This window comes from Pelmatolapia mariae, linkage group LG15 (assembly GCF_036321145.2).
Source record: "Pelmatolapia mariae isolate MD_Pm_ZW linkage group LG15, Pm_UMD_F_2, whole genome shotgun sequence".
Taxonomy (NCBI): domain Eukaryota; kingdom Metazoa; phylum Chordata; class Actinopteri; order Cichliformes; family Cichlidae; genus Pelmatolapia; species Pelmatolapia mariae.
Window position 1 is genome coordinate 26557780 of NC_086240.1, and position 124769 is coordinate 26682548.

At 41.5% G+C, this 124769-nt stretch overlaps 2 protein-coding genes and 1 long non-coding RNA gene across 3 annotated transcripts; 1 reads left to right on the forward strand and 2 right to left on the reverse strand.

The window, feature by feature from the left end:
- Positions 1 to 4786: 4786 nt before the first annotated feature.
- Positions 4787 to 8058, reverse strand: LOC134643152 (5-hydroxytryptamine receptor 1B-like). The gene has a single exon (XM_063495405.1). It carries the CDS (start codon positions 7735 to 7737, stop codon positions 6586 to 6588), a length of 1152 nt encoding a protein of 383 aa, XP_063351475.1. The 5' UTR covers positions 7738 to 8058; the 3' UTR covers positions 4787 to 6585.
- Positions 8059 to 12279: 4221 nt separating this feature from the next.
- mei4 (meiosis-specific, MEI4 homolog (S. cerevisiae)) lies at positions 12280 to 72184 on the forward strand. Its single transcript, XM_063494685.1, has 5 exons — positions 12280 to 12325; positions 17153 to 17398; positions 19214 to 19731; positions 39983 to 40108; positions 71779 to 72184. Exons 1-5 carry the CDS (start codon positions 12280 to 12282, stop codon positions 72022 to 72024), a joined length of 1182 nt encoding a protein of 393 aa, XP_063350755.1. The 3' UTR covers positions 72025 to 72184.
- Positions 44968 to 68978, reverse strand: LOC134643623 (uncharacterized). The gene is made up of 4 exons (XR_010096384.1): positions 68622 to 68978; positions 60780 to 60893; positions 59499 to 59672; positions 44968 to 48375 (listed from the first exon to the last, which is right to left on the reverse strand). It is a non-coding gene; the product is annotated as an uncharacterized LOC134643623 (long non-coding RNA).
- Positions 72185 to 124769: the final 52585 nt, after the last annotated feature.

Below are 124769 nucleotides of genomic sequence, written 5' to 3' on the forward strand. Positions count from 1 at the left end.
GCAGTATCCTCTACGATCACTGGCAGTTGGCTCAATTGCCTGCTTCAAAGTTGAGAAAACATTGACTTATGGAAGTCACTAAATGTCTCTAGTCATGTCCAAATTCATGGGCTGCATCCTCCTGAGGACCCGGCCTTCGCGGTCTACGTGGGCCGGGTCCTCAGAAGGTCGGGTAGGCCGGAAGTAAACTACTGTGAAATTGGACGGTCTAGCCTTCTGATTTGCGTCACCGCTGTCTCGGTGGAGTTTAATAAACTCAGCTGTCCACTCCTTGCTATATAAAATATAACAGGACAATGGCGTAAATTCTCGACCATCTCACACTTCTGTTTAATCAGTTTTCTGTTTGATGTTTATTCAGCTGTGGGAAAATCACCCGGGGGATTAAAAAAGTTTTTTTTTTTATCTAATCTAATCTAATAACTTTAATCTCAGCCAAACCAATTTACTCACGAACAAATAAAACACTGAAAAAAGCCAAACAATAACATTTTTAGGTTGTCCAAGTGACTTATATATTACGTTGAGTAGTGAAAGACCGCAGTGATCTGAAAATGATGTGCCAGGAGTTTGCCGTTCACGGCAGCTTCAGTGACCCTCGAGCTCCCGGCTAGCTATCGAGCTGGTGGATAACAGACGTCTCTGAAAACGTCGGAGCACTTTTGAAAATATGTGGTGTCTTGATAAACTGAGCAGATATTTGAAGTTTACACAGCTACATTCTCGCCTGAAAATATGTTAAAAGTTTATTTTGTGACCCATAAAGAGTAATAAGAGTAATATTAAAAACTTAGTAGCGGCCGCCATTGTTGAAAACTGGAATTGGCGGGGCCGCACTATGAATTCTGGGATATGGTGGGCCACGAAGGACACACCCAACCCATCCTTCAAATTCGGGGAAAAGGAGGATGCATTTGTCGGCTGCATTCGGAGGAGTCTACGAATTTGGACAGCCTTCGTCGCGTCACTGTGACGTAATCGGCCTACAAATGCGGCCTCAGGAGGATGCAGCCCATGAATTTGGACACCCCCTCTGACTTCTATTGGTCTCTATTGGTTGTCATGGATACTCTGAAGTATCACAGAATCTTTTTCAGGAGTGATGGGAAGACAGAGTAGGAGATGGACCAGCAGATTGGTGCAAAAATTGCAGTTATGCGGATCTCCAGTTGGGTGAAGACACAGATGAGTTGCAAAGCGATGCTTTCCATTTACCAGTTAATCTTCATTCCAACCTTCATCCATGGTCATGAGATCTGGGCAGTGAGTGAAAGAGTGAGATACGAGCAATCAAAAGGAGTTTCCTTCATTGAGTTTCTGCACTTCGCCTTAGTGATCAAGGGGGGATCTTGGAGAGTTGGAGGAGGCTCTGAGTTGAGATAATGGGCCTTAGCATCTAAAGGAGCCAGCTGGGGTGGCTCGGGCCTCCTGGGTAGCTGTTGAAAACAGTCCTGGCGGAAGTGTATGTCTAGCTGAGATGTTACGATTTACGTTTACATCCAAACTTGCTTTTGCGCTGTGTTTTCCAGATGTGGCTTGAAAACGGTTCCTCTGTGAAACTGTTCACATTGACGTTTGAGGAAGATTTTTCTCCTGAGTTGTTGGATCACGTTTTCTGGAAACAAACACTGCTGCTGAAAGTTTTAATATATGTTTTTAACAGGTCTGTCAGAATCAGAAACTTTAAATGATTTAAATTTGGTCATTGTCCCTCTCAAAGCCATGTTCTCAGGTATGACTGGACGGCTTACACAGGGCTGCTATATTCAGACCTCTGTTTGGAAGTTGCTTTCTGACCACTTACAATCCTCACTCTGTGATTTCACCACCAACAAAACTCTGTCTTCTGTTTTAAACCAATCCAAATTTTATTTGAAGAATCTGCACAATCTTTAGCTCCAACTGAACATCGTGCAGCCGAAGAATAGTTTCTAAGCCTGAAGTTGGAACTGAAAGTGGGACGGACACCAGGAGTTTATGGTTGTTTAACACAGATCAGCTTGTGCACCATGAACTCATCCCCTGGACCGAGGCTGTCAGCATCTTAGGGCATAATTCCCCAAAATGCTAATCAAGTTGAAGGAACGCCATTTTTTCTACACTGAAGGAAATCCAGGGTCCATCACAGAGGCACAAAGTATAAAGTGACATAACAGGTCTTCCATCTAAAGATGACAACAGCACCGAAACAATCCAAAGGTACACAAAAAGATGACATTGAAGGAGAGTTCAGTCAAATTTAAATCAGGAAAGGCTTCTGGTTTTGTTCCTGGAAGTTTTTGACTGCACCTTGTATTCACGAAAAGCTTATATCATAACTAAAAATGGGCAACTCGCACCAGAATCATCTCCACACACTAACAGGATGACTTTGACCTTGAATTATTGGGTCATTTTTTTACTGCAATATGAACTTAAATATGTTTCTAGTCACTCTGTGGTTTTAAAGTGCACATTTGGTGTTTGTGAGAATAATTGCTGACTTTTAAAACACTGCACATCACTTAAAATGCAAAAACAGCAATAAACCTATACACTCGCAACACAACGGCCACCTAACTGCTGTTGCGTGACAAAGCCCTTATTATGCTGTATGTATGCTGAGCTGGGTGCATTAACATATAATCCCCACTCACGGTGGAGGATGGAGATTCAGATAAGAAGCATGGAAAAGCCAAAAAAGAAGCAGGGGCGTGCATTTCATTAGGCAGTCACAGCAGACATTTTCCTCACAGCTTCCACTTTTTTCCCCTGCTGATTAATTAAGTTACGAACTGTTAATGTCGTCACGCAGCACCTCTATCAGCTCACATCTGTCAAATGTTTTATCCTCTCAGAGCAAACTGAAACGCCAGCAGATTCTAGCAGATAGAAGAAATGCCAGCGCTCTCTTTGACGCCTCTTTTTAAGGCTCAGAATCATTTAAATCGGAATAAATGAACACAAGTGAGCAAACGGTCATATCCTCATGATGCCATAGACCTTTTTTATTCATTTTTTAAGTTTTCACAACAGCAGCAGTGCTTTTTGTGCTCCATCCGGGCTGGATTTCATCCTGCAGAGCAGAGAGCAGTTACAGTGCATCGCCAATGTGCGCAGAAGCGTTGTACAGCAAAAAGCTAACCTGGATGAAATGCAACTTCCATTGGATTGACAGAGCCACCAGATGAATTTCACACTGAGCTGATCGATACTGTACACAAAGAGGCGACTCGTCACAGAGCTGGATTTGAGCACAATGGCTATCCTACGTCCAAATCGAATCCCAGAGTGGCCGGCGTTCAGTTACAGGAAGAGGTGGGATCTCTTCGAGAGAAACTGCACCGGGATTTTCTATTTTTTAAAGTGGATAGACACTTTCACTGTTTCTATTGGGGAATCAAACTCATTAATTTCAGTGTTCATCAGGAACAGCTCAGTGAATTTTCCCTCGTTAAAGGAGACTGATCCTGCTCTTCCTTATCTTCGGAATGTAGTCGTTAAATGTGCCCAAGTTTCAAATAACGCAGTAAAAAGTGAGTAAAAATAATCTCTGTCGGCCAAAAGTAACAATTTTAATCCCTCAGCTGGCTTCTGCAAGCTAATCTGCCTTTTTTTGGTAGGTGGGTCTTAAAAAGACAGGAACGGGACTATTTAAGGGCCAGTATGAGCTTAATAAGGATTATTTTGAACCAGGATTTATCCAAAGCTACTCTCGTGGAGTCTCAAAATAAAAATATGGGGTTAGGCAGAAGCAGAATAGGTCTCCTTTATGCTGAGTAGAAAATTCAGCCTTTTAATTTTGATGGAAATGTTTAATATATATAATATATAGCTTTCTATCTGAGATATATCAATACCATTCTTTCTTTTGTATGTCAGCACCTGCTTAGCCTATCTTAGCTTAGCTTAGCGCAAAAGCATAAACCAAGGGGAGAAAGCTAGCCCACGACCTTTCACCTTTAAAGCTTGCATACTCTCTCTAGATTTGAGTAAAAGAGATGTGATGCTAGCTGTTTCTCCTTTGATTTCAATATTTATGCTAAGTTAAGCTAATATTATCACCTCCTGACTTCACATCAAAGTCTAAAGATCTGCTAGATCTCTGTAGCTACAGGGGCGCATACGGACCATTGAGGGTAACAAAAAAAAACTAAAAAAAGAGAAAATCTTCTTTTCAAAGACAGAAGTGGCAGAATTGTAGATTATAAAGCCGCACATTTGTGAGGAAATGTTTCATTATAAGTGAAAATTTAGATTTTTGTGAAATTTCTTTGCGAAATTTGTGAATTTATACAAGGCTAGTACGATATTAGAAACTCACCTTGCTCTCCAAACTGTTTATTTATTTCTACATGTTATTTCAGACTCTTTAGTGTTGCTGTAGCTGCTCCTGACCTGATAGGAGGGAAAAACTGTCTGACAGCATTGTGTGAGTGTGACGATAAATATTTGGATGACTCGTCTTGAGAGTGGCCTTAACCTTTTCCTTTAACCCTAGGGCAGAAATCCAATAACCATTTAACATTTTCCATAAATTACCTGGACGTGGTTCCAACCTGCTTTCTGGGATTATATATGTTCAGGGCATTGCTGGAAATTTTACAAACACTGAGGTCAAATTAAGAGTCAAATGCAACTCAGTAAATAATGATCCATTCATTTTTAAAAAAAAAAAAAAAAGTTTTACATTTTATATATTTAATTTTTACATTGTATTTGCTAATTTATAATAAATAATTTGTTAATTTCAAGTCTACAATATAGTAAAATACTGTAAATCACTTGAATGTCATATGTTGTTGGCCCAAACTGAGCAGAATAAGCTTTAAAAACTAACCAGTGTGTAAACTGGGTATAACTGTTCAACCAGAACTCCAAGAAATGACACCTAAGACTGTGCAGTTAAGTTGGATCTTAATTTCTTGGACAAGTTCAGCTTCCTGTTACGAAGCATATATAATGAAGATAAAATAAATCAGATTCACAATCAATTTTCCTTTACTTTTACCCTGCAAAAAAGCCAAAGTTGCCATCACCCTGAACTGTAGTTATTTCATTTATTCAGCTGAATTTAAAGTTAAAGGGTGAAAAATCCACTGTCATTCCAGAGGATTTGAACCATCCTTTCAGCTGTTCCCTTGTTTGCTAATGAGTCACTACATGCTTGATTTGGATGCCCTTCCTGATTGATCCAGGCTTGAGACCATCAGGCAGGGTTTTTATCTCTCCTGCCGGCCTTAAATTAGGGGTTCTCTCCCACGTTGGGTGAATAACTAGTACACCACACAGCCACAGTCGAGCAGCCCTAACAAAACCAAGCCAATGACCTCACTGCCTCTGCTATGGTCCTGCACATGTGTGGCTTTTTTTTCATCCATAAAATGAGTTTTTACATTTTTTTAGAAGCTGCAAGCAAACAGATTTTCTTTTTTTTAAGATTTTTTCCCTTGAAATGTTCTTTTAAGGGATCAGCAGCAGCAGCTACAGCCTGACATTTAACATGTGATTTTGATCAGAATATCGTGACATTTTCCAGCTTTTTAAAAATAAATAAATTTGCACAACTTTTGAGGTGTGGAAGACACAAATGCCAAGAGATGGGAGTCTGCATCAGCAGCCTTTAGAGTCAGATCTGAATTGTTTGATTCTGATATGAGATGGCACATTAAAAGCAAACATCAACACTTAGGAATGCATCTTTAGAGAGATCTGGTAGATAGGTTGGGTTTTACAGTACCGGCTCCTCCCTCTCTCTGAGATTAGCACTATTTTACAGTATGACCAAGCAAAATCCAGCCTCTTTTTTTTTTGACAAATTAATGTAAAAATCACACTGATGCATACAGATTCATACAATTACACTCAGTTCTGAGCCATGGTTAAAGGTGAACATCAGCCACAGCAAGAAAAAGAAACAGAAATACACACACTGGCCACAAGAATAAACCAAATTTGGATCTTTTCCCACAAACTAAAATCATGCCTTTGCCCCCGTTAGGGCCAGGCACATTTGAAGAACTGAACTAAACATGTTGTAGGCACCGGTATTTCCCCTTATTGACAGGAAAATGAAACACAAATCTTATTTTTTGCCCTTCGGGCTCATGGTAGCTTAGTCTTAAGCTGTTTGTGCTTACGAGCCAACTGACGCTGGCTGTCAAACTCTTATGGCAAAGTGAGTCTGTATGCTGCAGCCAAGTGCAGCACATACAGGCGGGGGGTGGCCCCCTGCATGGGGAAGGGGGAGCTTTCTCGGAGTCTATATAGCAACACAATCACCTGTAAACGAGTCACACGCCTTACACTCACTGACACCTCTCATCTGCACCAACATCCTCAATAGCAGCACAGGCCGGGAGGCGGTCCGTGTCCACCACCTGCACCACCTATCAGGCATACGCTCCTTCTGGAGCCACTGTACCATAAAGAAATCTGGCTTTGGGTGATGGCAACTTCAGGAGAAGGGGAGGGGGGATTGGGGGGGAGTCGATGTCGGGTTTGACTCAATCCTGGTATTTTACAGATGGGAGCTTGGGAGCTTGAAGGAGGTCGTGGGGTGTGTGTGTGTCGGGGGCGGGGTAAAATCATGGCTGGCATCGTCCTTCACGCCCTGAAGCATCTGAACCGTATCAGTTTGTGGAAAGCCTGCTTGAAGTCCTCGTTGGACATGGTGTAAATGATGGGGTTGATTAAGGAGTTGAGGTAACCGAGCCAGGTGAAAATGTCAAATAGCTCCGGGTGGAAGCAGGAATCGCACAGAGGCACTAAAAGAGTGTAAATGAAAAACGGCAGCCAGCAGATGATGTAGGCTCCGAGGATTATTCCCAAAGTTTTGGTCGCCTTCTTCTCCCTGGCGGCCGAGATGCGCTTCTTCTCCAGCAGCGCGTCGGACACAGTGACTTTGACTTGGCTCACGTTCGCGGACGAGGTAGTGTCACAGGAGGAGGAGTCGTTGGTCCCGTAGTTCAGGGACGTGGTGGACGCCACCGAGCCGGGGGAGTTGGTGATCAGGTGCGCAGAGGTGAGTCTCTTCCCCGGCTTGTTGTGCGCCTGCTTCAGGATGCGCTTCCGGGCTTCAACGTATATCCTCCCGTACAGGGCGATGAGCAGCAGCGTGGGGATATAGAACGCGCCGAAAGTGGAGTAGATGGTGTAAAAAATGTGGTCGGTGTTCACGTTGCAGCTCGTCACCTCCTCCGCCTTCACCTGGCGCCAGAAGAACGGCGGCAGGGAGATGGAGATGGCGATCACCCAGGCGGTGGCGATCATCCCGGCTGCGCGCGCCGGCGTGCGTTTCTTGGAGTACTCCACCGCATCCGTGATGGCCCAGTAGCGGTCCAGCGCAATTACGCACAGGTGCAGGATGGACGCGGTGCAGCACGTGATATCCGAGGACAGCCAGATGTCACAGACCACCTGCCCCAGCGTCCACGTCTGGCTCACCGTGTACAGCGCGCTGATGGGCATCACCAGGATAGACACCAGTAGGTCCGTGACCGCCAGCGACGCGATCAGAAAGTTTGCCGGCGTGTGCAGTTTGCGGGACTGGTAAATGGTGGCGATGACGAACGCGTTTGAAAGCGTCGTGGCCAAAGTTATGAGCGCTAAGGTGACGGCCAGACCCGCCTGGAGAGCCACGTTACTGTCCTTGGGCTCCGCTTTCGCCGTGAAATTGGCATGGGTGTCGTTGGTCGAGATGTTTAGCAGCTCTCCGTAGATGGCAGGAGTCGGTTTAAGCTGATTGGCATTCTCCATCCCTCCACCTTCCCCGGTCAGACCCCGCTGTCATCGAGCGCAAAGGAGACCGCTCCGAAGCCCCTCAGATATTCATCCACCGCGCGCGTTTCTCGTCTCCATCTCCAGCACTTATCCGACACATTTCTGCCTCCTCCTCTTCATCCTGTTCGCGTCACTCGCGGCATGTTTAACATAAAAACTCTCTGATCAACTTAAATATCCAGCAGCTGAGAATTAGAAGGCTCAGAGGGCGGCCTCTCCATCATTCTCCGGTCATTTTCTCTCATATTGGACTCTTTTTTTTCAGTATAAAACAAGAAAGCGGGGATTTCATCCGCGTTCAGCTCTCCTCACAAGTTCAGAGCTGCTCAAGTCTGACTCCAGGTTTTATACTGCCAACGCACCGCACGCCTATCTCTCTCTCTCTCTCTCTCTCTCTCTCTCTCTCTCCCTCCCCTTCTTTTTTTTAATCTCAGATGGTTAAAGGACTCTTGCAAATATTTCCCCCCGAAAATGTTCTATTCTTTTACATCTCAACCAAAGAGTCTGTGAGCAACGAAGACACAAGAATCCATTTAAAGCATCACATATTTATAGTTTTGGGAGGTTCTATTCAGTTCAACAACAGTTGCCTCAAGGTGCTATATACTTAACACCCTGCAATAATACAAAGTCTGTACTGAGGAGTCAGTTACTACCCAATCAGATACTTTCCTGATTTTTTTAAAGGGGGGATCAGTATCTGAGTTTATCTGTAGGTTACCTGTAAATGAGTGAAAAAGCAGCCAATGTCCAAAGAAAACTTTGAAAGACCACAAAGTTGAAGAACTGCTACTTATGACCACTTTTTAAAAAATGACAAGAAAATCTGGTTCCTTGGAAGCAAACTAAAGAAATGCAGATCCCAAAGAGTTGATTCTGTGTCCAAATGAACAGAATCAACTTTTTGGGCTTTACTTACCTGGATGATTGAGCATGCATCAAGACATAAAGAAATGCAGAGTAGTTGAACCCATTTTCTACAACTCAGACTCAGTTGTAGTCTGAGTTGTAGAAAATATATCTCTGTAGCTATCTGATTAGAGACTTATTTTCATGTTGTATTCATAGATGGGTTTTCATTAGTTTAGGATTTGGTGCATTTGATATCCTCTGCTGTTGTTGTTCCTGCATCATCGTTATCATAATAATTCTTTAGTTCAGAGCTTCACCTCCAGCAATCCAGGAGAAGAGATCCAGAGATCACATTTTGGATCCACAGCCAGGAAACTCAGGTGATCTTAATCTAAATGAGTGTAGGCTGCAATAATATAAAGCTTTAAAGTTATATTGTGTGTCAAATCTCATCGCTAAATGTCAGTAGATTGCAGTTAGTCTCAGTTAGCTGCTCTTAGCTTTTGTTAGCTGCTGTTAGGCTCTGCTAGCTGCTCTTAGCTGCTGTTAGCTTTGTTAGCTTCTGTTAGTTGCTGTTAGCTGGTGTTAGTTAAACTGTGCTTTGAGTGGCTGTTACATTGTTGGACTTGATGCTTAGTGAATAAACTGTCCTATGATGTGAGAATCTAATCAAACTGTTAAAAGGAAAGTGTGACTTAGGACATTTAAGCCTAACATTCGCTGGCGTAATGTTAGCTTATAATATGATGTTGTTGTTTAGCCATGTCATGTATCTGCTTACAATAACTAATTGCAACAGTATCGGGACTAAATGAGCATGTTTATGCATGTTTGTGTGTTAGAGCTAACTTCAGTTCAGGAGAGGCTTGAGTTGAGGAAGAAAAGGATGACATTTTATGAAGCTCTCCTTCGAGTACAGTATTTTTTTTTTCTGTGAAATAATAACCTCAAAAAACGACTGACTGCAACTTTAATGACATTTTGATGTGTTTCTTGCTGCTACAGTTTTATCTGAAGTCTTCTTGGATGTCTCCAGACAAATGTTTGTTTGTTTCATATCCCGGTGTGACCTTGTTAAGGAACATACTGTAAATGCTGCCAGCGCAGACGTCTGCTGTTACTCTCCTCGTCTGTTCTCCTTTCATGTCCGTTTGAACACAGGACGGCTGGAGGCGGCAGCAGCAGGTGCTCGGCATCGTTGCCGTGATGGATTGTGGTCACTGAGGTCACACGGTTTCGATGCTCTGCAGCCTTCAGGTCCTATCAAGCTGAAAATGGAGAGACTCACAGAAGCCTAAACTAGCGTGGCAAATGTTTTCTTGGCAGGCCTTCAGATAACAACTGTGTCTGAGTAACACACTGTTTCCAGGCCGCACTGATACTCACTAAGAATCAATGAAATAAACCCCATGCATGAGTGCAGCTAATTCAACATAACTCAGTTGTTTAAAAAAAAAAAACCAACCATTTTCACAAGTCATTTTCATCTTCATGGTCATCATATGTTAATTTGTGGTAATTCTGAGTGGTTTTATAACCAGTTTACATGTGTTTTGGGAATTTGGAGTATCTCTATGAATATTTGACATCAGTTTTTGGTAAGATTGAGTATTGTTATGATCTTTAAGGTTGTTTCTAATTATTTTATGTCAATATGTGGTCATTTTATCCATTGTATGAATAGTTTGAGTGTCTCTGTGGATGTTTTACAACAGTTTTTGCTCATTTTAATTATGTTTATGGTGGCTTTAAATCTGTGTGCAGCTATTCTGAATGCCTTTCTGACTATTTTATGTAAATATGTGGTCATTTTCTCTTAATTTGTGAACATTTTAAGTAAATTTATTGTTATTTTACATCTGTTGATTTTTGTACTGTGATTATTATGGGTGTCTTTCTGGCTATTTCAGGCCAATTTGTGGTGTTTTTGTTTGGTGTTTTACACTCACTTGGTGTTGGTTCACTCTGCGGTAGAGTATCATTTCCTGTTCCTCATTTAGCCAGCAGATCATCATTTAGCATGGAAAGTCAGTTTATTGCTCTATTTTTTAAAAAAAGCCCTCCGTAAAGCTAGAACATCTTATTATTCATCACTGATCGATGGAAATAAGAACAAGCCTAGGATTCTCTTCAGAACTGTAGCCAGACTGACAAAAAGCCAGTATGTAGACTCTTTTCCTTCAGTTGATCTTTCTGAGTTAACTTCAGGAATTACTTCCTTCAAATCATCAACATGTCTTTTAGACTCCATTCCCACAAGACTGCTCAAAGAAGTCCTACCATTAATTAATGCTTCAGTCTTAAATATAATTAACTTATTTTTAACTCCTGAGCTGCAGTGGTTGGAATCATATCTATCTAATAGACTCCAATTTGTTCATGTAAATGGAGGGTCCTCTTCAGGTTAATTATGGAGTTCCACAGGGTTCAGTTCTAGGACCATTTCTGTTTGCATTATATATGCTTCCCTTAGGCAGTACAGGGCTCTAGACTAACTTTTTGACATGGGCGCACCGGTACGCCTAACTTTAAAAATTTAGGCGTACCGGCACAAAAGTTAGGCGCACTCAAATTTTTCAACCGCATCGCTTAACACCGCAGTTTTACATGTGCACTTTCTTTGGGGGGAAGTCCATACAGACAATATTCATTTCTAAATTCTTAACTAACAAACTTGTGCTTAAAGTGCTTTGTAAATATTGTAGAAAATGTTAAACTTAATCATCATCTTGGCCTGACGACCTGTTTGCTGCTGCCTGCTGCTGAAAGGCAGTGGGGGGAGGGGACACTTGGGCAGTGCATTTATTGCAGCATATAATGTGTTTCCTGGATACACTGTGCTTTTTCAGCATTCAAAGATTGATGGCACCGTGTCAGAGCTGGCTATGAATTTCAGACGGATCAGGCCTTAACTTAACAAAAAAGTTATCAATAGTTCTTTTCATCTTTTCTTTTTACCCACAGCTACATCCACTTCTGTCAGGCCTAGGCTGATCAGTAGGGCTGGGTATCATCACTGATTTCTATAATCCATTCGATTCCGGTTCTCAAAGTCCTGATTCGATTCAATTTAGCCTTAGACAGTCAGAAATATTATAATTCTGATCATTTATCAGTACTGATACATGTGAGACTTCATCAGAATTGTGAACATCACAGCAGATGCCTTTGTGTCAAAGTAACAGAATAAAACACAGAAAAACATGAAGGAGATTTTTCTGGTCTGGCTTTTTAGAGCAGATAACCTTAAAAATATTCTGCAATTTTGCATAATTTTAAGAAGTTTAAATTTCTTCAGTATTGAACAGCAGAAATTAGGCTTTCTTGTCCGAGGTCATTTAAGTGAAAAAAGAAAAAGACCGCGCCGTAAACAACGGTAGACTGGTGGGTAATAAGCGAATGAATAATGCAGAAAACAGATTTGAGATGGGAAACTGTTCTTGAAGTACAGAGAGAGAGAGAGAGAGAGAGAGCTGTGCATGAAGTGTGATTTTTATCGTGGTGGAAGCAAAACAGCAAAAGTAAGAGGGAATTCATGACGACATTGATCAAATGTGAAGCGTAGTTTGTTGCTTCTTTTGCTGCTGGCTCTGTGAATTTTGGTTGGAGAGAGACAAAACCTGCAGCTCAGAATCAGCGCAAAAAGACGTAAACACAGCGCGGACAATGGGCTCGGTGAGCTCCGACAGCGTATCCGTGTATGGGCCGTCGGGTGAGAAAGCCGAGAAAGACAAAGCTGATTCTGATGCGTCGGGTCCGCGCTGTGTTTCCGTCTTTGTGTGGAATCCGTTAATGAGTTTATATCGCCTTATTCAAGCTACTCACCTCCCTCTTCCACCTGCACTTTCAACTGGACCACGGCCAATCACAGAGGTCCCGCCCCTGACTATCTCTGATTGGTTTAGTCCACGATAGGGGAATAATGTGTGTCTGGAAGGTTGCAGATTTTTTTTTTTTTTGTTACCCGAAAAGTTGGTCGCACCGGTGCGACCAAATATTTTTTTTAGTCGCACCACTGAAAAATTTGGTCTCATTTGCGACCAATTTGGTCGCACTCTAGAGCCCTGCAGTATCATCAGAAGGTATAGGATACATTTTCACTGCTATGCAGATGACACCCAACTTTATCTATCTATGAAGCCAGATTCACATACCAATTAGTTGCACTGCAGGAATGTCTTAAAGCCACAAAGACCTGGATTACCTGTAATTTTCTGCTTCTAAATTTCAATAAAACTGAGGTTATTGTACCCAGCCCTGAAAATGTTAGAAATACGGTATCTAACCAGATTCTAACTCTGGATGGCATTACCTTGGCCTCCAGTAACACTGTGAGGAACCTTGGAGTTATTTTTGACCAGGATATGTCCTTCAATGCGCATATTAAACAAATATGTAGGACTGCTTTCTTTCATTTTTTGCAATATCTCTAAAATTAGAAATATCCTGTCTCAGAGTGGCGTGAAGTGGTTCAGAGTATCTATGGCGACTTTATGTAGTTTTGTCATAATCTTGAGTGTAATTGTGATTTTATATGTTCTTGCTTATTTTATTTTTTTGTGTTTTATTTTCTTGTTGTTGTTTTTACATCTGTGTGTATTTATTCTAATTGTCTTTGTGGATAATTTATGTCAATATGTGGTCATTTTGAGTGTCTCTATCATTATTTTACATATCTTTTCGGTAGGTCATTATTAGCACTGTTGCCTGGGTTCGAATCGACCATCTGGCCCTGGTCTTTCTGTGTGGACGTTGCATGTTCTCCCTGTGTCTACCTGGGAGCCAAGTAACTGTCTTCTAGCTTAAATTACAGGCTATTTTACAGTTTAATAAATGTTCGTATTCAATCAAGGTTTTCAGGTTTAAATGTGGATTTAGGCTGCAGTGTACGTGACAAGTTTTTAAAAACTGATGTTAAAGACATGTTGCATGTGAATACTGTTAATAAAAAGCTGTAAAGGTCGAGAACGATGAGTTTTTTGGGGGCAAACAAGGAACAAAGGAGCTTCAGCAAACGCTCGGACAGGAAACAGGGTCGACATGTCAAGCAGCCGGTGTTATTAAATAACGTCAAACCACCTTAGAGAGACATCAGTAAAACTTTGCCTTAGTTTAGCTGAAGAATCCTGTGGACACTTCTTTCCCTTCAGCAAACGATGTTCAATTTTTAAGGTCTGAGCTTCCAGCAGTAACAATCAGAGCAAGATTTTCAGCATAAATCATTCAGCACACTTCATCTCTCTTTCTGTCCACGCTGCGTCCATACTGTGCAGCTCAGCCATCTGAGTCAATGCAATGCTCCCCTTCCTACACCCAAACTCCTGCCGACCTTCACCCGTACACCTGCACGTTGCAGACACTCAGAAATGAATTCTTCTGGAAAGGCCTCGGTCTCAGCGGGGGACTGAGGCGCTCAGTGAACCAAAAGGGCCTCTGTAACGAGCTGCTGCTTCTTCACAATGAAGAAGAGCTGGCTGGCTCATTTCAGCAGCAGCAAACATCCATCTCCATCCAGAGTGGAGGCGATTGTGGGATGCAGAGCTGGAGAAACAAACACAGCTAAAACTGCTAAGACAATAAAATGTTTCTAAGGACAAGAAACTAATTTCATTTTCTTCAGTTGGGTCCAGGAGAGAGGGCAGGTACAAGGCTTGTTGTTGTTGTGTGTCTCTTTGTGGGTGTTGTACCTTTTCTTCTTTGTGGTCATTTGTCAGTTATCATGACTGTGAATCTGCTGGGTTCACTTTGTGATTATTTTACATCTGTTTGTGGTCATTTTGCCTCCAGTCGAGGTGGTTTGGGCATCTGATTAGGATGCCTGCTGGGTGTGGCATTTGGGTGTGTCCCATTGGGAGCACACAATAAACATGTGGCTCAGCTGGCTCCTCGGGCTCCTTCTTGAAGAGCTGGAGGTGGTGGTTTGGGAGGACATGTCTGTTTAGACAGCTTGAACCAGGATAAGCGACAGAAAATGGAGAATGTAGGTGAATAAAAATGTTTGGTTTTTTTTTTCATTTAGCATTAAGGTTGAAATAATTCTGCCTGGAGTCTGAAATGATTTCCACACCGATAAAAATGCTGTGACTGCACCTGAGACCGGCGCAGCTGTGTTTCTGCAGATGTTAAGGCAGTGTTTTTGCCATGCTTGTTCAAACTGACTGATATGCCGTTGAGGACACTTCAGCATTTCATTCAGCAAACTTTCAAAAGGTTAGCCATCACTGCATGGAAATGTTGGTAATTTCCAGTGAATTAGACAATTCTTAGCTGAACCAGGAGAAAAAACTATAAGCTGCTTTTTTCCTGCTGAAAACACCGTTTGTAGATTTGATGTTGAACGCAGGAAGCCAGGTTGTAATTGATCCTTAATATCATGCAGATCCAACATGTGTATTTGAGTTTTTACCACTGTGGTAGCTTTGCAAGTGAAATACATATAAATATATTTGTGTATACATGACACTGTGACCTCAAAGGTCCAATAAAAATATTTTTAAATGGTAACATTTTAAACTGTGTATGTGTCTCCAGTTACCTTTTAGTCTTTTATATTTTTTATCTTTATTTTTTTATTTAAAAAATATATATCCAATACTCCTACATTTACAGTGTAAGCATTACTGTGTGTAACTGCCACTGCATGTGAAGGTATAAAAAAACAAGGTGAATAAAAGTCCTTAAAAATGGTCAAGACAGGTGAAGCCAGAGGAAGAAATGAGGAAAAAAGTAAAACAGAACACTTCAGTTCAACCCGTTTTATCTGTGTGCTACCTAAATAATAAATAATCAAAGCAAAATAATGTATGTGTCTAATGTATTTGAATGTTCCTTTACAATATTTTGATTTTTTACATCTTATATATGGGCGTGATCTTCAGCAGACCAAACAATAAATATTAATATATATTTAAAAAATTACATTAAATTAGTATAGTTATTTATTTGTTTTATTCTTTTAACTACTTTTAAAAAACTACCATGGCACATTTTAGCTCAAAGAGGAAAGTTTTATGGAGCAGTGTTGCATTAAAATATCTTGTTGATTAAGTTTTGCTTTAATGACCAGTACTTTATGAAACTAAGTAAGAAAAAGAATCATCACACCTTAAACATCTGGTCTTGAAAGGAAAGAATAACACCTGATATGCAACATTTAGCCAAACAAGCTAATTATCCTCTGCAGTAGGTTATGCTTTTATTTTACAATGTTTGCTTCTACTTTCCACTTTAAAACAGCTATAGATATTTTAAATGACCAGATTAAAAAAGCATAAAATAAAAATAACATTTTTAATGCAGTAATTTAAATCTTATAATCTTATATCCTTTTTTCTAATGGCTGCCTCTGAGAAGCAGAATCTTCCCGGTAACAGATTTTTAGTGTACCATCTTTCTAGCTGCCGAAGATAGGCTAGCTCTGAAAGTGAAGGACTTTCAGTTAAGTTTATTCAGAAGGTGAGGAGGACAGGCAGCGGCTAATGGAGAAAGAGGATGGCGGCTTAACAGGTAAATAGTTATTTGTGTAGTTTGTATATCAGTTTGTTGAAGAGTGCAGAGAAAAATGGTGAACATTAGCTGGGCTGTTAGCTGTGGAGCTAGCTAGGTTCCTTTAGATTTTGTAGTTTGTAGTTTTAACTTCAACTGAAGCAAAGTTTCACTCAGTTTTAGTTCTCCTCTTAGCTAAGGGTATATGAAAATATAGAAGATAAAAATGGATGGATTCAGACTATGTGAGCTGTAAAATAAAGTCACGGGTTTATTTCTCTCTAGCGGGCTATTAGCTTCGCTGAACGCTTTACTGCCTGTCCGAAAATGGATGCATGAGATATTTGGATAAAATTGGATAAAATGATCACCACCACCTCATGCAGCATGAAGGACATAATTTCATTGCATCAGTGAATAAATGCGTTATATATTATGTATTGTACTGTGTACTGTGGCTCATTGGATAAGCACTCAGTTAAAATGTGACAGAAGACACTCACTAAACTTAGTTTAGTTAACTTAAACTATAACAATTAAATAAATTAACACCTTCAAATGTAAAAGCTAGACTTTAAAGAACAGTAAAATTAGCGATCAACACTCAACAGAAAAAAGAAAACAGGGAAAAATGTGTAATTTTTTGTTTTTGTTAATTTCGCTTTAATATTTAAGTTAAGTCAGTAAAGAATTTTAATAAAATATAAGAAGTAAAAATAAAACCCCCCAAAATGCATTAAAGGTAAAAGGAAAAAAAATCCAATGAGCAAAAAATGTAAATAATATCCAATAAAATTAAACCTGAGAAGTAAAATTAATTAAAGGGAAGGAGAACAAAAGTAAAAGTTTCACTTTTTTATTTTAAGTAAAAACCGAAAGAAAATATAATTAAACCGATTTAGGATATAGATATTATTAAAAAAACACATTAAATATGCTTAACCTAATAAAATTATGTTTCTAATAAAATTTCTACATTCTACATTCATGCAGTTAGTCAGCCCATCAGCTTTTGGGATGTGGACTTCCTGAAATATTCGTCCCTGTCTTTTAGGACTGAGTCGATCCGAGTGGTTTTCCACGCAGGCTAAAGTGGCGGTGGCGGTGGCTTTAATAAGAAACCGCCCCCCGGGTATGAGCGGCAGGCAGTACGCTGAGGCTCTGGGCTGCAGACTGAGGAGTCAGGATGAAGGCTGGAAGAAGAAAGCAGAGGAGCTGCAGCGGGAGGTGCTGAGGCTGCGGCAGGAAGCACTGATCGCCACAGCGACGTGCGCCTCAAAGAGCAGCACGCAGGTGGCAGGTAGGCCTTCCTCCAGAGTCAGCTTATTAGTATAATTAATAAAGAGTTTTAAATTTGAATTAATTCCTGTAGAAATGCTGCTTATTTATAGAGTCTACTTCTAAAACTCTATATGGCACATTTATATGCGCTCTCCTTCTTTCCACACTTACTGCCCATCATTCCTCTTTTATGTGGGAGACCTGTAGCTGCCTGCTGGTTCTCGCCAGGCGCCATGACAGGTTTAAATGATGATATCATTCATTTCCCATACCTGAATGAATCCTGGTTCCCAGCAGAGGCTCCATCTTTTTTCATTTAACAGACTGTTGCATATAAAAACACACAGAGCTGTAAATAGAGCCACCTTTATGACACCTTTTGTTTCAAGGAAAACGTTTGTCCTCCTAAATCTAAACCTCAAGGGCCATAGGGAGACATTTAGGGCTACTGAGGTCCATCTGCTGTCAGGGTTACGAGGTAAGACGGCTGTAATTCTGAGATCAGAAGCCCACTGATCTGTTTTTAGAGACCTTTAAAACAACAAAGCATCAGGGTTCATCTCAAGGTCAAAAATGAAGTTTTACCTCTGAGGAACTCTTAAACGTACACTTTAAGTAAATACATATTTATACAAAATTAGACTATCAGTCTGGCCCCTAATGTTTCTTCATTAGATACTATAAATGCCACACCAGCAACGATAATGTTCTAAAAGTATTTAAAACAGTTTCCCTCTTTTAAAAAATGAGGTGTTTAGAGGTGTGAGCTCTCGATGTTTTTGAGTGTGAAGAAGAGCACAGGCTGAAACATAAACTCTAGTTTATGAGACGTCGGCACCTTGTAACTTCCAAGGTCGACAGTAAAATTCGGCTGAAGGCAACAGCTTGTCCTGACGACGGGGATCATATTGGAAATAAGTGACTGTGATTATCTTCTTTATGGCATAATTACATGATTATTATACTATTTATATTAAACCAAGCCATACATATGCTGCCAGTATTGCCCCGCCCACAGGCCGCGATGGCCTCTTGCCCCAAAACCGCTTTATTGACCTTCATTCGCCTTTTAACTTAAAGCCTCTGAACAGCTTTCTCATCATGTTTTCAGTAGAAGTCATCGAGACAGTTTTTGCAAGGGTTTGACTGTAGTGATATATCTTTTTACTTAATTATTAGTGACATCACAGATACTATATGGTATCCATGCATCAGCTGCGTCCTTTCCATAGATGTGAGATTGTGCTTTAATTTGTCTACACTCTTAATCTCTGTTTTAGTTCATGTTTTTAAACAATGTGTTCATCCATCCATCTTTTTAGCTGCTTTATCTGTGATGTCAGCTTGAATAGGGTTACCAGAGGGATCGAAGGGGCTGATGTTTGACTTTAGTGTTCAGTGTGTGACTGATTCAGTAAAAGGACTAGATGATACAATCCCTGATAATGGACTGGTTCGAATGGAGAAAGTCTTGAGGGATGGCTGTTATGAGGAAAGGCAGCCCAGAAACTTTACCAGCGAGACACATTGTTGTGTTCCTCAACTTCACAGGGTGTTTTGGTCTTTTACCCAAGCTAATCTGCCATTTTTCTACCTTCCTTGGTTAGGTTTAGGGATTAGAGTTCTGATCTATATTATCATATTAAACTTTGGGACACATCGTCAGTAGTGGACCTTGGATTCATTGGGTGTTTCGGTCATTATCACTAGACAACCTCAGAATTCAGATGTTAAAATACCAAATTAACGCAAACACACACACAAACCCATTGAGGCAGCAGGAAACGAACATGCTGTGCGCTCGATTCATTCTTCTGTGTAATTCTTTTTGCAGACAGCAGCAGGATGGATGACCCTTCCCAGGATTTGTTTGGTCCGGGAAGAGTGGAGTTCAGAGAAGAGCATCAGCCAGACTGTGACTCAGAGACTCCCGAGCTCTTCCTGCATAAAGCCGAGCCTGCCGCCGCTTCCCCTCCACCGCTGGTTCCCTGCAGTCACCGTGATGAAGCCGCGCTGCATCCTCATGTGCAGTTCATGCAGTCGCTGTGCGCCCTGCACCGAGTGGATGGGAACAGCAGAGGAGTGGAGGCTCTGTGGTTCGGGTGTGATGGAGACGTGGGGTCAGTACTCGCTGACACCGTGTGCCAGCTCCTTGACTCTGTGGCGGCGGCCTGCAGGGATTCTTCCACGCTGGGATCACACAACCTCCTCCTGAAGGCCTGCCAGATCGCTGCCCAAGCGATGGACCTCTACTGCTCCCAGCAGCTGCTGTCGGCTGAGCTCGTGAGACGTGTGGAAGAGCCACTGAGGGAGCTGAGCAGGATGCTGCTGCACAGTGATTGGCCCGACGGGGTGAGTACAGGAAAACCTTCCCCGAGGTTAGAGCTGTACAGTTACAGGTTTAAGCTTCTCAGTGCGGGCTGGAGAGGGTTTGCTCTGTTTGAGTCTCCATAATTTACACAGTCGCTTTGTTTACAGTCGCTTTGAGCTATTGTACAGTTTTAGTTTAATTACAAACAAAAACACAGGATTTCAGTGTAACTGTCCTCCTTCTGAAGCAGTCAAAGAATTTTTTTTATTTTTGTTTAGTCTGCAATGATCCGCAGATTCAAAGAGATTTGTTCTTTACATTTTTTTGCTGTCTCACCAAACCTTTCCCAACTTCCTGGATTTAGTTTTTGGGTGTGTTTGTTTTCATTAACTTGTTGCCTGACGTGTGGACGTGTCCTCATCGTTTTCTGTTTAGTTTCCGCCTCAGGACAGCCTGTGTGAATGCGTGTGTGAATGACTGATTGTAGTGTAAAGCGCTTTGGGGTCCTTAGGGACTAAGTAAAGCGCTATACAAATACAGGCCATTTACCATTTACAGGCCATTTACAACAAACGCTCCTAGTTTGGAGACCAGTTGGACTGTTGTGTGTTGAGCCATTGCTGGCTTTCAGTATGCCAGTCAGTTATGACTGGAGCCAGTCGTATCCTCTTTTCAGCAGCGGTAATCAAGGGTAGTTTGGCTTCAGCCCAGTGCTGTGAGTGTGTATCGTGGGGAGTTTCTTTGTTTCATGCAGCAGAGATCTGCAGAGTAACTGGCAGACAGAGAAGCACAGATGAATGAATGATGGTGAAAGTCACAGAAAAAACCACAGTGTCTTTGTTTGGAGACGTTCAGGGGCACCACTGATGTCCTAAACTAAAGTCAGCCTCACAGGTGTGAAATTTCACACTGTGAAGTTTCACACTTCTTTTATGACAACATGGATAAAGTATGTGAAGATTTTCAGAGTTTGGACACCAACATGGAGAAAAGACTACAGCCCCCAAAATGTGCTTACTGTAATCACGTCTCATCGATGTGTTTTTGCACTGCAGTTTTTCTCTTGTAATCTTTTCTGTTTGGGTATTTTGTGTGAAACGTGCTCAAAAACAAGCTCATGCTAACGGTTTCATTCACACAGGGATCATCTCCTTCGTCTTTGTGTCATTTTCTGTCTTTAAACTAAAAGCGGTGCAGGCTTTTTTTCTTCTGCACATTTACTTTTCAGGGCTGCACCTCTCTTCAGGTCATTTAGTTTTACACTAACATCACCCAAAAGCCAGCTTCCCAAGAGACTGGCTATTATTATATTTAATTTTTGGGGGGTTTGTGTGAAAATATGTGTTGATTCAGCTGAATGTAGTCTCCAGCAGCAGCGGAGAGCTCAGAGGCAAATGTAAAAACTGATCATTAGTCCAGTGAACCACCAACAACCACAGAGTGTGATTAGAGCTGAAAGAGACGCGTCGCTGGGGTGGATTTAAAAGCCGGCTCTGCAAACAGCACAACTGTTTTCAGTCTCTCCAGTTTTTCTTTTGATCAATTCCTCTGTAAAAAACAGAAAAAAGAAAGAAAAGACTCAGTTACAAAGATATAAAATAGAGGAGCAACTCTGAGGCTCTCAGAGAGGCTGTGAGTGGCTGTAGCAACGCAGATATTTGTTGTGCAGGGAGTTCACATGTTGCTTTCTTTGTTTGTATCCTCATGAAACTGGAGCTTTTTCTTTTTTCCACATGAACTCTGAACAGTGTTTGTTCGATGTTGCTCTCCCGTACGTGTACACAGTTCGACATAACCAGTGGCCCGATGTCCAGTTTACGAGACACTAAACCTGGATGCGCTACAGTCGACATCAAAACCTTAACATTTAAAAAGATAATATTTCCTCCAACCAAGGTGAAGTGAACCATCCAGCCACCACTGCTTTGTGTTATACAGCAAAATAAATGAAAAGCTAAAGCTCTCTGTATGCAGATGAAGTTTTATTTCTCCAGTCTCTTAATTCCTCATATTTCTTGTAAACTTTGCTGCAGGCCAACAGCAGCTGTCCTCCTTCTTTCTAATAGAAGTACCTGCAGCCAACAGGGGTGACTGAAAGCTTTAGTTGGTCAGTTATTTGCAGATGTTTATAGATTAATAATAGAAGACTGATAGGATGTGTAGTGGGGGTCACAGGTCAGGTGTATTTTCATTACTGAAAATCCTCGGCTTGGTTTGGATGAGGAACTATGAATTAAAGTGTGAGTAACACTGAAGTGCTGCCAGTCAAATGCACTTGATTGATTTATAATCAGTAACTGTGAACACATACTGTAAAACGGCTGCTGTATGTGCTTACAGCAGTTTGCTGATCTGCAGCATTCAGTTGTCACATTGGATTAGACATCCCAGCAGATTCACCCTGAGGTCAAACTGTGCAAAACAGCAAAAGACCCAAGAGCTCCATCTGAGGCTCTACCGGCCTCAGTCAGCCTGTGGGAGGTTAAAGTTCACGAAAAAGACTGAACAAGTACGGCCTGGTTGGAATGGCAGCCATATCTTTGCTCTAAGCTTCCTGGAGCCATTTAAAAGAAATGCAAATGAAGGGACAATAATATGAAAATAATAAAAACTGTTAATACATCAAACAGATGTAGAGAAAGAGAGAGCATTACAGCACATCTAGCCAGCATGTCTGAAGATCCAGAGAAGTCATGTGATTGTAAATGATTTACATTTACAATTTTATTCTGCGCTCTTAAAACTGTGCATTAAAACTGTTAATGCAGTGTCCAGGATTTTCCTGCACTGAGGTTCACGCCAGGGCATTGACAGGGGTTTGTTTTAGCTGAAACAACAAAAAATCTTATTTGTACAAGTGTTTCCTGTCAGTACAATCCAGGCTTCAGCACACAGTCATATATAAATATATGTAGTGTTACCTCAGATGATTTCTTTGTGCTGGAAACACGTTTTATTTTGAAAGCATCATGTGTGAGCTTGAGCTGGCACTGAGTGTGTTTCCATTACAGTAACCTTGTGCAGCAGTGTTGACATCATTACATTGAACCTTCTTTCAAAGCCGGCCGAGTCCATAATGGGGAACGCTGCTTTTAACACATGACACCGTCATGGCAGGTCCTGGCTGCCGGGAAATGGAGATGAAAGTGAGCTTGAGCGGCGAAAAATGAAGTTATCCCGTCTGAACACTCAGGGAAAAAATTGCTTGTCCAACCAAGATGGCTGCAGGCAATTTCTTCTCGCTGCTTGCCGGGACTTACGCTGAAGAAACTGGAGTTTCCTTGTGAGATATTTAGTGGTTGTCGGTTTAAAGGAAGAGGGTGTGAAATCATTTCGGTTTAACGAGAACTTAAATGTCCCAGCAGAGACGCGCTGCCGTGCAGCCTTACAGGACTGATAATCACAATAATGCAGAGTGAATTCAAACTGAGCGACATCAGCCGGAAGAACGGGGTTTAGCTACCACACCAGCGCTCGATCATTTTAGAAGTATGTAATGTATGTAATGGGCACATTTGATCTGTTTAAGCTACACTCGCATTAAAACAAATTTAGCCTGGAGAGCCTCAAAATTTTAATTCTAATTTATCATTGCTGTTAGTGATTCTTTACAGTCTATGAATGTAAACCTGTATAGCCACTACACAAAAAAACATAAACATCAAAAATCAGTGGTTGCACTGAAAGTAGTTGCAGCGACCAACAGACCATCCGGAGGTTGAGCATTTAACACCTTTGCCTGGCAAAGCATGTGCGGTTCTTCCACATGCTACTGATCCCCCTGTTTGCTAAATCAGTAAATTGCTAAATTGCCATTATGTGTCGCTTCTTGACCCTTCAGTCATCTAATCCAATAAGCCCAATCAAACAAAAGTCAACAGCAGACAAAGCTGTTTGGCACTGAAGGGGAAGATTGAACAAGTTTTTCAAAAAATAAGTCCAAATTTCCTTATTTTTTTATGCTGAGATTATATGTTTTGGGGTGTTTTCAGTCTTTAAAATAGAACAGTCTGGAGAAAACAGGAAAGCTGGAGTAAAATTGATGGATAACACAGTAAATGGCTACCTGCTAAACCCAGTGAGGTAGATCGCGACCCTATTTATGGAGAATTTTCTCTTTCAGATCTGTGAGGTTCTGGCTGTGAATTTTTGCTAATGCAGACAGCAACAGATTTGTGATTTTTCACTGATTTATCACATTTAATGACCGTACTAGCAGAACCAGATTGCATGCAGTTGCCAGCTTGACCCCATTCAGTCAAAAAACTGATAGCTGACTGATTCTGTTATTTTTATGTTTTATCACCATCTTCATGGAGCAAAAGTCGCTTTGAAAACGATGTGGTCCCCGTCTTCGAAGCGCCCATTTCACAGGGGGCGAGATTCAAAGTTTATTGCACACGGTTCCAGTAACTTCACCTCCAACCGTTTTCCCCAGTGTGACTTCAACTCAGAGCAAAAATCCTCTTTGATGGTTCGATTTGACCAATCAGTGATGCATGTGCAATCACTGTTTCTGATGTGCTCCCTCCTCTTTCAGTCTGGGTTTTGATATTTTCTTTTGCAGAATGAAGCAGCGCTCAGCACAAAGGTGTAAAGTTTCTCCTCTGAGTCAGACATGGTTGTACATAGGCAGAGAAATAGCTTTTAAAATGTGATTGTTCTTCTGTAGGTGATGCAGTTCACTGAGCTCAGCTGGGCCCGTTCTTAAAATGCAGCAGCTCCAGGCTGTGGTGCACTCTGGTGCACTGATGCTGCCGAGCCTGGAGAAACTGGTTTTTCTGCCTCTTCTGTTATCGATGCGCTCTGGTGTGGTGGATGAACTGTAGAACAAAACAGCAGCTTTGGGACGAAGCCTTTGCATGTTAATTCAGAGCTGTTGGCACTGAAACATCCCAGATACTGCGCACTGCTAACAGTAATACTGTAAAAACATTTTACAGTGTTTAACTCATTAAAGCATTAAAAAGCAGCAGCAGCAGATGATTTCTGGAATAACTAGTGCTGTGCAAAAGTTTCGAGCCATCCCTTTAAATTTATCTGGGAAAATGGGAAATGGGTTTAAAGATTTTGTAAAACTCTGAGCAGCTCTCTGTCAGCTCTATGAGGATCTTCAGGAATCGTTCTCCAGGTTACTTGAAGGACAATCAAAACTCTTCTTTGGATGTTTCTACGTTTTGTTCTGTTCTCTGTCAGGATGATCTCATGCTGCTTCAGAAATGCTGAGGTCCAGGCTCTGGGAGGCCCATCCATGACTGATATATAAGGTATATGTTATTATAACTGTTTGAATATTTAAAAATCACGCATATCCTTTGTTTTGACTGGGGGTGCCACAGGTTGAGGTTTTTGCTTTAATTTGACCCGTGGCCATGTTACTTTTTGTAGTTTTCTGCTCTCCTCTTGTTTCCAGTGTTTGCTTTGGTCTGATGAATGAAATGTTGCATTCTCCAAGTTAAGAGTTCGCAGTCTGTCGGTGTTAACAGAAAATAGGGTAATGAAACCTTTCAGCACGACGTTTTCATGAAGTCTGAGCTCTTCGACCTCGTGGTTGGCAGTTGGAGAGGCAGATGCTGTCTGTTTACATGTTTCCTGTCACTCCTGATTAACCTGTAACACGATCGGACTGGAATGCGGCTCATCATTAGCTCATCACTGATAAACACAGCTGCTCTGTCATATCAAATGCAAGCATACAAAAACCCCTTTAGCTTGATTTTCCTGGCAGGAGGAGTGTGGACCTGGCTACAGAAACCAGATGTAACGGCCTTCATTGTTGAGCATGTAAAGCGTTTTCACTTGTTAAAATGGAAAACACACTGAATCCTGCTGTGTCACATGTTTTATGCCATCCAAACGTTCACTTATTTTTAGATTTTTAAATACTCAGAGGTCCCACTTATTCTACGTATTTGTTATTAAGTAGTTTGCAGAGGAGCACCTTATGAACCGTCTTATTAAATAATTAAGAGCGCTTATATCTGAAGCAAAGTGTGGTCATTCACTGCTCTATCTTTAAACGCGGGACTCTGGGTTCTCCAGCACACTAAGCATTTTCATTGTGCAGCTGATAGCCTTCTCTCAGCTTCCATTAAAAATTTGCATTCTCTGTAACTTCTTGGGTCAGGACGTTGAAAAGGACTTTGAGGATAGCCGTTTAATGAACTCTTTCTGTTTCTGACATTGGGCGAACACGCCATCGCTCTGCCAGTCAAACTGATTGTCAAAGACAGTTTGTATATGGCAGAGGAGGTCAGAGATGAAGGGCAGGGGTAATTATAATACTGGAAACGGCTCCTGACATGATCGAGGAGGAAAAAACGGCAGCCGGGACACGACTGTAAAGCTTTCTGACACCAGACTAATCTATTAAACACGCCGTTCAAGAACAATTTCATATCTGTGAGCAGACGAGATTGTCTGGCAAAGTTCGTGGAGCTTTGAGTAGATTTCAGTGTCTCCCTTTAACTGACAGAGATGAGGGAGAACACTATCGTGCATTATTACGACCTCCCTGCCTATTAAAACTGTTGAAATCATTTAATAAATAACATCAGTCTTGATCCAGTTTATCGTGAGATGTTTTATACACAAGCAGGCGCTCTGTTTCTGTCAGGAACTTTCGTTTAATTGCAAACACAATTGAACACAAAATAATAAAACTTACTTTTAAATAAATGATTCATCTGCTTGCTATTACCTCATGCAATTGCTTTAAAAAAGAGAGAAGGACTTAAATGTTATATCTTTCAGGATTTTAAACTCAAAGTATTCCTTGTCTTGCCCAGAGTTCTTCTTCGTTTTGCAAATACATAAAGGTGCGGAAATTATAGGTTATATAAAGTGAACAACTAAAAGCCTGTTTAAGCTTAACAGTTTGAATAATATTAAACAACACAATCAAATATAGATATTTATGAAGTGCTCATTCAGTAAAGCATGGGAAATATTTGAACAGCGAATAATTTTGGATCCGCTTCCCCACCATAATTTATCTGAAATTAAAGAACCTAGGTGTGATTTGCAGTCTCAGCTTTAATTTTAGATTTAAAAACTCAAGTGCTTACAGACATTTTTATACCCAATTTCCTCTTATCGAGGACTAACATGTAGCTGGACAAATTGTCATAATCATTGTTAAAATGCTAATTTGTAATACGCTGTGGAGAGTCTTTTGCATGCAGTCTGACCCTTCAGTCATTTGTGATGGTTTGTCAGGATTTATTGTAGCCGTTTTTAGTCTTTGTTTGTGGGTTGAAATGATGATAAAATCAGATTAATGAGCAACATAGTCGTACCTCAACCTTCAAAGATTTCTGGATCGACTTTGCTGATTAGTTTGGGTCATTGTTGGTCTAATCCATTGTTCCTGAAAGGTTTGGTGTGAGTTAAGGCGGGCCTTGGTATTTTATTATTCTAATATACATCAGCATACAAAAGTAATGAATGAATTATTGGACCATTACTTTGTAGGGACTTATCTAAAATTATAAAGTGAAATTTTATACATGAAATTTAGTTTTTAAAGGGATCCAATCAAACAGTCCAGCACTTTAAGAACAGGAGCATTCAGAGAGTTAGTACAGCCCTTCCCCTAAAGGGTAAGGGCTGTACTAACACGTACACTAATTTGTACTAGCACTTTGTTTTTATGATGACATTAGCCTGTTATGGTGTCACTGTGATGCTGAATTGAAAAAATAAAAAGCGTGTTGGACAGCTGTCTTCGTGCCTGTTCATATGATGTATTACTCTATGTGGTTTCTCGACATTTTTTTTTCCAAGGTGAACTTTGGGCACTAATAATGAAGGTGAAGGTCAGCTTAGCAAACCTAGGTACTTATGTCCCCAAAGACCAGGTGTGTTGTTGGGAAGCTTGAAGATGTTTTTACTGATTTTGACATTTGTTGTGACCTGATTTTCACTAAAATTAAATCAGCTCAAATGGTTATTGGTATCTGCCATCACACAAAATTTTAAAATTATATGTCTCAAACTATGTTTGTCTGTACATCTGGCTGTTAGCAGTCTAGCGTCCAAACAGAACTGATTGACACGAAGCTAACATGACGACCTTCTGGGAGAAACCCGTCCAACTTAACTGAAACCTCCATATTTTCAGTCTTCTCTCTGTGGTAGACTTTGCTATCTTGATAGGTTGAGAGGATCCTGTGATCAGCCACCACTACTGTTCTCTCCTGAAGAGACATCAAGGATTTTTTTATATTTCAGATTAAGTTATTTGGCTCTCATGCCTGTTTCACTTGGACAGAGAGCCACAGTCTTGACTGTTTGCATGTTTATTTGATGAAGAAATGTAAAAGAATTGCCCAAACTTTTTTGAAATGTGCTGTTACAATACATTCAAGGCCCTGAGAAAGACGAGGTTCCATATCCTAAACCCTTTCTCCAACTTGTGTGTGAATGGCATCAAATAAAACAAATCTGCACTTGAATATGCTTCGGTCCAGAGTTCACTCCTTCCACACATCAGTGAGCATCGGGCTGACTGTGTTGCTGGCTCACTGATTATCTTTGGACCACTTTTGGTGGGTACTTCATCACTGGTCCTTGCTGTTGTCGAGATGCTCTGTCTCGGTCATTCAACCATCACAATCTGTGACTTTCTAAAGTCTCAGATCCATTTTCTTTCCATCAGTGAATCAACACCAAGAACTGACTGTTCCCCCGTTGCTTCATGTATCCCACCCTTTGGCAGTGGCACTGTAACAAGATAATCAGTGTTATTCTCCTCACCTGTCAGTGTGTTTGGTGCTGTGGCTGACAGGTGCATGTTGTAATATTTAACTTGTTTTTCTCATCTTGCTGTGTGGACATATTCACTCATGCCATCCAGCACAAGTCTTATCTAAATCGAAAAGCTTCTTGTGTTTGTCTTGTCAGTCAGAAGCATTAGGTCTCTGACATCCAGAGAAAGTCATTGTTTTAAAGCAGAGGGGAGTGTGTCCATTCACCGACGCTCTAACTCTTCTTTATGTGATGACTTTTTTTCCCCCACAAAACAAGAGGTGGTCTGTATACATGAATCAGAGGTCCTGGAAATTAGGTTTTGGAGATGGAAGGCGAGGTTCAGGTGCAATTTAACACGAGTCCTCTCGCAGTTTTTCTTTGTTGGGGGACAGCTATAAAACAACTGATCATCTAGCGTGGAGTGATTTATTCTTTAATCTTTTGTTTTTCTTATTATGACTTGAAATGTTGAATCGAGTGACTCACAAGAAATAGGTTTTAAAAAGTTAAAAACACCATAAAGTGACTTTAATCACTGCTTTTTTAAAACTTTGTATTCCTAGAAATATGGAGTAGTGCAGGGGTCGGCAACCCAGGGCACGCGTGCCACAGCTGGACTGGCCATCGGCCCACCGGGCATTGCGATGGTGATTTTTCGTTTTTATGGGCCGATTGTTTTTTGTTTGTTTGTTTGTTTTGTAACGGTATAAACAATGAAAGGTGGTGGATTGGCCAGATGCTGGCCGATGTGTAAAAATAACTCAGTTGTTTGGTGGTGGCTATGGTGGAGCTTCCACAGAAGCCAGCAGGTGGATGACGGAAAGGGGAGGCAGAAGGAGGAGAGACCCGAGGCGGCCGCAGGTCCGAATATCAGGTGAACTGAACTTCAGGTAAGAAGTTATGACCTGCAGTCTATCTGGGTCAGATATAAACCAAGTTTAGGTGTAGTTTATTTTCATTGTGCTGACTTTTTACAGTCAGTTACATTAACTCGTACTCGTTTCTATACAGCTGGGTGGGTGCTATGATGTTACTGATAGTGAACTTTATTTTATTCATAAGGTTAGTTAGTAGAGTTGCCAACCGTCCTGTAAAAACCGGAATCGTCCCGTATTCAGAGAAAATTTTACGCGTTTCGTATTGAGCTGAGAACACAGTTTGTCCCGTACTTCAGCTAGAATTAAAAAAGACACAAAGCTTGAGTTATTCTGTGTCTTTACGCTCTCAGCTGCCTCTTCTTCTCTCATTCTCTCCCCCTCTCTCTCCTGTTGCTACTTCAATCATGAAACTGATCAATGATCAGCTGATCGGCTTTTCTGACCCAAGTCCCGTCTCTCTTGCTTGTTTATCGCCCACTTTGCGCCAGAAAGAGGAAACTAGCGGATGTCGCGCTAAACAACAGCAGCACGTTTAAGCTTGATCAGCTGTTGTTAGAATTTATTTATTTTAATTTCTAGTATTAGTCGATGTTTGCTGGAGCAAAAGCCGTAAAGCTGCTGGTCATGATATCGGTTTGGATATGTGGTGAGAAAGAAACATGAGGATGAAACCAGGAGATGTCCTTACTGAATCATCAGAGCTGAACAGGTGATGGAGAAACAGGTTTACCTTTTAGGTGAAATGAATGAGTTGAAGGGAAGTTATGAACTGTTTCTGAGAGACAAATAACACCAGGATCATTTTCTACGTAGCTGAAAACTGGTAACTGTGCAGGGGCGGGTCTAGCAAAGTTTTGCCAGGGGGGCAGGTAGGGCATTAACAGGGAAAGGGGGGCACAAAGAAATACTTTTCTTTCTTATTCTCATTTAACCCTTTAAGACCTACCATAGAACCAAGTCCGCCAGAGTTATCTTTATATTTGTACATGCTGTAGTGCCATTTTTGGGAGCATTTCAAGTTGCTATACATCAATATAACTGTTATAGCCCAGATTTTGATAATATGTATGCATTAAGTCTACAATAACTACATAAATTGAAAAAAAGTGCAATAAACTACAAAAAATCGTTTTTTTGTTTTTTACATATATTTCTAGTTAGAGAAATTTAAGTTTTGTTCCTTAAAACTGTAAATACACTAAAGTTGCACAAAATAGTTTCTAACAACAGGAAATTTATTTTGAGTGTCTTCATAGTTTTATTTTTGAGATACACAAATTTTTATATACTGCTGGAAAAACGAAAATAAATATTATAATGCAAATCTGCAATAAAACAGCATGTGCATCAAAATAAACTATTTTCAGCAGTGCAATTTGAGTTCTAAGCATCCCAGAAACTATTCAGAAAAGTATGAAGTCAAACATGACTTTTAAAAACACCAGTACAGGCTTATAAGGCCCCGAAGGTAAAAAACAACATTTTCCACGAAAATGACGTCACTTCCGGTTTCGGCCAGGTAATGGTGGACACGCGATAGTTCGCGCTGATGTCTATTCCAACGTAGGAAGTGTTATAAACAGCTGATCGGATCGGCAAAGCGTGTTTCTGGAATATTATGTTTTTGTTGCTGCAAGTGGTTTTTATGCTGTTTTTGCAAAGCTATATGTGGAAGGAAACCGTGACTTAGGACAAGTTGATGGCATAAGATGTAAGTACAACTCCTCCGGTTTCATGTGCAAAAAAAATTATTGTGCTAGCTTACGTGGTTCTGGTTCTACAGAGATTTAAAAAATAGTTACGCAAAAGGGAGCGTGCCCACTCCGACCGGTTTTAAAGGGTTAAAATGTCTAGCTTTTAACCTCTTAAGCCCCAAGGGGGTTTCTGAGCTTCCTGCTCGAAAATGTAATGCCCAAATTAAATTGATTATTTCTCTGCAATTACAAACTCTGTCCTTACAATCTTGGTATCAAAATAAAGCTAACACTTGGGAAATTTAATCAGAGGTGTAAATATTAAAGCAGATATTACTGTGTCAAAGTTACTGAGACTGGAACACAGAAAAAGTAAGTAGATTTTATTCTCGCCTAATTTTTTTTTGTAATTTTTAGCATATAACCCTTTTAAAAATATGCCTCAGCTCACATTTGGTTCCAGAAATCCAGTAATCAACATATAAGCATCATCTCTGCAAAGATTTATGTTTCTAAAGTAAAACAGTGAAAAACTACAGCCCTGTCAATACATGAATATCCAGACGTTGTACAAAAATGTCCAATTTTGGCACACAATTGGACACCATGCCAGTTGATTTTTTTAGGTATTAAAGAGCAGAAAGTAATGAATTTTATTAACAGGCCTAAAAATGCTTTTTTTTAAAAATATATTTTGGAAGAATTAACCACACATTTACATGGTAATGGTCCTTTACTGCAGTGCGCATAGAGCGCTTCATTGGCCTCTGGCCCTTTAAACTCCGAGGGGCTGTAACTTTGGTTTCTTTTGGTCAATTTGCATGATTGACACCTCTTTTTAATCATTTTAGCCAATAGATTCAAAGTAACGATGCCACGTTCACGTCACTTCAACCAATCAGACGTTGTGATGCCAAAACCCACGTGGGTCCAAATTTATTGCATGTGGCGTCTGTCCAGTCACGTGTCTGTAGGTGGGTCTAAAATGGAGGTTGTTGACGGAAAACGGCTCTGATGCGGCTAGGTAGGCGTGGTAACTACCGGCAATCACGTGGTTACCGGCTACCGGCGAAAATAACGGAGGAAATCGGGACGGTAAGCCAATTTCTGTCTTAGCGCATTTGCGCCGCTGTGTGTTTTTGTGGTCTTCTTTTGCGGCTCATTCAGTGAATTTTGGTCAGAGTGTGGTGAAACTTGGTGTGTGCAGTCAGTGATAGCCCTGGAAGCTAACCAGCCTATCTTTAGCCGGTTACATGAAGTCTGAAGAATTTCTGGTTCGGTTTTGTTTGTTTAGCGGACTTTTGCGCATTTACGTAACTGCTCGTTTAATCGCGGCTTGTTTTCGGTGTGTTTGGTGGTTGTAGAAATGGTTTATATGACATTTTAGCTGAGATTCAGAGGTTTCTGTGGATACCACACATGTCTGGACTTATATTTCTCACCCCGTGTTATAACCGATTAAACGTGATCTCCTCCTTTTTGCCCCCGATACCGGGGGCGTGGGGCTTAATTAATAAATAATTATCTGAAGCTTACAACCAAAGTTTTTATCTGATGTAAAATGTATAGAAATCATACATATACCAACAAGACAGTGTACATCACTGTCACAACAGCGTTTGTTTTCATTCAAACGCTTTATGGCCTTTCCTATAATACCTGGAGGGCCGGTCTCTAGTCAAAATGCCCGGGCCAATTTTTTGTCCCAGTCCAGCCCTGGGCACGACACACAGTGAATTAATCTGAGAAGGTGCATTAAAAAATAAATGACCTGGCCAGTGGTGCACATCGCAAATTAGCTTGCATAGACACATTAGTTGTGCCACTTCTTAATGACAGTATCTTAGCTAACAACCCCAACTACCAGATTAAACTTGTAATTGGCTAAAAATAACTTGCTAGCTGGCAGTTTTTTCAAGCAATGTTGAAATGTCCACATTCCAAATGCTTCAGGAGCTTTCCGCTCAGCGCAGTATCAGCACCGCGGAAATACACGGATACATCCGTAGACTCGAGACAGAATTCACAATGCGTTTTCGGGACTTTCTTGTGTATGGACCAATGTTTTCATTTCTGATCAAACCAGAAAGCTTTAATGAGCAGCTGGATTTGTCTCGCATTAACTGGCTGGACACAGAGGACATCGAAATGCAGCTGATTGAACTGAAAAGCTCGACTCTGTGGGGGTCGAAGTTTGCAGAACTACGAACGCAGCTGGAATCCATAGCTGTGCGTGTTCATGGAGCTTGCATTTTCACCTGCTGGACATCACTACCTGACAAGTTTAACTGTCTTCAGAACATTGCAGAGGCCTTATTGACAGTATTTGGCTCTACATATCTGTGTGAGCAGGTTTTCTCTCACACGAAGAGTGTCCTCAGGTAGCCGTCTGAATGCTGGACACTCGTAGACCTGTGTCTCTGAGTGGGAGACCAGAGATCACATTAACATGTGTATCTCTGTATTAACAAACATGCCATATTGGCCCAGTTTACTTTTCTTATCATTGTTGTGAGGAGACCATAAATAGCATTTGCATTTTCTGTTGTACAGTTCATTTGCTGTTATGGAGTTCTTGTTATGGATAAAAAGTGTCTTTTTATTGTTTCAAAATAGCTGAAAACTATTCGCTGATAGCTGCCAACATCTGCGAACAAATATAATTCTATAAAGTTCTTCTATATAGTGTGTAACTGTTAATATAGAGCGTTATTAAATTTATTGCTAATGCAATCATATGGCACATTGACTTCTGAGGACATTTTAGATGGCACTCATCATCAGAAAGGTTGAGTAGTGAATTGTGCTGGAGGAAGCAGCTAAATGTCTGTTATGTAGTGACAGTCAGCGTTGTCAGAATCACAGCAAAGACAGTCGCTACAGCTCAATGCTGAATGTCAGTAATGTCAGTTTTAATAAAAACTATTAACTAAAGTTTAGTTACAGATAATAAGTGCTAAACTGGCAGTTATGAAGTGTTACCTTACAGATCTGCTCATATTCAGGTCATTTGCTTCATGTTTTTACACAGATTATTTTTGTTGTTGCTGCTGTTTATACAACTAGTTTTTAAATAGATCAAATACCCCAGTTCACCCTTCAATAACACTCAAAAGGTCCAGTTTTATTTATGTCTGTCTCCTATATCCCAACTGGGAGCTGGCTCCAAAGAAGAGAGGCCTGAAATGTTCTGCCTCCCATTCTACTTTTAAATACTCTAGGAACAAGTAAGCCTGCAGTCTGAGAGCAAACAGCTCTGCTGGGTTACTATGAGGTCTTCAAGGTATGATGGGGCCTGATTATTCAAGACTTTGACTTTGGAAAGGGTTTTCAGCATCACTGTGAGACAGGGTGTTTATAATTTTAACATTTTTCTAAAAGTTGCGATCTTCTGACAAACCTACTGAAACCTCGTATTCATTCACATGCTCCAGACTTCTTGGATAAGTTGCTACAGGTTGTGCATGCCTGTGTTTTAGCACTTAACCCCCTTTGTGCTCATTAACTTGATCACTTCTGTCAGTTACAGTCTTCATTAGATGCATTTCAGCATTTTGTTGAGCCGCTCAGTCATTTTGTAGTCGTGCAGAAAGGAATAACAAGAGGTTTCACTGTTTGGGTGTTACTAAATTTGAAAACGGAGACCCATGTGACAGCTTTAGACAGTTTTATACCATCATTGTTTGGCCTTTTTCTGAAACCCTGGCTGTGTATTCAAACAGTGAAAACAGCTGAGTAAGAGTCCTCTGCAAGCTTACAGCCTCAGTTTACAGCCTCAGTTTACAGCTGCAGTTTACTCGGTGGTAGGTCCTGCCTTCAGAGCTGCTCAGGTCCTCACGGAGAGCTCTTATTTCTGCCTGCATTTCTCAGACACACCTGGACGAGCTGTTGTGTGCCAAGACGAATGAGATTGGACAAGATGAAGAGCTCACAGGGTGAAATTGCCAGCTCCGGATCCCCGAGCGGCTTCGTTCAAATGTCACTCTCCCTCTGTGCTGAACTGCAGACATATTTCATGCAGTAACCTTTCAGAGGGTGAACAGTTTGGTGTCTGTCTGGCTTCTTATAACTCCACCGCCGCCTCATCTTACCCATGTCATCCTTTTGTCTGCTGGACGAACTTTTATTACCTTCTCACACCCTGGATCCAGCCAGTGTTTAAACTCGCCTTCATATCACACCATTAATTTTTCTGACGGTGCTGCCTTTCACTCTTACAGTGCCTTCACATATGCAGACAAATCATGAAGCTAGGCTTAAAAAAATTAGGCCTCTTGCACAGGTTTGTACTCTGTAACATCATCTTTCCAAAGGCATACAAAATAAATGCATTTTTAAAGGATGTGCAGGTAACGCATGAAAGACATGAAATAAGAAGATGTTGCAGTAAATTTAAAGGAAAAAAAAAAAACTTCCAACGATCAAACCAAAGACTGTGAGTAATCCTCAGTCTGTCTCACAGCTGAATAGATGGAGAATAACAAACCTTTACAAAGAGTGTTTCATACTGGTTGAAAGGCAAAAATTGTTTCCAGCAGCAGAAAGGAGATGCAGGCTGGCTTTTTGTCTCTTTCATATAAATAAATAAAGATTTACACCTCTCTGCTGGGCTTCAAACTGCCAGGTCAGTCGTAGGTTAACTGGATGTGGTCCCTGCTCTAAATTGAAGTTTTAATGAAGTCTGAGAGTTGGGTATTTCACCCCCTGGTTGCTGTTTTTGGCGCTGCCAGGCGGAACTACATCAGAGAACAGTTTGGATGTGTCGGCTGTAAAACGGCTGACAATGTGTTTTGGAATTAGTATAATTTTAATATTCTAGTCAAAAAGCCTCTTATGAGCTCCATTAAAACTATTAAAAACACGCCAGTGAGCTGCACTGTTACCCTGAAGAGTCCTGCTGCCACGAATACTCAAGAAAGCGCCAAACACGCCACTGAAAATAGTCCTAAACAAATGCACTGTTTTTGTATGTTTGATGGGTGCAACATCACCCAGCTGCCTGGTTAAAGTACAGACCCCTTTTTTAAAGATAAAGCTTTGTCTTTAAAGAGGTGTTGGATGTGTGTCACCGAGTGAGGACTTGGTGATCTGCTGGTTTTACCCAACCTGAGAATATTAATCTGAGTTTGTTTGATTGGTTTCTGTTGTGAACCTTTAATCGGGCAGCTTCTGTTTGGTTGGGAGGTCATTTAAATTCGTAGTGCCAGCCTCAATCAGTGTCGAGTGATGTGTTGCCGTCAGGATTCTCGTGTGTTTGAGAGTTGCGAATTCTCAGAAGGATTTAAGACTGTGACTGAAGTCTGTTCTAATATTCATGCTGCACAAAGCGAAGGATATGACAATCATCGAAGGTTCTGAAGAACTTTCAGACAGGAGCTAACCTCACAAAGCGGATTTCTCACGATGGATTCAGTCGCACATTCAGCCTGCTTTGGCGACCTTTCCAACCACCACAGTATTTAACCACAAAAATCACATAATCTTCACCAAATCAATATTTAATTATCACATATAAGGCACCCGTTTTCCACAGAATCGATCCACCAGCATAATTTTTTTTCTTTTTTTTTTCCCAGTCGACAGGTGAAAGATCATTAAGTAAAAGCTGAAATAATGAAACAAAAATAATCCTACTGGAAATGTGTCAAAGTATATTTAAATTCCCAGACTGGAAGTGCACATTATGCAGAACTGTATACATGGAATTATTGGAGTCGGTGTTAATTACTTTATACACTCCCGAGTAACTTAATCTGTAAAAACCTATTAACTTATGTTAATGAGATGAATCTACAAAATTAAATTAGTGCTACAGTAGTACAGTACAAAAGACATTTTCCTCTAATATGCACGTTAGTTGAAAACCACAACCGATCAAAATAACCGCACACATGCAAGTAAAGGTAGGTGAACCCCAGCTTCTTTAACAGAATAATGCATAATAATACATGTTTTGTGACTGTATTAGATACACAAGCAAAAAATTTTTCTTTTTGGTTTCACAGACAAGACTCACAGAGTTTAATTGATAATTAGAAAAGTTATTTTCAGCTGGTATTTATTTACGAGAGGTCGCCACAGCGAGGAGATCCACGTGTTTGATTTGGCAGAAAGGGAACTAACATGAAAAAGTAAAAGTGGAAATGTAACACATACAGCACATACACCACAGGGTTTTCATATAAAGATGTTTTTATGATTTCCACCAATGGAAAACTGACAAGACTGATTTAAAAAAGGAAAAGAAAAATGTTGGAGTTCAGTTTACCCGTCCATCTTTGCAAAACTGGAGCCTTGGCAGAGGATGCGATCTGAGCGTAATCTGGAATTTAAAAACAGCTTTTCTGAGTCTACTGCTTCTACACCTGGGGCATCCAGTTATAGGAAAACAAGGAAAGAAGCTCTGCTGCGGTTGGATCGAGATCTGAGTGTTTTATCATTGAAGTCGTGTCCTAAATTACTCTTGAAGTCAGTGTGTGTCAGACTCTGCCAAAGCTTATTCTTTTGTATTCATTTCTGGACTTTCCATTGACACAACTGCATTATTTTACAAAATGGAGCAATTTTTGCTCCACTTGAGTATTTCCATGTCAGATATTGAGCACGCTGCTATAAATCATGCTCTAAAATATTCTCAAGACTAAAAATATTTGGCTGCTCCTCTGTCATCGGGTGTCGGAGCACTTTCTCAGCTCAGCAGAGCTTTTCAGTGAAATTAGATTTTTTTTTCCCGACTGGAGTTAAATCAGCAGCTGAAATAATTTAAAAAGTTTGTTAATGAGCTTTGGGCAGTGTTTGTTTGTTCTAAATGTGAGGCGTCTGGAGGCTGTGGAGCAGCACAGAGGATGTGTTGGTGTGTGGAGGAGTTTCTTTGTGGCGCACATAAAAATAAAAGGAAAATCTGAAATAGGTAGGGTCCTGATCTCTTATAAATCCATTCATCATTACTGAGACAAAGTCAAATAATACAGAAAATAAAAGACGATAAGGGAAGATGTGCGTTAGATATGCCCTATAATCTGTGTCCAACCAACTAACTAATATTAATTAAGTAAATAAATGTGACATAAAATAAACCTAAAGTACAATTAGGGCTGGGCCATATCATACCGTTCGCGGTAATACCGGTATAATGTTGGGCAATGATAAGAAAATGAAATATTGCGATAGAATATGGGTAAAACGCGCATGCGCAGTGCCTTTGTTTTCATACGCACATGGCGGAAAAAGCATGGCGGCAATGGAGAATGAGAAGGGCGAAAGCTGATCGTTGAATGAAACGGATGAACCAGAATTGGTTTGTAAAAATGCTGCAACTTCAGTGGTGTGGCATTGGTTTAGCTTTCGTCCGTCAGATACACAACAAAGCACTATTTTTGGTAGAGCATGCTAGCGGGCCGTCGTTATTACCGTGTTTTTTGGAAAATACGGCACACTTAAAATCAATCCTTTGATTTTTCTGAAAATCGACAGTGCCCCCTTGATGGATACGAACCCGCACCACTTGATGGATTGTCGAAGCATTACGGCTATCGTAGGCAGGAGCCTCGCGGAGTGATACGTACTGTGCTTCAACATAATATTACCGTATTGTGTGTATAACCTCATTTTAAGTTTTGTGGATATTATACATGGTTATGCTGAGGATATGTCTTTTGGTTAAACTGTCAGCGAGGAATTTGCATTTGCACTGTTAAATTTTTATATAACTTTAATGCACATAAAAAACAGCTGCTGTTTAAGTGAAAATACATTGATGCTTTTTTTTTTTTGCACTAATAAAGTTGTGGAGTTGTAAAGTATTTTGCCTAGTGTCAATTATATTGTCAGTTATATCGTTATTGCAAATTTTCAAATGTATATCGTGATAAATATTTTTGGTCATATCGCCCTGCTCTAAGTACAATTACAGCCAATAATATTCAATACTTTAGTATGTTTGTCTGAAAGAGGTTTCTCTTTTAAATGAGACTCAATATCACTACTTGTATAAATAAAGGTTAAATAAAAATTATATTAAATTTAAAAAAAAAAATCACAGATCGTGAAAGTGGTTTCTTCTGGCTCAGGTTGAACCATTAACTGGAGCCATTCGACGTGAACTGTGCTGACCAGTTGTACTGTTATTTGTTTAACACTGATTCAATTCATTGCCAAAAATATTTTAATAGGTAGCTTAATCTGTAATAATATAGCAGGAACATTATTTGTATTTATAACTGAATTCTGTAGAATAATCAGTAATTTAAGCTCTAAAATAAATAAACAACCTACCATATTTTTTACATTAAACATAACAATGTTATTCTTCTCTTTTTTATGTCTTTATTTAAAAAACCAAACTTACCTGTAGAGGCAGTGCTGGGTTTATTCAGAAAAGGTCACACTTATTGCATTTTTCGTGACCTGCTGATCAGGATTTATCCTGATTCTAGTTTTCTTTGTTTTGTTACATCAGTGTTTTTTTTTTCATAAAAGTTTGGTGAATTCAAGTCGTTATCGAGTTGGCATTGGTCGTGCCGCTGCTGTGTGAGAAACTATCTGTTAAAAAAAAGCTTATTTCAGCCACAGGCTGATATGAGGTGCTGCACAAAGGCCCAGTATCAGATTAAGAAAGCTTATTTTGAACTGGGAAACATTGTTCTACCTTTTCCTCATGTGTCAATAGAAAAAGCTTTATTAATTTCATAAACTAACTATTTATTTTGTCTGTTGTAAAATGTGAGTGGAGAGAGATCCATGTTAAATGCATCACTAAATGATGTCCACGTTTTAGTTTATTTTACAAAGTTAATGATATCATGATGAACTGTTGATGCTGGAGGTGAATCCTGCAGAAACTCTGTTTATGATTAGTTTAGAATCTTGAGAAGTAGAATCAGTGTATTTACAGATTTTATGTTCTGTGTTATTAAGTTCTAAAGTTCTAAGGAAGCATCATCGTGGTGTTTTTCCAAACTCAGCTCGAGCCTGCGGAGAAGCTGATGGAGTACGTGATCACGCTGGGAAGCAGCCGCATGTCAGCATCTTTGCTCGTTCGTCACATCCTCTCGGAGATCGGCGCCTTGGCCGATCAGCTCTGGCAAGCCTTCCAGGTAAACGCCCCCGCTGCCTTCCCCACACCTGCTCCTCCTCCTCTTCTCCTGCGTCTTTGTTTTTGGCTCAGTGACAATGCTGATCCCTTTTGTTTCTTTCTCCCTCCGCTGCCCGCTGATAAACTGCAGGTTTATTTTCCCAGTCTCTGCAGCTTTGCAGCTCTTTTTTTAAAAACCATGTTCAGATCATAAATCTGTGACTCGTGCTCACTGGTTTTTTTTATTGTTTTTATTGTTCTTCCCCACAGATTCTCTTTCTCTGTCTCTCTCTCATACATCTATTTTTTATTTGACCTTTTTGCTCCTCAAAGTCGCCCTTTGTGCGAGGCTTAAGGCCCAAACAGTTTGCCCTTATCGACTCATTGCCACGGTCGCTTCTGAAAGACCGTAATCAATACCGCTTCCTACAGGTTTCCTGTCCGCCGTATTCAAGTGTTTCTCAGTGGGTTTCACTGACCAGGTGAGAGCTGCATGTGACCGGCGTTGCTTCCTGTGAAAGGCAGAGGCAGGTGTCATGCCTCCGGGGTCCTGCGAAATGGAAATGTGTAAAAATCAAAATTTAAAAAAAGGATACAGACAATTTTCCCCCTTCACTGCTCCTGCTGAGCTTCCCTCCCACTCAGCAGGGTCGGTCACGCTCACTTGTGCCTGTTTTTCTTCTCGAGAGAGCCGCGAGAGTCAGGCGATGCCAGAAAGAGAAATTTATCCATGCTGCATTTTTTTAGAGCCAAGTTAAAGAGGAAAAACAGCTGAACACACTGTTCACTGGAGATATTGACAATACAAAACAGCCTTGAGCTGCAGTGAAGCCTTTGTCTCCAGCAAACTAGCAGTAATGGGTATCTGTAAGCAAGACTCTGAAGAGGTAGTCCTTCATAAAAGTGCGGCCCTGTTATCATCCTGTGTGCATGCACCAGGCCTGTAATTGCGAACTTGAATTAAGCAGGATGTTAAACCTGTTGCTATGACGGTGTGACATTTCCAAGCACACGGGCAGCCATCAGTGTGTCCATGGAAATGTCTCAGAGACCACCCCTCACCACCCCCACAAGCCTTTATTTCCCCTTTTCTTTCAAGGCTAGAGAGATGGGATTGAGATTGGTATTTGCAGACGGGGTCCCATATTTGCCTGCAGCTCTCTGTGGTTCAGCCTCTCGGGGGAAGAGCTGTGTGGCTCCCATTATGTAAAAAACTGGAGAGCAGCATTTGAAACACACAATCATGCTCTGCTTCACAGTAAATGATGATGGCTGCCTCTGTTGAACCTTCAATTCTTCAATCACAGCCTTCAGAAGAAAACTATTTCAGCCTGCAGTCCTCAATATGTTTTAAATGCCTTCTCCTAACAAAGTATGCTATTAAAAACACATAGAATGTATTCGTTGTTTGGGGTAGAGCTGGCTGGACTCAAATTAGAGGATGTCTTTGACTCTGGAGTAGTTTTTCTGCCCCAAAATGGACCTTCAGTGAGATTGGTCCACATGAAGAAAAGAAAGTCTGAATCACCTTGCTTGCTTACATACTGTGCATTTTCCCTTTGTTTTAACAAACAAACATTTATTTTAAGCTGTAGCAGATTAAACATTACTTCAGAATAAACAATTTTGACCAAATTCCTGGTGATTTTTCCTACAGTGGAAGACCACAACCCCTATTATGGAGCCCAAAAATGTTTATATGGAAGCCTCAGCTTTCTTCATGTCTCACCTATGCTCCTCCATCTTATCAACATGACAGCCTTATAGCTTTAGAAGTTATATGGCCAGAAGTGTAATACCCAAATATACCATTGTGTTTAGTTACAGCAAATGTTCGAGTGATAACACTCAGCTTTGTGGTCCTACTTTTGCTTCATTGCACAAAAAGCAAATGCATACATTTGCCTAAGGAAAAAAGGGAAAAAAGAAAACACTGGGCCAGTTTTTTATATCAGGAAAATGTTTTAAACCCATTATTTGCACTCTGTACAGTTTTATATACAAGGGGAAACTGCTGAGTTGTCCACTTATTTAATGTAAAACCAAATGGAAAGCCTCAGGACAAAGTGAGAAGTGCTTTATGTAAGACTGCTATGTCCAATTAGGGGATTAGTGCCTATATGAGTTCAGACTGATTTTTAAAAGATTTTGCCCTTCACCCATGGGGTGAAGGGCACAAAAAAAACCTCAAAGTAAAAGTAAATGAGACTCATTGTCAGCATGAGGAATCATGAGGAATTAACTTCATTTTTAACTTAAGTACCAAGCAGACTCCTCAACAACAGCGATTTCAGGTCTATTGGGCTGAAATGTAAGTAGAGTAAAACATAACCCCTTAAACATTTCACCAGAGACTTGCGGGATGTTAAGTGGTGAAACAAAAACATCCAGTGAAAGTTCAGTGAAAACTGTACTATGTCATAGATAAGAAGATTGAAAAGCAGTCACAGGCTCTAGTCTGATTTGTGCATGTAGGTCATTCCCCAACTGTGAGGTTCTTAAAATGCTCCAGCACCTTTAGTTTCCTGAAAATACATACAGTGTATAAATAATCTGATACACAGAGGTAGAGATCTATGTAAACTCTTGTATAACAAAGCCTAAAGGTCAACATTCTTGGGTTTGTACTGATTTTACACTTAGATTTGGCTTTTTGGCTTGGGTTTGGAGTAGTTTTAGATCTAGTTTTGGTTTTAGGTAAGTTTTTCTCTTTACTTTAGGCTTGGTTTGAACTTGTGTTTAGACAAGTTTGAGACTTGGTTTTGTTCTAGAGTTTGGGCCTTTTTTTAGATAGGTTTGTTTTGGGTTTGGACTGGTGTAGATTTTGTTTTGGGTTTGGGCTGGTTTAGATCTATTATGGGTTTGGATTGGTTTTAGACTTTGTTTTAGGTTTGGGCTGGTTTTAGATCTAGTTTTGGGTTTGGACTGGTTTTAAATCTAGTTTTGAACTTAGTTTTGGGTAGTTTAGGGATTTGATTGGTTTAAGACTTGGTTTTGATCTTGGGTTTGGGCTGGTTTTAGACTTTGTTTTGGGTTTGGACTCATTTTAGATCTAGTTTGGGCTGGTTTTAGATCTAGTTTTGGGTTTGGACTAGTTTTAGATCTAGTTTTGGGTTTGGGCTGGTTTTAGATCTAGTTTTGGGTTTGCGCTGGTTTTAGATCTAGTTTTGGGTTTGCGCTGGTTTTAGATGTAGTTTTGGGTTTGGACTGGATTTAGACTTTGTTTTAGGTTTGGACTGGTTTTAGATCTAGTTTTGCACTTAGTTTTGGGTAGTTTAGGGATTTGATCGGTTTAAGACTTGGTTTTGATCTTGGGTTTGGGCTGGTTTTAGACTTTGTTTTAGCAGCAAAATTTAAGAAAAATGATGGAATAGGATAAGATAACAAGAATAACACACTATACACAATAGAATACAATACTATATGCAATAGAATAAAATACTATGTTGTCAGAAAAAAATCCAAAATTTTAGATTTGGGGTCTAGAATGAATGCTTTAACATTTACTTAATTTCTATTGCATTTTTTAGGTAAAAATAGTTTGACTACATTTTAAAGTGATATAATAGGCTTCTAAAGCCCAAAGAAAAAGTCCAAAGTGCTTCAAATCCTCAGATTGTGAGATTCTTCTTTTAATGACTAACTTTAGTCTTTCAACTAATGAACCAATTCAACACTATACAGCATTAAAATCACTAAAACTTTCTGGCACATTCCTTAACGGCACCACACATTGCAGCTAATTTCAGCCTGAATGTTTATGTCACGAATACTGACTGCGTGACTTGGAGTGACATTAAACTACATATTACTTTGCCGGCGACCCGCTGGGACTCTACAAAGACCCTCTAAGAGCTTCTTGTTCGTCATTCGAAACCCACTGAGCTCTGCAGTTACAAGCTCACCCCGTACAGAACCGAGATCTTTCACACTCTCGGCAGGCTGAGTCAACGCCACGAACAGACCCCTGCCTCAGCTCTTTGTCAGCAGCAGCAGACCCCATGAGCAGTGTTGAGTGAAAAGTAGTTCTCAGCGTGGAGGATTTCTTTTGACAGGAGAACCATCATGACAGTGGCAGAAGTGAGTGGGTGGATTTTATTTATTTATTGTCTCCTTTCATTTTCAAATGTTTTGATTTTTCTTGCCAACATTAACAGGACCATCAGAGAAAGTGAACACTCCTTCATAATAGCACATCATTGGGTGACAGAAATTTATCACCGACACATTCATTTCAAAACAAAATACCCAGTGGTGTGTCTTTATTTCACCTCACGGTGCCTTTAAACCTTTAGCTTAGGTTAATTATTAATCTAATTCTAAACATACTCTGCACTCTTAAACTAAATGCAGAGAAATATATATTTGCTTTGGTCTTCATTTTAGACTGGTTTAAGACTTCAGTCTTATCATTGGATTTGTTTTAGACTTATTTTAGTCTTCAGTTTGAGCTTTTCACTGGTTTTCGAACTTGGATTTGGACTGATTTTTAGACTTGGATTCAGGATTTTGTTTAGTTTAACTTATTTCTGGTGTTGTCAGTGTTCTGTGAACTTTACTAATGAGCATACAGTTATTAAATAGACCATTTGGAGTGAAAGATAAAAATAAATGTGTAAATTTTTATTACATATATGTAAGTGTGACCAAGTGGTCGGCGGGGCTATAAAAAAAAAGTAATAAAATGACAACGCCACCTAGGGGAATTTCACCCCCAGGAAATAAAATCGTTTGGGAATAAAATGTAATAAAAAACCCAACGTTTGCACAGGTTCAGGGATGCACACTGAGGCCGGCCCAAATATTAACAATTTTATTTATTAATATAAAATAAGATAAAACATCAACAATGACAGAGCACTGAATGTAGTGTCATCTAAAACTGTGTCCCAAATTACAATAAAAATAAAACAGACAACTGGGACTTACCAGCAGCGGTGGACCAAAAAGAAAACCACACAAAAAACCCCACTACAGTCTATTCACCCAGTGCTGTACAACAAAGGAAGTGTGGAAAATGACCCGCCACCTGAGGTCCCACGGCCGCTGGTAGATCCTTAGTTCGCTGAAATAAAAGCACAAGACATACACATTAAAAGGATAAAACATGGGACACCAAATAACAGGCTCTCTATATAATTAAAAAAAAGAATTAAAAGAAAAACTGAAATCTTTAATAAAACACACACACCACAGAGCACAGATTGGAAATACTTGCACTCTGCGAGCCAGCCCACAGCTGGTGCTGGTTACGATTGTCCGTAGCCCCACTCAGTCTTGTGCAGCTCTCCACAAACTGGGAGCAACCAGGGGAGGCAGTACCAGTTTTGTAGCACCAGCCCGTTATGCAGCTGAGGATCGCCCTAGCCAGCTGCGAAAGCTGGAGTGCAAACAATAGTCCAGAAGGGGCTTAAAGTGAGACCCAAAGCCCCCAGAGGCGAGGCGAGGCAAAGCAGCAGGAACAAAACTGGACCGCCAACAGAACGGAAGACAAGACAAGACAGCAGCTCCACTGACATGCGCAACCCATCCGGCCACATAAGTATAAATTTTAAGTACATCCAGTTCTCAGCTGGAGATACTGCAGTTTTTTGGCTAACCTTCATCTTTAAACTAATGATTCAGATCAGATTCAGCCCTACGCAGGCTTAAAGTGACTAAAACTTTGCAACACATTCTTACTCCCAAAGCATAATATTTTACACTAGGTGACAAATCGTCAACATATTACGCTTCTGGGCACCCAACACGTCCCTAAATGATGAAATCGGAAAAATGAGGAAACATGAGACCGTTTTGAATCAATCTACACATGTTTGTTCATTTTACTTAAATCGCTTTGGAAAACGCTATTTAACGTCATTATAGTGCTGGTTAAGGTTAGGGATCAGGTTAGGGTTAGGGCTGGAATACATGGCTGGAACGTGTATTACCGCGGGACCGTAATTCTATTGGATTTAACCCATAACCCGGCACGTAGCATAAGAACGCTGAAGGTCACCTTTCGCGTTCCTCAGGAACGCCTTGGGAGTAAGAACGGGCTGAACTTTATGGCAGATGAGTTTGGAGTACATTTAGTTTTTGACTGGCTTTAAACGTGGTTTGGTGGTTTGGACATATTTTGGTGTGTTTTAGTCTCTGTTTTGGAATTGGTCTGGGAGAACTTGGCACAGTTCTCCTCTAGATTTATTGTCTTCATGTAATACCTGAACGATGTAAATAACTTGTTCGCAAAAATAACATGTTTTTCATCCGATCAGCAGGTCAGTTTATTTATTGTGTCTGTGATTTGTCATGTCATTCAGTTGATTTTCTGTCTAACAGCATCTAATAATGTTCGTAGTCATTTATTCCTGTGGGAGATCTGTGACACCGGACAAGCTAAATATACATATAAACAACGTTAAACTCTGGATTGCATTGACAAACACGCTGCTGCCCTGTAGCACACGATCATAGAGCTGTGTGCGTCATGAGTTATCCATCAAGTAGTGAGTTGCTATGCATTTCTGTCTACTCTTGATAAAAAACACTGATTACATTAATCAGAGCTAAGCATTAGTCATACGAGCAGCACATTGAAATTTACAGGAAACCTTTGGGAGCTGGAGTGATGAGAAACCTTGGTTTGAAACCTTGTTTGGTTAGAGCGTGCCTCTCCCTGGGTTTGTGATTTTGCCTTGAAAAATGAAGAAAATAAATGCAGCTTTCTGTTGGCATTCATTCTGCTGTATTTCCCTAGAAATGAAATACATCATTGAGGGCTAAACTGAGGTACTCAGGCGGTGAGTAAGAGGATGTTGGATTTACACAGTTTTATTCAGTGGCTGCAGACCTACCAGATCGTTTTAGAATGACGCTGATAGGCTGGTTAATTGAACAGTTGATTGTTTAATCAGTAATTTCTTTCCATTGAATGGACAAACTTAATATTTGGAATGCCTCTTTCCTGTGCTTCAGTAAACTGAAACTTTTTAGATTATTTCAAGACCTTTCACCTTTCACCTTGTGTTTTGATTATTTTCTTTCCCCCTTTGGTTGTTTCTTTAAGTTTAGCAAATCATTTGTCGCAGTTTTCTTTCTCTTTAATAATGGTGGTTTTATTGTTGGCCTTTTTGTGCAGTGCTTCACTCACGTCCAGAACATTTATTGCAAAGGTTTGCTGATTGATTTTTGTGTAATAGACCAGTGTACCGCCTTCAGCTAAAGGCAAGAATGTAAATGTTGCTGTCGAAGACGTAAGCCATGATAAACAAGTCAAACTATAAACTCCCACAGCTTTACTTAGCTTTACTGAGGAAACATCAAGAATTTTTAAATCTCACTATAAAGTCATTAGATTTTTTATTGTTACTTTTGAAGAGGCAGGTTTTCCCTTTTTGAAGTCTTTTTAGAGTTCAGACCCCACTTTTGTCATTAAGTAGCTTCATTTTAAAACAGTATCTGTATTCTTGTTTTTATAAATATTAATAGAAATGAGCAAAATTGGACAAAACCCAGAAACTAAACAAAACCCATCAAAAATAAAAAAGATAATTTATGTTTGTTTTCCATCCATCCATTTGGAGCCTATCCCAGCTGTCTTATGGCGAGAGACAGGCTACACCCTGGACAAGTTGCCAGTCCACCGCAGGGCTAACACATAGACACTGACAACCATTTGCACTCATATCTATGGGCAATTTAGAGTTTCCAATTAACCTATCCCCACTAACTGCATGTCTTTGGACTGTGGGAGGAAGCTGGAAGTACACGGGGAAAAAAAGGCAAATACTGTGCTCATGTTTGTTGTTTTTAATCAGAATTTTGTCCTTCTGGAAAGAAACCAGAGAGCACTGGCGTTCAGGTTTACGAACGCGTAACAAGTGTTCGGAATAACATGTTGGTTCCATATCTTAAATTGAAACTGTTTTATGCTCAGTTGCCATTTAAAGTGCACTGTACCAGTAACTGTTGATACATGGAAACATTTTTTAAATAATAAATGAAGAGGACGCTTCATTTGGCTGGCTGTGTGTACGGATACTGTTAAAGCAGTAATTAATTGAAGCGGTCAGGTCATCGGCACACTGCCGGCCCTCTTTTTCTCCAGCTGGTGGTTCAGAGAGCAGATTGTTCCCATCTGTCCGGGGACTCTCCGCTGACTCAGGCCTTCTTTTTCCAGAGGTGGAGAGGACAGGCGATGATGGCTGAAGGGCGTGGTGTCAGGTTCACACATCATCAACCTTATTTCCTTGTTGTCATTCGTGCCATCTAGTCAGAGACCTGAACCTTGTGCTATGAGCCAGTCTGGAAGCACATTCAAGCGAGAATTAAAATGGATACAAGCACAGGGATGTTATTTGTTGGTTTTTCAGTGGCTGCAAGTGCTGATGACACTATTGTGAACTGTATTATTACAGTTTATATGTCAGTATGTCAGCAGTTAAACTGGTTTTAATAAGTCAGCATTCAATACTGGGTGCAAAAACACATACAAATGTATAATTTAATATATATGTATTATTTGTGATATATTAATTCAAAAATGTTCTTTAAAAACATTCTGAAAGGTAGAAATGTCTTCCCAGATTAGTTTGAGATATTTTCCTATTATAAATATATAAACTGAACGAGCCGCCTAACTGACAGACCCAACAAACTATTTAGTCCCACAGTTTGATTAGATTAATCATAAGGAACAGATTTGTCTTCTTCAGGCCGAAGCTTGTAATAATGTTTTTGTTGGAAAATGGAGCACTGAAACGTGCAGTTCCACAAATGTCCACTAGGGGCTCCAACAGAGAGTCGGTTCTCATTGCGTGCATTACTAAAATGTCCAGGAATAAACTGTTTTGCTGTCTGTTAGGAATAGTTTCCGTATTCCTAACAGCAGTCCAGGCAGCTGGTGAACATTAAACTCTATTAAGGCTTTAAAGTTTGAATCCTTAGGGGTGTGGTCTCTTGGACTGACAGGTGGATGGTGCCGTGCAGCTAATCGTCACGCTGTCCGTGACACCTGAGCTCCAGTTTTAGTGAGTAATATTCTAGGATTTAAAGTTGGACGTTACTCAGAAATGATTAATTGGGATCTGTGTCGCTGCCTTGCAGCTTACTCGCTAACCTAGCCAGAGTTAGCTCTGATAACTTAGCTGATAACTTAGGAGTCCTCCCTCTTGTCCAAAGATTGTATTAAAAAACCAACATGGCTGTGTCAGAAGTGCTAACACAGTAGAGTCCTAACCCAGTGGGGTTACATGACTTAACTAAAGATGGGTAGCTTTTATTTATTTAACCTTTATTTAACCAGGAATGTCCCATTGAGATTAAAAACCTCTTTTTCAAGGGAGTCCTGGCCAAGAGGCAGCACATTTCCAAACAAATACATACAAACAAACAAGATTAAAAATTACACAAAACAATTACACATTATTGAGGCAGTCTGTAGGCCTTTGAGTTTAGTTTTAAAAACATTTAAAGACAACAATTCAGTCAGTTTCCAGTCTTTCTGTAACAGGTTCCACGAAAAAGGCGCAGAGTGGACAAAGGCTTTCTTACCCAACTCTGTGCGGACAAGGGGAACAGACAGCAGCAACTGATCATTTGAACGCAAGGAGTAAGAACCACTATTTGTCCTTGTGACCAAAGTACAAATATAAGGAGGCAACAATCCAAGCATAGCTTTGTAAATAAAAGTGTACCAATGCCCCTGTCTTCTAATGGCCAAAGAAGGCCAATTTACTCTTAAGTACAAGTCACAATGATGGGTCAGATATCTACAATTGGTGATAAACCTCAAGGAAGCATGATACATCGTGTTCAACATTAGAAGACATGAGGAAGAAGCGTTCATATACAGAATGTCACCATAATCTAACACAGATAAAAAGGTTGCAGTGACAAGACGTTTTTTTACTGCAAAAGAAAACCACTGTTTATTACAGGAAAAAAAACGAAGTTTCAGCCTCAGTTTCTTTACAAGTCTTTCTATATGTGGTTTAAAGGTAAAGGAGTCATCTATCCAGACACCAAAGTATTTATATTCATGAACTATCTCTATGACATTTCCTTCAAGGGTGGACACCACTGGAATAGGCTCTGGGACCTTCTTTGACTTAGAAAACAACATTAGCTTAGTCTTGTCAGCATTGAGAACTAATTTTAGCTGGATAAGTGAATGCTGGAAAGCAACAAAGGCTTTCTGTAAGGTTTCAATGGCCTGAGTAAGAGATGATCCATAGCAGTAAATAACTGTATCGTCAGCATAAAAATGCAAAATTGGTAGCTGTGGCTGTCTTTGGATTTTCATATACGTCGCTTTTACCCTTCTGATCCTAGTTGAAGGAGAGATCCTATAACGCCTGTTTGAAGACTGTTGGCAGTGTCATCCTTTTTTTCTTCTGTTTTTGTTTAGTGGTTTGCAACCTGCTTATAGCTGCATTAGCACCACCCTCTGATGGTTGTAGCACATTACGCCCTACCAGGAGCTTTAAAATGCACACTGACCCGCTGGAGGTCAAGAATTCATCATAAACCTGAATTACAATGTTGATAATCAGATAATGTGAGTCTGTGATTAGGCTCTGTGTTAATGTGTAGGTAGACTTGATGATTGTACTAAACCAAAGCAGACACTAGCATGTAAACTTCCATATGATGACACTGAGGTGCAAGATGATAAACCGCGCATCACTGAAATTCAGAGCTGTCACGACTGAAGAATTTTTTTTATTTTTTCACATGCACGGCTTCAAGGACACGAGTTCTTAGTGAGTAGTGAGGAGGGCGTGAGGATGAGGGGCAGCGGCACTGTGTAGGCGGGCGTTCCTGTCTGACATACGCCCTCAGAGATGCTCCAGCCCAGTGCCGCTGTCCTTGGAGCGACGCAGCATACAGATAAGCTGCACCATCTGGACGCTGCGCTGTTCTGTCAGAGGTCCGTGACACTCGGTGGCAGCCCCTTAGGACAAAGCACGCAGAGATCCGCCAAACCTCTGGGCAGTGTAAATGCCACTCTGACACCATTACTATGCACCCTCAGTGGTTGCTGTCCCGGCGTCTGCCTTTTATGCAAAAGTGTCAGTGGATGCTTCATTGTTTTCTTTTTCTTTTTTTTAAACTGATAGTGCAGAAGATTTTTAGGAGGGTGAAAACAGACAAAAGCACCAAATCTCAGCTGCTGAACAAGCTGAAAACCAGATGACAAATAAATGTCTTTACGGTGTAAATGGGCCCAAATCAGGCAAAACACTATAAACTAGCACTGAAACTGCACGCACGACACAAGAAGATGTAAAACTCGGTCAACAGACCGACGTGAGCAAGTTAATTAATAAGATAAAAATGAGAAACAACGGGAAAAAAAAAAGAAACAACAGTCACCGGCAAACACAAACAGAAAGGCAACAAGAGGATGCTAAACACTTATTAAAACTACAGAAGACAGAAAATGATTACAATCAAGAGTAGAACTTTAAAAATGTAAGAATCAAAAGTTAAAACCAATGAACAATCAACATTAATCCAGTGAAAATTATTACAGGGTAAGAACAAAATAACTGAGGCAAGGTTAGAAACCGGACTGCTGAAGGCAGGCAGTGGCGTTACGCAGAAGCTAAAGGTGATAAATGTGCTTTTTTGAGATTCAGCAGTTTAACAGAGTAAATGCAGGATGAGGTTTTTGGTTTCCTGAAGCTTTTAGGAAAAGTCTTAGATGATTAAAAATCAGTTTTAAGTAAGCTGCTTTCTGATTAGATTATTTATGTTTGAGATGTAAGAACAGAGTTGTGAGAACAGACCCATAAAAATGGCCTCCCTTTGTTTGAAGGTACTTAATATTCCTTCAGGTCAATTTTAATCTCCAGGATGTGGAGGAAATGGCAGGAAATAAATCTTTGGTGTGGTAAAAGCGTTTTCAGCGTGATGTGACGTCACCGCTGCAGTTCTGTTGGTGCCTCTGAATCTTCTCCCTCAAGCCTCAGGACATCATGGTAGGTCTCAAGTTCTCAGTCTCACCCTGGGGACAAATTCACGGTGCATGATCCGGTGAATCCTCCTGGTTACCTGAGGCGCTGCCTCCGGGCTTGGAAAGTGCGGACTCTTCAGCTGCAGTGCCAGCTCTGAAAGGACGATCCTTAAATATAAATTCAGGTCAGTTTGAAACAAGTTTGGGGTCTGCAGTGAAGTCAGAAATAAAAAAAAGCTGTGGACATACCTGAGAAGATGATTGTTTGGACTCGGTAAATGGTGGAAAATAAACAGCATGACAGTTTGCCAGTGAGCACAAAGTGACGAGGAAGAGAGAAAAAACACAAACGGACACATCTTAGGAGTTGAAGGCAGAACTGGCTTTTTTTCTAAAGGCTCCAGAGACAAATATCTGGCTCTGGATGCTAAACGTCTGCCTTTCTTCACTTCCTGCCTGTGTCCGTCTGCTGCTTTGTGCTGGGCAGGTGGTGTTTGGTGACTTTACTGCAGCTAGTTTGATGAAAACAGCTACCCGCTGCTGCCACCAAACACAAACTGTGAGCTGGAAGAGATCAGCATGCAACGTTTGATGAGGTTCTCTGTGGTTTGTGACTAAGCAAATGACTGCTTTCGCTTTATATGAAGTTGTAGTAGTCTGCTCTGACACAGCGGTGCTTTCAACTAAATGTCATCATTTTAAAGCAGAGAGAAAATTTATTGATTTCAAGACGTTTGCACGCTCAGCAGCAGCTGGAAAACCTGCTTTCTGTACGCTTTTGAACACACAAACCATAACATCAAGTCTTCCAGTCTTTCTCCAATGTGAATATTTCTTACCAAGCTCTTTGTGACATAAATAACATCAAAGACAGGAAGCTAAATGATTCTAAGTTTGGATTTGGGGGTCAGGTACGTTTTTACACATCTGATGGCTGTGTGGCTGGCAGGTTAGGGACCCACACGCTCACGATTCAGGAAACCAAGAGTCTACTCAAAACACAGATTTAATGGTGGTAATTCAAAATACAGAGAAAACCAAATTCTCAGGGAATCCAGGGCAAGGAAACACAACAATGAGGGATGATGCGACAAAGGACAAAAGGAGACTCTGACAGTATGTATACACACACCAGGTAATGAAACAGGTGATATGATGAAACATAGCTGACACTGATAATTGGGATTATGAGACAAAGGCAGAGAAACCTAAGAAGGAGATGACTGTGGAGATTAGACTAACTCCACACAGGACACCCTGAAGGACAAAAAAACTAAGACCAGAACAGAAAGGAACACAAAAGGAATAAACTCAATACTATTTACCCAAGCATCACAGAGACCTCCACAAGATAAAGGTAAAACATAAACGTACAGCCTGTGATGCAAAAGGAGCAAAACTCAAACACAAATGATCCTCAAAACTAAAACAGAATCACAACTGTTCACAGAAACCCCAAACTGTGGGTCCAAAGCCTAGGCGGTGACACTGGCACTGTTGGGCCGCAGCTGTGTGTTGCATCTAATCTTCAAATATCAGGACTTTCAAATACTCAGTCCTCTATTTTTCTCCAGAGCCGCCTGATGCTTGTTGGTGATCTCTGACTCAGAAAAATGTGGCTTTAATGGGATTGTGCTTTCAGTTTGAGTGGCAGAGGTGTTCTGAAGGAGAAAGTCTCAAGGAGAGATGAGAGGTCAACTGATGAAATCTCCAAAAAGCGTTCAGCCTCTGTAGGTGTGACGGTGAGAACTGAAATCCTTGACTCAGTTAAGTCCTGATAAAAGTGATCATTGGTAAATCAGCTGTTAAAACCCATCATTTGAAGACAATATGATGGGTTGCTGTATTGAGGAATTGGGTAAGTTTTCCCACAAATGTCTCTTCATACAGAAGATTCACACTGAGGTTTAAGGACATCACACTGAGATGGTGATGAGAGAGTCAGTTTGATAAGAAACAGTCGAGCAAAAAGGACCTTTCTGTGCGTGATGCTGAATCTCATCTCCACACAAAAGGGAAAAATATGAATCTTATGCTCACAAGCGAAGTGTGCAGCGTGCATTTCTGTCAGTTATACTCTGAAAACGTGGATGAACATTAAAAAGTGAATTATAAAAAGCCCAAGTCTCAGCTGGAGTTCCTGCAGCAAGCTTTGTCAGGACTTCTCGGCTTCCTTATTTATCCTCACTCACCAGCTCCGCTCTGTTCCTCGCGGGGACAGAAAACCAATAAAACACCTTAACGGGAAAAACAAATGATGACATCAATGCTAGAGGCGGCGCCAAAGTTGGTGAATGCGGCCATGTTGAGTTGAGTCAGCAGTACGTTGAAAAGCGGTCGAGGACATGGGAGGCATTGTCAGGTAACAATCAGTGAACCGTCAGGTGCTGACAAGGCTGAAAAAGGCAGATCAGCAGGTCCACATTAAACGTTTTATTTCTGGTACCAAAAATAAGAAATTATCTTTTTTTTTAAAATTAAGTTTCCTGTCTGACACAGACAATAAACTTCACCCAAATCTATGGTTTTGTGAATGAAAGAACGCATGAATTTACCCACTTCATGATTTGAGGCATGTACTCTGTTGGAGCCCACCTCCAGTGGACATTAGAGGAGCTGCAGTTTTTTAGCATCTCCTTTCAATAAACTTAATGACTTAAAGGATTACCCACAGTCATCCATAGCTGTTACAGTAATACACTTGAAGATGCAACATCATTAATCTAGCAGCATACATGAGTTTGGCTGAATCTGTCCGATCAGGTTCTCGTCATGTCATGTGCTGCAGTGCTTTGCTTCTTGTTGTCTTCTCTGCCTCTCCAGCTTTTTATTTTCACGGTTTACGTGCAGCACACCTTTAAGATTTGGCCTAATGGCCACACAATGTCCCAGACACCAAGAAAAGAATCACTCAGATTTTAGTGGTGACATTTAGTTCAGGATCAGAACACTTATATCGAGTTGCCCAAACCACGCAGCTACATATTAATGACTAACCCGGTGCTCAGATGTTCTTCGACTGAAGTTTGTTCCATTTATGGTGCCTTCTTCCTGCTGTGTGATGGAGTTTGCCCAGCGAGGCCATCGAGGACCCCCGGCATGAACTTTTAGTCTCCTCACCAACATTTATTGATGAAGACCATCTTAAAGTTGCACTCTTGTGACTAAAACTCAGGTTTTACATTGGTCACTCCTCAGTTGGCCTTATACTGAATGACCACATGGCCAGCCCATCCCTGCTGGTGCTCCATTGGTAGATGTGTATGTTGGATATTTACAGTTGGTTGTTTTGTCCACTAGAAATATTTTCTACTCAAACATCTGTGCTATTTAAAGTATGTCTGGAAGATGTCTCGATGATCCTGATGAAGGCTACAGGCTGAAATGTGCTGGTCCAGAGGTAAAGTTGTTCTTCCAGATGTTACTCGAACTTCAGCCTAGTCAGAGGTTTGATCTTCTCCATGCACCTCAGAAGCACTGCCAATTGTGCCAGAAACCGCAAAGCTCTTAATCTGGGGCCCTGACCAAGTTGGTGAGCAAGACACTGAATGGAAACTACTCTTGCATCCTTCGTACCATCCTGTTTCCTGGAGGAGCTACATCACTAGCATGCAGCTCTGCAAAAGCCCACTGAAGATCTCGAGCATCATCTGAAATTGCTGTCTCATTCCTGCTGGCATGTCATTTTGTTAAGAGGAAATAGGGAGCCAGGCACCAAGAGGAGGCGTGAAACTGACTGAAGAAGATGTTGGATTACAGAATGAAGACCAGCGGGATCTGGAAAATGATGATGATGATTATGATGTGTGTAACACTAGTGTGGTAAGCAGCAGGTCTGTTATTTTCTTTAAAGTCAAAGATGGAAGCCACACAGTAGAATTAATGTCATTTTTATGCTTTTCTTCTTTTTCTGGGGAGTTTTCTTTCTCCTTTGCATCCTTTGTCTTGAAGCTCTGGTGGCATCTGTGGCGACGGCTTAATTAATTAGCATTCTTGGGCTCTCGGGCTGTCTGCTGTCTTTATCTCTATTTGTCGTCTTCCTCCCACAGTGCCCGCCTGTCTCAGCTGTCACTTAAATAATCAATTGGATCCACTTTTCTGCTTAGTCTTTAGTATCACATGCGTCAGGCGACTCGGGATGGATAACCACATCGAGGAGCTGCACTGACTCTAATGAATTGGCAAAGACAGGATGGGAAATATATGGTTTCATCGCCTTTATGGCCTTCATGTGACATGAGGAGTTAATATAAGCAGAAAAGACAGAGGAGATATTCCTCTTTCCCTTCGTTGACTCTTTTTTTTAGTCCTCAAAAGCTTTATTTTGTGTCTTACTGTCAGTTAATTGTGCCCCACGTAAATGCAAGCTGCAGCATTTTCATGTAAAGCTACCAGCTCCTCACAGTCGTAACGTCTTTGGCATTTTAAGTTGAGCTACCGTCTGACTGGCCTACAAATCTGCTGAGAAGCAACTTACATCATCCTGACACTGTGGTTTGTCTGCATAGCAGCTCAACTTTGGCTGTCACTGCTGGAGAAAATGTAAAATTAATTGAGCCAATATTTAGACCGATCTCCGGTGCTGCCAAGTACATTTAAAGAGCAGAAATTTGGCAGACAAAAGCCAGTTTTCGCCAAAACTTTCTGGACTATAATCCAAGTTATGACTGAGCTCACATAGACAGAGACTGTCTGCCAGTTTATTTCCAAAATCCACTGATGTGTCTAACTTTAGCGACCTTAGAAGCACATAATGTAGGCAAAGGAGAGACAAAACTAACCAAGGTTGTGTTAAGGGTGTTAGCAGTGGTGTAGCGGTAGTAAAATAGGTTTTTTTATTCTTGGAAAGTGGTGCTAAACTTTCATAAAGGAACCTTAGCAGATCTGTTCGAACGAAAAGAGCAATCAGGACAATTTTTTTATTGGAGAGGCAATAAATAACACACAAGTTCATATTCAGTGAGAGCAAACTCTTACTGAAGAGCCCCCCTTTTCTATCTAAAAACACAACCCAATGAAGGACGTATGCTCTCACATACAACCCCCCCCCCCCCAAAAAAAAAATAAATAAATTGGGATGTTGTGTAAAATGTGAATTAAAAACAGAACGCAGCAATTTACAAATCACCAAACCCTATATTTAACTCACGATAAAACAGGAAAAACATGTTGGGTTTTTAAACTGAGAGCTTCTTCTATATCATGAAAAAAATTAGCTCATTTTGAATTTGATGGCAGTAACATCAAATTCAAAATTTGGGCAAGAACAACAGGAAAAGTATGTTTGTGAATTCTGTTGGCTGATAGACGCCATTTTAAGTCTCCTGGCTGTTGATTTCTTGTCGTGTTTAGGTTTTCTTGGTAGTCCATAGCGTGCTACCAGTGCTACCAGTGCAGAACTACGCATATTTGCAGTTAAGCCCAGCTATTTTCACTCTACTCCTTTATAACTCTGGCCTAAATCAGAACCAGATTGAATCATTAATCTGATAACGGAGACAAATGAGGTTGAGAGGCCTCCTAAAACTGCAGATATTTCATCAGCTTTCAGCATAGGTTTAGAGATCTGTTTAGAGTTAGAGACCACTGGTGGCTGGTTTTCCGCCTAAACAGCCTGATGATGGACATCCTCTCTGTGCGGTGAGGTGGGCTCTGTCCGTCCACCGGTGCATCTGTGACATCTGAAGAACGGTCAGATTAAACAGGATGAGGCGAATAAACTGACGGACAGTTAGCTGCAGATCAAAGCTGTCCTCTGTCCTCACAGCACACCGGCCTCATTAGAGGAACGTTCAGAGCAGCTGATCAAAGTCACTTTAGAAAAGTAAACCTGGGAGCCTCTGAGGGGTTACGTTAAAACTCACAAGTCACAAACATGAGGAGGTCATACAAAACAGGCTTTTAACATTCTGACCATCCATTTACAAAAGGGGAAAGATTACTGCCTGAATCTTAATTTTAGAATTTCTAAGATGATTATTTCTCATAAAAAGCATTCACTATTTCAGTTTTTTGTCCTGAGCATACCAAAAACTGCATTTCCTCTAATGCTTCTATAAATTCATGCTAAAACTTCACAGCAGAGGTAAACATGTTTACAGCCTGATACTAAAACTGTTTGGCATTTATTGCTACATAACAGCTGTGTGGGGGATTCATTTATTAATAACTCATCCATTTGGTTACAGTGAAGGTTTAAAGGTAGGGGTGTGGTGGCCAAGTTCCAGTTTAATGAACAAGTCATTAAACTGGAACTTTTGACTGTGTGTTTGCTGCTGCTGACATTTGGAGCATTTTAATTAATTTTTTTCAAAAAAGGCCTCCTGTGTGGTGCAGACCACCCAAGAAGGTGGTAATAAAACTGTTTTATCAGTGTATCAGTATCCATGTAGTGTGTTGTACCTGTACAATTTAAAGGTGTAGTTTGCCAATTGAGCTAAATATTTAGCGCTCCATGCCCAGTTCGTAGTGAGTTAGTAGTGACTGAAATTTCCCTGGTGTGGTGTTGTTATGGTGGTTCTCTGTGTCATTCAGCTGTTTCTCTAATGGCGCTCCTGTTCTGCGAACACCAGCTTTTTAACCTGCAGCCAGCGATTGTGTTGGTCCTGTTCTTCAGTTTTGGTGTTGGTGGTGTCGTGGCACACGAAGCAGCTCGGTACCTGCTGCAGGTTCTGCGTGATGTCACCAGCTCTCCCCTGATCTCGTCAAAAACAAATCTAACCTGACCAGCCGCAGTCCGAGGCTGTGAAGTAAAGTTTACCTGCAGATGGAAAGACTGAAGTGCTGAAGCTTTGGCAGTGGTGCCGTTACAGAACTTTCTTGACCTTGTTGGCCTATGTTTGTTAAGTTTGAGCCGTTAACATTAAAACCAGTGGTTTATGAACCACTTCATTTGTATGTTAAACTGAAAGTGAGCTCCGATAAAATGTGTCACTGCACAGGAGAGCTGTGAACAAGTAACTGCAGCAAAATCAGTTTAGTTAAATGTGTAATAAACAGACTTTACAACAGTCCTTTAACCTGAGCTGATGCATCATGTGTCTGAACATTAATATTCTGGATTATTTCTGACCTTCAGAGGCTTCAGAGACAGGGAGGCAAACAGAAGGAGGAAAAAAGAGTAAAGCTTGTTTGTCAGTTCTGGCATTTCTACTCTATCAAGTCTTTCCAAGTGGGTAAACACTGTAAATACTGTGGTTTGGTCTTTGGGGGAACGCCGCTGTCAGATCTGCCACCTCCACTCGACAGATATGACAGAACTGTAACTCTGACCGCCCCACGAGACCATTTAACAAAAAGAAAATAATCACCCAACCCAGTGGAATTTTTTAGGTTTCGGATCATGAGAAACTCACAGAAAATGAGGATACAGTCCCTGTGTGTGTGTGTGTGTGTGTGTGTGTGTGTGTGTGTGTGTGTGTGTGTGTGTGTGTGTGTGTGTGTGTGTGTGTGTGTGTTAGAGAGAAACCTGTGTTCTTCCACCTCCCCGGGCAGCCGAGATGTCAAGATATGAGCCGAGAGAACGCCGAGTAGGATGAGATTGGATCGACTTTCTGTCAGTTGAATCAGTGGATTGTCAGTGGACCACCCTGAACCAGACGGTTAGGGGGGAAGGAAAATAAAACACGGGTAGGAGAGGCTCCTGAACGGACAAAGAGAGGAAAAAGGAAGCCGTCAGTTTCTGGGAGTTGTTTCCTCCTCCGTTTGTGCAGAAAGCAGAGAGTGGTCGTGTTCACGTCAGTGCAGAACCAACAGGAATAATCTGTGTGCTTCACCTTAGGTCCAGGTAAACAGAGTCAATAAAACATAAAATTTAAGATTATTATGGTTTTATTTATGTGGAAATAATATTTCTAAAAGCATAACAGATGCTTTTTGATACATGCAGACATTCAGAGATCAAAAAGTCTGCCACTGCTGAACTCGAATAGTTCTCAGTGAATAGTCACTGCTCGAAATGCTCATTACCAACTTTACAGTACTTCATGTTTAAATACTTTGATCATTTGGATTCACAGTATAAACAGCAGCTAATAAATGCAGTGAGTCAGCCTGAAAGAGCAGCGCAACAATGTAAAACTGATCATGCTTTAACAAAGGAAGCAATTCTTCACATCCAAACACGTCTGGAGTATTTTCTAATTATTGCAGTTTTAGTTTGTTTTGACTTTTTTGTTATTAATTCACTTTAGTCTCATTTAGTTTCCAGAGTGAGTTTTGATTGTTTTGCTTAAGTTTTTATTAGTTTTAGTGTTAGTTTAATGCCAGAGGGAAATCAGCATAAAAACACAGAATCTTCTGAAAGACTCTCCAAAGGCTCAATAAACAGGCCCATCTAAGCTTCATCTGCAAACTGTGATAACCAGTTCTCTCCAAGTTAATAATTACTGAAGCTAGGGCTTAGTTGTAGTTTTAATTTAGTTTTCAGAGTCAACAAAATCATTTCACATAGTTTTGTTTTCCAGTGTCAAGCTTTTATTTTTTATTTTAGTGATCTAGAATAACCTTGCAATCCCAAATTTCAAATCAGATTTCCCTTAAAAGGAAAAAGAAACCAGATTTTAAAATCTACTATTGTATCTTAAAATTTGACATAGATATAAACACTCCACCAACACTTTATGCAGTAACAAGAAGAGACTGACAGCGATGCGGTTATCATTAAACTCAACAGGAAGTTAAACTGATCTCAACTCTGAGCAATTAAAATCGACTGTCGTTGGAGCTAACGCGTGACATGCCAAGTTACCTGTAACTCCCAGTGGAGCAGGAGCCCAGAGAGAGAACTCATCCCACTGGAGGGTGTGAAGTGATTATCATCAGTTTCTCAGTGAAAGCTCATGTTCTTCCAGGCTTTACTGTTCTGGAATGAAAAAGTGATTAAAAGCTGACAGCACGTTCAGATCGAGACAAACTGAGTCACAACGACGTAAAATACCCAGTTTAGTTCCAAATCTAAAGCTCTTATGTCTTCTGTGATTTCTAACATATGAAATAAATGTAATGAGTGATGAAAATGACAGACGCGAGACACGTGGGTTAACCTTAATTAAAGTACTCAAAGTTTCTCATGTAAGGTAAATGGTGCCTTTCGTTTGTGCGTTTTAGAAGCAGAATATACTTGTTTACACCAAAAGAAATCATGAAAATTAGTTCTTATGTGATGGTTTTACTGGGCTCGGCCGGCCGTCGTTGTGGGTCTTGCTGATGGCGGGTGGGTTGAAGCTCTGTGTACGGTGCTGCTGTGCAGGCTGACTGACTGACAGAGTTGTTGTGAGTGTGGGCTGAGAGGCTGAAGCTTCTCACTCTCACTGTGGGCTTTCCCCTGCACTCGGGTGACAGATGAGTCCGTCCTTGATCTGTAAATTACTGCCCTTCATGCTGGCGGCCGAGCACAGCTTCATTATGTGCCTCTCCCTCTGCCGCTCTGCCTCTGATTCCCACTCCTCCTCCTTTTTAAAAAAAAAAAGAAAAAGACTTTTTCTCTGTGTTTGGCTTTCTGGACCAATTTCTGTGAACCACCTTCCCTCTGCTTTTCCATGTGGTTTCCTGTGTGTCTGCACCTGCATAGTTATAAAAAAGAGCATATAAAAAACTGAGTAAACTCTGGAGTCTACATCAGAATTGCAAACAGACGTACAGCGATGAGTCACTGAAGGCTGAAAGCTAATTAGCACCATTTATCTGCTTTAAAGGAGTTTCGTCAATTAGCACTTTGATGTGAGATTTTTTGAAAGCAATGGTAAGAAGCTCCTCTGAAGGACTGAAGTCCAGAAATCAGCCCGTTCACATTTAAAAGGGCCTGAACTTTGGTGTGTGTGATCCTCGATGCTTTATTGTCGGTCTCGGTTGGGTTCGGGTCTGATCATATAGAGAGGGTTGAGTTTTGTTGTCCTGATGTTTGGTGTAAACGCCAGGACCAAAGGTGCGAGTCTTCGTTAACTCTGTGGAATCCATTCAGTTTGCTGCTGGTGGGCTTCAGTCACGTTTTCCACATGTCTTAAGGAAAATTCAAGGAAACAGGATGAATCTGAGCAGCAAGGAAGCTGAATACATCACATGGTTTCACATATGCCTGCTTGAATTTGGCTTAAAATGCTTAAAAATGCTTTTAAAGAAGGTTTAAAAGCATTTTTCTTTCAGGTGGGAGGGTGATACTTCTTCCAAGCCAAATCTTGGTGTATTTTTTCTCTTGAAGATGCAGCTGTGAACATATTTGTGTTTGTATTGTCTAATTTTTGCTTTAAGATTTGAAAATCAGGCCTGTGGTAGCGTCTTGTCTCTGTGTTCAGAGATGTTCAGCTCAAAGTTTTTAGTTGATATTCAGACCAGGAAACACATTTGACATCATTGTCACGACTCCTGGACTCCTTTTGTGATTGTTTACTGTTAGTCTCGCTCTCTCTGCCTCCATTCTTGTTTTCTTCTACTGGAGAAACTCTTATTAACACCTCGGCATGACTGTCCCTCCATCACCATCAACGGTGTGCGTTGCTGCGGTCCAGTTGTGGTGTTACGAGCTCCGAGTCTAATCAAATGGACGATTAAATACCTTTCAGGATGCCGTGCTTTAATCTCAGGGCAGCTGATGTTATCTGGGTCGTGGTGCTTCAGACTGCCTCGTTGCATACAGATCTAAAAGGGTTGCCAAGTACAGGTCCTCCACCCATCCACCTCAGTGCAAATTGCCCCGCATATTTCCAAATCCCCGAAGTGGTAATTAACAGATTCACCCAGCCTGTTAGCCAATGTCCCCGCCGCGACCCCACTTGGATGAATGATGAAGGAAATGGGTGAATGAATGGAGATTTCGACCCACTGATGACGGGGTTAGAAATCACCAAAGCTGTTATAACTTTTCCTGAGGGACACAGTAATGTATGTCCCAGTCTAATGGACTCTGGCTCATAACGTAGATATTTTAGTCTGGATCGATGTGATGGACTGCTCCGATAAAGAGTAAAAGAGTAAAGCTTGTTTGTCAGTTCTGGCATTTTCTACTCTATCAAGTCTTATAATATATTATATATAATATAATAAAAAATATATTCTTTAACCTATGTCGGTTGGTTAAAGAATATATTTTTTATGGAACTGTAAAAACATAGACTTGCTTGTGTTTTGATAATTTAATCAGGTACTCTAAGTGTTTTCTTTAAAGGCCCACAAGTTTTTAATGCCTTTATAACTCAACTGCACTTCACCGTCATGAACACCTGAAATATATCAAGAGGTAACTGCAGAGTCAGAAGCGCAAACTCCTTTCTCCTCCTTTCTCCATGTAAGTCTCCTTACTGCTGCTTTTAAACATGTCAGGAGCTGTAGTACAGTTAAGTCCATATTCAAATCGAAACTCACAACAATGACACAACACCACACAACACCTCTGATCACATGCTATAAATGTATTATTTCCTGTGGAGTTACTAAATAACATTAAAATGAAACTAAAATCTGGGTGCTGAGCTCCTGCTGCACAGAGTAAACATGAACTGATTCTAATTGTGGTCTTTTATGAGGACAAGTCTCTGTAACATCTCAACTTCCTGCACTCCTCCAGAAAATTGCCTCAAACTCCATTTTGCCAGCCTTCAAAGCTGGCACTTGCCTGGACCTCAGCCTCAGGTCGCTGTGAAAATGTTTAGGTTCATTGTGACCTCATGGTTTGGCCTGGATTAAAAATCTGTACCTGGCGTGGAGGGATAGGGCAGTTTATCAGGATTATTCAAAGGCATCAGCTTGTCTCATCACTGTCAGCCTGCAGAGGAGGACTGCTAACGACCCGACACTCAGCCCATCATGTTGTCTCCAGCTTTGCGTTTACAGCAGGAAACATGCAGTTATCCTCTGCTGTCTCCTGGTTTCTCCTGTATGCCAGCTCTGTGGTTCTGTGGATAACCACGTTTACAATGAGTTTATAATGATTGCTGCTGCTGCCTTCCTGCCTATACCAGGATCTGGCAACTTCTAAAGCTACTTTTGAGCCTATAATAGACACAGCCTGTTAAGTATAAATGATCCTATCATATCCCTCCTGGGTGTAAATAATGCAAATCTGCTGCCATATGTGCTGTTTAGTTCAGCTGAATGCAGCATTCAGCCCTCAGACCTGTAAGCACCATTAAATGAAAATTAAAAAGTTAACCAATCAACACAATCAGTTCATCACTGTATAGAGAACTGCAGGAAGAGGAGGTCCGCTCTTCAGGGAGGGACCTGAAGCTTGTGTGGCCAGAAACACAAACTTTATTATTTTTCATGCAGCAGAAGCTTTTTTATTATTATTATTATTATTATTGTTATTGTAGTTCTGTCAAAGTTGCTGAATGAACACAAAAAGAGAAACTCTGCAAATAAGAGTTTGTTTCTGCTTGGTCCACTGAATTTCTGGTTCCCTTCAGCTGCTGTCTGTTCTTTTGCTGGTCGCACAGTTTTAACTGGAGGTTTATTTGGTTGTGTTTACTCATTAAAATCATCTGGTGGATTGTAAAAGATGAGAAGTATTACCCGAGGGAGATTTTAATCTTTCAGACCCACAGAAAGGATCAGAAGCACCCACTGATGGAGGGGTCTCAGCTCATTAGAAAGTCTCTTTAACATCTCCTTTCCTTTGTTTGGAGACGACCTGAGAAAGAGTGCAGTAGATGAGATGCTGCTCGTCTCTGCATGCGGACGCTCTTAACCACTTTTTCTTCAGAAAGCTTGTTTTCCCTCTGGTCGGACTGTAGTTCTGTAGTCACAGCAGAGTTCACGCTGACGTTTTTTTTGCAGCACATTAAAGGAGGAGTTAGATGTGCTGTTGAGCGGGGGAAATGGAAGAGTGATTATTTAAAGTCTGTGGTGATTTGTACCTCGTGTTTTTGGGGCAGATACTCCGAGATGAGGGAGAGAAAATGGTTTGATTGGTTTGGTGTGCATTGTACTCATACTTTGGATTGGAGGAGGAGGACTGGATCGCGCTCTTTCAGAGTTCAGGTATTTGCCTTTAAGCAGTCTGCTGAAAAGTCACAGATGTGTTTGAATGTTACAGAAGCTTACAGTACAGTGGCTGTCCGTCGCATGTTTTTAGGTCACAAATAACGCCCTGATATTTATAAATCCTGTTCCCACTTCTGTGAAGGCGAGCACCAGCCTGTTATCATTCCCAGGCAGCAGTCAGTGTGGTTTTCAAAGCAGGCGGCATCTTATAGATGCACTCGGTGTCCACTGGTGCTGTAATAAACCACTGTGTTATGGCAATAACATGATAATGCATGTCCTTCACCCCCAGCTGGTCACAGAGTGACTCCTGTAAAGAACTTTCTGGCATCCCGTTAATTTAATATGGCACAAAGACTTGTATCTGATCTGTAACAAGATATCATTTGGCTCTTTACCTGCCAGGTACCCTGGCACGCGTCTAATATCTGATCACTAAGAAGTGAAGCCAGCGTGGAAGCACCAAAAGCTGCAGTTCCTCTAATGTCCACTAGAGGCTGGCAGTCAGTCCTCATAAACGCCTAGGTTAAAATGAATTTATAGCAGAAATAAACACGTTTACAGCCTGAAAATATACTCCCATCAGCTCGGGTGAAAGACGGGACAAAATGAAGGTTTCTGAAGAGAATCGTGAGCTTTCCTTTGTGAGCTTTCTCCTGCAAGATTCACACAAATGCCATAAAACACAGGCTGAATTAACTGAAGACTTACAAGTTAATTATGACACAAAGCCAAACAAGCTCAGATTTCACTTAATGATCCTTATGGCACATTCATTTTGTTTTCATATTAAATAAGAAGCAAAGTTTTGTAGTCACACTGAAATCCCACAAATATTCACCCCACCAGCCAATGGGATGAGGAGGAGGCGATCAGCTGATGGCTACAATCACAAACATGTTTTCAGGACTTAACACGAAGTTTCATGATTTTACTCGCTTTCCTCCAAGCTTCCTCTCTCTGTTTTTCTGTATTGTAAAACAAAATTTAACAGCAACGACGAAACCTGCCCTCCATTTCTTACTGTTGGTGGCATCGTGAAAATCCAGTCTGTGGAAGTATCTCAGCACACACGGCGTGAAGCTGATTTTATTCCCAAAGTTTTTTATTTGTAGTCCCACAGAAGCAGATTCACATCTGTTCACCTTTCCTGCCACCAGTTTGTCTTTGCAGAGACTTTAATGTAAACATGGTGGACAGTTGTTCAATAACTCTGTGACCTCTAACTGAAACTAACGTGGCAGCAGCCGCAAAGCTAATGCTGAGGCTCCTTTAACCGGTGGGTGGATGCAGAAAGCTGGATGCAGCTTCAGATTCTGAAAAATGAAGCCTTTCAGTGCTTTAAACTGGTATTCTTTTTAATGGCCAACAGGGGGCGATTCTTGTAGTTGCAGAAACGGCCCTAGGTGCTTTTGCTCTGTGACCTCAGCAAACACTTTCCTGATGAGTTTCTTGGCTCACTGAATGAAGCCTGAAGTTGATTTTGTTGTTTTGTAAAATACAGCCTGTGACTAAAGAAACATTAAACTCCCTGAAAAATGAGTTTTATTGGAGTAAATGTAGAAACTTCGGGAGGTTGTTGATTTTCTTAATCAGATTTGATAAGAGGAGGCCCAGCAGGTCCTCTGAGAGTATTTCTGTCTCCTGCAGCGGGGCTCGAGCCCCCATTATGTTTCTATATGCTCCTTGCAGATGCTCCATCACCGCTCCCTCTGGATCCTCGTTCCAGTTATCGATTTCTGCCGTTCATTGAATCCCGCTTCACGGCTTCATAAATTTCGCGGGCATGTGAGTGTTTGACAGGTTGGAGATTAAAATGGAATATCTCGCCAACCTCACGGGCATAAAGCCGCTCGACCTCCTTGACGCTGCTCTGTTGTTGTCAAATGAAAGTCGCGGTATAGTCTCCTTTACAGAGGTTTAAATCTTGTGGACGCACAGGTCTGCAGACAATAAACCATTCAGGTTGCACATATTTCAAAGGTAAAAGTTGAGTTTCCTATTATTGTTTTCCTCTTATCAACAGTCCAAAACCCACAAATGAGATTGTGACTTTCCTGAAGGAGGACCCAGAGACCACGAATTCCCTGTCGGTTGGTTTGAATGATTGGTTTCGTGTCAACTGCAGTATTTCTCTTAGGCTGATGGGTTTCACTGATATTGATGAGTCATAATATAAGAGCCATTAAATTATTGACTTTGTTTTTTTGGTGACCTTATTAGAACTGAAATGTTTCCCCAGTTCCTCAATAAGTTGACTGATTGAACTGGCGAACAGTTTAACAGCCCCTCTGTGTGTCCTCTGGCCTGTTTGTCATGTTAGATTTCTATCAATTAAACCACAAGTCAGTTAGTTGAACCAGTGATGGGTAGTAATGAAAATAACTGGAATTCATCAACAGTGATCAGGTCTGGTTGTTTTTAGGCCTGTGCTAATTACAAGAGAGTGAACAAAGATAGGTCATGTCTTTGTTACATAAACTCAGTGAAGGTAATAACAGAACTACAGACAGCAGCTTTATGTGAAGCCTGAAGTGTGATTTACATTTTGCATATTAAAACATGATAAACATTCAAAGTCCTTTAGTTGAGCGTTAAAAAGAAAACAAAAAAATTCATAGCACAAAAACTATGTAGTGATCATTTTTGAATCGTATGTATTTATATTTCACATTAATACTCAAATAAAACAGAATACTTTTTGTACTATTAAATTCTTTGTCACAAAAATGAAGAAAATGCTATTTTCACTTTTATGCTTGACTTAGCAAATATCACAAGCTGTGCCACAAAAACAAAAGTATCAGTTGACGGTCTAACCCGAATAGAATAGAACAGATTTCTACTACTCTAATTTTAACTGATTAATTCACAGGCACCATTATATATGTGTCCAAACTTTTTATCATAACATTTTTATGCAAACTGGAGAAAATGACCCGAGTGTATGTCTGAGGGTAAATGCACCGATGTATGTAAGACTGAACTGAAAATCTGAAATCAGACGCTGAATGTGTCCGATATCAAACAGCAGTTAACCAAGCAGCATGTAAGCCTGAGCTCTGCTCTCATCCACAGCTGCTGTATTTCACTCAGGCGATGGATCAGCTGGCCGAGCTGATGCACTAATAGTCTTTAATGCTCTAACTCTCTTGGTGTTGTTAGTATGCTCCAAACACAGACGTTTGCATTCAGTGATTAGCTACCAGTGCTGGTCCACTCTCACTAATCAAACGCCGCATTTAGATTAAACAATAACAACGTTCTCACTCGAGGGGTGTAACACAACGAAGGGCCGGCTCATCTGCAGGTAATGAGCAGGACTTTTTATGTTTGAATAACAAATAACAGAGAGCTGCATGTATTTCTGTCAGGTTTTCCACTTTGCTGCTCAGGAGACAGACAGCAGTTGTGCGAGCTGCTTTTTTCCCCCTACGATCGAATATTAATTTCACAGATGAATGTCTAAATTTTTTTTTAACTGATTATATAATCAAATTATGAAACACTGGTTGACAGCCCTCCTGAGATCAGTGCAGAGCTTTGGTTGTTTTTCTGGTGTAAAGCGAGAGGTTCTTTTAAAAATTAATCATGATATTCTCTCTGCACTTACCCTCTGTGTGAACCGCTTTCATTCCCTCGTCTGAGCTTCACCACTTGGTCGGTTTGTTGGTTTTAAACGGATCGTAGACCAAAGCCGGTCGGCGGCACAACGACATGAAAGAGGAAGGACTCGGAGCGGATTGAATCGCCTCTCTAGCAAAGACCTGCGAAGCCTCGTCTCTGCCTTCACGCCACATCAGATGAAACCGTCTCCATCTTGCTGACAGCCGCTGACGGCCGATTGTGCGAATATGTGCGGCCTCTTCGTGTTCCAGCAAATATAACCACATGCTGTGAGTATGTGCACACCATAAATTCACGGTTCAGACGCAGAGCTAACGGGACTGTAACCTGCTGTCACGCTCACACTGACTGACATGCCTCTAAATAAACAGCACAGTTACATAAGCATGAGCTTTGCATGTGTGTGGTGCAGTCTGGAAAGAGCACAGCACATATTGAATAATCATTATGTGTGAGCGCTCCAACGAGCTATAAAAATTTAACATTTCCAGCTTTGTATTGTTACTCTTGGATTCTATTAGAGTAGCTTTGCATGATTTACAGATCATAATAAGCATCCTTTATCTCAACCTGGGCCTCGGTGGAACTCGCAGCCCTACTGGTGTCTCCTTCACACCCCCATGATTGTGCCGGGACACTTGGCAAACCTTCTTCAGGTGACACGTATGGATGAGCTGGACTTCCTGTGCTAACATGAAGCTGAACAGGCTGATGGTGACGTAGAGGACACTAAGAAAAATCAATGAAGAAAATGCAGCGGTCTGTGACCACCACCTGCAGAAGTGAGGGTTGGTTTGTTGTTCCCTCTCCTGTTCATCTGTTTTCACATCAGTTTGGATGAAAGCAGCTGAAATGGATTAACAGTGGTTTGATATCCCTGACTTTGTGTTGTACTGAGACGATCGAGTGTTCCCTGAATCTGTTTTGTAACAGTGTCTTATGGGTTGTAATTCAGCTTCAGCTGGCTTTTTGGGAGCTCTTTTCATTACCATGAAACATGTCATACATCTATAGTTACATTAAACGACCAGTGGGTGGCAGGGTGTGGAGTGACACATCAGTGTCCAATGTAGTGGTTTATGTGCAAGTATACCATTAACACTGACACAAATACAAGAGAACAGTCTTTGAATAGCTGTCCACTGTAGTGACCACTATGCGTGAAAGGGTTAATACATTTAAATTCTGAAAGTTTTTGGATTTTGACTGATTTTTTGTAGCTTTGCCTTTGTACAACACCACAGTAGATTTTAAATTAGTCAAGAATTTTTTGGCTTTAATTCAAGGAGTTCAACAAAAGTTTTTCATGAACTCTTCAGGAATTACTGATATTTTTATAACTATACAAGTTAAAGGTTAGTTAGTTAAAGTGCTGTAGCTGCTTGGGTTTAAATGTGTTGGTGGAACCTGCAGGTGTTTCTGGAGCTCTGACCTCAGAAATATGACGCAGTGATTGAGCAACTCATCACGACTAAATATCATCTTATTTGGTGATGGTGACATTGGCTTTTTCCTTTCTCCAGTCAGACTAAAAATGTTTTGGCAGGGATCTATCAGAGGCATTTTTAATTCAGTGAGTTCAGGTAATGAACAACAACAAAAACACAGTTCTGGTATTCTGCATGAGCGGAAGTTAAAATACACCCAGGATCCCAAAAACGTTGGGACACTTTGGAAAATATAAATATTTATTCACAGTACAACGCACAAAGCATCAGATGCTTACACTGAGAAACAGTTGGAGTCACTTTAAATTCGATGGCAGCTGTGTTCAGTGATTTCTGGAAGTGTTCCTGATCCGTAGTCTCCACAGAATCAGCGCTGCCGGAGGACCAGAGATTCCAATAATCTGATTTAGATTTTTACAGTTGTTACAGTGGAAGATGACATATTTGAAGTGTTAACAATTTCACATTTCCCTGAAATATTTCAATAATTTATTGACAGTTTATTTGTTTTTGGTGAATCTGTGTGTCTCTCAGTGTTTCGTCTCTTTGTGTCAGCAGAGGAGAAGCTGGAGAGCTTTCAGGCAGAAAAACATGAATCGTGATTTTAAAAAATGGCTGCTGACCTGATGCTGATGGGGCCGGGCCTGTGTGTGTGTATGTGTATGTGTGTGTGTGTACGCGTGTGTGTGCGCGTGTGTGTGTGCGTGTGTGTGTGTGTATGTGTGTGGGGTTAAGAGGGTGTTGTTGTCACATCCTGTCGGTTCTCTGAAGGTTTTTGCCAGGAGGAATACCTGACAGCCATCTGGCGCTTGTTTTTCTTTGTGACATCCCTCACACACCAACTTTTACATGCAAACAACACACACACACACACACACACACACACACTCTCTCTCTCGCTGGGATGTAGTCGGGATGAGATGCGGCAGCTTCTGCTGGTTTGAATAATTACATTTTGATTTGAGCTGTTGTGTGTTGTATTTCCTTTCACTCAGTTTGTGCTCTGTAAACAGTCGGATCTCGTGTTTCTCGTCTTTCATTTGCAGGTAAATAACTCGTGGTACGAGTATTTGTTGTTTCATCATCTAAAAGCCCATCGTCTCAGGGATTACCCCAGTGCTCCAGTTCTTTCAATAATCATTTGGGCTCCTGCAGATCCTTCAAGTCTTCAAAGTCAATGATCTCAGTTTGAAAATAAGCCCTTAATTGGCACTAAAATATTTCAAATGACTTTTTTGTTGTTGTTGTTTTTTTTTTTAAGTCTCCTTAAAAACGAGGATGAGTTGTGACAGCTCGTCGCACTGTTGTCATGTCTGAGACCTGCCAGCACCCTACGCAGACCTTCATCACATGAGACCAGTTTGGAAACCCCCCGCTTAAAAAGATCAACAATACAAAATTATCTCCTCCTGCTTGTTCTTCATGTCCTCATTCTCCTTCCTCTTCTCTTCTCATCCTTGTCTTTCATCTTGGTGTTCTTTGTCTTGTCTTTCCTCTTGCCCCTCTTCTTGTCCTTGTTCATCTTTTTGCCGCGTTTCTCCCCTCACGTTGATGAGATTTGTATTGCTGTAACAGTGAGTGAAGTGAGTGGAGCAAGTACTCCTTGTTTTGTGCTGAATTCTGACCTTAAACCTCACACAGGAAACAGGTTCTTTCATCGATTCGAGTTTTGGTTAAACTCATTTTCCTTTACAGGGGCATGACGGCTCGGTGCTTGACACGTTTCCCGTCGACCGGTACCAGAAGTCATGCTACCTGTTCACCGTCCTGGAGGAGCTCCTGCAGAAACCCGAGGTGGCGCACAGGGTCGAGGTGGGCCCGGAACAGTTGGAATTCCTGAGCCATGTGGAGCAGCGAGTCTTCCTCCTGTCCGATGAGTTTCCGTTATTTTCCATCCGAATGTGGGGGATACGAGGTCTCCTTACCCCTCTGAGCAGATAGGATATGTCTGGAAACATTCATTTCTCTTAATGCAAAGAATCTGACAAAAAAAAACCCCAAACATTAAATAAATGTATCCCTTTGAGTGCTTTATTTTCAGATATCTCATTTCTTTGTGCCACAGCGGGCACACACTGTAGTTTCTTAACCAAAACACATCATTTATTTGCCACAAATACCAAAGGCGTCAGATGGTGCAGCAGACAGAGCTCCAGCAACCCTTATTATTGTAATAAAAGAAAGGCTTTAATTGGCATTGGTAGAAGACCCCAACCCTCCCATACACAGAAGTCTCACAGACATATTAAAAAATTAAAAACAAATATCAAGTATTTTTCTCTATTTACAGCCTTAAATGGATCTATTTGTAATGAATTTATCTGCGTTAGCTCCTGTGTCAGGAGATAATATATTTTCCTTCTATCACTTTATATAAAATCACAAAAAATGTGTGAAATGTTTCTACTTGAGTCCGTTTTTTTAAGCGTCTTTATTCTGCTAAGTGGTACAAAAACATTAACTGTCTCAGTATTTCATTATGAGCTCTGTGGGGATTCGCTGGACTTTAAAGTGTTTGTCTTTGGATGAATGACACTGAAACATAATTGAAATGATTCACGGTGAGCGCTAATAGGATTGATTTCCCCGTGAAGCCGACACAGACCCGCTTTATTTCTGTGAATAATAACTGGAGCTCTTGACCTTTGATATCAGAGCTTTTGGTGTTTAACAGAGTCAGAGCAGGTCTGTGAAACTTATTAGCTGTTGGAAGGTAAGTGTTTAAACTTTGATCTGATAATTTGATCCATCCATTTTATTCATGCATTTCTTAACGCAGGTATAAAATGAATCCATTAAAAATCTGACATGGAATAGATGAAACGTTCTGGAGGTCTTTAAATTCCTGTACAGGTTTAGGCCACGCTGTTAACGTTTGGTTAAAGACTATGAATGACTCATGATGAATGGTACCATTTATTATTAAATGCCATGTACAGCAGGTCCCTGTGGGTTTGCTGTCTTCCAGGTCATGGCAGCCTTAGATTAGGCCCATGTGACCCTGATAGGATGGTCAACACCGCAAGATGACAACCCCACTAGAGGTTCATTATCTCAAACTCCTCATCAGCTTTGATAACTAAAGAAGCCTTTCAAATGAAAGGTTCAAGCATTCATGCATCCATCCATCTATTTGTTTTGATTCTTTCTGTCCGGGTCCTCATTAACGGTCCCTCCCATCCTTTAGGAGAAAAGAACTTCACTTGTTTGGGAGTCTATATGAGCTGATATCATTCCAAGATGGCAGCCCCTCACTCTCTCTCCTCCCAGAAAGCTGGTGCCTTTCTGGCGCCCCACTTAGGTCATCTTTCTGCTTTGGTTTGTAGTTATTTCTAATTTCAGTCACGTGTTGGTTATAGGTTAGCATGTAGTTTTCTTTTGTCCTTCTTTTCCTCAGTTTATACTTAACAAAGGAATCTGCTTTATGTCCTTAGCGAGCCGGGCATAACCATATCTCTGTGCAGGCTGAAAACATCTTCATGAACCTAAAAAGAAGTTTGCACCAACTTGAGTTTTTAAGACTTACAGAATATCTAATAAATACATTTTAACTAATGAGAAAAGTTTTTCTTTCTGAAACAAAGACATTACGTGGCTGATCACTTAAAACAAACCATTTGTAGGCAGTGAATAGGAGCTGTTTTGTTTTCTGGTTTTATTTTGGCCAGTTTACCTCAAACTGCAATCAAGCTTCAGTTTTTGTTTCCTGCAGGTTAATAGTCCATCTGGATAATAAAACAGAGGGATCTTATTTCCCAGAATGCATTGGATAATGATCAAATAATGGTTAGTCTTTTATGAGCTTCAAGTTTTCCTTTCCTCCGTCATCCACAAAGGGAATCGATGTGTTTGACGGCTTACAAACGTCAGCTTCGGCGTTAAATCCACCATGTTAGTTGTTTTGGTGCCAGAAATGATCAAAACTACCAAACTGTGTCCATACGCTGTAGCTGATAATTAGTGCTAACTAAGTTTTCTTATTCACTAAAATTGGAGCACAATCTTTGATGATTGTAACAGTCACGGCCCTAATAATGCAAAGTTTAAGGCTGTGTTATTTAAAAAAATCACTGCCTCTGATTAACAGGCAAACTTTACATAGAAACTAGTAACAGGTTTTTTTATCAGGCTGTAAACAAGTTTATTTCTATGGTAAGACTGGACATGTGTGCCTATGGGGACTCAGGCACTGTTAGAGACCCTAGTGGACATCAGAGGAACTGCAGTTTTTGGGACTTAAGTAATGGCTTTTTTTTTCGGATTTTAATTAGCAGTCAAAAATAAATGAAAATAGAACTCACTGCTGGTTATTACAGTGAAATTATTGTAAATGTTACAGCTGATGGAAATTATTCGACATTTTACATCCACTCATCTCTCTCTTTGAATTTTAGGAAGGGAAAAATGTAGAGGGACTAAAACAAGGTTTTAAAAAGTCAGAGGAGACGTGCTCTATTATGTGGAGTGGAAATGACTCCCTGACTGTCTCTGGTATTGGATTCTTCTAATGGAGGCTGTATCTGCGTCAGCATCCTAATGATGTGGGCTGCCATCGTTCGGTTTCCAACTCCCTCCTCGGGAAGCCGAGAGGCTCCATCAGCAGCACTGCTCTCTCCCCTGCTGTTCATTCGGCGTGTGAAATAATAATTTGGGCACGAGCGCGGCTAAATAAGCTTCCTGGTACGTCATCGATACCATCGCTCCTATTGTGTTTGCTGCAGGCTTCTGGCCCTCTCCGTCTGTGATCTCCTCATCTTTCATATCCTGTTGAGAACAGCAAACCAGGCATAGGGCTCGCATTGGAAAAAATAAAATTGGGTCGCTCATACGTGCGCTGCTGGTTAATGTGCCTCTGTGGAGAGGTGGATACGTCTCTTCCTGTTGGGGGTGTTTGACGGGCGCAGGCATGGCGGATTGGGTCATCAGCTTAGTACCCCAGTGAGAGGCACTGCCAATGATGGATGATGGGAAAATGACTTCATAACATGAGAAGTTCAGAGGCTGGTCCTGGTTTATTTGTGTTTAGCATAAAGAGTCTTGAATCATTTGTTCTTCTTTTTACATGTCTGCACTTTCTAAATCTTCAAACTTTATTAGCTTTTTAGCTTTACATGACAATTTGCCCCTGTTGTGATGTGGTTCCTCTTGCATGCTTCCAGCAAAGGTTCAAAGTTAGTAATTGAACAAACGTCAGTTTCATCTTCTTTCCTTTGATGTTATCTAAGCTCTATATTAGCAGGCCATTCGAATCATAGAGGAGTTGTTTGGTTCAGGCTCTGTTTGGTCTTTCGACTGGATAATGTCTGTAAACATTAGTGTCACTGCCTCTGCTGAAGTTCCTGAAATCTGCATTCTATTTAATGGCGACCAGGGGGCAATACCTGTGTTTGAAAAATGACATCTGCGTGTATTGAGATTTCTCACACGACATGAATTAAGGGTTGTGTGCCATATTGGATGCGATGCAAACGCTGGCTGAGGAGACATTTATTCTGGTTGGCAGTAGTTGTTGGAGGTTTCTGGCTCTTGCTGGGTGAAATCAGTTCCCAAGAAGGCATGCTGCCAAAAACCTCCTGGTGGTAACTTCAGTTGTTAGAAGATTGCCTGGTTTTTCATTTTTATCTGCAAATGGTTGCTAACAACTCAAGAAAGTGCAAGGCAAACTGTTTCAAAGGCAAAACTTTTAGTTTCCGTGTTTGTGGACGAGTCTATCGCTTCCATTCAATCTATGACTGCAGCGGTATGCTAGCAGCCAAAACAGTCGGAAATACACATTGGTCCCCCAATGACCACTGGTTGCCAGGTGGTTGCGGATCAGTCTTTAGGCCTGTGTGACTGGGGCTCTAGGCCTGTGTGACTGGAGCCCCAGTCACGCTAGCCTACCTTGCTTCTCACACACTGAAAATGGCAAGCAGGTCAAAGTTACGTAGTTGGTGGTCACATATCTGCAAAACCTCAGGAGAAGACTGTGGATGCAGAATAAAATGCCAAATAAACAGGTGCCTGGATAACAAAAGGCTTCTTCAGTTCTGACACCTGATGGGGATTCCCAATATTTTTTAACCACCTCAAATGTCGTCCTGAGAGACGATGCTCCCGCCTCCCATCGTGTGAGTCATGAAGATCACATGAGTCAGTGTGTGAGTGGGAAATATAGTCTGGTTACAGCAGTAAATATGTTTAGTTTTCATGCGTGGCAGAAGAAATGTTTTCTTATACTTCCTCTGAAGGAGCAGTGGTACTTTAGACAGCAGACCAAACCTCTCTGAGGAATATAAGTGATGTATTGTTTTTCACTTATCATTAATTCAACAACTTTGACTGCCTGTAATATTATTATTATTATTATTATTATTATTATTTACAGTGATGTACTGAGGGAAAATAAGGTACGTTAAACCCTGTGATTTCCACCGAGCGGTGGGGGAGGCAGTGCAACCCTATAACCATAATGAAGACTCTAAACTGAAGACTCAAAGAGATGCATTGCAGCCTCACAAGGCTGTTTGTGTGATTTGACCTGCTAGGTTTTTACATTTAATGGATGTAAGTACAAACTTGATTTAAGTTTGTACTGCTGAAGTTGTACGGGGTATCCTCTTCGGTGTGGAGAAGTGAAAACCATTAGAGGCAAGTTTTTGGTAATTTCATGGCGTTTGTTGGGTCGAAAAGCTGCACCCTCAAGTGTGTTTATACTTATTTATTTGCGAGTTGTTGTGATGGAGATGAATCTAGTTTGTGGCAGTTGCTGGACGGGCTGACCGTGAAATACTGAAGGGATGATGAAAAGCACAGAGAGCTTGAAGTTCGGCTGCAAGAGCATAAATCAGCGAGGCTGTGAGGCGGCTTAGTGTGGAAAGCCCCGCAGAAACTGTGAGCAGGTTGTGTAAATAATGCATCACTAAGCTTTATCCACACTCTCCCATCGGGATTGGATGATTTATGAGCTCTGACTTCTTCAATCTACACAACCCTGATTGATCTGAAGCTAATTTTCCATATGTTCTGTCACTGCTGTTATAGATAAGGAAAATACTTAAAACCATCTGGTGGTGTAAAGGTCAGAAATGTGAAGTTGGAGGTTTCTGAGCTTTCTACAGGTTTATTCAATTCAGCACATGCTTCATCAAATCTGTATTTGAAAGGATGACAAAAATGGAGTTAAGCAGCAGAACAAGTGAAGAGAGAAAAGACAGCATGGAGGCTAACATGAGAATCACCATAAATACAGAGAGAATTGAATTTGTGAGAGAACTGATTCAAAGAAACATGCATCCGAATCCTCTGAGCAAGAGAAGAGGATTAAGCCTTTACGTGTCGGCACATTTTGGATTCAAAGGAGGTTTAAAGGGAGTCAAATGGGAGGTATAAAGACTTTTTCTTTATATCCGTGAGGGCTGGGGGGTTGATCCATTTAGACTGATAAAGATGACTTCTTGAGTTGTGACCTTGACTGATCCGGGAGCTGATTGAACTTCCAGATGCTCAGTCTGTGGCTTTATATGACAGATGATTCAGAAATCAACTGTAACTGCAGCGAATCATTTTATTACCAGAGAGTAATTGGCACACCAAATTGGGCCCTTGAAAGGATATTAATAACTGGGCTGGAAGGTGCTCGTTGAACTGAGGGGATGCCAAATAAGCTTGTTAGGCTCTCTCTGCGTGAGAAGACAGATAAATGTGATTTATCTGATAAAAAACAAAGTTCTTGCTTTCTTACATTGATTTATGTTTTATAAACATTAAAAATTGGGCACACAGTGGCCTGGACACCAGATATTTGAAGACTTGGAAAAGTAGCGCTCTTTCCGTGTGGACATGAAGCTCAGGATCAGGACTTTTTCACAGCCAGTTATCCAAACCATGCAGCAGCATATTAATGAATGACCTCATGTTGTGGATGGATCATGTAAGGTGTTCTTCTGGCTGAGGTTTGGTCTGTTCTTCTTCTTCCCACCGTATGATGCCGTTTGTCTTTGCCCATCGATGACCCTCATCATGAACTTTAACTGAGAACATTTCACCCTCATCACCTGTCTGCCATGTTCTAATGTGTGTTATTTTTCTACCTGATAAAGAAATGGGTGTAAATTGTAAGAAAATTGTGTAAAATTATAAGAAAAGGTCTGTGACCTCATTGCGCAGACTGTCCTGGGCAATGACAGTCTGCGCAAAACTGAAAATTTGTGTTACCTGACACAATTTCAGAGACTTTAATTAAAATTTCCTACAGTGAATCCACTGCAAGAGTCATACATTTCTGTTGTAGATAGTGGAAAAACAGGAACTTTCTGTCATTTGTTTATCTATTACTCATTTACTTTCTTTGTAGTATGAATGACCATGGGAAGGGTCTTTATCAGTAAGGACAACCTATGAAGTCTCAGATCTATGCCCTCCTTCATATTTTCCAAAACTGTCCAGAGGGCCAGATTGTCGGAACAATAATGGCCCCTAGCCCTTATGTTTGACACCCCTGGTTTGGAAGCTCCAAAGACTAGAACTGTCACGATGAGTTGTGTGGCTGTCAGTGGCTGGACCCACGTGCAGGACTCGGAGACAAAACATTAACTTAACGGCAGCTTTATTGCTCGTGAGACACGCTTGGCAATACATAAACAACAACTGAAACTAACTAGACTGCAGATGCATATGACTTTAACCTGCAGGTAGACGACAATGAATACACACACAACAAACGTGGAGGACGCAACAACTGGCAGGGAAAAACACAGGGCTTAAATACATACTGAGGTAATTAGGGAATGTGAAACAGGAGGAGAGCACAGCTGGGACTCATCAGACAGGACAAGATAAGGGGAGGCAAAACTGCACACACTAACATGATTGTAGTGAAGTAGATTTTGGGTTAGGATGTTACATGATGTCCCTAAACGCACCACTGACATCCACACCTTTCAGCCGACAATTACCTGGCTATAAGAAACAGCTGCGCTTCACTACTGAGAGAAGGCATTTGGCAGTTGTGGCAATCCAGGGTGGCTGCGAGCATTAGGCAGTCGAACGCCACATATCTCTTAGGGAAAGCTACTCAGTTGCCCTTAGAGAGTGGTAAGTGCGACCTTTGTTTATCATACTGTGGCATCTGACTACTGTTTCCCTCTCTTGTTGCAGGTGTGCATTAGACTGCTGCTGTCTTGTCAGATGCAGTTTTGTTTGTTATGCACTACTTTTATAATGTATAGTGATTTGGGATGTGTTGGTTTTATGTTGATCTTTTATTGATTGTTTAACGTTTTATCTTTTCTTTTATTGTTTTAGTGGAGGTGCGGCCGCTTGTTCAGAGGCTAGGCACATGAGGTGGAATCCCCTCCCCGATGCATGCGAGTGTACACACCGGGCATAGGCAGATTGCACCCTTTAGAGTTTAGTGTGAGTGAGGTTTGCTGTGAAATCACACGGGTGAGTAATTGGTGGCACCCTTGGGCACTCCTCCCTGTAGGTTGCCTCCTCAAGTGGCCGGTCTCCACCATTTTGTTTAGTTGCTTCTTTTTAATATATTGTGCTTGTTTTAGGATAGCATCTTATTTTGTTGGTTTTTGTTTTTTGCCCTTTATCCCCGTCCCTCTTCTCTGCTGTTTGTTTGTTTGTTTTGTTTTGTTTTTTTCCCCCCTCTTTCTTTCTCCCTTTTCTTTTCCCCTGTCCCGTATCTAGCAAGTAAAAAAAAATAATAAAATAAAATAAACAATAAAAGGTAAATCAAATGGACCATTACGGCAAGGCTGGGATGGTCCATTTGGTAAAGTAAATCCGTTGGGCATCTTTCTTCGCCTTTAGACAATAATTCTGATGGCAAAAGAACCAAACGGGACAGGTTTTTAAAAAAAAAAAAAAAAAAAGGGGGGTAGCATTGTGGCAGGGAGTATGTTGTTTTAATTATTGTTTGGTAATAAAGGGTTTTAATTTATTTTACTCTTACCCCTGCTACCCTAGGTGCCTTTTTAATCTTTTAGTTATGTTTTAGTAGTTTCTCTTAATAAACTTTGCATTATAAACTTCCTTTGTCTCACCTCTGCCTTTAAATAACGAGTCTGTGGGCTTTGGTAGCCAATGCAATCTTCTCATTGGCTAGAGAAATCTTTCCTGGGGTTGGGGCGCTCTCCCCCAGGTGGCGTTGTCACTACTTTAGTAACCGTCCCCGGTTATCTCATTTTCGCGACACCACAATCAGACAAAGACTTTCACAATAAAACAGGAAACATGAATTACTAAACAAGCATGCAGACTTGACACTGAGAGACAGAAAATAACACATGGAACTCAAACAATACATGAAACCACAAATCCTTAAGCATGGATAAACAGAAACAAGAAACTAATAATAATCATCATCACTACGAGAATAAGAAAACAATCCATGAAGCAGAATTAAACCAAAATATAATAAACTCAAAATACTGGGTCCAACGGACCCAGAACCGTGACAAGAACTCATCACCTGCTTCTCACCTGCACTAACTTTCACTGTTGTTCTGTCAGGTTTGTCACTTGTTTTTTAACCTTTTACTTTCCTTCTTGCAACATAGCATTTTGTTTTCATTAAATCACCTGAATCTTATCTGCTCTGTTTGAGAATGCACACTGACATTGAGAAATGAAACTAATGTGTATGGAAGTAAGAGCAGTAAAGACTTTTTGATTAAATACTTTTTGTGTTATTTATCTTGGTCCCTGTGTATTGTTTCACTAACAGAGTACAGTTCAATACATTTTATATATACAGTGGCTTGCAAAAGTATTCGGCCCCCTTGAACTTTCCCACATTTTGTCACATTACAGCCACAAACATGAATCAATTTTATTGGAATTCCACGTGAAAGACCAATACAAAGTGGTGTACACGTGAGAAATGGAACGAAAATCATACATGATTCCAAACATTTTTTACAAATAACTGCAAAGTGGGGTGTGCGTAATTATTCAGCCCCCTGAGTCAATACTTTGTAGAACCACCTTTTGCTGCAATTACAGTTGCCAGTCTTTTAAGGTATGTCTCTACCAGCTTTGCACATCTAGAGACTGAAATCCTTGCCCATTCTTCTTTGCAAAACAGCTCCAGCTCAGTCAGATTAGATGGACAGCGTTTGTGAACAGCAGTTTTCAGATCTTGCCACAGATTTGTGATAAAAAGGCAATTAAATGTGAGAAGTTGGTGACAATCACAAATTTGTTGCTGTCTAGATGCACAGAAATTCCTATTAACCACTTTGATTCAAAATCCAGCCCGAGCTTCCTAAATGTGAAACAGATGTTCAGAAATTCGTCCACAAATTTTTGTGTTACAGCAAACTTGGCAACCTCGCTTTTATATAAGGAGACTCCAGCCCAATGGTGACCAGGCGAGTTGAATCCCTTATTGCAGAAAAACAGCAGTAATCTAAAAACATTGAGAGAGTGACTGCACTCAGTCCAAAGCAGGCCACAATAGGAAAAAAGGTTAGAGATTGGTTGGCTCCCACCTTGTGTCTTGTAGTCGAAAATAGTCGCTCAGAGCCTTCAACCACTGGGGAACCAGATACTCACTGCAACTTCTTACTATGTGTAAACCGCTGCACCCTGGTGGTGAACGTTTTAAATTTTGCAGGTTGTAATAACAGAAAGTGTCTTTAAGTCCAGCGGACGTGTTCAGCTGTATCCGTGTAGAGCCAGTGTCCCTGTAGCCTTCTGCTTCCCCCTAATAACCTGCTGTCAAGTCAGTGCAAACATAGTGACTGCCTCCTCTTATTCCCATGGTTGCTCTGTGGGAACACAGTCAGGCTGATGAATGTAATGTGCTTTAGCAAGCTGTAAATTCAGGATGACTCTGCTCATTCATCTTAATTTTACAGGTTTTTGCATCACTGGAATATTGCAGCACAATTTCCACCCTGGTCACGTTCGGTTTGTGTCTCAGCTTATCAGTGGAAATACACAGGGGGAAGAGATGATGTCAATCAATCTCAGTATATAAAGCTTTTCTTAGTAACGCACACACTGTCGAGCAAATACCAGCCAGGGAAAGTGCTCACATTTCTCATTTCTTTTGTTTATCATGATGTGACCGAGTCATGTTGGGAAAGGAAATCTCATTTTCACTGTCATAGTTTTGTCATCTCAGCGGCTCATTTTAGAAATGGCTCACCTTTTGCTACCTTTTTTCATGTATTAAACATTTTATTGCCAATGTGTGAGTTTATTGTAACTTAATTTAAAAAATGAGATCTTCTCTAGCTCTCTTGCTTGCTTCAAACCTTTCGGTGGAGCGAAAAAATCAATGCTCTCTCCCGAACACCTCACTGCCTCTCTTCTGCTCCTGGATTAAAAGGCAGCCATATTAACTACGTTAGCTTAGAACTTGTGATCAAATGACCAACAGCATAAACACAGAGTCAGACTCCAAACACCGATTCATCATAAGCTCCATCGTAGAACCTAACATAAGCACCAACACGACCTCCACAGCAGGACATCAGTCTTCCTTCTGCCAATTGTTAGCTAACAGCGTGTCTACTGACATAGCAAAACATGGTATTCATCTAATGATCTGGAATCTTATCTGTCAATTTTCCAATAAGCTAAAGTTGGCGCATTCTTTCAGAGTAGCCTAAATTAGAGCCAACTAGCTAACCTTAGCAGTGTTAAGTAAAAGTAAGTAAATAACCAGTACAAAGGATGTATGTAGCTTCCTCTATCTAAAAATAAAGCTAATACCAAAGTGCTTTAACTAACAACAAAGCACAGCAGGACAGGTTTATCACGGTTTTGGCCAATGCTAACTTTCACATGAACAGAATGATAACCTGCTGGAGGTGTCTATAGCATCAGCAGTTTACTAAGGTTACACAGAGGTCCTTTGATTAAATGTTAACAATTGCAGATCATATTTGTTCATGAACATACAAAAACAGAAGAGGTTTTCCGTGTTAAATCTGTGTTAGAATAAAAGAAAAGGAAAATGGCTGAAGCTTTGTGCCTCTGAATCTGATTTACACATCTGAATCCATCCTCTCTGGTAAATGGATGATTTTATCTTTAATTTAGGCTAATTTGACAGCCAGCATCTGTCCTCCAGGGCTTCCTGCTGGCTAGCTCTCAGTCTTTCCAGAGGCTGATTGTGACCATCAGTAACAGGTGCTGTCCGCTCCTCATTAATGACATTCATTTATCAGGAGCACAAGCAGTAATGGATGCATACTGTCAATAACACAGTCAGCAGGAAGTGTTGCTTGTGATGCCAGTCCCACCGCCACAGCGGCTGAGTGCATGTTTGTTAAAAAGCTTCCCCCACCCGGAGACCTCATCTCCAGTCCGGAAGTTTTCAAGTAAGACCTGCAAGCAGATGATTGATTTGAAAAGCCAGCTGAATGTTTTCATTCATCTTAATTCCACTCTGCACCTGAACCTAATTTAGACCTGATAAATGGATCTCAGCTTCATATTTCTGGGGACTTTCGTGGTCTATTTAGGACTGCTGGAACCCCATCTTTATTATTACCTGAATAAAGGGCCACCCTGATGAAAAAATACCTCAGATTTCCCAGAAAAGAGGGGAAAAACATTAATGAACATTGGGGAAACATTTGGGGAAATTTCTGAGGACCATTAATCCAAGACATTTCTCTTCATCAGGTGTCATCAGTCAGGAGATGATGGACTTCATCCACCTAAAAGTGTGTCAAAATGTTCTTACCTTGCCAAATCTGGTTTTAGGAAAACCTGCTGGTCTGGTGAAAAACACGCCACCTTTGCATTGGAAAACGAGAAGTTGTGAGTGACAGCCTCATATCAGTAATACCATAACCCTGTGTGCCATGCACCACCTCCAAAGTACATGGTGTGCGTAACTGAGACTCTCCAGCAGCTTTGACAAAACAACATTATTTCCCACGGAATGATAACGACCCGCTAATGCATAGATAAAAACCTCTTGCGTGGCACAGACTCTCCTCTTTCAGGCTGTCGAAGCTCTGAATCATTCTCTCTGAGTTTGTCATCTGCGGCATTTGTAATTCTTGGATGGTTGACGGACTTTCTTTCTGCTTCTTTTCTGCGGGACATTTATGTGGAGAGTTTAAGAAGCTGTTTACAGTTTTCACTAATTAATTTCCTCCATGGAAAAAAAAAAGCATATTACGAGAACCTACAGAAACTCCTGCAGGTGAAAATGAACCACCTGAATACCTCAGGACTATACTTATTTTGTAACTTGAATTTCACTCAGGAGACTAGGGGACATTGTTCTCACCACTACAAAAATACTTCTTGTTTTTCAGTGTGATTTACCTGCTAAAAATTCTCAAGATTAACACCTGTGCTGTTGTCTTCTTGGTTCAACATTGTAGCTAGTCCAATTGTACATGTTTTTGCAGATTAAAGTTCTGTTTGATTGTGAGTCCATTGGAGCCAGAAGACCAGGCATAACGTGCAGATGGGAACTTTATACTTCCTATATTGGGTTTTCTTTTGTTTTCTCTTCCTTTATACCTTCACTCACTGGTTGGATATTGGCACTAAAATCTAAGTCAGGAGTGACAGATGTCTCAATAATGCCATAATCAGGTGTGTCAAGCTCTGCCTCCAGAGGAAACCTTGTGTATGAATAAGCCACTCTAGCACCTCAGACTGGAAGTACACGTTTGCTGACGTGAAATTTGCACCTGGTAATGCAAACGGAGGCAAATCCACATTTCATGACTTGAAATATTTTAACATTGGTTAAAAAAATAAAATAGGATTGTTTTGTCTTGCATCATGAAAACCTATTACCTAGGATTTCCTGATACCACCAGTCAGAAAGAGAGGAGGACCTGTCCAACTTTTCTTTCAGATGAAAACCAGAGAGGAAATCATAAGACTTCATGGTAAGTTCTTAAAATCAGTTTCTGTAACATGATTCCAGGTGTCGATTGAACACGAGGTGAAACTTTGTGTTTTTAGTGCAACTGCGCAAACATTTGGTGTTCCTCAGGGCTCGATCCCGGGTCCTTCTACAAAATGCTGATACACTTAGATTCTTGAATATTAGCTGCTGGGGGTTTTTCACTTGAAATGAACACTTTATAAAAGAAATTAAATGCAACAACAATGAATATATTGTTTATACTTTTATTTATTAATCTACACTGAACTGAATCATTTGTCATTATCTCTTGCACTTCTGTACAGTTTCTCCTAAACAGTCTTTTTAATATTAACTGTATCATCAGCTCATTGTTTTTAAATTATGACACAATAAATGTGTCATTCGATATAGAGTCATTCAAAGCTCCCATCTGATCCCCTCAGAATCAGCAATTTTTTTGTATATTAATGACCCTTGATCTATAGTTTCATACTATAAAAATCTTTGACCTTTACGAGTGGGCTAGATTTTGCACACTGGTGCCATGGGCTATACCCCAGTGTCAGAAAACTGTACCAGTTTCTTGTCTGTAACATGTGGTACCCTCTGGCTGTATCACCACGAAGGATAGATGGCTACTTAGAACAAGTGAGAACATATGACAGGTGTCCTTTTTACCTAAATTTGATACCAGGATCATCTAGTTCTGTCTCAAAATAATTTACTGGTGTAGACGACTGTAGCTGTATGGCCGTGAAATGCAGAAACAACACTAGTGTTCACATTTTCTATAGTTTTTTTCTGTACTTGTTTTGACATGTCCTACAAAAGGCTCCAGGCTATTAAAATTAGAAATAAAGCACCAAACACAGTGTGTATTTGCAGTGCAGGGCGGCTGGATTGGTAGGATGATGAAATGAATTTGAAAATCCTGCCAGACTGAATCTGTTTTGCAGAATGAAATTACTTGTAGCTTTCCTGCAGCACAAGAAGAGTGTTTGCTTTTCCTTGTAAACAGTGTTGGCTCATATGTGAGTAAGCAGAAGCAGCAGCAGAGGATTATTATGCAGTGGAGTAAAATATCTATAAATGCCAGAATCTGATTTTAATTCATTCCTTCTTACACAGCAGCCAGATCGTTTTAGAGCTAATATATTTCCTTAATCAAACTGTATAAAATAAACAGTATAGCTGTCTTATTTTTATTTTGAACACAAAAAAAATCCACCTTAAGTAATTTTCTTCTTTTTTATTATGTCATTTACAGGTTAAAAGTGACCCTAAATGAACTGTCAAACCTCTTAGAGAGCCTTCCCTTTGAAGCAGAATGACTTTTTAGCAGCTGCTGATTAGTCACTAAGTTACTTCACCACAGAATGACCATGATTAGATTTTTTTTCTCCAAGCATGTCAGGTACTGCTAAAGTTCAGTTTCAATTTATCTAGGCTAATTTTGGCCTTTGCTGTGTGTTTCGACCCCTGTGGGAACAACTTAATAAGTTGTGAGAGCTAAGTCAACGGGAAGGACCCTCATTTTCTTGTGTTACTGGCCGGTTTGATCTGACTTCTGTCAGAGTCTACTTAATTCACTCTAGAGTGAGGTTTTCATTACTTCCCTCTTGCCATGCAGCCCTCTAAAATATTCAACAAATAGCAAGCTGAACTCCAGCAGCAGCGGGAGCTTGGGTGTCTTCGCATTGCCTCCGGTTGTCAGAGTGCAGCTGAGCGTGCATCCTTCCAAACAATCCCTTATTTTCTGTCTTGTGCCATCCTTTATTGATCACCTTCTTTATACCTTTTGTCACTCTTCATTGATCACTTTTCACCTGACAGGCATCCAAACAGAGCGTCAGAAGGCAGTGATTGGTGAAAGCTGGTGAGAGCCAGGGTCCACTGGTGTTAGAAGATTAGAAAAACTGGGGCCATGACAGGAAGCAGTCAACTTTGTCAAAGTGTGCTTTAAGAAGATAGTGAACTTTTGCTCCTTTATAGTTTATGATTCTTTAAGATAACTGGCTCGGCTTTATATATAAACCACAAATTTCAGTCATTTGTCAACACAGTTAGTTAACCTTTTCAGGGACTTTGCCTAGTTTAAATTTGGCAAATTTAAACTAGGCAATCAACCCGATCATTATCTGGAATACTTCATAATAAACAGGTAATATGACATCAAGTTACGTATGTAGAATAATGTTTTAATTGCAGTAAGTTTCTTGCTTTATTTCCATCCATGCATATAATATTGATATTCCTGCAGGGTTGCCTAGACTGATAGAGATGTGTTTCTAAGATGTGCTCACTGGTCATTCTGGAACTTCCAAAGATAGAAAAGGGTTGTCAGAAATATGATTGACACGATAAAAAGGTCTTGGTTTTTATGTAGAGATATATATTGAGAGATATTAAGTTTGTCTGAAGATCCTCCTCTGTATTTCTGTGTGTGTTTGTGTAAAGGCTGATAATCTTGGAAACTTCATCTATCGAGCCTCGGACCAGCTCCGTTTAGTTCTACCCTTTCGTACCTGTCCCTCTGCATTCCTCAGTGGATCTCCGCTACCTTGTCACAATGGTAAACTTTGAATTATAACGTCGGGGAAAGGCGGTGAACTTGCAGGTAGGCGTATCTGTCAAGTCGATGTGTGGTGAGCTAAAACTGTGGTGTTCTCGTTGACAGTGTCAATCTTGTAAAGGAGTTCATCACCAGTAAAGCTCCTTCCTATAGAAGTCGAGTTAGTTGGACACAGAAGAGATCTGCTCTCTTTGAAAGAAGTTTAAGTTGTCATAATGAGATTCCTGTGGAACTTCATAAAAATTAGCTGGCACACCGAAAGGAGGTACAAAAGAAAACTTTAGCTCTCTCATTGCATCTGATATCTCTTATGTGTTTGTCTTGAATATGTTTGGGCAGCCATAGAATGATGGGATATTATTAAGCCTTTCGATATATTTGGATATATACAAGCACAACAATTGTTTGTTAAGCCATCGTGCACCGTTTCAGAATTTCTGTCTCTTTTTTTTTTTTTTTCCCCCTGTCCCGTTTGGATCTTTAGCCATCAGAATTGTTGTCTTAAGGCCAAGAGAGATGCCAAGCGGATTTACTTTACCAAGTGGATCATCATGGCCTTGCCATATTGGTCCATTTGATTGACCTTTATTATAATTATGTATTTATTTTATTTTCGGTTGTTACAGTCGGGACAGACATGACTGGGGGATAGGACAGGGAGAAAGAATGAAAGAAAGAGAGGGAGAGAAAGAAAAACAGAGGGGAGAAGAGATGGTGAGAAAGGGGAGAAGAAAGAAAGAGAAAACAAACAAAACACCTGGATCACCTGTATGGAGAAAAAAAAACAGAAGAGAAAACAAACAAACAAAAAACAGCAACATAATAAATACAGCACCATCACAATAAACTAGCTAGCAGTAGATAACAGTAGATACTAAATATTAAATGTTATTGTACAGCACGCAAGATAGACAGCGCACAATGTGCTTTGAGGTAGCAGCCAAGAAAGGTGTAGTTTGTGTCTGTGAACACCCATGTGTACACCTGTGTGGATAAGCATGCTTGTATTCCAAAGGTTTCTCCATGTAACGATCTGCTAGGGAGTGTGGGGAGCCATAGCCCCGTCCCCCACGGCATGAAGCAGGTATGGAGGAGATCCAGGCCCCAGACATCCAGAGGCCCCAGAGTACGAGGACCCAAGGAGGACCACCAAAGGGGGGGAACCGTGCCACCCTCCTGGGAAGAGCTGAGTAGAGCCCCAAACGAGAGGTCACCCAGCAGCCACAGAGCAGAGGCCAGAGGGGGTTGCAGTGGCGTGCCCGCGGGCTCTGCCGGCAGCCAGCTGCGCCAGAGAGGACCGAGCTTTAGGCCCAGAGGCCAGAGGCCTAAGGACACCCCACCCCCCGGAAGGGGCCCAGCCGGGCCACAGGCGCCAGGCCCCGCCAATCGGCCACCAGGAGTGAGCCGGTACATACATGAGTGCCCAGCCCCAGTCGACAAGAACCACCAGCACACCAATGTCTGAGGGCATCAGCCACCGGCAGGGAGTGTGGTGAGGGGAGATAGGCCTCCGTACTTTGGAGGGCCTGAGATGTTCCCAGAGAGGTCGAGTCTAAGGCCCAACCTGACATATAGACACAGACGAACAGGCGCACGCAGACTCAAACGTGCATTCCCACCCCCATATACACAACCAAATACTCGGCACTTACCCAACGTGTAGACAGACACAAATAGACACTGCACAGACAATCACACTCCCCAAACATACTGTATATCCCAGGTCCAGGTACCCCCGCCCCCGGAGGGGCAAGCCGCACCTAGACCCAGGAGGTGTAACCCTTCTCTCTGGGGTGGAGGCAAGCGGACCGCCTCCTTATCTGCAGTAGCAGGGAGGCCCCGCATCACAGACCCCAATCTGACGGCCAGCACCTCCTCCCAGCCCCCCAGCCCTGACGGCTAACAGAACCGGGGTGAGTGAAAACCCCAAACCTCCCTCCGCCCGCTCATATGTAGTGTTGCTGTGTGCTGTTCTAAAGTGCATTTAAAACACAGGAGGGCATGGTGCTTCCTGCCAGAGAGCAGCACGGCTCCTCCCGAAAACCCTCAGTGTCTATATGCATTGAAATTGAGGGTAGGGCACCAGCGCCAGAGGTGGGTTGGAATACACCGACCATCCTCTGGATGCTGTAAAACGTGCCCACCCCCAAGGCCCTATATGTATGTGTTATGTGAGAGTGTGAGTAATGTGGATGTCTAGGTTGCAGAATAAAATTGAGGCACAGGCGGCCAGAAGGGGACAGAGGGGGAGTGCCTCCCCTGCACCCTGGTGACATATCTGCACCCCAAGCCCTGCATGTGTGTGGGTGTGGTGGAGTGGGAAGAGGGAGGCAGCTGAGGATGGGGAGGGAAGAAAGGGAGGGGCAAGCGGCCCCTCCCTGGGGCCAGCTCTCCCGCTGACCCCAGTAGGCACCCCCAACTCTGGAACCCACCAGGGCAAGGGGGCCCAGGCCCATCCGGACCGGGACCCACAGCAGCAGCACCGCCCAGCCCTACAGAGTCCGGGGCAGCCCACCCAACTCCACCGCAGAGAAAACTGCACCCACCCCATCATCCAATCATCTCCCAAACTACACAAGACAATAGACACCCAGGTTGAGTTCATTCTCTATCTCTCCCCCACCTGCAAAGTGAGCTCCTGTAGAGAGGAGACCACCTGCAAAGATATAACAGCCTCCCCACCAGTTAGAGAGCCCCCTAGTTGGGCTGATGCACCAGAGGTCCCCTGCACTGGGGCTGAGCCCCCCTGCGCCCACCCGCCCACAGCCCCGGCGACACAACAGCCAGGACCCAAGCCCCCAAGGCCCTGCCAGCACCCCAGACCGGGGGCGGAGCACCCCCAGACCCCCAAGCCTCCATGCCCGTCCCGGACCCACCTGGGGGCAACCAGGCCACCAGGCCAGTAACCAACGTCCGCCAGTACAGACCCTCCCCCATCTCCGCTGTACGCAGCCACAAGGAAAACACCATCTAGGAGCCATCAAAGCCCCTAACCAGGTCATGGCCCCAACCCCAGCGTTAGGCCCTCCAGGGAAAACGTCCCTAGGGACTCCCCAGACGCCCTAAGGCCGTCCCTACCCCATATCAACCACAATAGCGAAGGCAGGACCAAACCATGACCCCCCACCCCCACTAGGTGATGAAGCCGATCAAAGGAGCCCAAAGGGATTGATCAAATGTGGTGGCAGAGGCTGTATCAAGACTAATGTGATCTATTAGATGATTTTTATATTGATTAGAATTAAGATTATTTTTATTTTTCCAGTTAAGGAGGACCGTTTTCTTGGCAATGCATAGGGCTGTAAAAACAATGTGGGCTGTGTTTATTTCTGCAGTGACCTCATCCAAGTTGCTCAGCAAGCATACTAAAGGGGAGGCTGGAATGTTACATTTCAGACACTTTGATAAGTTTTCACATATCTCACGCCAAAACTTCTGAACTGGTGGACAGAACCAAAGAGCGTGGATGTAATTGTCTGGTGTATTTGCTAGACAGTGTGAGCAGTTGTTGGAAGACGTATAGCCCATCTTGAACATCCTATGACCAGTATAGTGCACTCTATGTAATATTTTGTATTGTATTAATTGCAAACTGGGATTTCTGATCCATTGAAAGGTTTTTAAGCATATCTGAGACCAAAGGTTTTGGTCTAAGCTGATTGATAAATCTGCTTCCCATTTTGCAATAGGAAGGGATATTGATTCATCTATTTTAGAAAGCATTCTGTATATTTTAGACAATAATTTGGGGGGTTTTAGATTAAAAAAATGTACCACACTTGGTGGTGTTTGTAATTCAGCTTCACTGGGATTAAATTTCTTTTTTACTATGGATTTAATTTGTTGATATTCCAAAAATCGTTTCTTGTTGATCCCATATTGTGTAACTAGTCTGTCAAACGAAATAAAGTCTGTTCCTTATATATATATATGTTCCAAGTATTTAATTCCTTTGCAACTCCAATCTGGAAAGTTTATCATATTATTGTTTTGTAATATGTCCGGATTGTTCCAGATAGGTGTACGTTTGCATGGGATTAATGAGGACTCTGTCATTTTTAGAAACTCCCACCATGCTGTCAGAGAAGAGCTGATGTTGATGCTTTTAAAGCATTCATGTCGTTTGATGTTTGAACTGATAAATGGTAGGTCTGAAATTTCTAGATTATTACATAGTGCCTGTTCTACATCTATCCAAGGTTCATCTAAGAAGGTGTGTTTAAACCATCTAGAGATGAACTGAAGCCTGTTGGCTAAAAAATAGTGATTAAAGTTAGGCAGATCTAATCCTCCTTTATCCTTGGTCCTTTGTAATGCTTTTAAGCTGATACGTGGGGGTTTATCTTTCCAAAGGAGTTTAGAAATATATGAGTCTAGAGATCTGAACCAATCTTGTGATGGCTTATTTGGGATCATTGAAAACAAATAGTTTATTTTTGGCAAGACCATCATTTTTATAGCGGCGACCCTTCCCATGAGTGGGAAAAGATTTGGGTATGGGTAAAGATTTCCATCTAGCCAGATCACTTTCTACCGTCTTTAAAAGCGGGATGTGGTTTAATTTAGTTAATTCTGAAAGCTTAGGAGAGACATTAATACCTAAATATTTTATATTTCCAGATTGCAGTGGTGTAGGAGAAGAATTATGGAAGGAGCAATTAATCGGAAGAACTGTAGATTTTGACCAGTTAATTGAATAATCTGAGACTCTTGAGAAAGAATTTATCAATGCAATCACCCCAGAGATATTGGTTTGTGAGTTTTGGAGAAAAAGTACCAGTGCCATTGCTTGGGTGTCTAATAATTTTGGAAGAGTTATGTTGTCCAAAAACTGATCAGTTTCGTTTTTAGATGGGTTTATTTGTGGTGTATATAAAGTTTCATAGAAATCCCTAAAAATTTAGTTTATTTTTTTAAGATCATATATTGTATTCCCAGATAAATCTTTAACAGCACATATAGTTGTTTTTTCTTTATTGATTTTTAACTGGTTAGCAAGAAATTGTCCGGATTTGTTACCATATTCATAATTTTGCAGGCGAAGTCTTTGTACTAAGAATTTAGTCTTTTTATTAATAATTTCATTTAATTCTAGTTTTGTTTTGCGTATTTTGTTTAATATTTCTTGATCTTGGTGTGATACATAGGCTTTTTCTAAGGATTTGATGTTTTTTTCTAGTTCCTGAATATTTTTGTTTTCTTCTTTCTTCTTATGTGATGAGAAAGAGATTATTTTACCTCTCATCACGGCTTTCCCTGCTTCCCAGAGGACAGATGCTGATGTTCCAGGAATGTCATTAAAGTCTAAATATGAAGTCCATTCTTTTTTAAAGTATTTGATAAACTCTTCATCTTTTTTTGGGGGGGGGGGGAGAGAAAGGGGAGAAAGAAAGAGGGAAAGAAAAACAGCTGGGAAGAAGGACGGGGAAAAAGGGCAAAAAACAAAAACCAACAAAATAAGCAGACAAAAAAAAATACATATTGACCACCTGGATCACCTGTTGAGAAAGAAAAAAGAAAACAAGCAGAAGAAAACAAGAGTAATAGAATAAACAACATCACAATGATATATGGGAATATGGCAGTAAATATTAAATGTTAAACATTGTTGTGCAGCACGTAAGATTGACAGCGCACAGTGTGCTTTGAGGTAGGAGCCAAAAAGGGTGTAGTTTGTGTGTGTGATCACCCGTGTGTACACCTGTGGACATGGACGCGCTTGATTTTTTTAAAAGGTTCCTTAATGTAATGATCTGCTAGAGGGTGTGGGGGGCCACTGCCCCGTCCTCCAGGGCATGAAGCAGGTGTGGAGGAGATCAAAACTCCAGACATCCAGAGGCCCCCAGAACACAAGAGACCAAGGAAGACCAACAGAGGGGCAGCCGCGCCACTGTCCCAGAAAGAGCTGAGGAGAGTCCCAGATGAGGGGTCACTCAGCAGCCGCGGAGCAGAGGCCAGGGGGGGTTGCAGTGACGTGCCCGTGAGCTCCGCCGGCAGCCGGCTGCGCCAGAGTGACCGAGCCCCGGGCCGAGAGGCCGAGGGCACCCCACCTCCGAAGTGGCCCGAGCGAGCCCCAGGCTCCAGGCCCCGATAAGCAGCCGCCAAGGAGTGAGCCGGTGTGTATCTGGACGCCCACCCCCGGACACAAAGAACCACCAACGCACCGATGTCTGGGGGCGTCCGCCACCGGCAGGGGAAGTGGTGGGGGGAGATAGGCCTCCAAACCTTGGAGGACCTGAGATGTCCCCAGAGAGGTGGCGTCTGATACCCAACCTGACATATAGACACAGACACACAGGCACACACAGATACAAACATCCACCCCAAACTCTTCATCTTTGAGCAGCGATGTATTAAATCTCCAGTTTTTACTTGGTGTGGTATTATTCTTCTGCATTAGTGTTAAAGATACAGGAGCATGATCGCTGACAGCTATAGGATGAATCTCAGTGTCTGAAATGTCCCTCAGCAGTGAGCTGCTGACCAGAAAATAATCCAGACGAGAATAGGAGTGATGAACATGTGAGAAGAAAGAATATTCCTTACTGTTGGGGTGGAGGGAGCGCCATGCGTCGCAAAGACCAAAGTCGCTCATATACTGTTTGATTATATTTGTGGACTGCCAATTACGCTGAGTTCCTACTGTATTGAGCCTATCCATTTCTTCATTTAGTCCCAGGTTGAGGTCTCCCCCAAGAACAATTGTGCAATCTAGGTGTTCGGAGAGTGTACTAAAAAAACCGTGGAAGAATGAGGGGTCATCAACATTTGGACCATATATACTTACAATGCATAGCTTTTGGTTAAGTATAGATAGTTTAACGATTAGGAATCTGACCTCTGGATCTATAACTGTGTCGAATATTGTGAAATTAATATTTTTATGTATTAAAATTGCTACTCCTCTTTGTCTAGAATTACAACAGGCTGAGAACACATTAGGAAACTCAGGTGTTTTAAGTTTATTCAAACCTGTGACAGGTATGTGGGTCTCCTGTAATAAAACAACGTCTGCCTGTAGTTTTTTAAGTTGGTTAAGTATTTTTAACCTTTTTTCCCTAGAGCCAGCTCCATGCACATTCCATGAGACAAACCTTAGCGTGCCCATAGTTGTGTGTTTGTGGCTAATGACATACGCTGTGTGTCTTGCTTAGACGGGTGAGGAAAATGGAAACACATCATATTTTTTTGTAAATAAAGAGAAGAAAATGCGCAGCGAGAAGCTCCATAGGTCTGACTATGTGTGTGCATAATAACTAATATGAGCAAATGTGTGCGTGTGTGTCCTATATCTGTGTGCGCTGTGTGGCTGTTGTACATGTGTTGCCTTTAAACGCATGTGTGTGCGTGATCGTGCAGAGTGAGCATGTAAAAATAGACGGTGTTGTTTGTGGATGGATAGGGAAACAGGTGATCGCCGCAGTGATAGAAAAGAGAAGCAAAGAAACCAAAGAGCAAGGTGAGCGACAAGAGAGAGAAAAAGGGAAATTTGGCCACAATAGGACATGGTCTCCCGCTTCCTGTCTTCGGAGCCCTGATGCGATGCACTCTTTCAAACCCTATGTTTTTCACCGTGTCCTCCGGCAGCTTCAGGTGGGTTTTAATAAAGCTTCTCACGGTCGTTTTCGGGTCCTCTCCGGCAGACTCTGGAATGCCAGAAAACATAAGATTATCTCTCATGCTACGGGCTTGTAAATCCATAACGGTCTCTTTTATTTTTTTATTTTCTATGTTTAATTGGGTCACATTTTCGGTTAGAGATTTGACCGAGTCCCGTAGCGTGGCATTTTCCGCAGCAAGTGTTTCCACCTGCTGCTGGCTGAATTCCTGGGATTCTCTCAGAGATTTAAATTCCCGGTGTAAGATCTCCACCAGGGACAGCCTAGCATCAAAACTGGACAATCGCTTATCGATTGACTCCAGGATGTCTACGATGTCTTTGCCGGCAGGCGATGTTGTGCCGGGGGAGTCTGCCGGGCGACATCTTTTAGATGACGGCGTCTCAACTTTGGCCGAAGACGCACTCTGAGCCTTCTTCATGACTAGGTCGTGGAAGCACCGGTCGATGTAATCTTGGAGAGCGTCTAAACTCTCCTCGTTGTCCTCCAGGGTGTTAGAGATGATAGGACAGATGTTGTTAGTTATTGGTATATTTGGTAATACTGAAGCTTAAAGAAACTTTGTTCAATTCTAAACTACCATTCGCTTTAATTTTCCGCCAAAATCTCCGGCGTCTGATGTCAGTTACAACATGAGTCGCTTACCTTGTTCGTCACTCTGTCTCTAACGACATTAAACATTTTGTTTAATAGCATCTAATTTTTTTTCACATGGCAGGAGAAAATATGCAAGCATCAATTATTTGGCCTAGAACATCAGATGAATTAGTTTGATATAAAACCTAAATGACCCAGGCCTACAGAGAATCATTTGAAAACCTTTTGGTAAGGACGGCAATTCTCTGCTCTGTAGTTAGCATACTGTTAAGTGATTCTTGCTGTCATTGTAAGGGAAATGTGCACATGAAGTAGTTGACAGGTTTGGATAAACCTTCATTCATAGCTACAACCATGTTGGCCAGTATTTGGTCTGTACCAGCTCTTTGATTGTTTAAGCCTGGTACAATTAATTCTCTCGTGATTGTGATTTTACAGATCTCGTCATCTATCTCCGGACTGACCAAACAGCAGTTTATAGGTCGAAGGAAACAGGGATGGTCTCAGTCTAGAGACATTTTGTTCATTATTTTGGATAGTTCAGACTAATAATGGGGAGAATGTCAGGCTAACTTTAGAACCAAAACAAAGAAAAAAAATAATGCAGGACGAAAGTCAAGCAGAAAAGAATTAATTGAATACAGAGGTGGTGAGAAAGATGAGGCAAGGTATTGGAGGTATTAAAGAAGACAATAAAGCTGCGGCGGCAGTGTGCAAACACAATACAGTGTGATTACAAAATTAATCTGTTAATTGATTTCTTCAAATAATACTCTAAGCACTGCATTGATGCTAACACACGCTGCTTTACAAATCAGTCATTTTGAAGTAGATATAGGTAAGTCATGTAGAATAATTTAGTCCTTGGGTGTACGTGATATGTGAACAGAAACTAACTGCACCAAATATTATGCATTTGTAATAAAATATAAGCCTCGGTTTGGGCTGTCAGGTGTGAAAAGGCTGTAAATCATGCAAAGTGTTGTCATCTGGCTTCAGCCATCAGCAGGAGAGCTGAATTGAAATGTAACTCAAGTAGTTCATGTGACATTTTGAAAGATCATATGTCAAACTGTCAGAGAGCTTTAAATGGAGTACTACAGGGGCTTTTATTTCTGTCAAATGTCATTTAAGCACTTTCATTTCAGTTATTGACTGACTCATTAGGCCCTTCTCTTGTTGTGGTATTGAGCTGCTGTTCAGTCTCTATAAAGTTTTTGTCACACTTTAAGTTTTCCTGGTTTGGTCATCTGCAGAAGCATAAAACTATTTGAATGGGGAAATTCCATCCTATCCAAGCACAGTTTCACAACATTACAACTTCAAACCAGTGGCGAACCTCTCCTGTCCTCACAAGCACCATCTAAAAAACCATCCATCCCTTTTCTTACGGAGAAAATCTCAGCTGTCACCAAGTATGTTAGTTCTGCCATCGTAGCTCATAGTCTCTTTTTTTCTCTGATCACCTGTGGACCCAGTGGACCAACAGATTCAAACACAGGACTTTTTGGGGTTGGACGACAGCGCTAACCACTGCACCACTATGCCATCCGCAGAACACTTGCTGACATGTTTGCTCATTTCAGCTGTCAATTGGTGATGGCAGCTAAGAGTTGAAGGAGACTGTTCGATAGTCCCTTTGGTGTCTTGTGGAGAAAACCCAGAAAGGTCTGCAGAAACCATCTCATGTACCATAGGAACACCTCAAGATCCCTCAGAAGCAAAGAGAGAGAAGCGTCTACATTGAAAAAAAGGGATTGACCATCTCTTGAATTTGTGTAAGCATCTTGCGTATATTCAAAACAATTGCCTCATGCTTTAAAGTTAAGTGTAACTATATAGTGTAGAAAGTACATGATATGCAGAGAGGGTATATTAAATTGTTCATATCATGTTTGAGCGAAGTAAGTCAATAATATGGCGATGTTAAATCTCGTGACACCGCACGTGATTTCATCTTGCACGCTTCGGATCGTGGTTTGAGGAAGGTATCCATCTCAGTCAAGTCGAGCAGTCACCTCTACTTTTTTCGGTGTACCGAAAAAAGGACATTGGGTGGTTGTTACATTTACAAAAGTCTAACTTGTAATTTGAACAAAATAATTTCATGTTTCTATGGTGAACGTAATTAAATCATGTAGGATCTGTAAGTTGAGATGACATGATACACTGTAGTAAGAGTGGTTAGTTGCTGGACTCATGAAATTTACAAGATCACATGAGATTTCAAACTGCAGGAAAATCACTAGAGTTATAAGAGGCAGACAACCTGTTAAAAGTCATGCATTTGCAGTTAGGTTAATTGGTGATTCTAAATTACCTGTGAGTGCAAATGGTTGTTTGTCTCTATGTGATAGACTGGTAAGTTGTCCAGGGTGTATCCTGCCTCTTAACCTATCACTTCGGGGTTATGCTCCTGCAACCCAGATAAAGACAGGAGGATGGTAGTCGTTCAATAGATCCAAGTAGTATTGGGGTAAAAGTTATTGTATAGTGTTGGAATAAAATGAAAAAATTGTGAGGATTAAAATATTCCAAGAGCTCAATTTACTTCATCTGAATATGTTTCAGTCACGTTTCATCAACACAAAATGCACAGGCTTATTGAATATGAATAAGTTGTGTTGATTTAACTAAGTTGTTTAAGTTTCTGCCAAAGCAAAACAATTGTGTGCAACCAATATCCACTATTGAATTAAGTAAATCCAACATGCTCTTTTTTTCAGTGTAGTCTGTCTTACACGGTCTCTCACCATAGATTGCATTTAAAAGATGCTAGCTTCTAAACATACAGGGTGACTCGTCTGGGTGCAAGAAAAATCCTGGTTTTAAAGCACCAACAAACAGGTGACGTCACGGCTGCCATCCCTGCATATACTCAACCACTTAACCTCTGGTTTATTAAAGGATTCGACTGGCGTGCTAAAAAAGATCATTGCAAACTTTGCTACTCTCACAAATTCACGTGTATGTGTATTCACATATACAAAGGTTGGTGGCAAAAATAATCTCTTTTCACAAAATCTACTTTTTAGAGAAGCATGAGTTTTCTCTGATAGCTGCTTCATGATGTTAATACCAAATATTCTTTTTTTTATTACACTCACGCTGATTAAATGAACAAGTCTCTACACGTAGAGCTGACTTTATTCATACTTCACATAGGTGTCTGTTTGGAGTAACTGCTAAATATGATCCTGTAGAAGTTAATTTTCTAGTCTTCTGCACATCGTGATCCTTCGACTCTGTTCTGCAAAGTGAAAGAGAATAAATATGAGGCTGAGGCCTTCTGTAAAGCTCAGTTAATCACTCTGTATGGATAACTAATGAATTAGGAATTCCCTGCCAGGCTGAATCCAACTTTCAGACTGAAATGACAAAAAATGACTCAGATGAAATGCATGAAGCTCGTTTCTGTCATGCTGTAAACAGTGCAGAGCTTAATATGATCAGACTTCTTGCTCATACCTGCCTCATGTCGCTATGATTCATCTGTCAGTAGCAACACGATCATCCACATTATTAGATTTAAATGTTTGTTTCAGGGGTTTTTTTTAACCTTCTTCAGTCACATTTTAAAAGATGAAGCTTTGGTAAAAATCCCAGGATCCTCCAAGTTTTCCTCATATAAGGAAAAGGAGGACACTAACAGCATGAGGTCAACTTCTTTTCTTATTTCACAGATTTTAGTGTCACATGTTGTAGCTGCAGCTCGATAAGTAATAAACTCTGAAAAGGTAAAGAACAATATCTGTCAGAAGTACCTCACACTGTCGATACAAGCTGCCGGTAGCTATTGATTTAGAGTACCAACAACTTAATCTTTTATTTTCAGGTGAGGCATATAGCAGTGACCAAGGTCAGCAGCAGCGCAGTCTGACTCAGCAGAGGATGAAACTTTGTCTCTGGCTGCTCGTTTGACCTTTATTTTTACAGAGGAGATGTTGCTGAGCTGGCACGATTTTCCTCGAAGCATCTCTCCGGCAGATACAGTCCCGGTCCTCCGTGGGACACTGAGGCAGGCCCAGCGATTCTGCTTTAGATTAAAGATGCTGTGATGTTTGTCTGGGCCATAGACTGTGTATACAAGACTGCACATTTTAAAGCCTCTGTGTCACCACTGGGAATTTCGAGCATGAAAAAGACCATGTTTGGATAAGATGGAGTGTGAAGTTTTCAGTTAACTCTAGCTAGTTTGCTTCAAAAGATGCATCATTTCCAGTAGCCGCTGCTAGGAACATTATGTACATCCAAACATCTTTTATTAATGACTTGAACAATTTGAATTATGAAGCCTAACTTAATATTGTTAGTGCTGACATTGCTGCTGCAGTGAACACGGTCAGAAACGGTTGTGTGTCCCTAATGACGTACCTGCTTTTTGGTAAGTCACTATGGAACTTACTGATACGCAGTATATTACAAGTAAGCGCCCCCTAGTGTTCAAACATGTAATAATGTAAAAACAGGGAGTAAGTGGCTCTTATAGCACCCATCGATTCTAACACACGGAAACTGATATCTGCTCATTTGTGCTTAATAACAGAAACATACTCATCGAAGCTGGAGTACAAATTTCCTGGACTTGTACTACCTTTTCAATTCAGGGACTTCCTGCGTTCATCAGCTGAGAAACTAGGCCACCACTGCTTTTGTGACCGGCGTTAGTTCATAGCTTAGCACTTAGCACTGCTTCTTCAGAGGTTATCAGCATTCACTACATCCAGTAACCTCGTCTGTAGTCTTTGCCTTTCCCCCTGCCTGGTAGCTCCATCTTCAGCATCCTTTGTCCAGTATATCCATTATCCCTCCTCTGCACATGTCCAAACCATCTCTTTTGCCTCTATAACCAGAGATCCTCGTTTCGTAGTGTTTTCAGCACATCCTTTGTGCTACCGACTGTCCAAAATAACCCAATACATGAAACATGCAGTAATGCAAGACCTAGAAAAGAATCACTACAGCTACTTTCACTTCCTCCCATATTTGCAAGGGGTCACCACAGCAGGTAGCTCTGCACATTTGATTTAGCAGATTTTTAAACTGGATGCTGTCAGCGGTGACATCATGCTGACGTAAGATTCAGGAAGTAGCTTTACACTTCAGAAATATGATGGACCTTTACATTTACTCTCATCACTAATCGATTTTAATGGAAAAAATGCTTCTGCTAACATTTACAACCATCACCTGTCCACATGAAGCTCAAAACCATAGAAATTCAGCATGAGTGGTCCTCTCTGACTTCCAGGCTTCACTGCTTCACTTCACTGCTTTCCTGTTGCTCCTCAGACTGAAGGAAGACATGGACTTTGCAGTCAAGCTATACCTTGAGGGAAAGAGGAGTAAACAATGTATAATTAAAGGGATTTGCATTGCGTTAGTATTCCCCAACATTGTCTGCAGTGACCCTGGAGGCTGATGGAGCAACAACAGTGTTCACAGATACATAAATTAGACTTGCAGAGCTAAAACAGCTGCTTGGGAGAGCGCCGCAAGAATGTGTTTGAGAGCCCTGTGACACAGAGCGGGATTGTTGCTGCTGGGGGGGGCGTCAGAGATCACGAAATCACTCAACGAGATTGGCAATTGCACCAAAGCTCATTTATTTGGTTTATGAATGTTTATTTAATTTTTTTTACATTTTGTTTTTCACATTTTAACAAAATATCTTCAGGGAATCCTTTTATAATTACACTCAGTCCAGATTGGTTTGTTTAAATACTTTCTTTTTAATCAAAGGAACCTTCCAATGTAGCCCTGCTTTGCATTTATATGGAAGCCAGAGGTATGTATTAATTACACGTAGGTGTTATTTTAATGTGAACTGTCAAAAATTAGGACTTAAACAGGACACATAAGCAGGATGTCTGTGGACCCACAAGGAAATTCTGACCTTCAGATATTTTAATTTCCCTCAGTTTGATAAATTTTTTATACTTTGACAACCAGTTTTGGCAAACTGCTGTCCAATCTAGCTCGTTATACTCTTAAAGATATTTGAAGTTGTGTGAGAGTTTGCATAACTTAACATGTGTTTTGTGCGCTTTGGGAAATGCATGGATGAGGTATGGGGTCTGTTGTTGTTGGCTATTTAATTCCCTGTACGTTTGCATTGTTGCAGATAAGATTCCTGGTGTGCGTTGGACTCTGCCATGGCTGTCCTGATTCTGTTTGTAACTTTTATTGACAGAATTTGTAGGCACAGCCAGGAGGAGGGTGGTTCAACAGCCTTAGGGTCAAATTCCAATCTATGCAGATGATGTGGTTCTGTTGGCTTCATCAAGCAAAGACCTCCAGCTTGCACTAGGATAGTTTGCAGCAGAGTTTGAAGTGGCTGGAATGAGAATTAGCACCTTCAGGTCTTAAGCTATGGCTCTTTGCTGGAAAAACGGTGGACCAGGAATGCCTTAATTGGAGATACAGTGTCCTGGGGTCTGGTTAATAAGTGGGAAAAGAGTGGAGCAGGAGATTGACCAATGGATTGGTTCTGCAGTGATGCAGATACTGTACCAGCCTGTTGTGGTGAAGGGAGAGCTGAGCGTCAAAGCAAAGCTGTGGATTAACATGTCGACCTTGAGCTGCAGGCAGTAACCAAAAAACATGAGATTTTGGAAACAAGTAGTGGAAATGAGTTTCCTTTGTCTGGTAAATGATTCACAGTAGAGCAGATTCTCTTGCTCAGAAGGATTCAGAGGATGTGGTTAAAGCATCTGTCCTGTCTGGACACAACGGAAGCATCCTAGTGAAGCTGAAGCACTTCACGTTCAGCTGGAAGGAAACCCAGAACACACTGGACAGATTATGTCTCTTGGATGGCTTGGGAAGACCTTGTCCACACAGAAGGGTTGAATAAAGGGAGGTCTTGGTGTTGCTTAATTAGCTGTAGAAAATCATTAGATTTAACTGACATTTGTACCTTTTGTGGACATTTGAACTTTTATTGGAATATACTACAGTGACTTTCTGTAGAATATTTGTCTGCAGTGGTCACAGATATTTATTCTGAACTTTTCTCATTATTGTCCCTACCGAGTCAACACACATACAGGTACTTACTCTTCTATTCTGTTTTTGTTTTCTTGGTTCCGGAGGTGAGAATCAGACTGGAACGAATTGACAGTTCTGTTTGATGTCAGGATGTTTTTATTTTATCAAAATAAGATTGTACTTGTCTAAAAGCATAATTTATGCCCATAATTTTGGGGTCAAAGACACTTTTTGCTGACGAAAAACAACCCATTTCATTTCTAAGGCATGGCATATCCTCTGTTTTTCTTCACATTTTTATTGAGAACAAATCTATGGTTCTGAGATGTTTACATCCTCAAAGTTGCTGGCATTTCCAAAACCTTAGTAGCAGTGAGTGATAGGTGTCAACTGTAGCAAGCTAACACGGCACATAAACCAGGAAGAAACAGCAGGTAGTTCAATCTGAGTTTGTCCCAGATCGTTAGCCTCAAGCTGTTATGTCACTGGACTAATATCCTGCCGCTTCCCGTTCTGCAGGGCAATTAACTCGGGCGGTAAACAGTGAATAACTGATTGTGTTTGTACTGAGCTCCTTTGTTCTGGAGGTGCAGGTGTGAACCTTATTAAAGTAATGAAGGCTATAGCATTGCAGCATCAGCAAAAATCATGTGAGCGGTAAAGACGATGAAGGTTCGTTGAGTCGTTTCTTGGGCATGTACTGTGAAGGTCACTGTAGTCGTAACGCAGACTCACTCTCTCATGACTTCTCTGACATGTTTAGGTGATGAACACATGCAGAGGAGATACAGTCATTGTCTGGACTAGTTTTAAGTATATTTTGCGCATAAAAACTTATACTTACAGTCCTGTAGTGGGGTATTAACAGTCTTTACCTGCCTAACCACAGCACCAGTCTTAATTACTTTGGGAGAGAGAGAGACAGGAGAGGTCAAAGCTCCAGCAAGGATTGCTTGGTAGAGTGTAGAACAACCTTATTGGTAGGCCCACTCATAATCGATGTGATGGGTTTCTGACCTTTTCAGGTTGTGTTCCTCTCCTCTGGGCAGATTAGAAGTCAGTGAAGTTGTGCCAAAAAGCTCTGTGCTTCTAAAGACAGAGAGACTGGACATGTTTCCCTGAGAGTTTAAATTCTGCTTTTTGTGAAGAGTGTCTTCTTTTAGCTGATTTGGCAGTGCTGTTTGAATAGTGTAACAGTCACTTTAACTCTAACCTAGAGGCTCTTGGATCTGTCCATAAAAATAAAAACCTTTCCTTCTCAGCCATGTTCAGTCCTTTTCTGACAACTTACAGTTGTCTTTATGATTTCACCACAGATATCAAAATAATTTTGTATTACCAGCCATTCTGGTGGTAACAGCTGGGTTTGCAATGATGACCAAGTCTACAGTTTCCAACCCTGAAGGCAGCAAATCAGGCATCCTTCCTTCAAACCAGGAGGATGCTCATCTTTATTCCAACATTTACAGGGCTGTGCAGCGTGAATTTGTCCCCCAGGGTGACAAACGATAGTCAAATAAGACATCATTCACCTTTAGAGCTATTCTATAGACCTGTTCAATGATAAACATGAGATATATCTGAGGTTGATTTGCCGTCTGCTGGAGCAAGTTCTGCTCCATCAGTTTGGACCCTTCGGCAGCCGGTAGTGATTTCCAACTTTAAGAGGTAGTATGAACACCTGTGGCATCCGAGCTCTCAGACAGCCAAAACCTCATGGCCACAGATACACTTCCTTTTTCCACAGTGATCGTGTTTCAGATCAGCTCCTCAGTTATGATGAATCTGTCCTCTCACTGCAGGTCTTTGGGCGTTTTCAGGCTCACCACAGAATCCATCATTCTTTGACATTTGTTGGCGAACAAGCTGCCAGCTAATTGAGACGTTTGTGTAACAGCACTTCTCTGAGAATTGGTCAACACCTCCTGGAGTGAAGGCCCATTAGCACACAAACACTGCCTGCCAATGTTTGTCTGAACCATACAAATCATCTCAGGTTTGTTTTCATTCCCTGTGAATAAAAACATGATAAGTGAATCATCTGTCAGACTCTGTCAGTGTCAGTGGGGAAGGTTTCCTTCAAACCACTAATCATTATTGTAGTCCATCCATTTTCTGATCTGTTTAGGGGCTGGAGCCTACCCCAGCTGGCTTTAGCTGACATATTATGGCAATTTTCATAGTAAATATATACACAGATCAGGCATAACATTATGATGATTATTATGTCAGCCCCACTTTTGCTGTCAAAACAGCCCTGAACCCATTGAGGCATTGACTCCACTAGAGCCCTGAAGGTATCTGACGCCAAGACGTGAGCAACAAATCCTTCAAGTCATTCAAGTTGTAAGGTTTGTCCAGAACATCCCACAGGTGCTCCACTGGATTGAGATTTGGGGAATTTAGAGGTCAAGCCAACACTTAAAACTGGTTGTTGTACTCCTCAAACCATTCTTCAACCATTTCTGCTTTGTGGCAGGCGCATTACCCTACTGAAAGAGGCCACAGCCATCAGGGAGTACCATTTCCATTAAAGGGCGTACATGGCCTGCAACGATGTTTAGGTAGGTGATAAGTGTCAAAGTTGCATCCCTATAGATGGCAGGACCCGAGATTTCCTGGCAGAACATTGCCCAGAGCATCGCATCGTCTCCACCAACATCTCCACCTCTTCCATGCATCTTGGTGCCAGGTATTCCCCAGGTAATCACCCAATGATTCATGTGATTGATTAGACCAGCACACCTTCTCCCATTGCTTCATGGTCCAGTTCGGAGGCTTAGGTGTCCATTGTTGGCGCTTTCGGTGGTGGATGGCGCCAGCATGAGCTCGCTGACTGGTCTCCAGGTCTGCAGCACTGTATACAACAAACTGTGGTGACCTGTGTGTTTGGACAACTAGCATGAACTTTTTCAGCAGTTTGAGAGACAGCAGCTCGTCTGTTGAATCAGACCACATGGACCAGCCTTCCCTTCCCATGTACATAAGAGAGCCTTGACCGCCCTGTCGCTGGTTCAGCACTATTCCTTGCTTGGACCACTTTGATCAACACTGACGCCTGTAGACCGAGAACACAGCTGCAGGTTTGGAGATGCTCGTATAACAACAGCAACCATGCCAGTTAAGTTTTCTCTAGCTGGCTGTTACTGTAGAAGTAAATGCTAATGACATGAAGATTTATAACTAAGTGATTTACTGTGTTTTTCTTTCTTTTAGCATGTGGATAGCCCTTTACACTGTATTTGATGTGGTAATAACTGTATAATTTTCGTGTTTTGGAAGCGTACACAATTTCCACTGTTTTTCTTAGATGTAACATAAGGAGTGCAAAATGTCATTTTTTTAATTATCAGGCTCAGAGAATTCAAACAAAGATGGTAAACTTTTATTGTGAAATATCCCCACCATTGAGCCAGCCTTATCACAAATCACATTGGGTCTCATCAGGAGGAGAAAAAAAAACGCACTAATTGCAGTTTTGACATTTTGAAGTCTTGACAGGTCTCTATGTCTGGCTCCATTGATTTACCCATCAGTCAAAGTCAGGATCTCGCCCACCGCCTCCAGACTTCCCCTCAAAGCACAGAGTTGTTCCCCGACTCCGGTTTTCTTGTTTGTTAAGAAAGTGGCACTTGAGAACCTGCTGACAGCGGCCAGCAGCTGCCTGAGAACGAGTGCCAACAAATGTTTCGATTATGGAGATGCTTCGACCCCGTCCTCCATCATGCTATTATCGGTTTGCCCCCGTCACATCCACCGTACTGACTCCAGCTACCACTAATATATCCCAGACCTCCCCGTGTTCCACTCCTGGAGTTAATCAGCATTATTATTGTTTGATCCCATCAGTGTACATTAATACTGAATACAGGGTTACCCAAAGCGCCAACCTCCATCCTCCTCCACCTGTCTGCCAGGCTTCACCTCAGCTAATTGGAGACTCTGAGCTGGACCTCTGGACTGTGTTTGTTGAGTCTGTGTCTTTTGGAGCATTTTTAATGTAGGTTTCTAACTAATAATGTGACTGTTTTCTGTCACAGACAATCTCAGGGGTTCCTGTAGTAAGAAAATGTTCATGTTTAGTCTATGGCAGGGGTCAGCAACCTTTAACACCCAACGAGCCATTTGGACCTGGTTTCCACGCAAAAGAAAACACTGGGAGCCGCAAATACTTTTTGACATCTAAAATGAAGATAACACTGTATATATTGTTTTTTACCTTTATGCTTTGTGTGAACAACTAAGGTGTGTTGCTTATGAAATCCATGAAGTGCTACAGATAAAATAACATTTTATTTATGTAATTAACACATTTTTAACGTAAAGAAATATAACAAAAGGAAAGACACCCAGCTGAACTAAAATGATCCATGTAGCAAACAAAAACTGCTGTGAGCCGCCACCCTTATATCGCCTTTGGGCTTTTGGAGCTTTGACCTGACTTTTAAAAAATTATTGGAAAAAAAGCACTATGCTGCTAAAAAATGAAAAATAGATATTTGCAAAATTCTGCCTAAATATGTATTTTACCAGTTTAATGTGTGTGGCGGGGTGTGGTCTGCAGCACCGCTGCAGGGGAGGCGGACACACCGGAGCAGCACCCTCAACCACACCTCGCCGCCTTAAAGTCTGCGCTATCTATGCTGTTGTGTTGGTATGTGTTGGGCTGTGAGCTGCAAAGCTACAGCCGGCTGTACGCGTACAGCAACCGTGTGTGAAAAGTGGTCAATAAAGAGATGCTGAAAAGCGTGTTCATGCAAACATTGTCAGGTCTGCCATGGTACAATGGCACTTCTGCTCCTGAACCTCTGCGCACAGCGTCTGCAAATCGGGGCTGTACGAAGTCACTTTCATCTTTACGCAGGACTGTAAGCTGTCATCTGTGAGGCGTGAGCGGTGTTTGTTTTTAACATAGTTCACAGAGGAGAATAGCTGCTGACATAATGTGGATCCGAAGATCCATAATTGGCCTACCTGGGGTTGAAAGTTTCGATAAATGCATGGCGATTCGGCGGGTATACCGGCTTCCGCGAGTGTGACGCTTATTTTGAGCGATGAAAAAATAATAGAATATAATTTTATTTTTATATTTCAATATCACAATAATCTTCCAATTTAGAACTACAAGTTAAAAAAAGAACTAACATAAATAAAATACACTTCAGCTAAATACTTCTAATTTATTTTCCCAAACCACGCAGAGCCGCACTATAAGGACTAAAGAGCCACAGGTTGCCGACCCCTGGTCTATAGTCTACCTTACAATATAAAGCGCCTTGAAGCGACTACTGTTCTGATTTGGCGCTATATAAATAGAATTGAATAGAATTGAAATGAATGTTTTTGGCCTCAGCTTGAAATGCTTCACCAGGGTGGTGCATGCTTATTTAGTTATTGTTTTTACTTAAATATATTTAAAGTTTATGGGGAAAGAGATCAATAAATCAATAAGAGTACATTTACTGACCAATGTACTGGAGATTATGGTTTTTGCCATAAGCAAGCAGCCTTACACTGAATCACCAAACATTTCACACTCGTAAAAATAGTGTTTTTCTGAGTTACATCACTTCACTTTTCAAGGTTAAGAACTGAATAACTCATTAGAAACATTAATAGAAGGCCAGCGAGCACTCTTCCAGTCACACCATTAAAGCCGACAACAAATCACAATCTCATTTTCAGTAAAACGAGCCATCTTTGACTTCTTTTGACATGACTGTGCAACACCAACAATACCCAATGCACACTGTGCATGCATGCATATCACTGTACATACGCACAGTTACCTGTGCTCCGTTACAGTGAACTGTAATGTAATGTTGCTGCTTTGGTATTTTTTTGTGAATTTACTCATTCTTTAATCATAAATTTACAATTTTTTCTGATAAATTTGACAGTGTTTTATCACAAATTTGCCAATTTTCTTATTTTAAATTTCATGTAAATTTCCAGATATTCTGTCGTAAAGTTTTCAGGTTTTCTTGTAAAATTTTGGGGTTTTAAATAAACTTGTCATCTTTTTCTTAATTAATCAATTCATTTGGCCCCATTTTTTCCGGCCACCTTCAATTTAAAAAAACAAACCCCAAAGTGACCCTAGTGCAATGTTATACTGTTTTTCTTCATGTTTTTCACACCCTTTTCCTATATGACTGTTAACTAGGTCGTAAATTGCTTCCATAAAGGTCTAAAAAAAAAGGGCCTTTAACAGTCTGCACTTTAACCCCACTTATACCCGTCACATTATTCCGACCAGCCTTTGATTTAGCCCTCTGATTGTCAGTGGGTGGGTTAAAGTTTTCCCTCAAACAGGGTAAAATAATTCATAGATGTTGCATTAAAATACTGGGGAGTGTTTCCAGGTTCTCCTGTCCAACCACTGTTTGTGATAGCAGCACGGTTTAGTCCTTTTAATTTTTTCCTTCCCTCTATAAATCCAGCATCTCTGACAAAAACCATGGCAACGTGGGCATTATTACGGAGCACTGAGGGATTTTCGGAGCAGCAGATTGTCGAGGTGAAGCCACACACACCACACACTCATGAAATGCAAGTTAATGACTTTTAACGACAGTTTTGGTTGTAACATCGATGCAGACCCAAGCTCATGTCTGCTCTAACCAAAGATAGCGAGTAGCTTTCTGTGGGGCTCTCATCATCACCTGTTACCTCTTTTAATTTTTGAGAGCACCCTCAGTTACTCAGAGAAATATCAAGTATTTTTTATTCTCTTCAGAAATTGAAAATCTGAGTTTGCAGGCAGATTCAGATTGTTTTTAAAATTAAGTGTCTGTGAGCTTTTCTCTCCAAAAAAAGCCTGATATTTGGAAACCTGTTGCACCATGTGAGTCAAATATTAGACGGGAAATTCAACAGTTATTATTCTCTGGGCATAAATATTAAGAACTATTCTGCTTACATTATTCACATAATGAGGTCAGTGAATGTGTGAGTACATTTGAATAAAACTGCATTATGAAACAATTTAAACTAGTTTGCATTATTTCACTTCCATTAACATGTCAGTTTACTTCATTTGCATTGATTTTTTTGCTTTTCTGTCCATTCATTGCATATTTATGTAATCAAGTAACACAATATATTGCCATATACTGTAGTAAACGGTAGTACTGTAATGTGTTTTACTTCCAGTTTTAGTTCGAGAGCCTCAGTCTGGATGGGCAAAAGCTGAGACCTCTTTAAAGGCTCAGATAGCTTTGACTTTTGGCGCTCGTTTGTCTCTGGTTTGGTTTCCTCTGGTGATGCTTTGCCATAAAATGCTGCAGTACTTGTTTTGCAAACATCCCTCATCCACATTTTCTCCCACTGAGACCAAATCTCTGGTTTTACATGCTGCTATTCCTATTTTTCCTCTGTAGAATTGCTAACATATATACGATCAGCAGTCTGTTTTTCCGATCACATCTCCAGTATCTATTAACCTTCATCATTAATGGTCTTTACACGATCATATAACAGAAGGAAACGCATCAAATTCTCACCTTTGAGAAACTGAAACCATTATTTTGTTTATTTGGTTAAAGAATATTGTACAAAATGCCGACTGACACATGGTTGAAGCTTTAATCGAATAAAATCACAGTTTTTAAATCAATCTTTCCCACAGTTGTGATGATGAAGTGTCTCCTTTTTCATCTTAGCCAAGAGGACTGAATGAATTATTATTGGCAGCTTTTCTTCGAGGGCACAAACAGATGAGCCATGCCACATCGAAGCTGCACAGCCTGGGATCTGCAGAGGGATTCTGTGCGGCATCAGAATCACACTGTTTGCTGTCTCGGCTGCTGGGTGGTGGTCTCCATGCATGCAGTTCAGCTCATTACAGCAGGGCTGTTTAATGTGACTAACATGAATAATGAGGGATGGAAAAGTCATCTGTGTGTGCGCCTCCTGGGGGAAAAGAAGCTGCCAGGCCGGAGCCTCCTCCGGACAGCGAGGGATGAAAGCCGGCGAGTGGAGAGCACGGAGCAGAAGTGCACATGTGCAGATGTTCCTTTATCAGGATGGGAAAGAAGCTTTTTCCCTTTTTTGACAGGAATGCTAAGATTTAATCCGAGCGGTCAAAACTTTTAATGCATTTCAGAGGAAAGTGAATAAAAACGTGGAGAAATGAGATGACTGCTTGGGCCACGATGGGAACAGTTCAGTTTGATGTTTGGCCAAGTTTCTCAAACATGGCATCTGCAGGCAAGGAGTCCGATCAGTCATGGGATTCATAATGTTATTGATAACTAAAATGATAAATACACACAGCAGCAGGTTTAATAAAAAGCTTCAGAACGAAAGCTGCTGAGCATGAAATGGAAGGAAAAGTATGTCGAAAAGTGATCAAATGAAAGACAAACACGGGCCCGCAGGTCAAATCCAGCCTCCTGACATCAGTTGAATCTTCACTGGTTTTAACATGAAAGCAAGAGATGGGCAGTAATGCGTTACTGTAATCCGATTACTTTTTAAAGTAACAAGTAAAGTAAGGGATTACTATTACAAAAAAGTAATTAGATTACCGATACTTTCCCATAAGCACGCTGCGTTACTAAACCGTGATTTTGTTTGTGAGAGTGTCTCATGACAATGACGTACAACCATGCAGCGTCCGTGGCAGCAACAGACGTGTGCAGATCAACAATGGATAATATGGAGTGCGGGAGAGAGTACCACCATGCAGCATTTAAAGCGTGGAAGTACTGACATTACTTTGAGTTTGATTCCGTAAAAATTGACAAAAACATTAGCGTCCGCTTCTTCACTCTGTGTGGGAGGATAACTTCTTTCTACAGCGAAAAATTCAACTTCAAATCTGAGCGAGCACCGAGCACGCTGCCACGGGAATGTGAAATTCACAGAGAATCTCGCAGGTGCCCAAACTGAGATGACCACTGTGGCACCAGGCAAACCTCCGCCTGCTCCACTCCTGCGAAACAGGTGATAATAGATTTAAGAGCGACAGGACTTAGTGCCGCTGAATCTTTGATTTTTTTTATTTTTTCTGTGTTTTACTTGAATCTAATTGAAAGAGTGAGTGTAAACACAAAACATTATTTTATTGTATATGCTTGAATATGCAGAAAATGGGTTTAAATGTTAAACACAGTTCTTAAAGTCAAAGACTGTTGCATATAATTACATTTTTGCTTGAGGCAATGTGCATAAAGTTAAAAGAATAAAACTAGAGAACTAGAGAAAAAATAGAAAAAAAATAGAATTGGGCTGAAAGGTGTATTGCTTTATTACATATTCAGGTTGTGTATCATTTTTTTAAAAAGTAACTAAGTCATAAAGTAACTAATTACTTTTGAAAATAAGTAATCAGTAAACTAACTGGATTTCTTTCTTGGAGAAGTAATCAGTAATTAGTAACTAATTACTACTTTCAAGTAAGTTGACACCACTGATGAAAGCATAAAATGTTTATTCACTGCTAGAATGGTGAATAAACTCTAACAAACATGACCTGTTAATATTGAATATGCCTCGTCTATGGCAATGTAGTGTGACAGATGAGCCATCTGTGTTTCTGGCCTGAGAAATATCAACATCTGCTGTGGGAACTCGAGTAAACCCTGCCCTCAGACACAGTCCGACCGCTCTGTGAATCAGTTTGATTCTGTATGGACCTGCATGCATCTCCACCACAGGTGTGTGTGGGCGTTTGTGGCAGAAAAGAGGGACACAAATGGAAAGCGACACAGTCACAAAGCGCGAATGCCGCTGAGGGCTCTTTGGAGGTGGAGGACCTTTCCCCCTCCAGGATCCTCTGAAGTAGATTTCAGTGTGGTGAAGGACCATCTGTAGCCATTAGCGAGCCATGTGAGGGTCTGAAAGGAAGGAAGGAGATCAGCCCAGCGGTGCTTCAATTGCCATCGGAAACACAAATGTGGGCCCACATTTAAAAATACTCCTGGGTATGAGAAGTCTCCATCAGCATATATTAGAAAATGAATGCAGCTTCACAGACTCCCCCCACCTCTGAGTAACAGTCTTTATTTCATGCGTGTTTCATAATACAGGATATTATCAGCAGAACTTATAGGATAGGATCCGTTTTCTGCTTCTGTGGGATAAAATCCTTGGATTGGATTGGATCCAAATTCAAGTTCAACAAGCAGATTCTCAAATGATCGAACTGAATCACTGAAAACAAACAACGAAAATAATTTGTTTTTGGTTCAGGCTGTGCTAAAAAACAAAGGCAGTCGTACCAAATATTCACTTTCAAGTTTTTTTTAGAATAGTACAAACTTTGTTTTTGTACACTTTTCGCATTTTACTAACAACGATATAAAGAAGTGAAGGGTGGCTCCAGACTTTTGCACAGTACTGTGGTTGAACTCCATCTGTCTTCCACAGTCGGTTCCAGTAAATCGCGACATCCCGTCTGAGAACATGTTTGGTGCTGAACAACTACCTACACTTCTATCACAGAGGAGCTGTCAGGAACACAGTGAACACATCTTAATTAGGATGCAGTGGAGTCGGTGATGAGTTACACTCGGAGAAACTCGGTTTCATCATTCGGTTTCATCACTCGTGACTGAATGCTGTGTTTCCTTTTCAATTCAAAAGCAGAGGCAGGAGACAGAAAAAGTGTCTTCATTTCTCAGGTAACTGTGTGTGTGTGTGTGTGTGTGTGTGTGTGTGTGTGTGTGTGTGTGTGTGTGTGTGTGTGTGTGTGTGTGTGTGTGTGTGTGTGTGTGTGTGTCAGAGCCAACAAGGCCACTGTAGTATTTCCCTTTGGAAAATCTCAGTTTTCAATTAGAGATTTGGATGAAAGGCTCCCCGAAGCTACATCATGTTTTTTTTTTAATCATGTTCATTGACTCGCTGGTAATTGGAACAAATTATCCAAAATGAGATTTACCCCGTCTGGAAACAGGGAGGGGGGAATTGTAATGCAGGAGAATTGGGTCTGAATTAGACAGATTTGTGTTTTTTAATTTTACCTGCTGCAGCTACAAGAGGACAAAAGTGGGTTTTCAGTTTCTATGACTCCACAGGCCGACATGATGACTTTAAGTGGACCTATAATGACTTTTAGCTATTTATATTTATAGTAATTAAAATTTAAAATGAGGTCAGTTTAATCCCTTCAAACTAAAAACTATTCAAACTGCTCCAAACACTCACTTTGAGGTTGTTTTTTCTTACTCCTGGATCTATATGATGTCACAGAGAGAGGATACCCCTTAATACGGTCATCTCAGCTACAGAAGCCCCTCCCATCTTCCATTTAAACACAGGTGCTGTAGTGGATAAAGAAGGATTATTTTGAACTGTTAGTCATACAAAGCTACTGTAAGGCTACTATCGTCCAAAACAAAGAACTAACACTGAAGTGATTAGAACAGACCAGTTGAGGGGGCTGGAAAATCTTTAAAAGGATAAGGCCAACACGTCTTCAGTTCCTTTTTTCTGCCAAGAGCTGCGGCTGGGATGGTTGGTTAGGACTTCACTTGTGATGGCTGAGGGGTGAAAGGTTGTTTCTTGCTGTAAATATGGCGATGTTTGGCTTGATGAATGCATTTCCTGTAAAAGGAAGCTGGGTTGTGTGGTTTATTACTTACGATAGACGGCAGCCTGCATGGCCTCACATTTAGGAGGAGAATAGAGTTTGAGTAAAGGCAGCAGTTACAGGTGTGTGCAGGTTCATTGTGCAACAGGTCAGCAGGTCAGATGAAGCTGGGATAGATGTATACTCAAATTTCTGATGTCCATGATTGAAATGGCTTGTATGGTAGTTGGCAGCAAATTCCAACCTGCCTAAATTTATTTTGAAGGCCTGTAACTCAATTTTCATCATATGAAGGTAGAAAAGTGCATGTCCTCATTAGATATGCTAAAATTATTGCTGATTTTGAGGAGGCCAGGTGGGCACTTTCTCTAAAGTTCAGGCTGCATGTCCCTAATGTCAGTAATTCTGCTTTTGTTTTATTGGTGTGTCTGACAGCATCTTGTTTACCTGTGGCGCATCCATCTGGACTGCCGTGTGCTGCAGACCCTTATTGAGTCCGTTACAGCCTAGCAGTCTGGACAGCCTGTCAGCGGCCGGGCAGGAATGATTTCAGCTGGGACTGATTGACACAAATACCCAGTGAGCTCCTGCGAGAGGAGACTGTGATACAGCCAGCAGTCAGGAAATTGCAGTCAGTCAGAGCATCGCTTCAGAGCTGATCCTAATGAGCGCAGGATTGTCACGACTGCACAGAGTTGCCACCTTCTGCTGGAGGACTCACCCTGCTGTCAGCAGCCAGTAAAGCAGACGGGAGGTAAGTCACAAAGGGACGGGGGGAAGAGGGGTGGGAATAAGTACAAAACAGGCTGTTTTCTTAAAGGTTGCTTGTAATTATTCCGCCTCATTTCTAATTAGTTTCAAAGCTTGTTTGGTGGCTTTATTTAGGTTTGCAGCTCATTAAAAAGCCTGTTAATCAATCGAAAAATGGTTTTGGTGTAATTTAGGAGAACGTCTGGACGTCTTACGCCGTCTTCTATGGTCTTCTACAGTGGACAGCTCTCTGGGGTCTCCTACATACCCCGGATGTTTCCATTTGGTAGTCCAAAGCTATGAGTTTGGGGCTTGTCCACTTCCTGTCCCCTGTTGTCTTCTTGTCATTTCCATGAGTTAGCTCAGGAGGATTAAACGTGACTCCAGAGTGAGATGTCAGGGGTTTAAGTTATCTCACCATCCTTTGGCTTCTGGACTGCTGCTTTGAAGCCACCATACTTGGATGAGAGGGTAGACGTTGCAGAGTTGTGAGCTAACGCTAGTTCTGGCTAGCAAGCAAGGTGCACTTGGATGAATCATCCAGGCTGGAGTGGGTGGAGATGAGTATCAGGGATGATGTGTGACAGGTGAATAGCAGCAAGAGTGAAAGGGAAGGTTTATAAGATGATAATGAGACCTGCTCTTATGTTTTGTTTGGAAATTGTGGCACTGACACAAAGACAGGAGGCCGAGCTCAAGATGGTAAGATCTTTGTTGAGAGTGAGCAGGATTAGACATGAGTCCATCAGACGGACAGCTCAGGACCAAGAGTCTGGAGAAAAGGTTAGAGAGGCGAGGCTGAGATGGTGTGGATGTGTGCAGAGGAGGGAGAGTGGAGGTGCTGGATGAAGCGTAATGAAGATCGAGCTGCCAGGCAGGATGAAGAGAAGAAGACTTTAGAGAAGATTCATGGATGTAGTGAAGGAGGACATGCAGGGGGTTGGAGTGACAGAAGAAAATGCTAAAAACAGAGTGAGATTCAGGCAGGCGATTGGACCCCTGAAGGGAGCAGCTAAAAGAAATACAATGAATTGAAGAGTAAAACCAACCAGATAATGCAGACTTTAAGTATTAATCCAACACAATAAGTGAGATATATGAAAATGCAACTCCTGTTCAGGTGTTATGAAGGAGAGTTTGGCTTTCTGTTGTAAATCTGGACATTTTAACAAGGGGACTGAGTCACTGTGAGAGTACATGTTACTTACTGCTGGTTCCTGCTGGCCTTACAGTCAGGCCTCTGTTACTGCCGCAGAGTTCCAGGGTTAATCAGTAAATCCATCCATCCATCCATCATTCATCCATCCATCCATCCATCATCCAACCATCCATCATTCATCCATCCATCCATCCATCCATCCATCCATCCATCCATCCATCATCCAACCATCCATCATCCATCCATCCATCCATCCATCATCCAACCATCCATCATCCATCCATCCATCCATCCATCCATCATCCAACCATCCATCATTCATCCATCCATCATTCATCCATCCATCCATCCATCATCCATCCATCCATCCATCCATCCATCCATCCATCATCCAACCATCCATCATTCATCCATCCATCCATCCATCATCCAACCATCCATCATTCATCCATCCACCCATCCACCCGTCCCCTAATCGTCTGCTGCTTGTCGTATTGACTTGGTTCCAGTTTGTTGCAGAATTTATTCCTGTCTTTGATCATAATTGAAAATATAATTATTTTAAAGCTTTAAAATTTACCTTCATTAAAAAAACATTTGTGTTGCTCTCCGATTTAATCTAATTAAATTGGGGTTGTTTCAGTGTTTAAAACTGACTGTTTCTTGTAAATTTTATTATGAAGTATAATTAGAATAATTCCTGGTGATTGGGTCTGAATCTATATTTTAATTTTAGTCATGCTGCCGGCAGACAGAAATCTAATTATTCTGCTTTGCATACTGATATTGGATCAGGCTAACGGCACCGCTGAAGACTCAGGAGTCTTTTCAGTTTAATTCACCGCTGTGCCGATGTGTTGTCGTCAGATTCCACTTCCAGCCTCTTCACTCACAGATGAGGCCTGTTAGTATTCTGGCTGAGGAGGCAGCGTCTGCAGCCAGTCAGCAGGGCAGTGCCGGCTCTTCAGATGAGCGTCTGAACTCTGAAATCTGGGCTAAATCTCCGGCCTCCTCTGCAGGTCATCCCCTGGCCCGCAGCAGAGTGGAACACAGCTGCGAAAGTAAAAAGCGACTCCTGGAGTTCATGTTAGGCTTTTGAAAAGTGGAGAGAATCATTAGGGTAAAGGTTCTCTGTGGCTGAGAGGTACAGTGTGACTGAAGGAGCCGAGGCTCTCTTTCTACCTTTAAACTTCTTCTCAACCTTTGCCCTGTCATTTCCTGGGAGCCATTCTCTGGGGAAAGTTGGTTTTAACTTCAAAATCAGTTTGCACAGGGAAAAAGTGTAGCTCACTGTCTGCTGCATTTATCTGTGCTACACTGGGTTTGCTTTAAACCCCAAATCAAGGTTGTTAGCTCAAGAGGCATTGCAGTATTTATGAGAAAGAATTTCTTTTGTACGTTCGGTCCATATTCGCCCATCAATCGAGGTAACAGTGAATAAAACATTTTGCATTTTGGCAGCTAAAGGCCTTGGTTGGTTGAGAGGAGATGCAGGCATTGTTCTCATCAATGAAAATCAGACTTATGCTTTAACTTAACCGAAATCATGCTCAATCATCCGGACTGTCATGAATGTAAACCTTAAAATACTGAACAGCTTACTGAATGAGAGCTTTTTCTCAGATTCATTACATCTTTACCTCTCTGACTTCTTGTCAGACAAAATCAGAGCTACTGATAGAGCTCATCTCAGATTTTTCCTCAAGCATCAACTCTTCCTAATTTGTTTTATAAACTTTTATGATAAACCCCACCCACACATCAGATGCTACGATACACACTCACATACCTCTGAATTCCCACCAGATTCAAAAGCAAATGGAAGGAAGTGGCCGTTCTGTCCATCTCCCCAACGCCTGCCGGTCGCCCCTGACAGTGTGATTAAAGGTTTGTCATTTGTATGGTTCCCATCTGTGCTCGTGTGTCTGGATCCAGGAATACCACCAAAACCAGGAGAAAACCAGACCTCTCTGAGTGAGGCCTGGAGGTAACGTTTCTGCAGTGCAGAGTCACGAAGGAGTAGATTAATTAAAGAAATGTAGGTGTGTTCACACCGAACGCGATAGACGCGAGCGAAAACGCCCCAGACGCCCCTAATTTGACGCGTGCACATTTGCACCTCGACGCGTGTCCAACACAAATCCATCGCGCCTCAAAATTGCATAACCGGAAATGTGGGAGGAAGTTGTGCCAGACGGTATCTTTGCAAGATGGCAGCTGTCGAGCTAGCGCTTGAAGAGAGAGTCTCCCTTCTCTATTTACTGTGGAGAGCAGAGCAGCGGCGTAAAAGACGTCCTCGCCGTACCTGGGTCCATCAGGTCCTCCAGAGGCGTGAGCAGTTTGGTGAGTTTCACCATTTGCTTCAGGAGCTGTGCCTGGATGACGGCCGATTCCAACGATACCACCGTCTTTCACTCGGCCAGTTTGAGGACCTGCTGTCCCGCGTCGGTCCCAGAATCGCCCGCCTAGACACCAACTACAGGCGCTCAATCCCACCTGCAGAGCGCCTGTCCATCTGCCTGAGGTTAGTAAAAGTGTTTAATACGGTAGTCCTTTATTGATACCTGTGCTAATATATGCTAAACTATCGTTTATACACTGCTAACATGGATGTGCTATGCTAACAGTGAATGCTGTCGGTGTTTACTGATAGCAAACTGTGGTACGGACGACTGTTTATAATATTTCTAGTGATACTCGAAAGGTCTCATCAAGTCCCGATTTAATTCGATTTATGCTGTTATCAGTGTTTGCAATGATAGCATGGCTGTGGTGTCATGTCAATGTATGCTCTCGGTGTTTGCTGATATCAAACTGTGGTATGAAGACCACTGTGCGTTAATCTTTGTAGTGATACTCACTCCTTTTTTTTTTATTTAGACCTGGTTTAATTCTGGTATAGTTGAATATTTGTATATAATCCCCGCAGATTGTTTTAGATATTATCTAATATACATTATGTAATTATCCTTATAATTACAAAATGTTTTATGTAAGATTTATGTTTTGTAATTTAAATCTGACATCACAAAAGTGTTTTGGAATTGGAATAATGTATTTGTAACTGCAGTACACATAATACTAATTTTAAACAATTTTGTCCAGGTTCCTTGCCACCAGGGACTCCTTCAGGACCATCGCATTCAGTTTTCGAGTTGGTGTGTCCACGGTGAGCCAGATCATCCCCCAGGTAGCGACGGCCATCTGGGACTGTCTAGTGGATGATTTCATGGCTGTGCCTTCAACTGCAGACTGGCAGTCCATTGCAGAGGGATTCCAGGAGCGCTGGAACTTCCCTCTCTGCTGTGGAGCTCTGGATGGGAAGCACGTCCAGACGAAGGCACCCCCCAACTCAGGATCCATGTTCCACAACTACAAGGGAACTTTTTCCATTGTTCTCCTTGCGGTTGTGGATGCAAGGTATCACTTCCGCGTTATTGATGTTGGGGGGTACGGGAGGACCAGCGACGGTGGTATTCTGGCCAACTCCACCTTTGGTCAGGCTCTTCGGGCTGGGACTCTCCATCTGCCTCCTGACCAGCCTCTACCTGGTGGAGAACACCGTGGAGCCCAGCCCCATGTCTTTGTGGCTGATGAAGCGTTCCCGCTGCGGGGTGAGCTCATGAGGCCTTTCCCTGGACGCCTCCTCCCTTTAGAGAAGAGGATCTTTAACTATCGCTTTTCCAGGGCCCGGATGATAGTGGAGGGTGCCTTCGGTGTCCTCTCCTCACAGTGGAGGTTGTATCGGCACTCCATGGAGCTCCGTCCTGAAATTGGGGAGAAGTGTGTGAAGGCAACGTGTGTTCTCCACAATTTTCTGCGCTGTTTGGATGAGAGAGGGGCACCTGCTGTGAGGGGTGTGGCACCTGCTGTGGTGGAACCGTTGCAAGGCCTGGGTCGTGTAGCAGCAAACAACTCCTCCAGAGAGGCTGTCCTGGTGAGGGAGAAATTCATGGCCCACTTCTCGGCGGAGGGAGCTGTGTCTTGGCAACCAAAGGAGTAGCCTGTTTGAAGTCCGAGTGACTTCCCCACAACGGCTTTTAAGAGCCACCCACAAACCTCTAAAGAGTGTTCCTGCCTCTTTAAAATTTTCTTAATAAATGGAGCTCTACTCCAAAATAAACTAACCTCTCTTTACTCTCTTAAATAACTTGTCTTCACTATGTTCCTATATACAGTGTGATGCAAAAGTTTGGGCAACCTTATTAATAGTCATTATTTTCCTGTATGAATCACTGTTACAATAAAAAATGTCACTTGCATATATCATATAGGAGACACACACATTGATATACACTAAATATTCATTTCATTTCTCTTTTTTTGTGTTGCCAATTTATGCACCTGCTTGATTTTGTTTAAACAGTTATTGCACACTTTCTGTAAATCCAGTGAACTTCATTTCACTTCTCAAATATCACTGTGTGTGTCTCCTGTATGATATATTTAACTGACAATTTTTATTGTAACAACCAACAATTTGTACAGGAAAATAATGACTTTTAACAAGGTTGCCCAAACGTTTGCATCCCACTGTATTAGTATATTTTGTCATTAGTATAATATGAAATAAATTCTACATGTGTCAAGTCGTGTGTCAACATTTGCTGTGTAGTAGAACAGAGACATTAGTCATTACAAATGTTTATTGGGAAAAATATATAAATTCACTAACAAAAACATTAAACATAAATATATAAAATTTAACTATTTACAGAGAAACAGGAATAAAAAGGACCCAGCTTGGAGTGGAAGAGCCTCAGGGAGAAGGAGAAAAATAACAACATTGTTTCTGCCCTGGAGAGCCTGCTGCCTCATCAGAAAACTACTGATCATTAGGGTCCAATGTTTCCAAATTTAACACAGCTGTGCTGTTTTCAAAAACTAATTTATACATTTGAAATTTCACGAATTCTCGTGTCTGAGGCGGCATGCTCTCCAGAGCAGGAACAAGGCCGAGGAGGAAATGTTCTGTTGGAGACTGGCGTGGCCTCTTCAGGGACTCCAGGATGGCCAGCTCCACCGCCGATGGACCGTCCTGGGACCCGTCCCTCGACCGCCTTTGAGCTGTCCTCCTCTGTGGGCCTGTAGAACACAGCACAAAACAACACAAAGTAATGAGAAGGCTGATACTAGATTTTCATTTTCAAAATTGAAAAAAAAAAAACAGGATATAATCAAATTGGTTGTAGATATTTAGTAAAGGTGATCACAGGGGAATCCAAGCGAGTAAAAAGCTATCAGTGCTTGATGTACATACCTGTGGGTGCAGCAGCAGGAGTGGAGGGACCAGGGACTGGGGAGCCAGAAGAAGCAACAGCTGATGGCTCTGCTGCATGATCAGTTGACAATATTAAATGTTAACAGGTTGAAAACAATAGTCATAGAGAAATTATATACAGTGGTCTCTCATTTATTGCAGCACATGAACAGTAGTCGCAGTTCTCTCAAGTTGATTCTCAAAGTGCAAACTTTTGTCGATTTTAAAACGTAAAAGTATTATTATGCCGCGCTTTTTCTCCGTCTGCGGCGCCACTTTTGTGCGCCTTTTTCCCTCGCGGTGCAGGTGTGTATTTCCGAATGAGGGTCATAGTTATGAGTGTTTTTGTGCTGTTTTTTCTATTGGACGTGATGGTTATCAAAACCAAACATGATAAGTTTGGCAAGCGCAGGAGACACGACACGGAGGAGATTTGTCAATTGGGCTGCAGAATGCAATGCGCATTGTTGAAAGCTGTACGGTGCAATAAAAAAAAAATCAGCGAAAAGGCGAGGCAGTGACGGATGAACAGCGGGACCACTGTGTGCTGTTTATTGATAAACAAAATATATTCCTATATGACAACACGCATAAATTAACTGCCTACATTAATTCATTGTAAACATACCTTCTGACTGACACTCCCCTGCTGCCTCTCCGGGCTGTCCCTCGTCCTCGGGGGGGAAGTTCTCCACGGTCCGCACCATATTGCCGCTAGTCTCCCGCGGGGTGAGGAAGGGGTCCAGAAACCCCATGACCGCGAAGAACTTCCATCGCTTCCCCGATCCTGCTGCAGACCCACTCCTCTTCTCCTTCTCTGTCCTCTTCTCCTTATTATATGTGTCCCTGAGGCGCTTCCACTTTCTCCTGCAGATGTGCTCTGAATAAACACATTATCTTGTTAGCGGAAAGGTATTTGTACATCAGTGGGAAAATAGCGGGACAGTAGGCGGGCTTGCTAGCTTTTGCGCGGCTTCATCGGGTCAGTCTGAAAATTCAAAAGAAGAATGAATGAACTTACCAGGTTGCCCGATCTCCTCACTTATGTGCCTCCAAGCTAGGTCCTTTTTATTCCTGTCTCGGTAGAAGTAGCAGCTGGCATCATACAGCTCTGGATGATGAGCCACGGCAGTGATGAGCTTTTCCTCCATACTGAATGAAGAATGAAGGGCTTTGGCTGGATCTGCCCCTTTGACCTAGGTCAGAGCCACGTCACCAGGCTCCTGATTGGTTGTCGCGGCGTGATTTGACGCTGGAGTTCAGATTTTTCCAACTCGAGCGGTAGACGCGAAACGCGCGTATGCACAAAATGCAACACAAAAACTGACGCCCGTGGTTTTATTCGCGAGCCAAACGCGCGACGCCCGTTTCACGCGTTTTTCGCGAGGCAAATCTGCTTCCGAATTTTTGCGGGACCCGCAATCGCGTGTCATCAGCCAGAGCGTCAGGTTTACATGTAAACCTGACGCTCTGGCCGCCTCTATCGCGTTCGGTGTGAACACACCGGCCTGTTGCTGATGAGCTGACTGTGAGGGGCTGGCTCTGGGAGCTGCCCCTGATGTTGAACGTTGTGTTGTGTTTCTTTCTGCTGTGTGGGTCTCGTGTGCACAGCTGGTGACGGGGATTGGTCCCAGAGCCTTGACTGCTTATAGCTAGACATTGTCATACTGTGGCTCTGAGCGACACACCGGCATTAGCCAGCCCACACTGCACTGCATGCTGCTCCGTGGATACTTCCTGTGGCAATGGATCATGGATCATGGTCAGTGAGCTGGATCACCTTGGTCACTTTATATGACTAAATAACTGACAGGTTATGTTAGAAAACAGCAAAAATGCCTGGTTAATTATTGATCGCTGACTGCGGCGGTCTGTGTGCAGTAGACGAGCTGGGCTGTGTGCTTGTGGCACTGCATCGTAATGTTTGCATTAATATGTATGAAGCATGTTCATTATGCAACCATGAGTCTGTAAATGCAAAGTGGATGTGAACAGCAGTAATCAGAGCTGCAAACTTGGGCCGGCTGGTTAAGCCACATGGCCCGAGGAGTCCGGACCGTGTCCCGCATCCATGCTCACACTTTCTCCTCAACATTTATTGTCTCTTTAAACTACTGCTATCAAACAGGAAGGACAACTTCCTGTAAATACGCAGCAGTTGAACAGTTGAGTTCAACACTTTTCATTTTCGTGATTCATGAGGGCTGACCTCTGACCTCTGCACCAGACCTTTAAGCTGATCATTGCTAGCAAAGACTTGTGACTCAGGGTTCATTATGCCCGTTGGATTGGTCGATTCATATACTGACAGTGATGTCATCACACAGCCAAAAACATGTCTACCCGCCATAAAAGTGTGGTTACAAAAGTCAGGGCATGCATGGCCGGCTGAAACGACACCAAAGCGCGCCATACGTGAGTAGCTGTGACGTCATGTTTGTCGTACAAGAACAGCGAGCACGACGGCCCCATCATGGGGGCACGCTTGTGCAATGATTGGCACCATCACCTGGTTTGGACCACCTGATTGGCTGGGACCTTTCTGCAGTTTGTATGTTTTTCTGTTTTTGTGTTTGCTCAGGTAGGTGTGGATGTGTTAGCCCGGCACGGTCCTTCCCCTGGTGGGAGGAGGCTTCACTACATCTGAACTCATCAGTTATTTAAAAAGTTCACTCTGTGAAAACGAGGTAAATGCTCCAGTACAGCAGTTTGTGGTGCTCCACCACTCGTGCTGTGTTGGGGTAATTGGGGCAGAACTAAACTTCAGGAAAAGTTGACAAAGCCATCTCTCCGTTTATAGTCACCAGGCTCAGGTCGGCTCTTTCCTTCCTGAAATCCACTACTTTCTTCTCGGTCTTCCTGGTGTTGAGGGGGAACTCTGGTGGAGCACCTCTTCCCTGTGCACAGTCATTGTTGATTGCTGTTGCTTTTCTATGATGGTTTTAATTGCTTGGACAGCTTGAGTACACACAGGAGAGGAGATTTCTTTCCTAACTTACATGAACTTGTGTTTATATTTCCTGCTTTATGATGTCCTCTCAGTCTTTTGGATTCTGGAAGAGCTTTGTGTGTGAGTCATCGTTGAAAACAGTAAAATTAGTTTAATAAAGATGTTCGAGCTGTCAGGAGAGAGTAGTGGAAACATGCAAACGTGCCTTTTTTTTCCTAGGACATTCGGTGAAGTAAACTTTAGTTTTAATTGAATTCCAGATTTGCTTGCACAGATTGTGTTTGTATGTGACAGTCAGCGGCTCCATGGGTGTCTCTGTTTGTTTGCATCCTAATTACACCTTGAACCCAGCAGTCAGCCGGCTGCACGGCTCTCTGAGCCTTACAGCACACCGTACAATATGCTTGG

Bases quoted from the DNA above. Each gene is read 5' to 3' on its own strand.
- LOC134643152 (XM_063495405.1), bottom strand. From the start codon at position 7,737: ATGGAGAATGCCAATCAGCTTAAACCGACTCCTGCCATCTACGGAGAG.
- mei4 (XM_063494685.1), top strand. From the start codon at position 12,280: ATGGGCTCGGTGAGCTCCGACAGCGTATCCGTGTATGGGCCGTCGG. The intron at 17,399-19,213 runs GTAGGCCTTCCT...TTCTTTTTGCAG, and splicing joins GAGCAGCACGCAGGTGGCAG to ACAGCAGCAGGATGGATGAC. The intron at 19,732-39,982 runs GTGAGTACAGGA...ACTCAGCTCGAG, and splicing joins ACAGTGATTGGCCCGACGGG to CCTGCGGAGAAGCTGATGGA.